Here is a 144179-nt window from a genome sequence, read left to right as displayed (position 1 = left end):
ACACCTATCTTATAAATAAGAATGAAATGGTTTAACGGCGCAGTTAGAAACAAATTATCAGTCGGAATAGCGCGAAAGTGTTACACTGGATGTGTTACACTTTTGAAGTGTTACACTGAAGTGCAACACTGAAAGAGTTACGCTTGCATCAACCCACGCGATTTGAGTTGCAGCGGCTCATTATACCCTGCAGCATGCCTGTTGCAGTCCGCACTTGTTTTGTTTACATACCACGTATAATGTCGCGCCGACACCTGCTTCTGCGAACACCATTTTAATGGTAATGTTGTGCTGCTCAAAGAAGTATTGGTGATGGGGAGTTGCAGGTGACATTGGTCTCAAATCGCGACCATATTATGGAGATTATACTCGGCGGCAAAATGCCAAGAATCACAGATGAGCAGTCCTTGCGAAGATGAATAACCGTATGTATGCTGCAGGAAACGTTGCAGAGTGCTTTCAACGTCATTACACAGCATTTTCCACTTTTGATTCACAAACACAATAAGCCCGCCGAGGTCCCTGCTAACTACGAATCAGTCGGGACGGAAGCGTGCGTCAAGTTACAATAGGTGCCTTCCGCAATGCATTGCTAGTAACGCCTCAAGTACTTGCGTTATCAGAAGGGAGCAACGCACACAAATGCAGATTGTCAAGAAATTGCTACCTCTTCGTCATTACTTTATAAAATCACAGGTTACTTTCCCCGTGCGGTGGACCTCATTTACGCAGTCGTTGTCGTAGGGACTCCGCAAAGGAGAAAAATAACATAGCTACTCTCACTGATTTAAAAAAAAAGCAATTGATAATATGTCGCCAAAAAACTAGTGAAAAACACGATACTGCCACTGATTTGTGATATAAAATACTGGTGATAAGAAGCCGCTAAAAAACAAAATAATGAACATTTAGGTTTTATGAATGCTACAAATATCCCAGTTAATATTTAGCCCATAAACCAACGTTTTCTTCTGGCACGGCCGTATAACCATCTCCTTTCCTAAAATAACGCACAATTGCGAACAAGAACATAACGCGCGAAGCCTAAAGCGCTCGCCAGAATTCATCTTTGTACCGAAACACCCGTGTCCCGAAAGGTCCGTGCACCGAAACGCCCTGTACTGAATCATCTTGTACCAAAAAGGTCGGAGCCGTCAAAAAAGGTCACAAAAGCCTCACTTCACTGTTTAACGGCTTGCCTGAAAGATTGTCGGAACACTGTGTACCATCGTTCATTCGCCGATTCGGCCAGCTTACCTGTTCTGTTTTGAGCATTCTTATCGATCATGGTTTTGTCTTTGTACCTTTATTCGTTCTTTTCTAGCCCCTTAGGCTCCACTCCCAATCTTTTATATACTTCTTTCTGGTGAAATCCCCTCTTTCCCACTTCCCCGGTATCAAACACAACTCTTCTCTAGTTGACCTCTCTGCCTTTCGCGTAGCCTTATCCTTCTTTCCATAATTAATGGCTGAATCCAGGCATGACGACCACAATCATGTAGATTAGCGTGTGGCTCCGTTTCACGGCTACCCTTTTTCCCCAACAAAGATGGCCCACTGCTTGGGGGATTGATCACTTCTCCGTGAATGCCTAAAATTTCAGCACGGAACCGAGACCGTGTATGCGACTCATGATTTTGCGACAGTGATTGGGCTTTTGTGGTGATTACCAAGAAGTTAAACTTTCGATTGAAGACGAAATAAGGCAACATTAGAAAATAAGGCGTAGTCCACAAGGGTCTTTTAAACCTTCACTACGCCGTGCCGATCAGGCTTCAACTCGAATTCGGAGACCATAGAGGGAAGCATGAGACTCATCTAGAGATGTGAGCGGTTGAAAAAAAAAAACAATAAAAGAAGCATTAGGGAAACCGCGAGGGGGACTCGAGTAAATGCGTCGCGTAGGGGGTGGGTGTATTGCGTTAACGTTTAGTGTTTGGGGAGTTGGTGGTAGTGAATGCGTTGTATCAGCAGCTTCTTGACGTAGTTTGAATGAGTCAAGGATATAAGGCGCGTTCGTAGCCTCCCATTCTGTGTCGGCTTTGTGGCGCAGTGGGTAGAGCACCATGTACATTGCGTTCCGCCCGCAGGGTCGAGGGATCGAAACCAGGCGCCGGATAGTGTAGAGGGAGGAGTGCGGACAACGACGGTGCGGACTACGACGGACGTCAACGCGGGTGACATCGTGAGTTACTGAAATGCTCTGCATTTAAAAACAGGGTCATTTCGTGTTGTTCAACCAGGGTAACATTGAAAAAACAAGTACAGTAAAGCCCGCTTATATCGAACAGCGCGAGGATTGTAAAATAGTTCGATATAGCAAAAATTTTCTATAGAAAGTGAAGCAAAAAATAAACTTACATGAGAGCAATCTTGCCAGCGGAGTCACGAGATAACGCTGAGCTCTTACCACGCTGCAGTCCACTATTGATACGACACTGTCTCGGAAAGAAAACAATCATTCATTGGTGCAAAAAACTGCGTGAGTGTAGCCTGCTTCATGGAGCGCAACGCGTTGCTGGTGGCTGCTTGCTCTACGGTATCTAAACAGACGACAAGCACAAGACCGCTGCCCTCATTGGCACTGCAGTATCGCCGTAGCAGGGCCACGGCAGCGATGGCTTTGCTCGTGTTCGCAAGCGGCAAGAAGTCCTCGGCGTCTTCGACAGAGCGGAGACAAGAATGGATACAAGCGAAGACAGTTTTAGCAGTCCGTCCGTTCCGTCGTGTACGTAGCTAGCGTGTTTACTGGTACCCGTCTGGGCACTTGGGCATTCGTCACGGTAGGGGGATTAGTTCCGCGCGCCTGCCTTCGCCATGTCCGCGCCTCCTCGCCCTTCCGCGCGAGCAGGCGCAGACCGGCCCCGGTTAACCCGGTAACAACGTAACGAACGGAACGGACGGACTGCTAAAGCAAACCGAGCAAGTGCCGTGTGGCGCGGACTTGAAGTTTGGTGACACCGCAGCCCGCAGCGCCCAATGTGGTGCTTCTGGCTCCAACGGCATGCACGCGTGGAGCTGGTACCAAGGAGGTTTAAATAAATTTGCAATCTTTATATAACCTCCTTGGCTGGTACACTCTGCAACGGCCCGTTTGGGCGTGCCCGAGCTCGCGCGAAAGTCGCAAGCGACACCCGCGCCACCGCTGTGTGCCGATGCATTGCGGGAAAGCCTGCCGCATGCCTAAGGAGAGCGAAAATCCCGTGCGGGAGAGTTCGATATAACCATTCTGAGCAAAATCGCGTTCGATATAAAAAGTTTTAAATGCATGTAATTTTTACCAGAATTATACAAAGGTTCGATATAGGCAATAATTCGATATATTTGTGTTCGACATAAGCGGGCTTTACTGTAGAGCTTCTCCGGGCAAATTCGTTGTGATGCGACCAATCGGCCATGAGGAAAACACTTTCTGAAATCAATGATGTGATGCGAAATCGTCAGAAGATTTTGAGAGCGGAAGCTCTGGTGGGACTTTTGTGATGCAGCATGAAACACGATTAGGGGACGACGGTGCACCTGGCACACGGACAGAAACAAAGAAGACTATACTCGGTTACAACTTGAGAACGGCGACGGAAGTTGCCGCTGTGCCTCATCACCGCAGCCGGATGTTACTCCGCGCGGCGCAAGTAGGGCGTTACTGTGAGTATTTTGAACATGGCACGAGCCGTTTCCGTCATTTCTGGATTGATATGCTTATAAACTACTGCAGTGACGACAAATAAATTCCGCGAGAAAAGGTAGGCGATATAACGCATTCATAGCAATCTCCTTTCAAAACGCGCGCGCCCGTTGACATCCGGGTCCATCGCTTTGGCGGAGTGATACCATGCATGAGCTATTGCCGTGCTTAACTTGTTCCCGAGTATAGAGCAAACACGGCCAACACTCAAATGCGTGGCGGCGTGTCACCGCGGGGAGAATAATTTTTCGGCTGGGTCGTTCTCCGCCGGAAGAGCGCCTTCTCCTTACACCGAATCCTTTCAACTCTTCCAAGCTCATAGGAGGCGCGCTGTCGAGCTCATGCCTGTCCCTCCAGCTTCGGCTGGTGGAGCGGGCTGCAGCGGCTGGCAAGAGGGTCCGGGACTGAGGCATCTTCCTCCTGATAACTTTGCCAACAACAAAAATGTTTATTCCTCTCCTCCTGAGAGGAAAGCCGCGTACCGCTTCAACGCACCGAATAAGGATTACTCGTCATGGTGTGGCAGTGGAAGCGGGGAGTAGTCTGCAGTAATTGGCGGCGGAAAATGCGAGACGGCCATGAAGAAAAAGGAATCAATGACACTTGCCTGCCTAAGCAGGACCGCGCACAGCACAGCAGCTCAGAAAACTATGAAAACGAGTAACCTACGTATGGGAAAATGTGTGGTTTATGGGAAGGAGGGCCGCGCGCAGGGAGGGGGCCGTTGTGAGCAATGCGCACAGCAAGTGGTGCCGCTATGGTCACCCCTTCATATCCCCTCTCAAGTTACTGCCGAGGGTGAAGGGTGTCCTTTGAGAAAGGTCCCAATGTGCGTACACGGCGTGTTCCCTTCTGAAAGCGGTGCTGTAGATGAAGTCAATTTCGACGCCCCCCCCACCCCACCCACCCGATTGGACACATTTGTTTTTGCTGCATTCCTCCCTAACCTAGCAAACTCGACAGCGGGACGACAAAAAATCCGCTTGTGACTCGCAGGGTTGTTCCACAATTCCGAAGATCGCCATCCGGTCTTCACTACTGTCGCGACCTCCGTCCACCTGCTGCAGTGTTAGGGGCCGTTCTGCCTTCATATTTAGAATCATATTCGGCCTTTGTCACAACTGAATTTAAGCCCCTCCATTTCGTTCAAGGCCGCCGTACGTGCATTAAGTCCTTCCACGGGCGTGGATTTGCAGCACGCGCAATCCTGATTTTCGTCCAGTTCAGGACTTCACCTGACGATAAAAATACTATTATAATTAGTTATACTAAAAAATAATAAACGTACTAATCAAAAATCAGCACCAATATCATTACATACGCCTCAAACGCACTTGTACCAAGTGGGTGTATGCCAACTTAGAGCCCCCCCCCCCCCTCCCCCGAAAAAAATCCTGGCTACGCCCCTGCGCTACACCACCGCGCGACACAAGCGCAGACACCGAAAGAATTCGGCATGTGAGCTTAGTGATTCCCATTAATACCCATTTAAACTAGTTAGTTTAGTATGTTTGAGAATGGCGAGAAAGCTGAGGGAACCTTAGTAATCGATATTTATCAGAACCGGTTGCTACTTTCGCCTTTTGTGATATCTCTTAAAAACACAACCGAATCAGTATTCGATTTAGAAAACGGAGAAAACAATTTAGAAAACGGAGTCGCATTCATGGCAAGCACTGCGCAAAAGGTAACGTTTCTCTGTCTGTATGTTGTCTCTACATTTTGTTTTCCCGCCCTGCAAACCAGTCCTTAACGTATCTTTGCCGTACGACCACCTAATTCCATCGGGTCCGGGTTAACCAGGAAGTGCTATCGAACAAGTTAATCTAGCCGTGCAAAGGAAACGCGCAATGGACGCGAAGCTGTGACAGAACAGACCAAAATCAACCGGCGCTAAAGCAGACGACAAAGCCATCCTGCCGACGCACCCGCCGGTGTGAGCCGCGCGCGGAGAACGCTGGGTAACCATTCGCCGCGGCATGTATACACTCTGCTGCGTGAGTGAAAACCGCCCTCCCCCTCCGCAGCCACGTTGGGAGTTTCTTGTCCCCCACGCCACGAAGTAGCCGCTGGCTGGTAGAGGTAAAAAGCTCTGCTTTAAAATGAACGAAAAGCCTTTATAGAGAGAAAAGGCCCTCGAGACCATCAAGGGAAAAAGCGAGAGTAAAATATTTCATTGTGTGCAATCAAATCCAGGGTCGTACAAAGGGGCAGGCGCCGCTCCAAAGCTCAGACTACGCTTCCAAAACCACTGGCAATATCGATTACGGTATACTCGTCTAGATGATAAACCCACGGTCGCGTAGAAGTTTCCCGAAAAGTAGTTGTTGGGGGGAGGGGGGGGGGGGTTGAATGCACGACACACCCTACAAAAAAGTCCTGTACCATGCAGCCCTTCCGCTGCTTTTTCGTTACGGTTATAAAGGCTTACAACCGATTGGAATATCCGGATAGAGTATTACTACTTCCTGGTACGCGCATGCATGGCGTCACCACAACACCACCAAGGTCGACACTGGCGCGAACGAGCGGCCAAATTGGCCATACATAAGCCGAGCTCGCTTAGGAACCCATGTACGTGCTCACTCTAAGAAATTTTAACGCGATTAGTTAGTCATTCGCTCACTTATTTTAGACTCCCATGGCCTCACCGCGTACGTGCGGTGACAGGGTCGTCCTCTTTTCGCGCGATCTTTCGGCGTTATGTGGAAGCGTAAGAGTCCCGCCCAATTTCTTCCGTCTGCTTTTCCAGCCATGAGCGGAGTGCAGGATTCATAAGCAAAATGGTTTAAAAAACAGCGCAAAATGGAACGCAGAAAGTCAGACGGCGCCGTCCCAAAGTGATGCTGCGGCGCAGAACATCGCAGCAGCAGACGACGCCCGGAACCAGACGTTCTTGTGACGTCACCGAGAAGCGAGGCATCATGGGCCGTCACGGTCGTGCGGTACGAGGAGGTGGACGAAACGGGGGCGAAGCACGGCGCAGAAGAAAATGCCATGTCTTGATTTGCAATACTTCCAGTAATACTCATCGCTTTAACAAAATTATTGGACGAGGTGATTGCTAGAACGTTGAAATATTTGAAATGTGACCGCACATGGGTCGGCGAAACCTCGTTCAGGACCCCTTTAACTTTGGCCGGTTCACGCAGCAATCGGCAACCAAAGCAATGGAAGCGCATTTCTGCACGCCTCTAAGTTTTGAACATCGCCGGAAACGGATCTCGTGTGGAGACGCGACCCTGAGGACACGCGGTGGAAATATGATCTCAAATCACGCCGGGCAGCCAAGCAGACACACGACGACTGCGGTCCCAACAGCTCGTGCAGACCTAGAAGGGAACACAGCACACTGAAGTTCCTTACAGAAGACTCTGCGTACAAGGAATTCCATCGCTGAACGTCTACCAGACCGTACAACAACGAACTGAAGCGGCATCAGCGGCATAATCTACAGCGCCCTCTTCGCTCATTGCTCGCTCAGAAGGTGATAGCACAGATGGTTATAGTGAGCGAGCGAGCCGAGCCAGCAAACAGCCTTGCAGGGGCGGTATTCTCGAGTTTTGTCCCTTTTGCGTCCCTTTCAAAAGTGTCCCTTTTGGCGAGCCCTGATTGGCTAAAAGCAAACAACCGGAAGTGACGTAACGCAAGCGCGGCAAACCTTTTGTTAACGCTTATTGCTTAACCGGAAGTACGTCAAGAGGAAGGGGCGCAAAAGGGACGTTTTCAAAAGGGACAGTTACGAGAATACCGCCCCTGAAGTCGCCAGCAGGGACAAAACTGGAACTCAAAATTTCCCTTTCACACCCCGCAACGAAAAAAAAAAAAAAAAACATCGGTAACTTGTATGAAGTCGTGAGAAAGGGAGAATAAGACGTACTTATGAATTGTTTTTAATTTTAGCGTTGCGAATAGCTGATTAAGACGAAGTCGTTCGCTGGGACGCTTTTGTTTCTCCCTTTTTTTGCAAACTTACCCGCCCGCAAAAAGAAGAAAAAAGATAACGATAATAGCTTATACTACGTTCTATTGAGTGTAAAAGCCAGCGCGTTCCAAAATGTTGCAACCGACCAAGCAATGTGTATCACTAGCGAACGTCCCGCTACGAGGCGCTATGCGGACGTCTCTAGAATCTTTCAGATTCCTCATGAGCAGAGACTAGAGCGCAGCCACTGCAACGCAACTACGTCCGCGTGACAAAAACAATGTACTGTATTATTGACTAGCTATTCAGCTCTCAAGACCCATGACAGGCAACGCAAAGGTGCCAAGTCGTTTGTCATAACTTGCTTTGTAGCACCTGGATTATATCGCTTCCGTCGCAACGCGTTCAAGAGAGGCAACAGCATTTGAACTCTGCTGCGACATCACCTGCAACTTTTGAAGTTTGAGGTAAGCAACATAACATGCAACGTTTCACGTCTGCCGGCATTTGCTGCGCGCTACTAGCTCCATGTTTGCAGCCTTTGTTGCTAGTGTTCGTACGACAGTTGTGACCACTATCCGAATTTTCTGCGCTTTGCACGTCTGCATGCATGTTATAACTGTCGCGCGTGCTGGCACGACGCACGTGTTCGTGATGTGGTTCGGGATCGAGATTATTATTTTTGGTGAATATAAGTGACATTGGCCCCAGTGAAGTTTCACGTTCGCTTTGTGGGTGTTTCTAGTGGCCGACCTTGATTGAGTCACGACTGAATGACCGAAGTCCGAACTGAATGAACGAACTTGTTTGCCGTTGTTTCGCGCACTGGGTCAGTGACGCCGCTAGCTTTTTCCGGAGAGATGCTTCTACGATGCAACTGCGAGGGGGCGCTGTGCTTCGCAGGATGTTTTATTTTTGGACACTTCGATTTGCCTGTGCGGAGTAGTGTTCAGCAGCTCAGGACTGTTTTCGTACTTTGGCAGTTGTGGGAAAGGGGGAAAGGGGAGGGGAGAAGCATGTGGCTTCCTAGATGCGGGCAGTTCAGAGGCAAGCGCGTATCACCTTTCATTCGTAGTTGACGCCCTGGAAGCCGTCATTGATTGACAGTAGTTGCCTTTTATTCTTTGCTTTTGTCACTCACGCAATTGCAATAATTAAACGATCGTTACAATTAAATGGCTTATTCTAATTCTTCCTTTGTCTGAAAATTTTCGTTTCCCCCCTGGAGCATATTGTCACGTAGAAGAGAACACAAGGGTAAAGAAGGAATTTTTATTTTGGGGCGAACCTGTGCCCGAACAAGGCGAGAGAAACGAGAACGGCGCCCTGCGTCTCGCTCGACCTCCGAGAAAACGCTTCCCGCTTCCGTTCGTGGCGTGATCTTCTCCTCGCATAGAACGTGCGCTTGCGCCTCCATTGGCGAGCTCAGACAAGCTCAGCGAGAAACCGGCGCCGAGTTTGCTTTGCCGGTTGCAGCCGGTTCTTGCGCGTGCAACACAGCCTACTTCGCGAAAGTCCGAAAGCATGCGGCATTACTACCCTCCTCAAAGAGGCATCGTCTCGGTGCTTTTGAAAACACAGACCGACTTGCCGCGGTGGCTGAGTGGCTAAGGCGTTGCGCTGCTGAGCACGAGGACGCGGGTTCAGATCTCCGACCGCGGTGGCCGCTTTTCTGATGGAGGCGAGAAGGAAAAACGTCCGTGTGTACGAGATTTCGGCGCCCGTAAAAAATGCCCAGGTGGACAAAGTTAATCCGGAGCCCTACAATCAACCGAAAACAGACCGGGCGTGCTATATAGCATAAAGACCGGACATGAGGGAGAGCGTGAGAGCAGTCAAAGAAAGACGCTACGCTAACGAGAAGGGAAAAATAAAAATTCAATCTTGGAACTAACACGCAAATACCTTATCATAAGTGCAAGGTCAAGTCAGGATCACATTCAATTTTTGTACGTCCCCAATAAAAAAATAACAAAAATCAAGAATTGGGTAACACTGATGGCGGAGGCGTATTACCGCGCAAAGTACGGCATCATCCGTACCACATGAACTATATCAGCTCGTGGATGACGTCGGGTCTGCCCAGTCCCATCTCGGACGACTTCGTAGCTCACGTCGGTGAGTCGCCGTAGCACTGTGCACGGTACGACGTAGCGGTGGAGTAACTTCTCGGACGTACGCGTGCGGTGGATCGGAGTCCACACCCAAACATGATCTCCCAGGTTGTACTTCACCTCTCTTCGACGTGAGTTTGAACTTGCTGCATCGGTCGTCTACTGCCTCAAAATGTGAAATCGAGCTAGCTGACGGGCTTCTTCAGCGCGCTGGGTGAAATTCTCGGCTTCTTGAATTACTTCGTCGTCGATTTCACAATACAACACCGCGTCCAGCATCGTTCGAGCCTCACGGCCATAGACGAGACGGAAAGGGGTGAACCGGGTTGTCTCTTGCATAGCGGTATCATGGGCGAAAGTGATGTACTTTATAGTACTTCATCCCTTGCCTTGTGCTGGACATCTATGCACATGGAGATCATGTCGGCTAGTGTCTTGTTCAGTCTTTAAGTTAATCCGTTGGTCTGTGGGTGTTAAGCCGTTGTCTTGCGATGTGAGGTGCCGCTCTGACTGAGGGCGTCTTGCATTTATTGCGCCGTAAAGGCTGTTCCCCTGTCCGTGATGACCGCAGATGGGGCGCCGTGTCGTAGCACAATTTCACGTAGAAATAAACTCGATACCTCGGAGGCTGTGCCTCTAGGTAGTGTCTCCGCGTAACGTGTCAGGTAATCGGTTGCCACCACAATCAACCTATTACCTTATGACGGGAGAGGAAGAGGTCCTGGGAGGTCTAAGCCGACTTGCTCGAATGGTACCGTTTGTGGCGTCATCGGGTGCAGAAATCCCGCTGGCTTAAGTCGTGGCGTCTTGCGGCGCTGACACTCGTGACATGTTCTTACGTGTCGTTTTACGCTAGAAGCTAGTTTAGTCTAGTAATAGCTCTGGTGGACTCTAGCGAGGGTTCGTGCCAATCCCAAGTGTACGGACGTCATGGCGCGCAATAAGAATTTCGCCCCGAAGATGCAGCGGCACCACGAGAAGGTACAGCTTCCCCGTAGCCTTCGCGTTCTTCTTGTAGATGACACCGCTCCGAAGACAGTACGAAGGTAACCCTTGCGCAAGGCTACGTGGTACAACAGAACGTCATCCCTCCAAATGATCGATAATCACTTGAAGGTCTGGGTCAGCTCGTTGCCTTGTCGCCATATCTGATGAACTGATGGCACCGAGGAAGGCAGTGTCCTCTAAACCGTTTTCACTGGTTATTTCGACAGGGGCACGGGCTGTCAGCGTCATTGCGTTTCCGCCCTGACTTGTGAAAAATCCTTAAATCGAATTCCTGTAGCCGTAGACTCCAACGCGCAAGACGGCCCGATGGGTCCTTCAGGTTGGTTAACCAACAGAGGGAGTGATGATATGAGTGATCACTTTTAACTGCCTGTCATGCAGATAACGGCGAAATTCGGTAATGGCCCACACTACCGCTAGGCACTCCTTTTCGGTCGTTGAACAATTCGACTCGGCACGTGAAAGGGTGCGGCTTGAGTAGGTGGTCACACTTTCGGTACCTTCTTGCCGTTGGACAAGCATGGCCCCTAGTCCGGTGTTGCTGGCATCCGCATGAAGCTTTGTTTCCGCATCCTCGTCGAAATGCGCGATCACAGGGAGTCATGGGCGTCGGCAGGGGGGTGAAAAAGAGGCACTTGCCCCCCCCGCCCTCTCACTCTTTCCCCATTCGCCCTCAATACAATGGTAATCCTGCCGACGCCCATGCAGGGGGTGACTGCATGCGCTGGCGCAACTCGTCGAAGGCTTTCTGTTGATTTTCGTGCCAGACAAACTGCACGTCTTCCTTGATCAGCCATGTAAGGTGCTCAGTAATCCTGGAGAAGCCTTCAATGAATCGATGGCAGTATACGCGCATATCAAGGAAGCGCCTTAGACCTTTTTTTATCTCGAGGGGCGGAAAACAGGCAACGGCGGCCGTTTTTCCCGGGTCCGGTCGAACTTCCTCCGCACTGCCAACATGTCCCAGAAACTTGAGCTCTGTAAAACCAAAGTGACACTTCTCCGGTTTCAGCGGCAAACCAGTTGAGCGCACTGCCTCCAGTACTTGCCTGAGCCTGCTGAGGGGCTCTTGAAATGTCGAAAACGCAACAACGTCGTCTGTGTGCATACACAAGGCAAGTTTGCCACTCCAAGCCGCTCAGTACGGAGTCCATCATTCTTTGTAATGTGGCTGGAGAGGAACACAGGTCGAACGGAAGCACCTTAAATTTATAGAGACCATCCGGCGTGACGAATGCGGTTTTGTCGCGGTCTCTCTCGTCAACCTCTACCTGCCAGTAGCCGTTTCGCAAGTCGATGGACGAACAGTAATTAGCCCGCCGAAGCCTGTCCAGAGAGTCATCTATGCGTGGCAACGGGTAAACGTCCTTTTTGTCGCACTATTAATTCTATAATCAGCACAGAAGCGCAGTGTTCCATCTTGTTTCTTTACAAAGACAGCAGGTGAAGACCAAGTGCTGTTTGATGACTGGATGACGTCGTCGTTGAGCATGGTTTTCACTTGGGGTTGAATAACTTCTCGCTCCTTACTTGACACGCGGTACGGCTGTTGCCATATGGGTCGCGTGTTTTCATCGGTTATGATGCGGCGCATCGTAATTTTTTCCGTCGTACTTTACATGAGCAAGAAAAACATTTCTCAAATTCCTGCAGGAGTTCTCGAAGCAGTTGTGAATTGATGTCTACATTAACGGTCGAATCGGTTTTTCTGTCTTTCGCAACACTGACTTCTCCAAGCGTGAAGCATTCTACGAACCTCTTAATTTTCTCGACATAAGCTCTGACAGTACCCCGAAATAGATGACGGTGCTCACTGTTAAAGTTTATGACGAGCACTTGCGTTCGTCCATCGATCAACCGGGCAATGCCTCTTGCCGCGCACACTCCCAGTTTGAACAGGAGAGACAGGTTTGCGTCCGTCACTGCTTCACCATAGGGCATTCCCTCGCATGAAACTTCGACCAGCAAACTTGATCGCGAGACATGGTGACGTTGTCGCCCGTGATACCTATACCACTGGTATACGATTGCAATCACTTTCCTCGGTGGATAATTCTGTTGCGAAAGCAGTCCGGCGATTTCGAAAGTCGATGACGTCCCCTGTACTCACGAAGAAAGTCCATGGCAAAGATCACATCTCGAGAGCACTCACAGAGGGCAAGAAAGCTTGCGACGAAAGTTGACCCCTGAATTTTAATCCGAGCCGTGCAGGTACCGATCGGCGTGATAATGTGCCTTCCAGCTGTACGAATGTTTGCTCCTGTCCATGACGTCGTCACCTCGTTCAAACGCGTCGCCATTTTCCCGCTGAGAATGGAATAATTCGCTCCGGTGTCTGCTAAAGCGTCCATGATCCGGCCGTTGATATGAATGGGAATATCCAGCGACTTGTTTGTCACACCATCATTCGCCGCCATCGCTGCGTCATGTGCAGACGCTGTTAACGGTGGAAGCTCTCGATGATCGTTTTGGCACTCAGCGACCCCGCCTCCAAAGGCCGCTGCATCTATAGTTTTCCCGACCAGGGCTTGGTGAGCGTACGCTGTCACAGCCGGAGCGGTTCGAAGAAGATCGGCGCGGCGATGGTGACGTGGAAGAGGCCGGCGACGGCAACGGATTGATTGGACCGATGTACGCTGGCGTGCGGGGTACTCCTCGATGGCGCGGGGTCTTCGGCCAGGTCTGGGTCTGGGAGCATTGACTCCGAAGCCACGCAGCCCGAATTCCCTGTAGGGACCCTGACGGTGCATGTGTCCTGCCTCGCCGCAGCGGTAACAGAGGGGGAGTTGATCGGGAGCCCTCCACGCATCCGACTTGCGGGGTCGGTCGGCGAAGCCTGTCGTAGGCCCGGTCGGTACCAGTGTTACCCGGGCTGCTGCGTACATAGGGTACGGTCCGATTGCCTGGCACCCTATGTCGCTGCGTGCGTCGGTGACAGCACAGCGGGTGTGGCTGTCAGACTGCCTGGGCGTACGTTAGCTGCATCGGTTCAGGCGGTGCAGGTGACGCATCGTCATGGTCTGACGAAGCTCCGAAAGCTGGCTGCATCTCCTGTCGTACAATTCTCGCGATGTTTCCTGCTGTAGCCTGTGGTGCCGTTCCAACAATTTTAAGCAGCTCCTCACGGACCACGGGGAGTATCAGACGCGAAGACCACTCATGCTGTCACCAAAGGCAGCGTGAGGGCTATCCATTGGCGCTGCAGCAGCAACCTGACGCTCGTACACGTTCGAACGCTGCCGCAGAGTGGTTTCCATCACAGATGCCTCGGAGATGAACTCGGTGATGGTCTTGGGAGGGTTCCGAACGAGGCAGCCAAAATTGCTCTTTCACGCCACGGATGTGGTGTCATAGTTGCTTTTCTTCCGGAATATTGGGGTCCTCTCGCATAAAAAGGCGCGTCATGTCCTCTATGTACATGCTGACGCTTTCGTTCGGGGGTGGTGGTGATTTATTAAGGAAGCGGGGAAGAGAAAAGAACTAGGGATATTGTTGAACTCATCGGGGAGTTACCCTCATACAACCCAGTCCAGGGAAGGGAGGTGGGGGTTTCAAAGGATAGAAAGAGAGAAAGAGAGGGAAGAAGGAGAGAGAGAGAGAGTAAACGTTTATTAATACGACCCACGTCCGGGTCCGCGCTCTAGGAGGTTGAGATCAAACGACCTCTCCACTGATGGTGAGCAGGTGCTGAAGGAGAGTTGTCCACGAAGAGGTCGTCTTGCCGAGGTGGGCAACCCAGGCCTCCCAGGAGGAAATGTGATAGGGTAGTGAGAGACGTTGCAGTGTGTGGGCTCTCCGGCAGGTCCATTAAGTGTGTGTGAGTGTGGCTATGGAGCCGCACACTTGGCAATGCGGTCTGCTTGGATTGCTCTGTATTTGATGCAGTGTAATCATTTGGCAGGGAGTGTGTGCTTGCCTTAGGAGTGTCGTGTACTTCCTCGGAAGAGAATCAGGTAGTCTGGGGAGTTCTCTGCGGGCCATTGGGAGTGTCTTCATATGCGCTCTTCGTTCCTGATGGCGCTCTTTCCTGTCCTCTGCCAGGAAGTAGGTATCGGGCCAGGCCTGAGAAGTGTCAGAATACCAGGCCGTTGAGGCTTTATTGTGGACGCGAGCATTGCTTAAGGGGTTCATTCTAAAGTTATTCAGATAACAGGATGGCGCTGTCCATACAGCGCAGCTCGTACATTTGGAGGCAGTTCGTTGCGAAGGAAAGCCCGCAGGGCTGCTTGTGAGTCAGAGCGAATGACGATGCTCCCTGATTGGTGGTCATGTTGAGTAATGGCTTGCGTTATGGCCAGTATTTCCGCTGTCGCCACAGAAGGGACGTCGTGGTGATGATTAATGACTGCGTTGCCAGAAGAATCTATGCTTGCAGTGACTACTTTGCCAGCGGGCGTCCTCTTCGGGGTTCATATGATTAGGTATGTGATTTATCTTGATGAATGGGATGGCATCCCATGGTGGTGCGGTGAGTGGTATGACGGGTAGGTTGGCAGTGTTGTATTCCATAAGCTCCAGCAAGGCACGACCTTGTTTAGATGTTGTGAGACGATGAGACTGTGCTTCTTGGTGCATGATGAATCGGTCAGTTAATGTGTTGAATGCGTGCCTTCGAGAAAAGTACATGCAGCATAGCTGGGGACTCCGAGTGTGATGCGTGTTATGCGTCTCAAGATATTATTGATTTGGCGGAATTGATGTTCCGTGACACGCATGTATGGAAGCCCGTACATGATCGCGGTATATACAAGGGCTTCTGTAATGCGCCTGAGTTCTGCTTCCTTCACGTCATCGATCTTGTGAGAAATTTTTTTCAACATATTTGGGATATGATTTATTTGCTGTAGTGTCCGCTGCATGCATACGTCTGCTCTACCGTTCTGTTGCCAGTAGAATCCCAGAATGCGTAAGTGCGGTTTTCGCGGTATTGGTTGACCATTGACCGTGAGTTGGATGAGGCGTCGTGTTCCTTCTCCTGTTTTGATTTGGTCTTCCAAAACTACTATGCATTCACTATTCTCTGGGTGGTGGTGGTGGTAAAAACATTTATTCAACAGATTTGCGCTTGAAAGCGGGAGAAGCCCTCAGTCCAGGGCCCCTGCGGCGGCTGCGGTCCTGCGTGCCCGGTCCACCAACTGTCGCTGGTCCTCAGGGTCCGAACTGCACAGCGCGGCCTCCCACTGTTCGAGGGTGGGGGTGCGAATAATGGGGGCTGCTGGTGTGTTCTGGCAAGCCCACGTGGTGTGGTACAGTGTTGCATGTTCACTGCAGTGTGGGCATGTTGGTGTATATATTGTGGGGTGTATGATGTGCAGGAAGCTAAGGTGGGGGTATGTGTTGGTCTGTAGTTGCCGCCAGGCTACAGCCTCTTCTCGGGTAAGCTTCTGGTGCGGTGGTGGGTAGGCACATCTGGCAAGGCGGTGGTGTTGCAGAAGTGCACGGAACTGCTGCTGGACAGGCTCTGGGTCACGGAGCGACTGGGGAGCATCTCAGACCAAGAGAGTCAAGGTATGCTGTGACAACGTTGATACCTTGTTGGATGATTTCTTGCTGTTCGCCTGGGTTTCCTTGTGTGCTCCACAGCGTCACATAATCTGCGTAGATAACATGCTTGAGCTCGGGAATTTCGTCTAGTTGCGGTGGGAGATCCTTGAGTGCGACATTAAAAAGAGTGGGCGAGAGTATAGCCCCTTTTGGCGTGCCTCGCGTGAGCGGGTGAGTTGCAGGGGTAGTTGTGGGAGCACCTAGACGAATCTGTATTTGACGATCGGTAAGAAAGCTGCGTATGTAGTGTGAGAAGCGTTACCCTGGTTGGGTGCTGTATACTTTCTCCAGACGTTCTGGGTGATTGATGTTGTCAAACGGCTTGTGGACGTCCAATCCCACTATGGTGCGTGTTTGGGTTTTGCTTCCCCGCAAGAAGACATCCTGCTTGATCAACAGTGCTGCGTCTTGGATCGATACGTGGCGGCGAAATCCTAAAAGCGTCAGTGGCAGATGTGCTTGTTGTTCTAAGTGCCATTCGTATCTGTTTAAGGCCATTTTCTCCAAAACTTTTACGACGCATGATGTTAGCAAAATTGGCCTCAGATTCGAAATGGAATCAGGTCGTTTACCAGGTTTCGGGATGACGCAGATGGTGGCGCTTGTCAACTGTGTGTTGATAACTTCCCATTGCGCCATACGTCGTTAAAAAATTCCAAGAGTATAATTTGTTGGTCGTCTGAAAGATTTCGCAACACGCCGTAGGTGATCCCGTCCGCTCCAGGAGCAGTATTTTTGGACATGTATGACAGTGCTAAAGACAGTTCTGCTGCTGTAAAATCAGAGTCCATGCCAGAAATACTGTGAGCCGTGTAATGTGGTAGGTCGTGCACCATCGTTCGTGGGTAAAAGGTGTCGCATAACACTTTCCGTAACTCTTCATCCCCCAGCTGTAAGGTGAGCTGGATTTTCGTCAAGGTATGCTGTGGTCTTGAGTGCCCCAGAAGACCTCTATGTATATTCGAAATTCTGGCAAGGTGGAGACGTCCGTTGATGCTTTCGCACGTTTCGCGCCAGTTGCGTCGCGCCAGGGCATCATCATAGGTCTGAATACCTTGGTTGTGTGCGGCCAACTCATTCTGAATGTGGATGTTGTCCTTGTTGTTTCGGAGTCTTGCAACTATTTTCTTGCGGTCGTTCCACAAAGTGAGAAGATGTCTATCTATGAAAGGAAAGTTTTCTGTGCAGGAAAGCGGTTCGTAAACTCGCGCGTACAAGAGCGGAGGTTACTTATCCACTCGTCCATACTGTCCGGGGTTACGTATGTGTCCATCTTCATGCGAACTTTCTCCCAGTCAACGATTTGCGTCTCACGCCCTATCTTTTTTCGTGCGGCGTTTATTCTTCAGTTGAATGTGACGGAGCAGATGTAGTGGTCGCTTCCTCCATCCTGGCCTGTGTTATTCCAACTTGCGGGAATCTGTCCTTTATACCAGGCGAGGTCCGGGTTAGAGTTGTTCCCTACGGTTTCCCCGCCTGGTGTGTTCAAGAGTGTCGTGGAGTAGCGAAAATTGTTGCGTACGCATGAAACCGTCCAGCTTGCGGCTCAGAGCGGTTTGGCGATCATAACCCCAGCGAAAATGTGGTGCATTGAAGTCACCTACAAAAAAGGATGTTGGGATCGCCTGTGTTTACTCTGAGAAAATTTGCATAATCTGGTAAGACACTTGAGTTCTGCTTCAGAAGTCAGTAGATTGCTAATAAAAGGAGGGTGCTGCTGCAAAGACAGATGCAAACACAAACGTGTTCCTTTTCGGTGTCGTTGAGTTTGGTGGCGTCTATTTGCGTGGCTGCGATATTCCGATGGACGTAAACTACAACTTGCGTGCTGGGTGGTTGTGGGGATTGATGGGCGCGCTTTTTGGTGATGATACTGGGTTGCGTGTATGATTCATATCCTGGCCATTTGTATTCCCCATTGGTTTCCTGTAGTGCGATAACAGCGGGGGAGTGTTCGGCCACGTAGTTAAGTGCTATCTTCTTGCGTCGTAAGGTGCGGCAAACAGTGCCAGACGCTTATTTCGGTGTGTGCGCTATTACTGGCCAGTATGTGTGGGTGGGGAGGCGAGTGCGTTTTCTAGGTGTGTGAAACGTGCGTTGAGAGGTGCTAAAGCTTGTTGAAGCACCTGTTGGATGGCTTGTTGTAGAAGGGATGGGAGAATTTGTAGAAGGATTTCAAGTACTAACTGACGTACGTCTGTCGGCGTGTGTGCGCAGTATGAGTTGTGCGCGTTGTGTGTGTTCGGGAGGCCTAGGTTGCTCACCTGTGCAGATGGAGCCGGTCCGGAGCGCTGGTCTTGTCACTGACCCTCGTGGTTGAGAATGCGGGTGTTGCTTTCGTCTGAAGCATGGTTTCTTGAAATCTTGCTGAGACTGCCTTCTTTGTGTTGGCCGTCTTCTGGGTGTCAGTTGTTGTTCCCATCCTGTCAGTGTATGCTCCAGGTGCCCCTCCGATGTGTGAACTTCCGTTATTTGGTGGTGCCTTCTTCCTGTTTCTGCTTCTGCTCTTGCTTCTGTTTCTGCTGCGGCTTCGGCTGCGGCTTCTGTCGTTGTCAGGAGCGGTACTGGGCATTGCACTGGTGTCTTGCAAGGCTACGAAACGGTTGAATGTTTGCAGTGTCACAGGAGGAAGCTGCGGCCACTCACTCAAGTCCTGGCTGGGATGTTTGTAGTTCGATTTAGATGTCGAACTCCTTCCGCGTTGATCGCGTGACTCGTTCACAGCATTTTTTCGTGAGCACTTCGATGACGTGGGGGGGGGGGTCATGCCGGTCACACAAGAAACAGTACTGTTCACAGTCGTGGGTCTGATCAGGTGCGTCTTGTGCAAACGATATCTTTTTGCTGCAGTGAGGGCAGCGGGCAAAAATCGTGCGATTGGGGCACACATCCACTCTGTGTCCGAGTTCTTGGCAGCTGACGCATTGGGCGGTCTTGTGTCTCTATGGGTATATGTTACATATCCCTGGAGGTGAGTGGGGGACAGGCTATGTCGCGTTCGTCTCGTCCACGGCTCGACGGCTACAAGCGCTGCAGTAGTCCTGTCACAACCAGGAAGTTGAGGAGGTGATGGAAGAGCTCCCGTCGGAAGGCGTCCGATCCCGTGGGGAACAGGAAGTCTTCCAGCTCATGGCTTTGTACTTCAAGTCGCTGGCAGCTGCACGCGAGATCGCAGCATGTGCTCGGCCCTTTCCCGACGATCCGCACTGGCATGCGCTAGCATGAACTGGTGGCAGAAATCCTGCCACGTGCGCGGTGTACCTTCCCTGTTGTCGAACCATGTTCGAGCGCATTCCTCCATGCTAAAATAGACGTTTCTCAGCTTCGAGGTGTCGTCCCACTGGTTGAAGCTTGCCACGTGTTCGAAGTAGCGCAAACAGTCTTCGGCGTCTTCGAAGAGATCGCCTTGGAAGGCGTGCGGCGTTCGCGGCTGGTGGAGAACGAACTAGCCTTGCGCTCTGCTGACGCTGGTCATGCTGTCCGAGCTAAGCGTGTGTGCCGTTGCTCTCCTTGTTGTGATGGGTAAAAGCTCGAGCGCAGGTGAAGCCCCTTGAAGCTGGTGACTGCTCCGCTGAAGGACGGGCGTCAACTCGTTGGCAGCAGTCCGACGTCGAGTAGGACTGTCGTCTCCAGAGGCTTCACAGGAGTCTACCCCACACCTCCACTACAATTGTCACGTAGGATGATGATGATAAATTCTTTTATTAGGAAGGGGAGGACCGAAGGTCGCTGGAGGGGGAAGAGGGGGAATAGGGAGGGAGGTAGACACCCACTAAAGCACACTCGCCAGGCCACTGGCAACGCCAAACTCGGCTAAGGTCACCAGGTGTTGAGGATGTTCGAGAATGTCCCTATGTAATGCTTCCATATTTGAATTTTGAAAAACACTGTGGTTTAGTCTATGAAGATCAAAAGCGGAGCAGTGCAGAATAAGATGGTCCATGTTTGCTTCACACACAGTGTGGCAGAAGGTACATGTGCAGGGGGCAGCGGTGCCAATGCCCTTCTTCCAGTCAGCAAGGGTCTGCCACTTATGAATGATATGAGGTGTAGTGGCCGTGTTGGCAAGTACTTTGTTAATAAATATTTCTTGCGATCGGCTGAGGGGTAAATTCTTAAAGATTTGTGCAGGGGTAATGCTTTTTAATCTCTCGCGGTGAAGAAACCGGAGGTAGCGTCGTACTCGCGCCATTTCGATGTGGCCGCCTGGCAGCGAGTCCGCGTAGGGGTGATCGCGGAGGTCGGGAGATCCGAGCAGGAGAGGCTGGAGATGTACAGGTATAACTCCAGATTGTGAGGTGGCAAGACCATGTGCCACCTCGTTACCACCCCCGCGATCCCCGACGTGTCCCGGCGTCCAGCTGACCCTGACGTCAATGTCGTTCCTCTGCTTGTGCTGGAGTATCTGGCGGATGCGTTGAGCAGTGGCGTCGTCTGTTTTTGGGTCCTCAATACTACGTAGTGCCTCAAATGAGTCTGTATATATGACGGAAGGCCCGGTGTTGTCCCTCAGAGCTGTCCAGATAGCCAAAAGTTCTGCTTGTGCAGGTGTTGCGTGGTCCAGTGTGCAGACGTAACGTCTGGCTTCTCTTGTCGAGGGTTTGTACCAGGCCAAGGCCAGGCGAAATCCATCAAGAGCGGCGTCAGTAAATACTGCATTGACGCTGTGCTGATTGTGCCTATGGGAGAGGTTCTCTCTGGCTGAAGTGGCGTCATTTGCGGGGGGCGTGCAAGTCTTGGAGGGGTGCAGGGTAGGGAAACTCAAGGTGGTTGTTTCGCCTGGAGTAACCCGGGCTTCTGTACAGACTCGTCGGGTGTCCCAAAGCAAGGTGTCTTGGCCCTGTATTGTGAGGTGCAGCCGGTTGTCCAATGACGACTGAGCGCTTCTGAGGATGTCCTCGATTGGCGGTAGGGGTGCAAGGTCCCGAAGCTTTCGTAGATCGGTGAACTTGGGAAGCCCCGTGATAGTCCGAAGGATGTGTCGGTGGAGTACTTGCAATGTCTTTTCAGCTGTTTTCGACAGGGTTACGACTGTACCCCCGTAGGTGATCTTACCAATTGCAATAGATCTCAAAAGGATAGTGCAGGCTGTCTGTCGGGTTCCGCCGAACTTGTTGGAAACGCGTTTGATTGCGTGTAGGACCGCAGACCATTGCCTTTTGAGTTCCATGATCCAATGGTGGCCCGTGTTGCAGCTGTGTATACGAATGCCGAGAATTCTGACATGTCCATGCTTAGTCTTGATTTCATGTTGCCCCAGTGTTAACGTGATTGCCTCCCCTGCCAGGAGGGCACTCCGCCTTCCATTGACACAGAGGAGTTCCGTTTTCTCCGGCGCTAATGTAAGTCCTAGTTTTGGAAGTGTTTCCTCAAGTGCAATTAGCGCAGCCTGGAGCTCGGTGGCCATATCTTCAATATTCCCACTGTAGTCCCGTCCCTCTGTCCAAATGGTGATGTCGTTCGCATAAATGCTGTAGCGGGCACCAGTATTGGTTTCAAGCTCTTGGGCCACAGTAAGCATGGCTACATTGAACAGCAGGGGACCCAAAATCGAGCCCTGAGGGACACCACGATCGAGATAATATGTCACAGGCTGGACACTGCTGGTGTTCCGAAGTCGAATTGGTCGGGCCTTCAGGAATCTGGCAATCCAATCGAGAGCACGCTGACTGGGGTAAATCCCGGCCAGATTAGACAGAATGTGTTCCTGCTTGACATTGTCGAACGCTTTCTTTATGTCGACTGCCAGGATGTAGTCTGGTGGTCCCTTTCTTGCGTTTCGGTTCAGGACCCTCCGAAGCAGCCAGAGGTTGAAGATATCATGTAGACCAATACAAACCCCTCATTATTCTTCTACAGGAAACTAGAGGCAAAGTTTCGTTGCAAAATTATCACACATTCATGCACCCAACTATCACCCACGGCTCCAGAAGGCGCATAGACCCTGTTCCCTCACAGAGAGGCCAGGCAGCAGTATTAGTCCACAAGTCATGCACTGCAATTCTCATGCAGACTTCACAGGAAAGCAATCATAACAGAGAGATTGTGGCAGTCAAGCTTGGGCTCCCCGGCAAAAGCAGACAGCACTCGCTGGTGGTTGCCTCTGTATACTACCGACCGAAACGCGGCACCACAGTGCCGGACGAGTACAGCTGGATACCAAAATTAGTGCACGAAGCCAGTGGCACCCAGATCATCATAGGCGGAGACTTCAACGCCAAGCATCGAATCTGGGGATATGCCACCACTGATTCGAGAGGACGCTTCCTGGCTGATCAACTGGAGCTATTACCGCTTCATATCTGCAACACAAGTGGAGTACACACCCGAGCAGGGCTCCATGCGAAACAAGCCGACACTACGCCTGACTTGACCATTTCCTCCCTGAAAGCAGTCAAGCATTGGGAGACGCATTCTTCAACATGGGGCAGTGATCACTATCCCATTATTGTTACCGTCAATAAAAAAATTCGCAAACAGCGTACAACCATCCGAGCCGTAAACTGGTCTCACTTCCGAGATGGCATAGGAGCTCAATTCGACACCATTGAAGAGTTCGCTCAGCTTATGCGAAGCAATCTGAGCTCTGCCACCGAAGAAACAGTTGGCGAAGAAGACACGGGACTCGCCGATTCTCGGATGGTAGCACTGTGGAAGAAAGCTAATAAGCTCACACATCAGTACAAGACCAGCGGTAAAAGATATCAAACCCTCCGTCAGATCAGAGACACCTACAAGCTCATCAAGCAACACGGGGAAGAACTCAGTAGAGCCCAATGGGTCTCTACCTGTGAGCGGCTCGGCAAAGCTAAAGGAATGAAGCAGCTGTGGGCAATCGTCCGCAAAATGCTCAACAAAGGCAGTGGTCCTTCACCGCTAGAAACTCTTACTCTCCGCCAAGACAGCGACACGCTCGAAGAGGAAATCATTAAATCTTTTTTCCCTCACGCCAGCCTCACGCCACCTGCTCCCATCGAAACACCCAAGCTCGAGTCCACAAACGCAGAATTAGACGCCCCCTTTACGCTGGGAGAACTTCATGCCGCCCTTAAGCATGGCAGAAGTGACTCAGCACCGGGACATGACGGTATCACTTGGAAGATGTTGCGGAACTTAACCGAAGACACTGAGACAGCTCTGCTGAAAATCATAAACGAGCAGTGGACCATGGGAACAGTCCCGGAACACATGCGCCTTTCAATTATTAATCCGATACCTAAACCGGGAAAGGACCCGACAAAAGTCACCAATCTCCGCCCCATATCGCTGACACCAACCTTATGCAAACTCGTGGAAAGAATGATACACACCAGGATAACCCACTACATCGAATATTGCAAGCCAGGCTTACACCCGTCTCAGGCCGGGTTCAGACCCAACATGGGAACTCACGTAGGATAGAACACAATGGTAGAGAATAACTTTTATTTAGGGCCAAATTGTGCCCGAACAAGACGAGAGAAACGAGAAAGGTGCCGCCCTGCGTCTCGCTCGACCTCCGAGAACCCACTGCCCGCGTTCGTGGCGTGATCTCTTGCGTGACAGGTTCGCGCTCCTAGCACCGAGTTTGCGCTCCCGGTTGCAGCCGGTTCTGCGAATGCAAAGCGGCCCACATTACGAGAGATCCGAAAGCATGCTCCAATATTGAGAGCAGGTTACCCCCGCTTTTAACGAGGTCCTGCTTATAACGAAGTTTTCTGTCCTGGCCGGAGTCTTAGTATAACTAGGTTGACTGTATGTGTCTACAGCCCCTGTACCATCCCGCCCTAAATTCGCCCTTCGCCTTTTTTTCCCTCCCGCCTTGTTTATCTCCCTTTCTTACTCTAGCTCTTTCTCGTAAGATTACATGCTGCTTCCAAAAAAACTTCAAGCCTGTTCAAAGGGTAACCACGTGCAGCGTCAGCGACGCGAAAAATGTAACTCGATGGGTACAACTAACAGGTAGTGTGGCCGACAGCGACGAATGAAAAATTTATACGCAGGCTGCCGGGGGCGATTGCAGAGCAACAGCGACTAGCCTGCGCCGTCACTCGAATTTGGCCGGCCAGAAGTCGCCCACAAGCGGGCGGCAGTGACAACAATTGGACCACGCGTTAAAACAACAAATGTTGTATTGGCAACAAAGCAATCGATAATCATCCTAGTAGTGTCCATGTCAACTTATTTTTCACATGCTGATTAAAGCTAAGATGAAATAGCCTTCTGAGAAATCAATCTCAAATTTTTGTCGCGTATTGTTACAATTTCTGTTACACAATGTTGAAATTGTTACATATGCGCTCCTAGTTCACTAGAGCCGTACTATATGTATACTACTTGAGTCTTAATGTGGTGTGCATGTTTCTATGCATATTCTCGCAGGTGGCTCCAAGTTCCAGCCCAACTGTTTTATGTTCTTCCAGACGACAACGTGCTGATCCTTAGCAAAAAAGTAGCGCCTCAGGTACTCGAATTCAAGATGGCCGACAGTGACGCACCAGCGACTAACCAAGACGGCGACTTCAGCAACGTCCTTCAAGGCAAGCTGAGTACTGAGGATGGTGGATCCGAGATAACTGATGTTGCGAAAGTGAAAGGCGATGTTGCAGAAGCGACTGAGCTTGAATACAATGACAATTTCTCAGTCGACCAAGCTTATGCACTTCGCCAAAGCCTGACTGAAAGCCGGTTCCTCAGGAAGCTGAAGTTCAGCAGAACTCCGCTGAGGGTAATTAAGGTTGCCTTTGAGAACCTGCATGAAGATACATCGCTAGAGGAGCTGGAATTGTTCTGCATCGACTCTGGCGGCCAAGGCTTCAGTCTAAATCTTCCAGGAATTTTCAGGAAGCTGCGATCCCTGCGTGTACATAGCACCTACACGGGCGACTCATTTGCCAAAGAAGTCGCAGTCTTCTTGCGGGGAAATGATTCGCTGCAAGACCTCAGCCTGTGGCTCAACGACATAAGCGATGAAGGTGCCGTGGCAATCGCCGAAGCGCTCGCCGCGAACACTACACTGAAGACCCTAAACCTGCTCGACAACAACCTCACGTCGAAAACGGTGGTAGCGTTCGCCGACATGGTGACCGTGAACAGCACGTTAAAGCTCGCGGAGCTCTTCGAAGTTGACCTTGAGCTGAAAGATATCCATGCACTGTTCGAGCAGGACCGCTACGCTCACGTCTTCGAGAGGATCTACATCCTGTGGAAGCAAGAATTCCTCCCATACCTCACGAAACTGCTTCTCGAGGACAGGCACTGCTCCGACGTGGCCGTAGACGTCACAAGCTCGGTGCCCAAATACGTCCTGCGCAACTTCTTCAATGCCGTAGCGCAAAACAAGACCGTGAGAATGCTGCACTTCTATCCGAGCGGCGACACATTCGACGTCCTCATCGACGGCCTCGTGCACGTCGTGAAAGTGACAAAGACGCTGACGCACGTAGAAAACCTCATGACTGTGGATCGGAGCGAGTCGCTCGTTAGAGTCCTCAACGCCCTCAAGTCCAACCACTCGGTTACGACTTTTTCTATGTACGCGTACCTTCTCACGCCCGACATTGCACAGGCTTTGTCTGAGCTCTTGCTTGTCAACAGCATCCTGACGGACGTGGCTGTGTGCGAGTACAGGTGGATCACGAGCGAAGATTTAAGTGTTATCTTGAAAGGACTCAGAGAAAACTTCACGCTGACGGGGCTCATTGTGTCTGGGCATCTTGAAGACGACGTCGAAGGAGTGACCGAAATGGAACAGCTCCTCAAGAGAAACGCTCGAGTCTTGGAGAAGGCGGCCGAATTTGTGGTGCGTGATGGCCAGTTCTCGGACGATGACAAGGATGGATACCATGAGGGCGCAGAGTCCCTGAAGAAGGTGTTCTCCAGTGCGGGTCTTCTCGAGGTTCTGGAAAAGCGTACTGGGAAGAACAGGGAGACATTGCGCAGTGACGTGGAAAGAATGCATTCCTCAGTGTTGAAGTCATTTGTACAGGCATGACGTGTGCTTTAATTTGTTAGAGCCTTTCGCTTTTTTTTTTTTTGCTCAGATAAAGTTGGGAATAAGTTTTGCAAGTTGGGAATGCTCCCAACCACAAATTTTGTCTTCTGACAACGTTGTTTATGGTTGCTGTTATCGTTTAAAAATAAAACAATACTGGTTGTGCCTTGGCGTCATTTTTTATGCATTATTGTGTGTACTTCTTGGCATTGTATTTTTTCATGTTGTATTCTACTGTTATGTTCCAGTTTAGGCATGTACGATGGCAATAGTTTGAAGTGTGTATGATGTTTTTTTTTTCAGTTCGTATTAACAAAAAGTAGTGGCTACGCACACAGAAAAAGATGAATGGGAAGCAAATTGGGTGCTTCAATCTTTTTCGTGCTGTTGCCTGAAACCTGAGAAAATCGGGAACAGCGACCTACCACGCATGAAGTGGCTTGCGATGAGTTTGGCAATGTGGCTGTGTGAGGAGGACATCATGAACGGATGCATAAGATCCTTTGCTTTCAAGTAATATCAACTGGTATTTTCTCTCGAGCAACATTCATAAACTTGGAACCAAAGCCGACTGGATACAAAATGGGGCTGTCTTCTGGAGAGAAATCGCCCCTGCCGAAATGAACAGAATAGAGCTGAATATATAAAGGTGAACGGTAATTCCTACTGGGCGTCAAGAAATGTCACCGTTCCGACTACAGTTAAACTTGGATGTAACGAACCTCTATATAACACATTCCTGGATTTAACAAAGGTTTTCAATTCTCCATTGCCAGCCCCATTGAAGCCCATGTGTTCGCGACCTCTGTAACGCGACCTCTGTTCGCGAACTGTGTAACGAAACGTTGCGGCAGTTAACCTTGATATAACGAAGTCTGCGAGCTGATCAGTCAGTGTTTTTTGTACTTTTACTCAAAAATCAGCCGGAGAAATGAACTAGTTCAGCGAATACTAGCACTACGGCGTAAGGAGCCAGCAGTAATGATAACGCCTGGAATCGGCTTAACACGAAATTCGTCATTATGATGATGATGAACGGAGGGGCTAGCACCATCCCGTGGAAAACGTAGCAGTCACTTCTGGTTCTGCTTGTGTAGCGTGAAACCACACCAACTGGAAAAAGTAACTACCTTTCAAGTTTTTTTTTTTCGCCCGCACAGCAAAGTACCGTGCGTTTCCATGGTGCACGTGTGAGTGCAGTTTCGGCTCCAGCTTCAAGTTTCGAGACAGAATTTACACTTATCAGCCTCAAAACTTGAATGTGGCGCTGAAACTGCACTCACACGTGCACCATGGAAACGCACGGTAGTTTGCTGTGCGGGCGAAAAAAAAAATTCCCCCGCATTTCCCCGAGGGGGAGAATGTGAAAGTGCGAATGCACGGTTGTCGGCCCGCTTGCGGCGCTTGCGCTCGGCCCCCGCAGCCCACCGCCTCGCCGCCTTCTCTTCCATCTCTTCCATCGGGTTTGTAGTATCACGTGTACACCACGCAGTTATCAAGCCGCTATAACGCCGCTGAGTCGCCAACGCACGCCGCTGACGACGTAGTTTGAATGCGTTAAAGATATAAGGCGCGTCACTAACACTGATATCAGCGTCGCGTCCGTGGCTTGGTCGGTAGAGCGTCGCGCTGCGGCCGCAAAGTCCTCGGATCGAAACCTGGCGCCGGATGCTGTTTCTTTTTTAAATATAGAGGAGCACTGCGGCCGCCGCCGCCGCCGGTGGATGGTTTGGGGTCGCTTATAAAGTGCACTCGCACTTAAAAAAAAACTTGAAAGGTAGAACCAGGAACTCTGACAAACTTATTATTGGACTGCACAAAAAACTCGGACCTTGCACCCCTGAACCCGGCCGTCCCCTTCCCCTGAGCAGTGGGAGCTACTGCTGTCCAGCTGTCGACCTGAGGACCAGCTCTTGCTTGTGACCAGGGCTACGGCAGCCTGGACAGCACATGGGCTCCTGGACTGAGGAACCATTCTCGCATTATTGCGTAATAAAGCTCTCTCTCTCTCTCTCTCTCTCTCTCTGTCTCTGTCTCAAGTTTTGAGGTGTTAGGCCGCCCTGTCGCGCGTCTCAACTTCTATCTGTGGTATCGGTTCATCGGTGATCAGCGCTGCTGCTAGAAACAAAAACGTTGTGCCTTTTCAAGAAAAGCGCACAATTTTAAATGCCGTCTCCGCTGGCGAGAAAAAAGAATGTTGCCGCCTGGCATAGTGCCCCAGCTAGCACCCCCTGAACAATCTCGAGTGCGGCAAAGAGCATCAAGTTGGCAAAAAGGTACACTCTCAGCATAAGTCTCGTTCTTGTAACGTGTTAAGGCGCCGAAGACCGTCAAAATGCAAAAGTGATACTTAAGTTACGTTAAGTTAAGATACTTAAGTTAGGCTCCTTAAGTTTGTTAATACGCGGTTAAGTAAACTTGTAAACGTGTAGTGCCTTAGCTCCTGCGAAACCAGGAAGCGCAACTCACGCATTTTTTCTCTGTGAAATAAATCCATGAAGGGTGCGTTCACCTTCGCTGATTTCTCGAAATTCGGCTCTGTTTATACTCCATTCCCGCGAGCCTTAACTCGAAGCCTGCGTGCAACGAAAACCTGGATGTAACGGAAAATGTCGAACTTTTGTCAACTTCGTTACATGTTTAACTGTATATTAGCCTTTGAAAGTTCCTCCTGCTCCAATGGTAGATCACGATATCTTGTTCGAAAAGCGCTCTTTCGTCTGTGCAGGCATAATTCTCAGGACATGAGCACGCAACTCCGGGAGAAATTGCACGTTCTTGCCATAGCCGGCCGCGAATGCCTCGGTGACGTTATTCATTGGAAACTGAAGTCGCTATTAGTTGCAGCATAAAGGTTGTAAGAGCTCTTCTGAAGGAAATCAAGAAATTTCGGGGGCCTATTACTTATTTTCGTGACGTTAGCAGTTCACTCCACATTCTCCACATTAAGTGCTCCACATTAAAAATGCTCCACACTAACTGGAGAATTTTCATCTACCCAAAGCCTGGTACGAATGGCTTCATAACAACAAAAAAAGGAAGCAAACCCCGCCGCTCATACACGTAGGGGCAGTACGCAGTCCTTCCCATTTGCGCGGAGGCTGTGAAGCAATCGCTCAAAACTAGGGTCACGCTGACGTTGGTGCCTCTTTCGTGAGACAGTTGGTCTAGTTGGTCTAGTACTAGACAGTTGGTCTAGTACTAGCAACCATCCATGGAGAATGAAGACTACAACAAGACAGTATGCATGAATTAAATGTTTGCACAGTATATGCTTCGGAGGGGTAATTTAGAGTTGAACTTTTCTGGTTTAAATAAAACAAGACGATAAAAGACTGCCCAATTTATTTTGACGTAATGTCGGTTACTGCAACCGCCGGGTGCACAAAAGAAAATCCCTTTCCCAAGCTTTCTTGGTCTTCCTTGTAGTCTACGCATTCGACGATTGTTAAGGGGCAAAGGGGGGAGGGGCACGAAGAAAGTCACGTGCTTTTACTTTTTGAGATTTCGAGGTGTTCCGTCCTTACGACGAAACGGCGCAGAAGACCACGTTACCCTAATATGCGAGTGCTGCCAGACCACAACTCAATCGAGCTCAAGCAACGCTGCAGCACACGCCTTACAGAGCTCGCCAGCTTGTGACGTGAACGCCAAAGAACGCACAACCCGAACCTAGTAAGTGCCCCTATTATTTTATCCGCGTAGTTTTATTTACTTGAACGTATACAGCAACGAAAAAAAAGGCTCCAATCCACGCTGTAAAGGTCGTTAGAAAGCAAAGCTTTAAACGACACCCACAACAATTGCCCAAGCGACGTCACTTGAATTCACACACCTGGCTTTACAAAGAGTGAAACCAGAGATTCTGCCAGCCGTTACCTGGAATTCGCGGGGGCGGCGTCCCGAACGCAGCAGCAGTGTCGGCCACGGTCGGGCTAGAGCGGCGGACGTCGGCGCTGTAGCCCGGCCGTGCGTCGGCGAAAAGGAAACGAAGAGGAGCGTCTTTCGAGGGTGAGACAGCGGAACCTAGCCATCCTGATGTGCTGACTGGGGGCTACACCACCGCGCGACACAAGCGCAGACACCGAAACAATTCGGCATGTGAGCTAGGGATACCCATTTATAAACTTATACAAGCTTATGTTTCTACGACGGGTCGCTGCAGTTGATATGTAATTCACAACTTTTGAATAATGAGGGATTTCATTACAGTTTCTTTAATTTTATTTAGCGCCCCTATTTTCTCCTCTAGAAGTTACGTTCGATATATACGCTTGAAAATCGGCACAGTCAGCGTTTGAGCCCTCAATTCTCAAAGGCATTATCATCATCATCACCGTCGACGTCGTCATCGTCATCCCTATCATCATCATGCAGTCACAAACACTGGCGTTCCATCAGCGGCGTTCACCTGCTTCTTCTTACCGCAAGCTCGCTCGCCCAGGATGCCTTCAGAGGACAAGAGCGCGCCGCCCGGGCTGTACCTGGATTCGCAACTGCGGCCGCTACGTGTACCCGCGGGGCAGCCTCCGCCGCAGCACCATGGCGCCGGCTTCGTTGATGAGCTGTTCGCTACGGCGCGCACTTCGGGCGGCGCTGCCAAGAGCTCGCGTGGAGGGGAACGCAGCGTGGCAGATCTGCTGGCTCCAACCGACCAGCTCACTGATAACCTGGCCCCCGTCTCGTCCAATTGCGGAATGCGCTCCAGGCCTCTTGCTGCCCTTTGGAAGGAGCCCTGGAAGGAGCCCAGGTGGCGCGAAGGAGCGGCTGGAGGAAGAGGACCGCCAAGAAGAGTGCAAGAGCTTGGGCCCAACGCCAAGCGTGAGCTTGAGCTGGCCGAGTGGTACGAGCGGTACCACGACTCCCTGGCCAAGCACCGGACGGCCAACCGCTCGTCGGCCGACTGGCTCCCCGAGGGCGGCCGAGCTGACGCGGACGGTACGCCCGACTTGGACAACAAGGTCGCGCGGCTCGGCGGCTTCAACGCCAAGCCCTCGAGCAGTGGAAAAGATGTTTCGCGAATGCGGAGTATCGTACAGCTGCGGCCTTATTTCGTATTATTTCTTTCACACGTAATTAAAAGGCGTTTTTGGTTCGTATTTCCGTGTTTCGTATTTCCGTGTATTTCCGTGTATTTCCGTGTTTCCGGTTTCAGGGGTCTATATACCTGTTTTGAAAGCAGTGAAGAGGCGTCTAGGCGTGGGGAAAAATCGGATGAATGCACTTAAAGACAAGCAATGCAATGTCATCACAAATAGGGATAAAATAGAGTAGCCGAGGAGTACTATAGAGATCTGTACAGTAGCCGGGACATCCAGGATAATGCCGAAGGAAAAAGTGGTTCAGAGGAGGTAGACATCCCACCAGCAACGACAGAAGAAGTGCGCTTTGAAAGAAATGAAAGGGGGCAAAGCACCTGGTGAGGATCAGATAACAGCAAACCTCTTGAAGGATGGCGGGCAAATTGTACTAGTAAAACTGGCAAACCTGTACACGCAATGTCTAATGACCTCGAGTGTACCGGAATCTTGGAAGAACGCGAGCATCATCCTAATCCATAACAAAGGTGGCATGGACTTGAAAAATTACAGGCCGATCAGCTTACTGTTAGTCGTCTACAAGGTATTTACCAAGGTAATCGCTAACAGAATTTCTGCCACCTTAGATTTCAGAGAGAGAGAGAGAGAGAGAGAGAATAACTTTAATGAAAACCAGCGATGTTAGCCGAGCCGTCGGGCTGGCTTGCTACGCTAGATGAGAGAAGAAAAACAAAACGAAAAAAAAAAGAGAGAAAAAAAAATGTGAAAACGAAATGATGTCATTTGATGCGGCCAAAATTTTCAATCACAAAACTAGCCCCGGCTCTAAAGTTCTTTGCCTTGGAGCATATTAACAACCAACACAAAGGCCACACTCATGTGTACACTGATGGCTCAGTGACGGCTACATCGTCGGCGATAGGGATCTCGATGCCTTCGTCGCTCACTACCATCTGCGCCCTATTGAGCCATAAGTCCTCGACCTTAGATTTCAGTCAACCTAAAGAACAAGCAAGGTTCCCTAAAGGCTATTCAACAATCCACCATATCTACACGACCAATCAGGTGATAGAGAAGTGCTCGGAGTATACTGAACCCCTATATATAGCCTTCATAGATTATGAGAAAGCATTTGACACGGTCGAAACCTCAGCGGTCATTGAGGCTTTACGGAACCAGGGTGTAGACGAGCATTATGTAAAAATACTATAGGATATTTACAATGGGTCCGCAGCTTCCATCATCCTCCATAAGGAAAGCAGTAAAATACCTATAAGGAAGGGCGACAGCTAGACAAGGAGACACAATCTCTCCAATGTTATTCACAGCATGTTTACAATTGAAGTATTCAGAACATTGGATTGGGAACAGGTGGGAGTAAGGGTTAATGGAGAATACCTCAGCGACCTCAGATTTGCTGATGACGTTGCCTTGCTAAGTAACTTGGGGGACGAATTACAAAGCATGCTTACCGCACTGGACAAACGGAGTGGAACCGTGGGCCTAGAAATTAACATGCAGTAAACTAAAGTAATGATCAATAACCTCGGGACAGCACAGCGGTTTGAAATTGGTGGCGAAGCAGTGGAAGTGGTACGCGAATATATCTACTTAGGCCAAGTTGTGACCACGGATTCCAACCATGTGGCAGAGATATATAGAAGGATAAGAATGGGGTGGGGTGCATACGACAGACATTCTCAGATAATGAATGGCAGTCTACTATTGTCCCTGAAGAAGAATGTGTATGACAGCTGCATCTTACCGGTACTTATCTACGGGGCAGAAACTTCGAGGCTCACAAAGAGGGTTCAACTTAAATTGACTCAGCGAGCAATGGAACGGAAGATGATAGCTAGGTGTAACATTAAGGGACAAGAAGAGAGCGGAGTGGGTCAGGGAACAAATGGCAGCATCTCCACTCCGTGGATGATGGCGAGGGTGCGGAGTACGGGGACTCGAAATGACATCCAAGTTGCGCCCCGAGTGACATCCGGAGTGACAATGGGAGGTCCTAATGTACTCCGCACCGTTACAGGCGAGGGAGTAAGCCGTTTGGGTCTCGGGTACTAACTCACGGTCATAGCCCAGTGGGTAAGACGACTGACACTAACTCTGTTCGGTATACCAGACACAGACTCGAATCCTGCCGGTGCCTTTGTGATTTTTTGCGATTGTAAATGCTGTGTGCACAGACGCGGACGGACATTGTGAGGTCCTAGGTGCTCCACACCTAACACGTGTTAAGGACAGATTAGTAGAAATTTAGAAGAAGAAATGTACGTGGGCAGGGCATGTAATGCGAACGAAAGATAACCGTTGGTCATAAGTGGATCCCTAGAGAAGGCAAGCGTGGCAGGGGGCGGCAGAAAGTTAGATGGGCAGATAATATCAAGAAGTTTGCGGGGATAAATTGGTTGCAGTTAGCACGTCTGGGATAATTGGAGATCCATGGGAGAGGCCTTTGCCCTGCAGTGGGCGTACATAGGATGATGATGATGATGATGATGATACCTGTTTTCACGGCACCTTTCAATTGACAATTAAACGTCGCCCACCAGTGTGTCCTGTGTATTTACAATGAGTCACTGGATAGATAATTGGTTCAACAGCCTTCTGAAGGCATTTGAAACGGCCGTGTAGCACAGGTATTAGAGACTGGATGTAACCTTTTCAGCCGCCTTATTAGATGCAACGCATCTCATGCTCGCCCCTCTGTCCTTCCTGCGTCTGTCTGGCGTTGTCTGCACAGCTGCGCCTCTCCTCCTCTCGTCTCTCTGATAGCGAACACTCTCTCCCAAACAGCTGCGGGTTGGCGCAGCGCGCTCTCACTCCGTTGCTAGGCGCCGGTGGGCGGCGCTGCGCATGTGCAGTACTCTCTCTCTCTCTCCGCGCTCTCCTCTCCTTCGGGCGCTGTGAATATAAAGCGGCATGCCGCGCTCCGACGGTCTCAGTCGACGGTCATCCGCGTTACGCTTGCACTCTCTCGCAGTACTCGACGATTGCTTCATGCAATCGTCGAGCCCCTAACTGTGCACTTTACGGACCACAAGGCACTCATTCTCGTCTGCAATAAAGACCGTACCTGAGCATACGTGTACTGCATGTGCATTGCATGGTGAAAATGGAAAATTACGCCCACCTCCCCTTCGCGTGAGAATCCCTGCTATAAGCGTAATCAATACGATGGAAAACGCCAATGGAACCCCCCATGAGATGCGTTGCATCACACCAGGGTTCCCGCGAGGGGAGGTGGGCGTAATTTTTTATCATACTTGTGTAGCTATGGTGCATTTCGCAAAGCACCGGTTTGACCTCGCATATCGGTTACATCTTTCGCCTTTATTACACATGCAGACAAAATAAAAAGCAGTGACATCTCACTCAGGCAACGTTCTCACTCGTTGTTACTGACATTGTTTCCCGTACGCGAGGCAGAAATTCGGTAAACTGAAACAATGTTACGCGTAAAGTCTAAAATGCTAATCGCCGAATTCCGAAGCCAAAGTCCACTTCACCCACCCAAAGTCCAAAGCCAACGCCCGCGCTACGAACCCAAAAGAAATGCTGTACGCCCCGAATGTGATGCTCGCAATCGGACAGACGCCGGTTTCATAACGCAAAGGACCAAGGTTCGAGTCGTACTACCGGAAGCTTTTTCCCCCCAATAGACCCTATGCGAAATTGCTTGGTGATCTAGCAACACTGATGTAAACGAGACCGTCGGCCATATTGCCCTACTGAAACGTTCCGTATATATGGAATTATGGGAATACGGAGTTCATACGGAGTATGATGCCCCCAAGAGCCCCTAAAGTAAATATTAGTTTAATAAACATGGAATCATATTCGTTCACGCAATAAGAACGTTTGGCACAGTTTTCGTGTTTTTATCTGCAATAATAGGCAAAATCACGCTCCGTATGTTTTCCATATATTCCGTATATACGGAAGTCATACGGACAATTAATTAGCCGTTCTAGTAAACTTACACACATAAAATCAGTGTCAAATTTTTCGATAAGTATGCAGTATTTTATTTTCATGTGTTTCTAAAAAATATTCCTTGTTTTGTGGCAGCCTTGTGTCATTCTAGGAAAGTACTCCGTATTCCCATATTTCCGTATATACGGAACCTTTCAGGAGGGTGGTACGGGCGCCGATCGGGAAGTCTCGTATTGTTTACTGTGGAAGAGCAGGTGACGGTAACGCGGTATGGCTCAAACTGGACGGCGTTTTCCGGCTCCCGACCGCGGATTGTGGACGAAGGACTTGTCTGCGCTGCCGACTGTGTCCGAAGACTCATACCACTCGGGGTGCCGCGCCAAAGACCCATCCGAGCGGCACCGGAGCAGGGCATGCCGCCTAGCCACCGAGGCGCATTGCTCGCCTTCATCGGTGCGGACAAACACGTGCGACTCGCAGTAAGTAAATCCTTCTTTGTTTTTTACTTGACGCGCGTTAACCGGCATGAGCATTTGTATGGCACTTTGTTCACCGTTGTTTACCATGCAAATGCGCAGCGGCGACCCTGTTGCAGTAACTCTGAAAGAGGAAAGCGACAATCGCCAGACCATACCGCTAGTGGGTGGATTAGGTATTTTCAAATGCTGTACATCGAATTTACGGGATGATTTTTGGCGAAGATGTTTACGGAAAGGTTGCGGCCGTTTTCCGTGACGGTCGTCCGCCCGCGCGTTTGCCGCAAAGCAATCGTGCTTTGCGGCGAAGTCAACTACAAAAGCGCACATACGCCTTGAATTTTCTTTTTTTGTGTGTTTTCATTATTTATTGCGCATGTTCTGCGCAAAAATCTGTTTGTGTGTCTTTCTTTTCCTTTTTTGGTGGTGGGGTGGTTGTGTTTGTTTCTAAAGCGCATGTTTTTGGTGTGCACGAATAGATAATACAGTAAAACCTCGTTAGCTCGAACTTACTGAACAAGAAGATTCTTTTTAATTCGATGGGTCATCGGTATAACCCGAATGTTTACCTGTTTATCTCGAAAGGTTCTGGAAGTGAGTTCCAGATAATCATATTATAGCTTGCTTAAGTTATGACGAACACGATTATTAGGGTACTGGTATCATTACCCACGGTGAGGTTTTTAAATGTTAAACTTCCTTCTCTTGAAAATGCCTTAACAAAGCATGCATAGATACTTGCACGCTCACACTTGACAAAGAATTTTTACATCATTGCTGTTTGAGGTGTAGATTATTGCCCTTGCTCTTGAGGTGTAGGGTATTGCCCTTATTGCCCTTGCAAGACACAAAATCTGGTCATTTTGAGTCTGTTCTTCGCAGCCACTGCTTTCTGCTCTGTCCCTTTACCATAAACTGTAGCGGACTAGTCCTGTTCTTCCCTGAGTGCTATTTACTGATACTCTCTCTGTTCTTGCAGGTTGGGCCTCATCCATGTGCTCAGCAGCTGCTTTCGCTTCCAGAAGAGAAGTGGCCGGCCCTATGTTGTGTGCCTCCCCTTTGAGACGGACAGTGGGGCGATTGTGGAGGCAGCGTGCGATTGCCCGGCGTGTTGCAGTGGAGCATGGAGTCACATCCTGGCTGCTGTGCCCCTACTCATCCCTCTTGCAACCCGAAGGTTTTAAGAGGCGCCACCGGAGTTTGCGTGCACTGAGCTGCCACAACAGTAGGGACGTCCGAGACAGCAGGGCATCAAGCCAGCGAGTGTCCAAGTCATTGACTGGAGAAGCCCGCGAGAAAATGACCCCTCCCTTCCCTTGCCAATGTGTCTGTTCGATGCATGCCGAGTACAGGAGCAATGCGAGCAGCAACAAAGTGCCGTGCAGGCGCTTGGGAGAAAACTTGGTAGCCTTGGGAATGGGTTTTTTTGCCCCAGTTGCGCTGGCCTCACCCCCCACAGTGACAAAAACAAGGACTGGCATGGCACCCGAAGGGTCACCTATGAGCTACCAGCAAGCATTCATGCCACATTTCGCCGTGGTCATCTCGCGCGCACGCAGAGGCTCGGCAACGTCGTGTTTACTAGACCGCAACATGCAGTGGGGCGCGAATGCTTCCCTTTGTTCCATTTATAACCACAGTTTGCTATACTGCACGCGCTATAAATCAGCGAAGTAGTTTAATTTACTGGGATTTTCACTGTGGATACAAAAAATGCAAAAGCACTCAAGCTGATGCGCGGCGGCCTGATGCAACTCTGGCCGTTTTCTTTATTTTTTTTTTAATAAAACTTGAAAATTGTCTCAGCTACTTAAATCAATGGCCACTATGATTACGTCGGAGGCATGCATGCAGCATGTGACAAACTAGAGGAGTGAGCCCAAGCAGCAGAAATTGCCAGTACCAAGCATGGCAAATCATCAGTGGCCAATGTGTCCGAGCTTGGCAATACCTCAGCCGCCATCATTGGCTGGCGCTTGGGAAAGTTTACAAGCCAACAATTGGCCAAGCTCTGGAAGGCCAATATTGGACAACGCTTGGCAAAGTATGTTGCCATGATATTGCCTATAGGTGGACCCCAGGCTATTTTCGTGCACATTTTAAGTGCGATGCACTTCTTAAGCGACCCTGAACCTGCGTCCACCGGCGATGTCCGCATAGCATACCCACGTGGGGGATTGGCCATAGCATACCCACGTGGGGGATTGGCCAGGAATCTCCTCGTCTTCCTTGGCAACGGGGGGAGATGGGCGCGCGCTGCCTGGCCGCTGACATGGCACATACCCACGTGGGGGATTGGCCAGGAATCGGGCGTGAGAAGGGCAAATGCACCCGCTTAAAGGAGTACTGACATGAAATTTCGAAGCTGAGATCCGCTCTAGCAATCAAGTACAACGACAACACAAATAGGTGTCTGTGAATAAATGCATCTTTCTTTCTTTGTAGTTGTGTGTGTGTGTGTCTGATCTCTCTTTCGCGAACATTACCGAACCGCGCAGATTCAACTCGTGCATTCGCACTTTCACATTCTTCCCCTCGGGGAAATGCGGGGAATTTTTGGCTTTGTGGCCAGTCCTTATGACCAATGCCTATTTTATGAGTTGCCTCGCGGCCCGATTTCGCTTTATACATGCCATTGTACAGGAAATTATTTAACGAGTGCGCATTATTTATTTATAGCACACTCGTTAAATAATTTTTTGTACAATGACATGTATAAAACAGAAATGGGACCGCGAGACACAATAAACAAACTGCATCAACTTTGCGAAGCAATTACGTGACTTGTCAAAAACAATTGAGCGACACAACACGCCGAGACTCTCTCTGTAGCTTTTTTTTATTATGCATATCAAATTTACAAGAAACATGGCTTAACAGTGGTAAGAATACGAACACAAACACAAAAGCATGCACCCACATTAGTCGAGAAAAAATTTTAAAAAGCGCTGCTCATGAAGCGCGAACCGATTATGCTTCGTTTAACTGCTTGAGATGCCTACAAAACAGAAGCATTCAGGTAAATGAAAACAGGACCATTATCCCCGGTAATTCTCCGACCTGCCAAGATCACGATATGTTGTTCAACAGCACTATTGTAGAATAGGCCAGCTTGGAAAGCTTGTCTCGGCTGCATCCACCACTTGTCCACGGGAAACACCTTTACGTCGTAGCGCCTGTAATAAGCAAAAAAAAAATAGTTCACTACAATGCTAAATGCACGCTTCTTACTAAATACAGCACTTTGCACCAGCCTTACCACATGACCGTGTGAAAATATGTCCGTGCCTAAAGTTCTAGCTCGTTAACACTCGCTATGGAACATAAAACGTACTGCACTATTCATTTCTCAATACGTCGTTCTACGGTAGCAGTTACTTGGCTCGTTCTTGAGAAAACAGTCCGGAATTTCACCGAAAATGGGCTTCACTCTTGTTGCAGTCACGCAAGGTAATTAAAAAAGTCCAATACACAAAGCAACACGGCAGCGGTTCCGCCAAATTTTGTTGTGGCTACTGTACCCCATAAACATTTAATCGCGACTGAAATGTCGTGCCGTCAACGTTTTATTAGCGTAAGTTTTGTTCGCTTACAACGCGGGACCCAGAGACTACAAGGCAACGCACTACACACTGAGTTCGGATCGCACGAACGTTCAGGTTTTTTTTTTTTTTTTGCAAGGCATCTATGCCAACTTGGAGGTTGAATACAAACCTTGTGACCTTTGAATGCGTTATATTTTGAGGGGTAACAAAACAAACCACAAATAAAGTATTACTGGTTACGGTGTTGCTGTCGCCGTCGCTCACATGTCTGCCTCGTCAGACGCGCCAGATGCGAACGGAACCGACGGAGAAGCCCAGCGGCAGTGTAATTACTTTGTCGCTCGACAATATCTTTACTTTGCCGAAGAAAATAATGAAACGGAAGCTTCATTTATAGCTAGAGTTTAAGTTAGTCAGCTTAGAACATCCGCAACTCTTATACTGCACACGAGTCTTGCTTCAACGCATGCTGAACGTCTTGAACCTGCAGTGGGAGCACGGCCGCTTGTTCGGAAAACACAAAGCCGGAAAAAGGATAGCTAGAACTGCCGTCACACAAATGGAAGTACATGTATGTGACCGCTTTTTTCTTCGCAAGAACCAACAACGCTAAGCAGCACTCACGGGCGCCAGTTGTTATAAACGACAGCTGAAGTTTTAGCGGGAATGAGCGCGAGCTCTCCCGCACCGCGCAAGGAAAAATAATGAAATGGTGACTTACGTTTTCAGCGGCGGCCACAGCAGGCAAACGATGTTATTCCACCAGTCAGGTATACTTCACAGAGCCACCGACACCAAAACGCACCTCACAGACACGTACAGGAGTACTACCGCAGTTTCAATGCCACAAAAGAGACGGAGCCGTCGGTGCAACGCGTCCATCCACCGGGCCCGCCGCGGGTTCAAAGAACGCGCAAAGGCACAACGCTGAAGTAGTTCGACGGTCACCGTTGCGTTAGGACACACAAATGACCCATTCCTACTGAATGTGTAACACTATCTCACGCTTTTTTGAATACGCTGCACTTTAGTTTAAGTACGGTTTGTTTCATGGCCCGGTGCTGTGGCTGTTTAGGTAACTACTTTTTGCTGCGTTGTGGCCTGTTCACCCGCTCTAACCGTCGCCGTCACGGGCTCGGCAAGCTCAAGGCCAAAATGCGCTTTTATCCGTCAGCTGAAGCTCGGCTTCCGATGAGCCTTCCGTGTGACGTTACTTCCGGTCGCCGTTTGCTTGGCGCTCACTCAATCTTTCAGCCAAGTTGCCGATGAGTGGCCGACGGCTCGGAAGCCAATGGGGACCCATGGGGTTTCCAATCATTAGCAATCGGCCCCGGCTGCTTGGGAGTGTGTATTTTAGTCGCAAAATATTCGACAGTAAATAGATCGTGGCTGAAATGACAATGGGCACCAAGTTAACTTGACGTAACAAGTTAACAAACCTTCCAGCCCGGCAAATCGGGAACCAAGTGCAAAAGCTCGAATTTTCCACCGTTAGATCATCATAAAACAGTGTACGCCACTTCTGCAACGACACGCGGCTAAATGCAACGTAAAAAACCAACACACTCCCATACCGTGCGCGCTAGCCACAGAGGAAATTTTCAACCACGCCGTGATGGCGTAGTGCGGCAAGAAAAGTTTGTTTACAGCCCTACTTAAGATAAAAGCTCGTGTAGGGGCTAAGCGGTACCATTTAACAATGAAATGAAGCGGGCGCAGAGTCACAGGAACGAGTAAAGAAACAGCCTAATTTTGGCAACGTGTGGTACTGTTTTCCCGGTCCAGCGCCGCTGCCAGTCGCATGAATAGGTGGCGCACGCTCATGCTTCATTTAGAATACAAAGGCTGGACCACAGAACTCCAACGCAGCTGTATTTTTCATCCGGACAGCGACTATGGATTCCCGCGCTTAGCAAACCAACGACAAATATTCGCTCCCAGCGCACCGCGCCCACCGTGTCACAAAGGTCGCGCCGGCATAATTCGCGTCAGAAAGTTCGTTCAAAAGCGTGGAACTTCACGTACCTTTTCTCTATTTGGACCGGTATTTCCGCATTGCGTGCACTGCGGCACGCAGCAATGCTCTGGCTTTGTAGTCCATCACCAAGAGCGGTCAATGCCCGCCTTCTATGTTTTGCTAATTGGTTTCGGTTTCAAACGACCGTACCAAAATGGCGGACCTATAGTTACCGGAGTCGATGTGAGATGGCGGGGCTCATTTTGCATAAGGTCTATTAAGTGCACCTCTCCCCCCTTGCCGATCGATTCCTCCTCCCTCTCTGCTTCTTTCAAAGCAGCTGGAAACACTGGGAATAGCCATGTGACATCGCGACGCTCGACTTCCGTTTTCCGCTAGCTACATTCCTGCGCCTAGGCACGCGTCAGTCGCTGCAGAGCTGCCTTTACCTCGGGATCACGCAGGAAGGAGGAAGAGCAACCAAGGTTGGAGCAACCGGACGCCAATGGAAGTGACGTGGCCGGCGACCGACGGTCGGCCGAATCAGGGGGGCGCCTCGCCGTGGCGTCAGCCGCGATCGCTGTTGCGTCAGCCGCGGTCGGCGTTGCGTCAGCCGCCGTCGGCTCGCTGCGGCGGCGCGTTCTTCGGCTGAGAAAGGCGATCTTCAAAAAAATTTCCCCGCATTTCCCCGAGGGGAAGAATGTGAAAGTGCGAATGCAGGAGTTGAATTTGCGCGGTTCGGTAATGTTCGCGAAATAGAGATCACACACACACACACACAACTACAAAGAAAGAAAGATGCATTTATTCACAGACACCTATTTGTGTTGTCGTTGTACTTGATTGCTAGAGCGGATCTCAGCTTTGAAATTTCGTGTCAGTACTCCTTTAAGCGGGTGCATTAGCCCTTCTCACGCCCGATTCCTGGCCAATCCCCCACGTGGGTATGTGCCATGCACAGACACCTATTTGTGTTGTCGTTGTACTTGATTGCTAGAGCGGATCTCAGCTTTGAAATTTCGTGTCAGTACTCCTTTAAGCGAGTGCGTTAGCCCTTCTCACGCCCGATTCCTGGCCAATCCCCCACGTGGGTATGTGCCATGTCAGCGGCCAGGCAGCGCGCGCCCATCTCCCCCCGTTGCCAAGAAAGACGAGGAGATTCCTGGCCAATCTCCCACGTGGGTATGTGCCATCTCCCCCCGTTGCCAAGGAAGACGAGGAGCGCGCGGACCCACAGCTGTTGCTATGTGGACGGACGGCGGTCAACGGAATTCAGGGTCGCTTATAAAGTGCATTCGCACTTAAAATTGTTTACGAATTATCCGTACAACGTATGGGGCTCACACTTAGCTCAAAAATCCCCCGTTATGTGTTCTATCACCTGAATGCATTTGATTGCCACCTTCACAACGCTTTTCTGGGTCCCTTTAACACAGTGAACTTGCTTAACATGTTTCGTTCGCGGTTTTTAATTCTTATATACCTATCCTTCCCCAAAGAGATCATCGTTGGAGTGCTTGTAAAAGTGCTCGAAAAAAATTAAAAAATTAGGCTTAATATTAGAAATATGCAGATGGAACTTGCAACCGACAAGCCAGGGTGTTGATGTACAAAGCCTTTTTAATTGAAGAGCACAGTAGCTTTTTTTGTTTTTGCTTTTATATCCAATTTACGCCATATTTGATGCTTCATAGTAACTTTTTACGTCCTTTGGCGGATGTCATTCGGACTTGTACATCCGTTTCTGGATGTCCACTGTATGTCCGAAAATGTACGTCCAAACTGGGCCTTGGATCTTCGGCTGTATTTCGTACGTCCCGCAGACGTCTGTGGTTGCTTGGGCTTGTACTTCGAAATTTTTCGTATGCATTTTGACTTGGCCTACAAATTTTTGACAGACTGTTCGTTGCAAGACTATTCCTTTCCCAAACAAGCTAGATTCTGTCAGCTCAGGAAGCGAATAGACGAATCTCGCTATGAAGTTATTTCTTGTGCAGGGATATTGCTCTAACCATTGTACCTTGGATAATATCCCTGCCCGAGTCCGTCTCCTTTAATGCCATTTTTGGTATATTACTTTTGGTACCCTATAGGCACATTTCAATATTTACGGGAGGATAATAAAAATTTCTAAGAATGTGGGGGTGAAAGCCCGGGTGCACCTTTTGTTGGTCTGCTGTTGAACTTTCTGTTCAACATTACGGCCGCGGCCGTCACCACTTGACCGGCCCCCTGGGCAGCAGCCTCAGAAGCTTGTTCCACTCGCTGGCGATGTTCGCATCCATGAGTAGCTCCCCCTCTCAAGATGGCTCGTATTTCATGTACGGCAGCAGCCTTGTCGAGTTGGGCTATAGATGGTGCACTTGCATCTTGGGCAATAGCGCGAAATAACAGGGACACAACTTCTGTCTTTGTGTCCCTGTTATTTCGGGCTGTTCCCCATGATGATAGAAGCAGCCTACCCTATTCCGGCATTGCTGTTTCTTTTTATCCGGAAGGTGCCTCACGATTTTGTGCACCTCATAACATGGGGGCTTGAGCCATTGAGATCTAAGGCTTTCGTCTTAATAGGTGCGTCCAGCTTTGTGAAATTTGTAAGTTGGTTCTGCGAGATCTGGCGATCTGGCGCAAACTTTATTGCGCATTAATTGGTACATAACGATCTGCCCCCCGGCAACGCCACTCAAAAACAGCGGTTGTAAACTCATTTACAGTCCCAACAGCGGGCCTGTGGTATTTGTTACCTTGTATCTCAGCGTGCCACGGAACACGGTGTGCGCATTGCAGATTCAATAGGTGGTCTTTTAAAGGGACAGACAACCGATTTTTGTCGCGTATATGTTATCTAGCTCATATGAAAGCCAGCGTTTTATATAGCGCGGTAACAACAACCAATTTTTAAACAAACTGGTGGAAAGAATTTTAATTTGGCAGCAAACTTTCTGAAATCGGAAGGGTGGCGGTTCGTAGTGTCGAAACTTGACACTACAATATGTGTCACGGTCACGTGACCTGCAAACCTAGCAGCTACTATAACTGCTGAAACGTTTATTTACGTATTGAAAACCTTTTAACACAAGTATTTGTACAAGCTTAAATAGTATATGTATTTCTAAACATTCTTTGAAAATTCTAAAGACACGCCGCCCGCCGCCGCTGGGTTTCTCTCAGTGTGGCTAACTGAGCCACCATGCCCAGAATCAACCGCAGCGTTCAGTAAACAGACCCAGCGAAGGAGCTTTGACGATTCTGTCTGAGTCAGGGGCCTTTGTTCTGCCAAAATATTTCATTTCAGTCTCCAAATACGCCAACGGCAGCGTAAAAAAAAAAAAGTCGCGCCCGGGGAGAATCGAACTTCCCGCCTCCACAACGTGAAGCCAGATTCTACCTATCGTCTACCCCAACAGATTGCGCATTCTTGCAAAATAGACCCTTGCATTAAAAAAAAACACATAAAGGAACAGGAAAGCCTGCGATTCACACTTTTTTAGCTGGGAACAAGTTTTTAAATGCCGTTTTTTATTTCGCATACAGACAAAAGTATGTTGCGATGGTGATGGTGATGGTGATGGTGGCTGTGCCCTTTGAAACGGGCTGTCGCAGCTAAAACGCGCTGCCAAGCCAAAAAAGAAAAACACAAAGAAAAATATATCAAAAGGTCCCTCCTTGCGTCGCTCCAAAGAGCAGCGCCGAGCTACTCTACATCATGGTTGCCAGCATCAGTTTTGGGAGGGACACATACGGCTCGTAGATCAGAAAATTCGATTTAAAAAGTTCTAGAGCGTTATCAGCAAAACCGTTTCTCGTCAAGGTGCTTTAAAGGAGCCATGAAGAGAAAATGCAAGTTGGTTTTATTCGAAAGATCTCGTGTTTTATAGTGCCCCCAGCGCTTGTCCGGATACAAACGACGCTTTATTCACTGAGAAATTAAAAAAATTAGGTTAATATTTTGATTTCCCCGCTAAATCGTTTGTTTTCGGGATCTGCAATGACATCGCAGGAACCGACCGCTCTGCAGCCTAGAATATCTTCATTCACGCATCCGCCGTACAGGGTAGAAACACGTATATGCTGGCGCCGCCATTTTGTGTCGCTCGCTCGGCGCCGAAGCAAGTGATTGTGTCAAAACCGCGCTAAAATTATCGTCGCAACGCGGTTTACTGAAGAAGTTTGAATCATATAGTCTGTTTCGCGTTGCTAGGTCTCGTGGGAAACGAAAAGAACAACGCGTTGAGCACGTTGGCCCAATTGCGGCGGCACGGGACCGTTCAAATGTTGTCTCCACCCTGTACAACGGTGTTGGTTTGTCCCCGCGTTCTTTTACGTTACCCGAACCTAGATGGCGCCACCATACCATGGAAAGCGTTTGGTTTGTTTTTGCCCGTATTTAAACCTGGCTTGTTTTTGTTCTGGGAGAAAATATTCGTTCCCTGAAACAGTGCTCGCTCGACAAATGTGGTCACGTAAGACACCGTTGCTTGCTTCAATCGGCCAGTGTCGTCTGAGATAACCCCAAGCCCGGTAGTGCTGTGCAGCTAAACCAAGCATGCTGTGCTCAGTACGAACAGCAGTACGCATCAGTACTTCTATGTTTACACGTGCTTTCGTAACTTCCGCTGTTTGTCCCATGATTCTTATTGCTTTGTAAAGAATGTGCCCTAAATTTAAGCGCAAATCGCTCGTTCGGCTAGTTTGTAAGCTCTACCTAATTTGCGTCTGCTTGTGCCGGCCTCCGCCAATCGCAGAGCTGGCTCGAATGACATCATAGGTTCTGCTGCGGGAAATGATCTGGTGGGTCGCATGGCCATTCCATTTTTTCTTAATTGTGTAGCTTATTTGAGCGAAGTTTACGTTAAAAGTGGTGTCAGTATGATTCTAACGAGCCAATCTTTTGAATGAACCAAACTTGTCTTTTCTCTTCATGGCTCCTTTAAGTGATGCCCTTTCATTTGGGATAGAGAATATATATACTGACAAAAAGCGGTCGTCTGTCCCTTTAAGTGAAGGAGTCCTGGTTCGGATAGCACTCCAGGTTGAAGCCTGGCAGTAACGACACCTCGCGAGCATTGTCGAAGACTACCAGCTGGAATTGTTACTTCCTGTGTAGGCAGATTATGTTAGCCATAGTGCTTACCAGAGAATTGACGCAAACAAGATGGCAAAGAATAGAACAGGTTAGCTCATGCTTAGTTGTGAGCCGTATAGTGAGAATGATCGAAACGTTTCTTCAGTATGAGCAAAGCACAAGTTTTCCAAGACTCCGCAGGCTATGTTTAATGTAGCATTTTATAGAGGTCTGTTTATAGATCTTATCTTGTTTAAACATTGATAAGATCGAAATATGTCCTGGAATAAGCTACCTCACTAAGATCATCAAGGTGAATTTGCAAGTTAGTGTATCACAAGAACAGTCTGGTGATGGAACAATTGCTGCTTCTATGGAGAGGCCCAACGGTTTGTCAGGCTCTGCAGGAATGATGTGACAGCTGTATTACAAGCTGTGTCCAGAATCAAATTATAAAAAAAAAAAGATTGATGTGCTCTGTTCTATAATGCCATGATAAATGTGTTTTGGTTTTTCTTGACTAATTAACTGAATTGTCAAACCATGACAGAAATTAATCCCTAAGTGTTACCATTTTGACCGAAATGGACCAGGTATAATGACATTGCTATCAGGCCTTCATCCCTGCCTGGGGTAGGTTTTGGCAGTATTTGGAGGTATTTTAGTGCCGTCATTTAGCTCGTAATTGATTGTAGTATGGCGACACAAAGTAAATTTTCTCTCTATGCGATGTTTGCCTAGTGCTCTTGGAGCATGGGTCCTTTAGCAATTCGTATGTTTGCAACAGCTAATTAGTGCTTACCTTGTCATTTTGAAAATACGGAGCCGGCTCCATGCAGTTGACGAAGGCTGTTTCTGGGTTCCAGCTGCACAGTTAGGGAAGGTATACCGTGGTCACACCCCTCAAATGGAGCAACTGACAATGCAATGCTGACAGAAAGCCTTTAGTCGGTTCTAATGCAAGGTTGACGAAGAGCTTTGAATTATTTTTTGTCTTCTACTCTAGTCTTTGCCAGCTAGTTTTGCGACTTGCTCCTTTGTCTACCAGCGGTGCCAGCGTGGCCGTTGCTGAAAGATCGGAATAATGTGGCGTGTAGCAGAATGGCAACGTGAATATGAGGAAACTGTGGGCCTGACCAGTTCCCCTGTTAGGAAAGCCGGAAGGCAGACGGCAAACTATTCTCCGGGCAGCCGGTATGGTAGTAAATGAGAACGCGCATGTTCTTCTGTAAATACCAGTTTAAAAATGCATGGCTTGGCAACCAACCTTTTTGCACCAACAAACACATGCCTTGCGAGTTGCAAATAACTCGCAAGTCACTCAGATTTTAGGTTGTCTACAACAGCTGGCTCACCTAATACCTTCGTGTAGTGCTACTGAAAATGTGAGGCATATGCGGAGGGGTTCTCAATATTGCGCAGAGTGAAATATTCCCAGGCGCGCATTCTGCTTCGATCGTGTGTGAACACGTACATGCATGATTGACTGCATAGAAACATTGTCGATGTATCAGCTGGCCTCACAATTGAGTGCACCATGTCTGCTTTCACAATTCCAGCTTTATTTTAGCCAACATCCCACGACGTTCTCGACGCACAGACATTTATTCGTGCGGGCTGAGATTACTTCAGTCAGCGCTTTTTCTTCTAGGTGAAGTGTTGTGTTCCGTTCTCTGGCTCATTTGCCGAACAATTTCACACTGCAACAATGTCGTAATGCCGATATTGCAATACCAATTACCCCTCACCTATGCTTCCCTGATCTTGTAGCGAAGCGGGTTGTTAGCGTGTTCGGGCGCTGGCAGCCCTCCACAGTAGGACACGAACGAAAGGATCTGTATCAAAAAGAAGGACGGCCACCACGAAGACAAAACACACGTTTGATTACTTCAAAGACCACTCTGTTCCAGTTACAATGAAGACGCTTTTACCGCTAACTTGAAAGAGTAAGGCTAGTTAATAAGGAAAATGGATGTGGTAGTGGCGTTAACCAGGCCACGTTTCACCCAGCCCTGTCACGGAGTTTTTTGTGCGATTGAAGGCCACTGATCAAAGCCACTGCCAAGAAATTTGACTGTGCGACTTTAGGGCTGACTAAAGTCCCTCCATCGGCACCTAGCTGATGGACTTTAGGGCTGCCTTAAGGTGGCTTGAATGGGGAGGTGTGAGTACCGGCGGCGGAAACGTGACCCCAAAGCGCGCGGATGCCACTGGCGGCGCTGTTGACCAAGGCGCGGTAGGGCGCGGTAATGCGCGCAGTAGTAATGAGCGCACCGCCGGCATCGCGTCGGCTGCATTTCTACAATCACGGGGAAAACAAACCATTTGCGGGTAACGCGGGCATTCTGGAAAAGTAAAAGAACGAATATTTATCACGAAAAGTCCTATCACCCCATTTTATTACACCCGTGAAACGTAATCTTACAGGCCCAGTTCGCGTTGGTTTTAAACGCGTTTGCACATTTCTTGAAGCGACTAAGTGTTCCATGAAAAGAACTTGGGCTTTTACAATGTGCACCGACGACGCGCGGTACGCGGACGCCGTGCATTCTCCCTCGAAATTCGACCCCCTTTATCGAGATCTGCACAACCGTACAGCCTACTAACTATCATTACCTGAAGGCGTCTGGACTTACACACTACTTTCCGCTACCACTCACAAACCCGCAGCCCGCATGCAATTTTCCCGCTCACATTGCAGACATTGAATGCACACATCTGGTGTGGTGATGGCATTGTTTATTTGCAATTGGGGAAGAAGAATGTGAAGAAACAGAAGAAACAAAAAACTATTTACAGGTTAAGAAAGCACGTACAGGTCATTAAGACACAATAAAGTATTTACAGTTGCAGAGACAAGAAAGACTATTTGCTGGTGAAAAAGAAAAAAAAGTATTTGCAGGCGAAGAGGTAACAAAACATGGCAAAATTGAGCCTACATAACACAAGGATTCACTGCCTTCTGTTTCTTCTCCTTACGTTGCTGGTTGACACCTTTCAGTAGAAAGTGTATCCGCGCAAGGCAATAAAATCGAAACACTGTTGCTGTCAGGGCAGCGGAATGGTCTCGGCAGCCAATCTGCGGCACATCACCTATTGACTGGAGAATTTCTGCCGCCACTTTCGCATGCAAACGCGTTACACTGAACACTGAAGCGTTACACTTCAGTGTAACGCTAACTCGCGCGTTACACACTGAACGCGCGAGTTAGCTTGTTTTCAAGGGTCTTTACCAACTCGTACAGCTGTTCTGACGGATACAAAATGCCTCCAAGGTCCCACTCCTTGGAAGCCTCTGAAGGAAGTTCCCCAGGTACGTTGCCTTTCTCACAAAGACAAGCGACTCTGCACTCTTCACACTGACTGGGTAACATGCGCTTTCTCGCCACGTAGCCGGCAATGTAGTAGATCAGCCGGGCATCACTGCGGTGTTCAACAAGGGCCTGGTGGTCGACAGCCACTTGCACGGCATCAGTGGGCACAGCCTTGACGCTTTCTTCACTTTGGCTTTCCAGTTCGTCCAGCACCTCCTCGACAGATAACAAGGACTCCAGGACATCCGATGACACATTGCCACCCTTAGGACTCCTTGCTAGGCTGTAGAAGCTTAGACACCTGGAGGCGTGCAAGCAACAGGGGTTACATAAGCATGCGGAACTTCTGTGAAACAAGCACTAATGATAAAGGTTGCACGTGTTTGTTTCATTCTGTGAAAGGTTGCACCACCAGAATGAACTGAGCTGGGGTAGGGTGATCGTTAGCCCCACTTGCTTGTCTGACGACACCAAAGCATTGCTCCAGGGGGTCTTGGCACAGCTTTGAAGTCATTATGTACCTGAAGTTAGCTTCTTCTACCAGGTACTTTAGCAGATGTTTTGTTGAGTGTATGGTCACTCTTAGCCCTTCAGAGGTACTTTCACTCAGAAAGCCAATCCCTTTGCAGTGAGCCTCCCATGCATCAAGAAACTGAAGGGCCTCATCTAGGGTGGCCTCTTTCTTGCTTCCCTGTCTGAAATATCAAAGAAGACCAAATGATGCAGCATTTTTCAAGAAAAACTTTACACTAAAATTACCTCATGGCTTCTGCAGGGAACCTCGACGTCATGGCTTCGATGAGCCGGGCCATCAAATCAATGAAAGCTCTTGTTGGCTCCGCATTCTTGTAGTCCTTTTCGATCTCCACCTTGTAAAAGGAAATTGCATGTACAGCTTCCTTGCTGAAAACTTGAAATGCAAGGTCCACTCGCATTTTGTCAAACCCGTTGGGGAAAATGTGAGTATAGGTTAGCTTTGGTGCAACCTTGAGCGTCACATGGTCGTTGTCCAGCTTCCACATGGTGGAAATGTGGTCCCAGTGGGCCTGTAATATTTATAATCAAGTATGAAAAAGACATGGTGCACCTAGTACCAAAAACCAATCAAGCAAGGCAGTAACTTAGAAAGAACAGCATGTAGCCAGCTTACTCTGCCATGGTGCGTATTCAGCCCTCGCTTCATCAGTGTATTTCGCACACACTTCATCAGGTGTGGAAAATCTGAAATGAAGTGCAAAAACCTGCATTCATTGCAGGGGTGTTTTACTTTGCACTTCACGCTCTTCTTGTTGCCATACACACCAAACTTGTGCCACATGGAATAATTCCAAGATGTGCCGTCCGTGCAGACATAGTGAACTAGAAGACCAGCTTGTTCACATAACACCGTTGCTTCCAACACAATTTTTGCGAGCACCTTGTACTTTACATTCCCGCAGGAAGCAAATACACCTATAAAAAAATCATGCAAATGACAACTTGACTGTATGCCCACTGTTTAAAATAAACATTGTACGAAAGAATACTCACCAATTATTTGGGTCCAGCTGCCTACCAGAGGCTGAAACATGACAACAAGCCCATGATCGGCCTTTGTGTGTTTGTCGGCGCCGTCAGTGAACTGACCCAGGTCAACAAATCCTTCTATGTGAGTCGATGATTGCATGTCCAAGTGAGCCGAAAGTTTCATTTCATCGACAAGCAACCCCCCATGACGCTTCATGCCATCAAGTTGTTCTACTTGTTTTTTAACACAACCAAGAAGCTTGGTGCTGAACCCATAAGATGCCTTGAAGCTCTGAAATAGAAAGCACTGGTTACTTTTTGATTCACGTAAAATAAGGCATACCTACATACCTTCATGTATCTTTGCAGACAGGATCGTTCTGGTAGCACAAGGATTTTATGGGACCTCAGGTGCTCATAGAGTCGTGGGCTCTTCATTCTGAGCAGGATACATTCCAGCAGCTATTCTTTGTTGTAACGGTACCCGCGGTTGGACTTTCGTCTTGAAACTTCAAAACAAGCACGTACAGCAGATTGCTGTTTTCTTGGGAGCTCTTTAAGCTGTAAAACATGAGTAGAGTTACAAAAATCAATTCTTACAAAAAGCAAAAGAAGACAAATTATTTGGTCTAACCTTTTCCTCGAAAAAGGTTGTCTTGATTGCCATGTTTTTTTCTTGCAGCTTTTTGAGAGCAACTTGTAGTGAGCACAACTTGCTGCTCCTTCGCCGTTGGGTACGCATGGCATACCTCAACCGCTTTGCAGCTGTGTTAGCAAGCCGAGCTCGTGCCTTCGTTTTGTACCGTAGCAAACGAGTCTTCAGGGTGTTCCTGCCCTTTTTGCATTGCAAGCAGCGGGGAGCTTGCTGCACAGATGCATCTAAAAAAATGAACATGGAAAACACATCAATCCAGTCAATAATGCTATGCTTTTTATGTGTGTACCTTGCCATAAACTGTATACAGTTTTGTCAATTTCAAAACTTACGCTGTGATACTGCTCCATTGCATGCTGCCGAGAAGAGTTGGTGACCAGATAACCTTGTAATGTTGTTCACATGTAGCTCCTCGAACTCCTTGCTTGGGCCAATTCCACTGCACATGGTGAGGCTATCTGCATACGACAATGCTTCTTCGGCTTCTTTTCTGGTTTCTACATCGGTTGCCCTGTGAAGTCGCCCGCCCACGAAAATTCTGCAGCTGGGAAGTCCTTCTCCGACGAAAAACACTACCATTTTCGTTCTGTGCGAAGTCTGCAGTCTGGTAAGAAGCATTGTTGCTTTGCTTGAACTTCTGCAGCGACCACAGTTCCGAAGGTCGCTTAAGCTGGAAGATGAACGGTTCCTCAGCGACTGGCTCGGGCAGTCCATCCGGCTGTATATTTACAGCTTCTACGTCCGCCGAAGGACATTCCGCACTCGTGTCAACACAAGCGCGGCTTCTCTTGCAAGGTGCTGGAGCTTGTGACACATTTCTTCGCTTTCTTTCTTTCGGCAGTGTCCTGCTAATGTATTTCGGCAAGTTAGGAAATACGGTGGGTACTGCGCCTTCTGACAGAGAAGGGTAGGTGCGTGGAATCAACACTTCAGTTCCATTAATAATGTGCTTGAAGTCACGGGAGACAAACCTAGAGACAACAGCGGTGATTAGCTTGAAATCACCGATAATCCTAGAGAGGCACGCCGCAAGAATGTTGTACAGCGCGCTATGTGCCGATACATTGCGTTGCATGCCAAAAGTCTCAGCTAAAGGTTTTAGCTATGTACATACCGTGGGTCGAAGTGCCTTTCGCAGACTGCAGAGTTCTCTTGCAAATCCTTGTCCGCTCTTGGTATAGCTCGAGCCCATTTGGCAAACGCTTCTTTGGAGGCAGGGGCCCTGAAAGGGGCACTGACACAAAATTTTGAAGGCGAGATAACTTCGGAGATAGATTGGTGGGAACACATATACATAATCTGCAAAATATCAGCGGCGAATACAGCCTAGAACATATTTAAAATCAATTTTAAAGTGTGCGAAACGCAACCGAGCAGCCAGCAGAGGACTACGCGCAATCGACATCCCGAGGATATTGTGTAAATAAACAACATCCAACACGTCACGAGTTTGTGTTTGGCGCTTCCGCACTGCCGGCGTTTTTCGCCGGCTCGCCCGGCTCGCCGCTCCAAACGGAGGGCCGGAGGGCGGAGCTTCTGCTCTCGAGAACGAACGACCCGATCGTTGGCGGCGGAGGCGCCGTGATTTCGTCAGCTAATCGGGCAGCTGGCCGCGACCGAAGTTCTACAGCGATTCCAGGCACTCTGTTTCTATTACTGTTTATTACCATTGGATGCGAAAACGCGCCGGAGGCACGAAAAGCCCACTGAGCTAGCCGCACTGTCGCTGTGCAGGCGGCGGCCACGGCCGCGAAGTGGCCCAGGCCGGCGCAGGTAGCTCGAGTGATAGCTTGTTACCGCTGCACGTAATTGTCCCCAAGTCCCGACCATGGTGACTTATATGAGAAAGGAGTTAATGATGCGATGGCGGGTTGCATTAAAAATTGTCATCTGCACCGCTTACGAGAGCGGCACTCGAATATCCGCCGCAGTGCTAAGCCGAACACATCTTTAGGCGGACCTGTAGGCAGACCGGCCGGCTGCTCCCAGCGCGCGTCTTGCCTCCCACCGTCTCGAGCGTCGCGCGTCGTTCTTTAGCCGCGGTAGCATTTGCACTCGCAGCGCCTGCGTCACATCCACGGTCGCTTTTTAATTAAGCGCCTCACGAGATCAGTACGTGGGGGCATTCGCAGAAACTGCCGTCGATGCGGATTCGACAGTGCTACGGCGGCTCTGCTCTGTGATATCCCTCCGACGGTCACGTGGTCAGCTTTGTTCACACAAAATCCACAAAATCCATCGTTTCGCGGCACTCGCTGAAATCGAAACTGCGACTGACCGCATTGAAAATGCCTCTAATTACACAACCGTCACACGCTGAAGCAAATGAGGTTTCTACTGGTTATAAGTAGGCCACTAGCTACTTATCGCAACAAAAAAAAAAACAAGATGCAAAATTTTTGTGTCAGTGCCCCTTGAAGAGTGAGAATTTTTGTGCAGTTTTTCTGTAGCCAGTGTCGCATCCAGGCACAAAGCACCAACGCTCCGTCTTCTTTTTTGCTGTGGAATTACATTCCCTTCTTCACAAATTGTCTTTCCCAATGGCTGCGTGCAAGAAGGTGTATATTTGCAACGTGAGTTGTTTATTCACATCCAAATACAAAGAGCAGGTTTGTGCTGCGCCACCGTGATCGCGCCTCAGGCAACGTTGTCCAGAGTATTCGAAGGCGCCTTTTGTGCTCCGAATTTCTATCGTAACCATCGTTATCATAACGAACTGACTCTCAACCTGAGCAGTTTCGACATGATTACGGTGTTGAAGGCTTGATATAGTCGCTAACGAACGCAATAAATAGTATACGTGCATATATAACAAGAAACAAAACCTATGAATATTTCCAAGCCGCTCTTTATTGTTTTCCAATTTTTATTTCCAGGCGTAAAGAACAAAATTAATCTTACAGTCTTGCCCTGGCCTGAGGACCCGGCCCACTAATCATCTCGATTTTACGGTGAAATAAAGTTTTCTCCACCTTCTTCTCCTCCTCCTCCTCTTGAGTGCAGCTTTCCTGTAACACATACGGACATTGAGAAGATATGGTGGTGGGAAATGTAACGAAATATCCCTCGAGCTCTGAACAAACATAGTGTTCCTGTATTATTACCGTAGGCGTGGCTCGTTTTGCTCAATAAACCTCCATACTAGTTAGAAGCCTGTATAAAACCAGCACGCACCCATACACACAGTGGGTTATTTGGAACTCAGCCTACAAATTTTGTGGCCCATATAGTGCATGTCGGCATACTTTCATGCCACAACAACGGAAAGTGATGTGATACAACATTTTCGAGCGTTCGTCAAGGTTGCAAAAACTGATTTACCTTACATGCGATTACAAGGAATCGTAATGCCTCCTGCCAAAGCCGACAGCCGCGAAGGCCTGGAATTTGTTTTGGTCTTGTATTTTCGCGGTTGTCAGCTACTAGCAGCTGGCTGTTCCCTTTGTTCAAAATATTGCTTACAACAGAAGCCGACGCCTAGCTACGACTCTTCACGCTGTGTACAAGACCGGCTTCGCAAATGGGGCGACGCCAGCAATGTTTCTTCTGTAGCGGTATCGAAAACTATACGTTAAATCACGCCTTGAGCTAGTGTAGGCGATTTTAAATCTATTCTTATGATAAAAAGTTACGCACATGCAAAATGTGGTGCAGACAAGCACCAGACGTCAACCGAGCGCAAAGAAACAGCAGGGAGAGCGAGCCCGAGTGAAGCAGACGACAAATGCTGGAATCCCTAAGCCAACGCCACGGAGGCGCGCTTCACAGCGCCGCCCGTGGTCGCGCTCACCACCAATAGACCGGTTGGTCGACCGTATAGCTTTGATAGGATCTCTGGACACATGGAGCGTGCGTGAAACCGGGTGTCCATTGTGTCAAAACGGTTACCTTAAAGTCGCGAAAACAGAACGGTTCTTGATGAACCGATACAAGCATGGATCATGCAGAAGCAGTACAATAGTGTACCTTCATCTGATTAACCACGTATCGGTATACACTTTGAGCTTTCGTAGACGCGTTTACTTAGTGCACGATAGAACGTCGCATGGGTTCGACGACCGACTGGGCGCACTTTCAGCGGATGTTTTGACGCATGCATATGCAGTTTTGATGTCGGAAAGCTTTCGAGCTTTTCTCAACTTTCTTTAGAAAGGGATGGTAAAGTTTTTACCCTTTTCTCCATACACAGGCAAAGGAGTTGCCAGTTTGTAGTCAAACCGTAGCATCGTATTGCTTCACGTTTCTTTTAGCGATATTGGGTTGCTTAGTGTCAATTTGAGGGTATGCCACAGGGTAAGGTTTCCGATTGTCCGGAGTAGTTGCCGCATAAATATGCCGTTTCCTGGGGACGAAGGCATGCAGTGTGGAGCCATACGGTGGCCAGAGTACCGGGGATCATGCGTTTCGCCCGCACAGAATATGAAGGTTCGTGATCAGCATGCAGGCAAAAGTTTGTCGCGTTCAGCCACACCGCACCCAGTCTCCCAGTGCCATCTGACGAATCAAACTGTCTACACTTCGGTTTCAGCTTGCAAGCACCCGTCTCAGGAGCATGTGTATAAGGTACGCTTAGCGTGTTGACCTGGTTGCACAACACCTTCAGGTTTTCACGGCGGATCCCTAACACCGAAGTCTCGCCATTATGGCAACTGTACGACCAGAGCTTGAATTATTTCCATCGGCGGCACGCGGCGAAATAATAGCATCTCTGCATGTATGTATGGCTGCGGGAATCACCTAACTTTTTTTAAGTGCGAATGCACTTCTTAAGCGAGCCTGAATCGTCCGCCGCCGTCGTCCGCATAGCAACAGCTGCGGGTGCGCGCGCTCCTTGTCTTCCCTAGCAACGGGGGGAGATGGGCGCGCGCTACTCTCCTCCTCCTCTCTCCGCTCAGTGACTGCGGGTGTTGGGCGCCTCCTCTCCACTTCGGGCGGGAGAGCTCTCGCTCGCGTAGCGGGCGCTCCGCATTCCGACGCGTGAGGGCGCTCATGTAGCCCTCGCCGTAACGGCGGGCGCTACTCTCCTCCTCTCTCCGCTCAGTGACTGCGGGTGTTGGGCGCCTCCTCTCCACTTAGTCGAGCGCGCGCCGTCGTCGAGAGCGGTCGCTGGTCCTGCATCTCGATAACGATGATGGCGGACCGGGCAACGGTACCAGCAATAACGAGTGAAATATCTTTCTTTGTAGTTGTGTGCGTGTGTGTAATCTCTCGACTACTCATTAAGATCACGATATCCACCGTAATCGCGCAATCAACAACCGTGCATTCGCACTTACACACTCTCCCCCTCCGGGAAGTGCGAGGGAATTTTTTTGGTATATATTGTTTAAGCTTATTTCGTACATATGCCGGTACACGACATAACTGCCACCGTAGATGCTGCCAAACATCGTCAATAAAAACGTGCCTCATCAAATGCGCCGGCAATTACTCCAATGAGTAAGCAGCACCACAGTCCTAGGTAAGCTATTCTTGCCTGTTTTTTACCCGTTGTTTTCTTCTGTGTCCTGTGTTTACCGCTGGTTTTTATTCCATTCAAACGTGTACCAACTAGCCCTGTCCAACGCCTTGGTAGGTAAGCTCACGCACTTAGTTGTGAGGCGTATTGTGAGAATGATCGAAACGTTTCTTCGGTATAGGCCAAGGAGGTTAAAAAAATTGCTACCTCCTTGGTATAGGCAAAGCACAAGTTTTCCGAGACTCCGCAAGCTATATTTAAGGTAGCATTTTATAGAGGTCTGTTTATAGATCTTATCGTGTTTAAACATTGATAAGATTGAAATATGCCCTGGAATATGCTGCCTCACACAGATCATCCAGTTGAATGTGCCACTTAATGTGTCACAAGAATAGTCGGGTGATAGAACAATTGCTGCTTCCATAGAGAGGCCCAAAGGTTTGTCAGGCTCTGCAGGAATGATGTGACGGCTGTATTACAATCTGTGTCCAGAATCAAATGAAATTATAAAAAAATATAGATTGATGTGCTGTGTTCTACAATGCCATGATAAATGTGTTGGTTTCTCTTGACTAATTAATTGTCAAACCATGGCAGAAATGAATCCCTAAGTGTTACATTTTGGCCGAGATGGACCAGGTAATGGCATTGCTATCAGGCCTTCATCCCTGCCTGGGGAAGGTATGGCAGTACTTGGAGGTGTGTTAGTGCCGTCATTTAGCTCGTTATTGATTGTACTATGGTGACACAAAGTAAATTTTCTCTCCATGCGATGATTGCCTATAGTATGCTTGGAGCAGACAATGCAATGATGACAGATAGCCTTTAGATAGCCTTTAATTGGGCCTAATGCAAGGCTGACGAACAGCCTTGAATTTTTTGTCTTGTACATCTACTTTTTGCGAGCTAGTTTCACAACTTGTTTCTTTGTCTACCAGAGCTGCCAAATTGCGGCTACACCCCAAGAGAATCGTACCAGCGTGGCCGATGCTGAAAGATTGGAATAATGTGGCGTGTAGCTTGGAGCTACGAGAAAGGCAACGTAAATATGAGGAGACTGAGCCTAAGAAGTTCTGGTGTTAGGAAAGCCGGAAGGCAGATGGCAATCTATCCTCCTGGCAGCCGGTATGGTAGTAAATGAAAAAGCGCATGTTCTGCTGTAAATACCAGTTTAAAAAAATGCTTGGCTTGGCAACCAAATGTTTTGCACCAACAAACACATGGCTTGCGAGTTGCAACTTGCTCGAAAGTCACTGTCAGATTTTAAGGTTGCCCACAATAGTTGCCCACAACTCTCTCTGTCACAAACTTCGAGTAGTGCTACTGAAAATGTCAGGCATGCAGAGGGCTTGTCAAAATTTCGCAGAACGAAATATTCCCAGGCGCGTCTTCTGCTTCGATCTTGTGTGAACAGATACTGAAGGCATAACTGACTGCGTAGAAACATCGATGTATCAGCGGGCCTCACCAATGAGTGCCACCATGTCTGCTTCCACAAAAATTCCAGCTTGAGTTTAGCCAACACCCCAAGAAGTTCTTGATGCAGAGAGTCATTTATTTGTGCGAACTGAGATTACTTCAGTCAGTGAATTGACAAAAGGCCAAACGTTTTCTTCTAGGTGAAGTGTAGTATTTCGTTTTCTCTGGCACATTTGCCAAACAATTTCACACTGCAACAATGTTTTAACGCAGATACATACAATACAAATTACCCCTCAGCTATACTTACCTGACCTTGTAGCGAAGCTGTTAGCGTGTGCGGGCGCTGGTAGCCCGCCACAGTAGGACACGAACAAAAGGACCTATAGTAAAAAGGACGGCCACCTACAATACTGTATCAGTCATATTTGGGAAGCTTGGAAGTGTTTAAATGGACCACGAAGACCAAATACCAGTTGAATTCCCTCACAATACCGCTTTGTCCTAGTTAGAGTGAAGAAAAGTTTATTATCGCAAACTTGGAAGAATAAGATAAGGAAAACAGATGCAGTAGTGGCGATTCACCAGCCTCGTTTCACCCAGCCCTGTCACAGGGAGTTTTGTGTGCGATTGAAGGCCACTGACCAAAGCCACTGCCAAGAAATTTGACTGCGATTTCAGTGCTGGCTCCAGTTCCATTTTATTATATGACTGAAAAGTTAACATGTAATTCACTCACTGAGAACTTTTCTTCGGTCGTGATGTTGGGCAACATGAATTTTGGAAATATACATATATCAATGTTTTTATCTTTCTTTTTCTGAAAATGTTTTTCGTACTTGCAATGGAGCTTTATTTTGTTTACAGTGTTACCATCAAGTGCTGCGAGGGGGCTGGGCATATATTACTCGCCTTTCCATCCTTCTGATGCACTTCGTCGAAGCATTCCTTTGAAAGAAGGCGGGCGATGCCAGGATCAAGCCCGACTTCGTTCATCACTGTCACGTTTGCGTCGACATGCCCTGTATACGTCATTGGGTAATACTGCATCTGTCAGATTAGAGAAATACCATTTCTTTCCACCTAGTCAGAAAAAAACTTTTAGATTTTGATCACAGCTGTGGCAGCGTCCATCTTCGTCAAGTGTGCAGTTTTAGCGTTTCTTGGTGAATGCTGGATATATCTGCTTCCGCATTCACATAATTGCTATACAGCGCGCACGTTTCGGATGGTGTTGGGTCTCGCATCTGCTGTAGCTCAGTAACGGCAAAGAGGCGGCACGCCGTATTGACCGTTCTGATTTATGGTACAACTTTTTATGGTATAGATCACTAAGCATGCCCTTCAAACATACTTCATTGCCTGTGTTATGGAGTGGGCATCAATGGATGTGCTGCCATTGTGATTTACACTCTTAATATATTGCGCGTGTTGAGTTGCGAACAGTGCTGCGGCAAGCAGCAGCTTACTTTTTGCCTTGGTATTCACGATGTTGAGCACTTCTGGAGCAGTCAGCTTCTCGCGCCAGCAGCCACTTGTGACGCAACAGTGAGAATGAGTGAAATGCTGACGTGTTCTCCACCCTGAATGCTCTATTTCGAATTTGGAGCACATGCATGCAGATGACCATTGCAGCAGCAGCTTCTTACTTAAGTGACATAAACGCAAGGTGAGCAGTGCCTAAATAACTTCAATAATGCACATTTCTCATGCAAGAATTTGATTTGGTGAACAATATGCATGCACCCGTGTAGAAAAGGCTGAAAGGTGGTTTATTTGATTTCAGTGCTGCGTTTAATTCTTCACATGCATTGTTGCAGCTGGTCATACCGGTGAAATCTAGCTAATGCAATATCACTATCGCGAACTACAGCTCATTCACGAAGCATAAGCGGGACAATAAAATTGAACTTACAGTGGTGATACTCATGTAGAATCTTTAGTATCATAGACAATGGAAGCTCAAAGCAGAGCCCTATTCGTATTTAATTCCCAAAGGTTTTTTCCTAAACGACATTTTAAAACACTCCAACAAAAAAAGGCTGTAAAAACATACTAGTTGCAACTAACAAATTTGCAACTAACTTACTGAGAAAGAATAAAACGTGTTATTAGTATTAATTTCTTCTTAAATTCACTAACAGATACGTAAACTTAGTGGACGCTTCTAAGGTTGGTAACGGGCTACATTGACATGAGCGCCTTTTGTGGCGCTCTGCGCCTGTCTCAGCGCTATCCCAGTAGGAATAAAACTATTATTTTAGTAGTCATTTTTACCACTTTAAATCTTCACTGGTTTCTGACTACGGTTTCCACACGAGCCTTAACGGTGGGATACCTCGATACGTATGCTTTGAAGAGAGAAAGGCACTTAGGTACAAGTTCGATTACCGTGTGGCCATGGAAACGCCGCGGCAGTTTACACTTTCTGTAACCGTGAGCTTTGTGCCTTCGGTTTTCTTCAGTGACAGCATGGGAGCGTGAGAGCTGAAGCGGAACTCCCTCGTTTGTAGTGGTCATTCTATCAAGAGCCAAAGTTATTCAACCACCCAACAGCCCAAGCTAAAAAGCACCTCCCCTCCCCCTTCACATTTTACCACCTGCGTGGGATAAAATCTGGCACCAATAGTTAAAGGATGTGGCAGTGTTAACTTCAGCCTGTGTTTTTTATTGCTGAAGTATTCCTGCCTGTGTTTTTTATTGCTTAAGTATTTTTTACCGAGTACCTAAAAAAACGTGTAAAGCCTTGTGAAGAAACCAGAAACGCACGACTATATAGTTGCCTCAAATAGGGGTGCAACAGCTTGAGTCCTCTATCACAAATGCATTTCCAACCGCTGGAAGCAGTTAGCATTTGTAGAGGGGAGCATAGAAGTACAAAATTAAACAGCAAAATCATCCAACCCTCCGTTTAACAACGACGATGGTTGAACACGAGACTTTCTTCATGCGAAATAAAATAGGAACTGGCCAAAGTCAAACACGCTGCAATCAAAAGACCAAACTGGGGGCTGGTCAAATTGAAAGCTCAACTAATCAAATCCAGTCAAAAATTAAAGCCAGAAGGAAACCAAGGAAACCCACACGAGAAAGCTTTGCGATAAACCATAATCGTTGTTAGACGAAGGAGTGCATGATTTTTCAAGCGTATGTGGCAGGTTGTAAAACTCGGCCGCAGCATTCAGTTGTGAAACTGAAGGCAGGTTTTTGGCGCGCTCCTGTCTCTTGTCCTTCAGCCACGCAGGTATTGTTTTTTGAAAAACCATTAACCAACTAGCCAGCAACCATTGCAATTCTTAAAGAGGAATGCTTTTCCCCGACAAGCAATAACGTTCTATTATAATGCGGTATTTATTCTGTAAACGATTACCGATGGCTGTAGTAAACGTATTTCTGTGAAATTAAACACTTTTCTACCGTAGTTAATGAAGTCACGGAGTGTCGTCTATCACAATTTCTGTTTTGGGATAAATGTTACTAGGCACCCCCCCAATTTGTCTTGCTTGTGCACGACACCGTTTCGTGATCAACTGCCAAAGGCCAGCGCCGCAGCATTCCTGAATCGGCTGCACACACCGGTTTGTAGGAGCATTTAGCTTCAATATATTCCTCGATACACCAAACTGCATGCAGGCATGAAAAGTTTGCACGAACGAACGGACTTGCACTTCCAGCTTGATTTCCAGTTTGGCGCATTGAGCGTCGTCTGCTATTTGTAATTACTGAGTATGGGCGTAAATCACGCACATGGCATGCACCGTAAAGGTCGCCTCTACTTTCAAGATTTACCAATCTTAAAAAAAGTCCTTGTGGTTATTTAAGCTTTGCAAACCGCACCGCAGCAGAATGACAGAAAGCCATGCACAACTACGCTGCACTGACCACCACCAGCATTCCACTGACGAGCGGTTCGCCATGGGCGGCGCTGTTGGCTGAAGGGACGGTGGTGCCATACAACGGCCACCCGGTCCCTATATAGCTTCAATACTGCACATCTCCCATGCAAGAATTTGATTTGGTGAACAATATGCATGCGCACGTGTAGAAAAATCTGAAAGGTGGTTTATTTGATTTCAGCGCTGCGTTTGATGTCTTCACATGCATTGTTGCAGCTGGTCATACCGGTGAAATCTAGCTAATGCAATGTCACTATCGTGAAGCATAGCTCATTCACGAAGCATAAGCGGGGCAATGAAATTGAACTTACATTGGTAATACTCATGTGGAATCATTATTATCGTAGACAATGCAAACTCAAAGCAGATCCCTATTCGTATTTTATTCACAAAGGTTTTTGTCCGAAACAACATTTTAATGCACTCCAACAAAAAACAGGCGACGCAAACATATTAGTTGCAATTAACACATCTAACAATGGAATCTCAGCGTAACCGAGAAACAAAAAAGAAAAGGTGGCATATACATCACATCACGCAGCTAAGCTACAGCCCGTACGCATTCACGGTCAAAATGTGCGAAAATTCAGCTTCTTGTATTTGGCGACTTGATCACCATTTGGGCGAATACGCTTGCGCCCAGCACGGGCTTGGGACACACAGCTCGACATATATGCTTTAACAACATGCAGCGCGTAACGTCGTGCTGCTTGTGTTTCGCCCCGTGCATCTCTCCATGGCGTTAACGTAGTGTGCTATGCACAACAGTAATATTTACAACTGACTGGCGTAATCTATGAGAAATAAAGAAGAAGTTATCGCCCCCTGTCGCAGACACTCGTGCGATAACGTGGGTAGCAGACATAGGAGGGACGAAACAATAGAACGAGAAGCTTTCATGCTGAAGACCAAACGCCCGCACATGATGACGACCGCTTTGTGTCACGCAGCGTAGAGTGTTCTTCTAGAGTGTTCAACCACGCACTTCGAGGTTGGTTGGTACCAAAAATAAATGGCACGTACCCACTCTCGGGGATTGGCCAAGTCAGATTGGGTAAACTGGTTAAGAATTCAAACTAAGGGTAAAATAGAGCTGTGGAGAATGTGAGGGAAGTGATGTTAACAATTTTGAGAACCTAAGAAAAAACTATAACATACTGAAGTAAAAACCGATTACATGTACCAGAAAAAGAAAGTACGAGATGCGTTTTAACAGGGTAGGCGACATTGGCACGCGCTTTGTCTTAATTCACTTCTTTGCGCCGATTGCCATCCCCGTGCCAAGGGCCTCCTCACAGCGCCTGGCCTAGATGATGGTGCTTTCAGGGTTATTGAACAAGTACTGTAAATTTGGTAGGCTATGGTTTGGTAGAAGAAGCACAGAGCAAGATAATTTTCATAACTTCTGTAGCTTTATTGTGTTTTTGGGCAAGTGCAACAAAGTGTTGGAGTAAAAACTGCACTAACAATCTTAGCACACGGCACTTTTGTGCACAATGACTTTGCATGCCAACATAAAACAGCTTATACTATCTGATTTCCTTCCTTGCTTTCTTTGCAAACACTAGTACTGCAACACTGAATAAAGCATTTCTTCAGTTACAAGAACCATCAAAACCACTGGAGGATTATGATGTCAGTTTCCGGTCAAAGTAATATAGGGAAGCTCCGTCTGACACCAACCCACAGAGAACTTCACGTACACGAATAAGGACCTGATCAAGAGTTACCCGAGCAAGCAGATACGTGGGATACTGCTGAGGGCCTATTTCCCTCGGGGGCAATTGCTCTGCCGCTTTCCAATTTTAAAAAGAACTGTTATGTTGCGCGGATGGATCCAGAGCATTAATAAAAACCCACAATAAGCCAAACTTTTTACTGAAGCATGTCTGCATAGGGCAATTGAGGCACTTGCTCTAGATGTCAACCAGCATTATTTACAGTTATTGATTGCACCAAGTGCTTGCGCGCAACCCAGCAGGAACATATTTGAACTTCCGAACGCTAAATTGAATCTCGGGAAACTTAAAAAAATGTAGACAGAAAGTCTGAAATCTTGTTAGTGTAAGCTCAACTGCACCATCAGTCAGTGACAAAAATAATGCTAATATGTGAGTGAAATTAAAAGCATAAAAAACACGGCAAGATAGGTGATTACACAAACAATCAAGTAAAACAAGGAACTGAAATTCACACAAGCACACTACGCGAGTTTCCATGAATGACCCACACAAATGTAATGCTTCCGACCTGTTGACAACAGGCGTGACAGACCTAATCAATGTCACAACCACTTAAAACAAGTACTGGCTTCCGAGCAAGAACTAAATAATACTACAAAACATTTTAGCATTGCTCCTCACACAATTACTGATTCATCTATTACAAAGAAAGATAACAAGAAGCTGCGGCTCTCTGCAGCAGATCATGAGTAATAAGCAGATCATGAGTAATAAGCCTTAAAAGTTTACTGCACAGTACTGTAAGACGGCACAACACATGTACAATTCACGACAGGTCGATCTTTGGTTTTTAAGTTGGGATGTGAGTCTGCAGACGTCTGGGAGCGAGTACTGCATTCTACCATTTCATTTGTGGGTAGAAGTGTGGTATGCAAAGCTGCTCCTATTTGTAAACTTGCGTGAACAGATGGTGCACACATAAGGCGTTTCCCCTGTATGCTGGCGTCTGTGGGCCACCAATTCACTCTTCCGAACGAATGAGAGTGAGCAGTACTCGCACTTGAATGGTTTTTCTCCTGTGTGAATACGCGTGTGCGTGTCTAATTGAGACTTGAAAAAAAATGCAAGGGAGCAACTTTTGCACCTGAAAAACTTTTTCCGCGTGTGCGAGAACATGTGTTGAATCAACTTGGCCTTGGAAATGAACCCCTGAGCAGGACACTTTTCGCAGTTATAACGTTTTTCTTTGGCGTGTGTAGCACTGTGTCTAGTTAAATGTTCTCTCCGAGAAAATGAACGTGAGCAAAGGTCGCATCTAAATGGCTTCTTTTTTGTGTGGGTACGGATATGCCTTGTTACAGCGGACTTATAACTAGAAGTGTATGGACAGAAATGGCACGAGAAATGGTGCTTGCCGGTCATTCTGGGTTGTGCAGCACCCAAATCAGCATCACTGTTCCTGTCACTGTCGGGGCTTGTTTCCACAATTTCCAAGTCTTGAGTGCTCAAACGTTTGCTCCAGGTAAGGTCTGCATCCAGCCTTTCTTGTTCGTCCCCACTTCCAACTTCAGGGTGTGCAACTGAAATGGCAAGCGAGCAGAGTAAAAGAAAATCCAGGGGGAAAGCAGGCACCTATCGCAGCAGTTTGTTTTTACCACAATTTGGAACTCCCTACATGCACTGCCACAACCAGCCTGTACGTATCACCTCCAGCATTTGGAAGATTCCTAAATCTTGTACAATGAGAAACATGTCTACAAAGTTGGCTGATGATACTGCCTAATATGAAATTTGAGCACAGGGTGAACTGCAGTTTTCCCAGCAATGGAGCATAGCTGCTGCTAAGGCGGTGCGCACCTCTGGATACTGGTGATTGCGGCACTGAGAGTACGCTCGGGCAGCACTTCCTTCATCCTGGGAAGTGATCGCATCACCAGTGAACGCACCACGGCGCACGCTACTCTGGCGTTATCTTGTAGCAGGACGATGCCGTGGAGCACATCTCACAAGGCACCCTCAGCACATGTGCACCGCCCCCTCTCATACTTCTGCCATACCTTCCTCCACTTTTGATTTCAATTCAATTTGATTTCAGTTCACAACCTTTATAACTTCAACCTAGCAAAAGCATACAAATCTCACTTACATCATGACACTTTCATAACATCAATTATGAACCTAACAGCAAAAAAACACAACCCTTATAACTTCAACTTAGCAAAAACATACAAATCTCACATGATCATGACACTTTCATAAGATCAATTGTGAACCTAACAGCAAAAGCATACAAATACCCAACGCGTTCACAAGAGATATGGACTGTACCATTTTCGCGTACTACCTTTGGAAATCTAATGATTCGACAACTTCGCCTTCCTTGTTAAACCACCTTGTCGCGAATGAGATTACTACTGAGCATGTAAACAGCGTTGTATTAAAAAATTTCTTGTTTTTTTTCTGTGGAGAGGTGTATTTTGTGATGCCCGTTGATGTCTGTAACCGGGGCTCGGACTTCGTCAAGTAAATTAATTTCACTTTTTTCCGAGCCCCCCGTTTGTCGGAAATAAAGTTTTATCTTCTATTATTTATCTTTCCTGCTTGCCCTATCTTCAGTCTCGTCTTTGAACTGGTTAAAAGGCCTACGGCAAGGGATGGCGTGAAACCACAGGAACGGGTGCTTAAAAGCTGTGCTCTAAAAAGGCTCTGGTGCTCCGTATGCTTAAAAATTTTACACAAAGTCAAATTTGGCTTTCAGACATTTCATTCAAATGTTAACTAGGCTTTACTCAAATCACTACTTCTTTTATAATTTCTGTCTTTTGATGTACTGTTGGAAGTTCAGTGAAATGTTAGAGCATATAACACAATTTCGCATTCTTGGGAGGCACCACAAATGAGAACAATTGCTAGTTGCCAAATACTTTGCATTAGAACCATTGCTAGTTGCCAAATACTTTGCATTTTATGGTGAGAAATATACGAGGACAATTAATGCCAACATGCCTGTCACATCAATGCTCACCGAGATGTAAGAGCTTACAGTAAAGTTCCGAAAAAACGCCTACCCAAACCATAATGACATCAAGTAAAAAAATTGGGGATGCGCACACTTTTTGGTCAGGTGTAAAAAACTACAAAAAGGTGGCTGCATCTAGCTCGAATGAAAACTGCAGAAATATAAAGTAAAAAATATGATATGGGTGAACTTTCGGGTCGAGTGCGGAAAGAACAAATAGGTGAATCCATCGAACTCATAAATAGATGATTCACGTGTATTTTGTTGACTCATCGTTGCCAAAGACATCGAATGCTGCTTCACTGTCAGAGTCGAATATGAGCTTCGAACAAGCTTCTGGTACGCTTGCCAGTTGCGTGTTCGCAGAGGCCAGGCGCTGATTTGACATCCCGTCTTCAGAACCGCCAAAGCTTGTCGAGATGCTGCAGTGCTTAAACAATGCCAAGGCAGTATCTTCGGACAGACTCCCATGACTCTGACAGAGGTTTCAAGGGTAATTTACTAAGTCTCTCTTCCTCTCTGGTACCTGGATGTCAACTGCGCACTTATCTCTACGCTCCTCTATTCTTCCCGTTTACTATCCCTTCCTCCTCCTGCCAGTCAAGTTGGTATTTTTGTTCAAATTCGCGGCATCGGCGGTGTTCGCGGCCGTCGGACATTTTTGCGGAGGGAGCTCCCTGGGCTTTCGAAGGCGTCGAAGCTGGCGCGATTTAAGGGAGTGGGTGATCTTTACGGTCTTTTATATTTACCTCTAAAGGAGGGTGGGGGATGTGTCAGGGGAGGGCATTCTTTCTGAGCTTTACGGTACTACGAGTCTTTTCGGAACAGCCACAATATTGGCTTGTATATACGGTAGAAAAGTACAATCATGTTTTCACTGCAGTATACACTTGAAGCATCGCAGATCATTTTAAAAAACTTGCAGTATACTGCAAGAACAAAGTTTTAATGGCTGCATTGCCTGTCCAGAAAAAAACCAAAACTGCAAGGACAAAGTTTTAATGGCTGCTTTGCTTGTCCTGCAAGAACCAAAATTTGACATCAGAAATTTCTTCAGAATGCATGCAGAGCAGCTGAGTTATCTTGCTCAACACGTATCAACAAGCCTTAGAGCATCAGTTATCCGTACTGAAAAGGGCCATTGGTAACTCAGTGACCAGAAACAGTAACGTGGCCACTAAATTACAACACGAACTTGATAGAAAGACGGATGATGCCACGATTATGATCATCAAGAAGGTCCACTAAGCTCTACTACGTGGTTGTGAAGGAATAGGAAAATAATTTTGCTGAATATTGGCAAGCAGGAAATCAAACTCAAATCTTCTCAATACTTTTTCCATTCTAGGATGGTGCCGACTGCTTTTTTTCTAGCAGTATAGGCAGCTCTACAGCTGGTAATTTTTTATGTTAAGCTCAGACAGAGTAACCTGTTGCATTACCCAAAGACGCGAGTCCTATGCCAGCCGTGGTGGCGGCTTTTCTGATGGAGGGAGAAAGCTAAAACGCCCATGTGCTCACGATCTTGGCACACATTAGAGATCTCCAGGTGGTCAATATTAATCCAGAGCCCTCCACTACGGTGTGCCTCATAGCTCAGGTGTTGCTTCAAGCCCTGAAGTTGCAAAACTTTCAGCACAACAAACTATACAGAAAGCTTCAGCCCCAATATGCACCAGAATCCAGATATGAAAGGGCACTAAGCTTACACAAGAAAACAGCTTTCCTGCAATTATAATGACGGCTGAAGTGAAGAGAGCCACAGGAAAATTACAAGTGAATAACTTTGATAAAACATCACTATCAACCTTGGTCATGCTATGCTGGGCCCACATGACAATTTCCACTTTATTCCCCATGGGTAGCAAATTTGGGAGGTATTCCCCATGGCCACATATAAGCATTGTTAAGCGCTTGAACAAAGAAAGAATCTGCATGTCATAAAATCGAATCTTAAAAATGAAAAAAAAAACATCTCAGAGTCACTGTAATGCTTCACACTTGCTAGAGGCCGTTGTGCTTGCAGGGAAGGCTTATCAGAAAAAGAGGAGGAAATGGCAGTTGATGAGAAAACCATCATAGCAAAGTGCACACAATAACTTAGCTCCTTTAGACGGCAATCATTAAGAGGGTAAAAACAAAAGGAGGCCAGTTGCAACAGTAACTGAGAAATATTTCTGTCAAAACATCTTTTCCAGTAGATGAATGATCATTGCAGGTCTGGGCTAAGCGTTTTTAACACGAAAGTGTTTTATTCCCAGGTACACGAAGATTTAGCTGACATCATATCCATCAAAAAAGTGACGCCAGTGCAACGAAGCAAGCGGCCTGTAAAGGGTGCACCCCTTCACACAGGGTATTTTTGCGGGGAAGCAACCTTTAGTAGTAAAGAGTACGTTATACTGGGGTTGTTCGTTTTCTGGTTTTATATTTTAACACGAAAGTGTGTTTTATGTCGGTATACACCAAGGTTTCACTGACATCATATCCGTCACACAAATGACACCAGCACACCTTTGTTGAGGCTAGTCTCCAGCAGGATGCCGCTCGCCAAGCACACCCACAAGACAGCCACCGACCAGCAAATCATGTTCAGCTGCACATTTCGCTCCACATTTCACTTCGTGTTTGACTGAATCCTCTGATAGATATATCAACCATAGCTTTTTCTGTAGATGATAGGATAGTGCAAGTGCCCACAGAGTATCTAATAGCTCATGCACCTCTACGGCTTAACGACGACGATGGTTGAATGCAAAGCTTTCTTGTGAGGGATTCCCTGGATCAGGGTTTGGACTCTGACTAGCGCACAGTATAGAATTTGACTCAGTGAGCTTTGACTTTGACTGGCATACAGTTTTGACGCTTGTTCACAATAGTTTTGACTTTGACCCTTCACCATTTGCTTTCGCACAAAGAAAGCTTCGTGTTCAACCATCATCGTGATTAGATGGAGGGGTGCATGATTTTTAAAATGTTGCACGTCCATGCACCCTTCTCCAAATCCAAACTGCGTCAGCTGTGTCGCTATGGGGCAACCGGATAGACATGGCCTTCACAACACGAGGGTCTCAGGTTTAATTTCGGCCGCGGGAAGTGTTGCTTCTTTCATTCTACCTACAATCATCGCAAAAGAAAGTTGGCTTTCATGCAGTGCGTTCGTCAGAGAATGTGCCCGATCTTGTCGCCGCGGGGTGGGTCACTGTAGGCAATATTACTATGGCACAGGCCTTCAGGGGCTACGGCATAAGGAACACACTGGACGGCTCGGAGAACAGCGACCCGCATGGCAAAATGGCAGCTTCTCAAGCTGTGGCACCAAGAGGCCGGGGCAGACTTCAAGCGGAATGCTGCAAACTTTTCTTTGGGACTGCTTTCGAGGCGTTTTTTAAGTGCGAATGCACTTTATAAGCGACCCCAAACCTTCCACCGCCCGGCGGCGGCGTCGGCGGCGTCGGCGGCGTCGGCGTTTGCAGTCCTCCTCACTATATAAAAAAAAAACAGCATCCGGCGCCAGGTTTCGATCCGAGGACTTTGCGGCCGCAGCGCGACGCTCTACCGACTAAGCCACGGACGCGACGCTGATATCAGTGTTAGTAACGCGCCTTATATCTTTAACGCATTCAAACTACGTCGTCAGCGGCGTGCGTTGGCGACTCAGCGGCGTTATAGCGGCTTGATAACTGCGTGGTGTACACGTGATACTACAAACCCGATGGAAGAGATGGAAGAGAAGGCGGCGAGGCGGTGGGCTGCGGGGGCCGAGCGCAAGCGCCGCAAGCGGGCCGACAACCGTGCATTCGCACTTTCACATTCTCCCCCTCGGGGAAATGCGGGGGAATTTTTTTTAGAGTGATGACTAACATACCCAGGGAAAATGTTAAGGCCATCTGCATTCCATTCTTTTTTTCCTGGTGGGAGATCTTTGTCCCTGCCATCTTGAATTTCGGTGCTGTTCCGAGATGGCGCCTCCTCCCCCCATTCCCAGTGATCTCGACTTGCCAACAAAGGGGTGCTTGCTCAGAATTTTCGGTACAGACACGTGACTAGAATGGCTAATAGGCCCACAATATAGTAACACCATCAGGAACTGCATGTTAGACAACACAATGCACCTTGTAGGGAATACAATTTACACAAATGGAATGGTCTACCAACCTGTTGACAACAGGGCTGACATAATGGCACAACCATCTAAAACAATGTGTTGCTGTCCGCCAGAAATTAAACAAAGACAATTTGTTAGTATTGCTTCAAAAAAATTTAATTAATTGACTATTATGAACAGGGATCATATGAAGCTGCATCCTTCTTTGATTTAACTTATACTGTAAAAGTTGACTGGACAGTACTATCAAAGATCACAAAACCTGCAAAATGCTTCACGGGTTGATGTTTGGTTTTTAAGTCACAACATGATTCGGTACTGCGCTTCAGCACTGCACTTGCTTACACATGTCTATGATTGCTTCTAGTAGCATGACTGGCCCAACTCGAAGGATAGGTAGATACGGACACTTACTAAGTCTAATATAAACGCCGAGCTATGTACTCTGAGCAAGGATGCAGCAGTGTGTGTCTTAAAGGAACACAATTATGACTAAACGGTGCATGTGGAGGCTTGAGATGTTACTACTCAGCTACTGCTCCTGCTTTCGTTCTAAAGATCAAGATCCAAATGATGGATCCCCTTTCAAACAACCTACAATTACAACTAATTATGAATACATTCAAACGCCGCTACAACGAACGATTCTACTACGAATTGGCCTGTACAACGAAGCATGCCATATGGCCTGGTAAGATTCCGGTGTTTCCTATGTAATGTGAACGCCACTACAGCGAATACCACTGCAGCGAATTTGCCTGTTTAACGAAGAAAATCGTGCGTTCCCAATCGCTGAATTGTTGTTTGATAACGAACACGGCTAGCCGCACACGTGGTAACGCGCAGACGCGAACCGAATCCGAGCAACCGGGCTGCTCGGTATACTCTCGGGGCTGCGTCGCCGCGGCCCACTGCTGCCGCCGATGGCACTCGCTAATGCAAACGGCCAGACCAAGGTCACCCCGGGCTATCTTTTAAAGAACTACAAAAATAAAAAAGGGCGATAATGCCGCTGCACTGCTCCTCAGGGATGTAGCCAGCGGGAGGAGCGAGTTCAACCCCTCCCCCCTTCCCCATCCTTCCGAGATATTTTCCAGGCAGCGCGCATAAGCGAGTGCTAGTGTTTCCTTCCACAAAACTCCTCCCCGGGAAGCCCACATGTTCCCTTTTACGCACCCAGAGAGAGGACGGTTCGCTTAATTCCGCCTTTGGCCCTCGGGGCGAAGAACACAATCACTGCGGGGGCGCAGACGCCTGCACAGAATGGCGGCGTGGCCCGACTGCGGTTACTTGCTCTTTTTAAGGCATTGGCCTGGAGCTGAACCAGCTGTACCTTCAGCCTTTCGTGTCGACAGACGCCGAATAGACAAAATAGGAGCGCGGAAGACATCGACAAACAATTTCCAAGTCGCCTCCTAATTTCCAGGTTGGGTGGCCTTCCTTTTCTTCCGCTCCCTTCACTGTTTTCCTGCCGGCGGAAAAGCAGTCTGGACCGAGTTTCGTCGTCGCAGCAGGGTATACAGTGTAATAAATAGAATGAGAAACGGCACAAAACAGGCACGGTACGTCGGCATGGTCCCAAGTCCTGACTGGCTGTTCTGCTGTTCCGGGAGCACTTGCACTTTTTAGCGAGAAGAAAGAAGGAAAAGGGCGATCGGTGTGCAAATTTGGGATGAAACGTGTATTTGAGATTTTTTTTTAATGACAGGGCGGTTGCGAGAAGGAAGGGACAAAGGGCAATAATGATTTGGAGGAGAGTTTTCGGGCTTGTCTTGGGGAGGCGGCAGCAGAAAAACGGCGTAAGAGGACTCAGCTAAGTGTGCGCATGCGCGCACTGCCTGACTGCGGAGTGAAGCGAGTCTGTTCCTGATCTGGTCTGTAGCGTGGTTGTTCGATTGCGCCGTGTTCGTGTTGCAACGTCTTGGAATCGCGATGAGTGCAGGTGAAGGTGCAGGGACTAAAAAGCGACGACAATTCAGCCTCGATGAGAAGATGAAGATCATCAGTGCCGTGCAGAGCGGCCGGAAAAAAAAGGACGTAGCCGAGGAGTACGGTATCAGCGCATCGACCTTGCCGACATTCCTTAAGGACAAAGAAAAGATACAGGAGCAAGTGGCACAACATAAAAAGGACCCGTCAAGGAAGCGGATCCGTGCAGCCACATTTCAGGATGTTGACGCCGCCGTCTACACGTGGTTTGCCGATGTATGTCCAAGGAAGATTCCTGTCAGCGGGCCGTTGCTGTGTCAGAAGGCCAAACAGTTTGCCTTCGCCCCCGGCGTGGATGAAGCGGACTTCAAAGCAATGAGCGGCTGGCTGAGAAGCTTTAAACGACGACATGGCATTGTTTTCAAGACTGTGGCTGGCGAAGAGGCCGATGCACCGCACGATCTCGCCGACAATCGGCGTGAGTCCGAACTGTTGAGAGTGCTGTACGAGTACAGGCCGGAAGACACATTAAATGCCGACGAAACTGCTCTTTTTTATGAGTTGCTGCCTCAGAAGACCCTGTGCGAGAAAACAGATCGCTGCAAAGGGGGAAAAAAGTCCAAGCAACGTCTGACTGTGCTGCTCTGCTGCAATGCAGCAGAGACTGAAAAGCTGAAGCCGCTAGTGATTAGGAAGTCGGCAAAGCCACGATGCTTTAAGGGCATGCGTAGCCTTCCACCAGATTATGTTGCGAACAAAAAGGCCTGGATGACGGCGGACTTTTTCCAAACCTGCCATTTTGCAACTGGAGAAAACAATGCGCCTTCAGAATCGCAAGTTTGCTCTTCTCATCGACAACTGCGCCGCACACAACAAGATCCCGGTGCTAAATCACGTGGAAGTGATTTTTCTGCCGCCGAATTGCATGTCAGTGCTGCAGCCATTGGACCAAGGGATCATACGGTCAGTTAAAGCCCGCTACCGCTTGTTGATGCTGCAGCGAATTCTGCTCAACCTCCAACACAACATTAAAGGGCCAACTAGGATCAACGTCCGCCAGGCCATTGAAATGGTTACCGGCGCATGGTGGAAGGTGCCCGCCGACGTTGTGCGCAATTGCTGGCGCAGTGCTGGCTTCACTGAAGCTGACAACACAGCCGATAGATGTGCCGATGATCGTGAGTCACCCATTTCGGCCACTGAGCTGCAGGAGTCGATAAACACGTACAGTGCTTGTTGCGACGCCGCATTCGTTGTGACGGCCGACGATTACGTCTCGGTGAACGACCAGGTCCTAATTTCCTCTGACATTACAACTGACGACATTGTGGAGGCCATCATAGAGAAAAGGGACGCCACAAATGACCAGGCGAGTAGCGATGAAGAGCTTGCAGAGGAGCCAAGCGTTATGACTACCCGCGAAGCGATAGTGGCATTTGACGCGCTACAGATATATATCTCGTCACTCCTTGACCTCGCGCCGCAGCATGCCGTGAACCTCGATAGCATCAGGTCGGTGGTGGTTGCGCATTCAGTACGCCATACTACTGTGCAGAAGACAATTGTTGACTTTTTTTCGCTTATTGGAGTTTAAATCTGTTGTAAATAAACATCGCTGCTAATTCTAATTATTTGCTTACTTTATTCCACTAACTACGGTAAAATGCATTCGTATTTTTCAGTTATTGCAAACTACAACAGCCTGCCCGATGAAATTGAAGCTCTATCATCTTTATCATCATTTAAAAGGCTGCTTAAAAAGTTTCTTCTAGAGTGCTGAATGGTAAATAACAGTCATAGCGAAATTTTTGTGTATTTTTGAGTATTTTTTGTTGCACTTTTGCGTATTGTTTTTCTTGCTGAATGTATGTTTGTAGTGATTGTCACGCGTCTCACGCGGCCGAGAAATGAGGCTCAAGTTGATTCATTCAATGGCAACACAATATATTTACAGCACAAAACCACTGAAATGAACGAAATCATAAACTCACAAGCATATCACACTATACCCAAAACAAACAAGCACAACCTCACACTATCAACACTCTACTCCTAAAGTTACTATAATACATTAACTGTCTCTGTCAGATTCAAGCAAATCCTACCGCCGGTACCACGGTACGATGCCGATGACGTGGCCCAGTGGGTCGGTTGGGTTACGCGTCACCCAACGTCGCCGAACGTCGCGATGGCCCGTGCTGGTGCGTCGTGGTCCGGAGCTGCCCGCTGTGCGATGACTCGGCCTCGCTGAGCAGCGCGGCTCAGCAGGAGGCCAGCAGAGCGAAGCTGCTGGTAATCGGTGGTCTTGAGCTGCCCGCTGCCAGACGGTGCGATGCCGCTGGTGCGTCGTGGGGCACGGCTCGACGGGTCGCCGGCGGTGCGATGCCGCCGGTCAGCAGGAGGCCAGCAGAGCGCAGCTGCTGGTAATCGGTGGTTCCGGGCAGCCCGCTGCCAAACGGTGCGATGCCGCTGGTGCGTTGTGCAGGCACGGCCCGAACTTCCCACCGTTCCTCCAAAGAACCCGTTCCACTCTCTCTGTGCTCCAACTTCGTTCTCCCCGTCTTCACCTCGCATTATATCGTGTGAGGCTCCAATTTGCTGTCGTAGATAACCTTCTCCTCTTCGGTCACCCTGTGTATCTTCTTTATTGGTTCCTTCTGAATCCTCCTTGCCATCCCGTGCGCTGCTGCTTCTTTCTCTTCATCTTGTCTGACAACATCTTCTGGGGCAAATCTCCCTTCGGGTATGGGTTCTTTTGACCACATGACAGTGATGCACTGGGTTTTTATTAATTTATGTTACATTTCACTTTAATTCCTTCTTTTCCTTTTTGCTTCATCGTGTTTTCTCATACTGAGTGAATGTAATTATGCCTGATTTTGTTTCTTGTGGCATAGGGTGTTTAGAAATTTCACCTAGATGCACGGTTTAGTGTTTTCTATCTCGTAAAAATTCCTTAGTGTTTTTTTGAACATTACTATAGTTTTACATGTATAATATTGCCTTTCCTCTTTTTTTTCTCCCCTTCGAGTCAGCCCTAAATATAATAATATTGTATTGCTTTATTGTCAATATTTTTTTATAATTTATATTACTACTCTGCAATGCATATAGCTCTATAATATGCCACTGTATCATATGATTTTAGCGGCTTTCACAGTGTTTTATTCTTCTATGTAATATTTACCGAGGGTCCTGGTGCAGTCTCGATTATGGGATTCTCGTCTGTAAAGTTTTGTTTTGTAACCGTCATCTTCTTGTAAGATTGAATAAACTTTTGCTTTTTATATATGCTTATCTGCTTTATAGGGTGTCAATTTAGTGCGCGACGCATATGGCGAAGTGACGTGTATAACGAACAATTACCACGGTCCCGCACGCTTCGTTATACAAGCGTTTGACTGTACACCAACATTGGTTTAAATCCTAGTGATTCCATGGATCTACACCAACACCTGCGAAAAGCAGGCAAGTCAGGAAATGCACTGCTGTGCATGCTGATCAACCATGGTAACTTTCCTATCAACAGCTTTTTCTGTAAAAGAAAAGGAGTTTACGTACGCATGCCCAAGCAGAACCAAGAACTGTGTGAATACAGCTGTGATCAACATGGACATTTAAAATTTGATTTATAAATTCACTAGCAGGTCTGTTTCAAGGAACTTTTACATTTCACCACATCAAGGTTATTCAACATTCAAGAACCGGTCTATGCATTAAAAGGTGTCACTTGGCTATTACTGGCCTCGCACAAGCCAATGTGATCGATCTGAATACAGGCGATGTCTAGAGATGAACAGGAGCAAGTGCTATGCTCTGCTATCTCCTCACTTGTGGGTGGAAATGTGGCACAGTAAGCTCTGCTTACTAGAGAACTTGCGTGAACAAAAGTTGCATATGAAGGGCATTTCCCCCGTATGCACGCGCCTGTGGGCCTCCAAGTTCCACTTTTGACCAAATGAGAGTGAGCAGTACTCACACTTGAACGGTTTTTCGCCTGTGTGAATACGCGTATGCCTAGTTAAATTGGCCCTTTGAGAAAATGAACGTGGTCAAGCACCGCATCTATATGGCTTCTCTTTTGCGTGCGCTCGGATGTGCCTTGTTAAGAAACACTTAAATCTGGCAGTGAAGGGGCACAAATGGCATGAGAAGTGGGGCTTGCCTCTTGTGCTGGGGGTTGTCTCAACATTCTTGGTGCACTGTGCAGCAGCCAGATCAGCAGCAATGTCCTTGCCACTGTCAGGGCTTGTTCCCACGTCTCGAGTGCTTGAGCTTTCGCTCCAGGTGAGGTCAGCATCTGGCCATTCTTTCACGTGCCCACTTGAAACTTCCGGATGGTAAACTGCAAGTGCAAGCGAGTGCAGTAAGAATGAAATAATGAAAAAACCGGAGAAATGTTACATAAGCAGACTCATGAAAACAAGCTCACATTTATTAGAACACATCCTGTGCCACGAACAGATCATATGTATCAGTATTAGCTCTTGGTAGAATTCAGAAATCGTCTACATAAAACAGCACAAAAAATGTGTGCTTTTTGTGCATCACACGTTCTATAAACTTGACATGAATTAAAACAGATTTCACCTTATGTTCAATTAGGATGTTAAACAGGTTTCTACTTGACTCACTCCTTTTAACGAGGAATATTCTTTCAGTTGTATCTTTCATCTGCGAAAAACATGGTTTTTGCAAGACCAACACACAAGTTAAGCCTCCGTGAGATTTCTGGCACAACAAGTTGGAAGGAAGTGAATTATCACTGCATGGTTAGAATATTGTGATAAATCTATTTGGCCCACTAATTGCAACATTTTAGCTGCACCACGGCCGGCCTTGATGTAAAAAGCTCCCTTTTTGTGTCTCTTGGTACGGTACAACCTATGGTACAAGCTCAGCTACTTATTAAAACTGCATTTACATTTTTTTTCAAGCAGTGGATGCTTAGAAGCTTCACAGCTGATGCAAAAATAAGCTTGCACCAGACTGCAAAGGCATAAACACAATATGTTTGCATGGTTGGAATCACCTCTTCCATCCACAGGCTTGCAGAGCAAGAGCAGTCTTGCCAAATGCGCACCTACTAGACCCTTTGAGCACCAGTTAACGCATAATGAAGGGCCATCTGTGATGCACTGACAGAAAGCAGCTGGTTTACAACAATCAACCACAACAGATTGAGCTTTTACTAGATAGCAACTCTATGGTGTTGAGAAGCAATCAAGTGCAACAAATGGGAGAATGAATTAACCCAATGCTTACAAATAAGTCAAACCTGGCTGTTTTGAAATACATACTTTTTTTCCAGTGGTAGAAACAGCCATACAGCCCGAGCCATTTCCTTCTTATAACTGACACGCTAAAACTTTCAGCTGCAATATACCCTATTAAGTCATAAATAACTTTATACACAAACTCTGACGGAAGTTTCGGCCCAGATACATAGAAACTTATCACAAAACAATCTTATACAGAAAAAGCTACATTAATTGCCAAATATGTGTGAATTAGAGGACATTCACAGCAAAATAGTACCGTAAAATTCCAAGCAAGCGCCCCCCCCTCAGCAAGTCGGAATTACCGGCAAAGTGGAGGGGGGGCGCTATCCCGGAACGGCACCGAAATTCAAGATGGCGGCGACAATGGTTTTTACGAAGAAAAAAAAAACGCAGTGCGCGTGGTTTTAAACTTTCATTAGGAAGATGAACTTTATTACGCAAAAGATGTTACTGTTAGTTACTTTGCCAACCATTGCAAAACTTAGCAGCAAAAAAAAAAAAAAAAAAGTTCACAGCACTCTGCTGCCCCAGTCTTCGGGTGCCACGGCTTGATCTTACTGCTGTTCATCACTTTCGAAACCATCGAAAGACTCCTCAGAGTCTGTAGCAAAAAAAAGTTCGCCACACTCGTCTTCCAGTCCGCCCCGGTCTTCTGGCACCACGGCTCCGACATCTGCCAGCCCGCCGTGCAGGTCGCCGTCCTCGGAGCCATCGAGTGCGTTTGCAATGCCACACCCCTTAAAGCTGCGCGCCACTGTTTCCTCCGGTACAGCAGCCCACGCCTCGGCAGCAAAATCAAGGACCTGCTGCCGCGACGGCTTCTTGAAGTTGCCTTTTGGCGTCGTTCCGCCATCGCAGGGAGTTCGCGGAAGTCCGGAAGGTGCTTACTGCTTCCGCAGATTCCTTGGGCATCCTCTGGCTCTCGTTCATGGCGCGGCGCATTGCAACGCCGAACCGCTGCTTCCACCTGCTTATGTAGTGTCTGGAAGCTACAAAGTTACCCAACTGCATGCTGTTTGCTATTTTCACAGCCTCTTCAGACAGCAGCCGGTTGCTAACGGCGCGTACCGCGCTTCTTTCGCGCTCTAAGAACTCGAACAGCGCATCGTTCACGTACTCGCTGAACACTGGGACGCCGTTGCTTAGCTTCGTCGAAGTTTTGCTTTTCCGAAGTTTTGCTGCAGGAGATTGTCGAAATTCTTCACCCATTCCCGTATGCGCTTTTGGTCGAGCTTGAACTGTCGAGAGGACTGGTGCACGTTTTTCCCGTGCTCTCAGTGCCATCGGATCACCTCGATTTTCTTTGCAACTGTGTAGGAATGCATGACCTACCACCGCCAAAACAAAGTAAGAAAAGGCGCGTAGCATTCGGTTAAAGCAGGATTGGACTGGATTGGATTCTTGCTCCGGCGAGCCAGTGTTGCCTGCACGCGGTGCGTGATAACTGCGCGGAAGGAGGGGGGGGGGCGCTTTCCCGGAACGGCGCGGAAATTTGAAATTAGCACTGAAGTGGTGGGGCGGCGCTTGCACGGGTGGGGGTGCTTGCTCGGAATTTTACGGTAAGTATAAAACTGTGGCAAATGCAGGGCTACCAACCAAGGATGGTGCTATGCCATGTCGATGCTGGTTACATTGTTGCCACCGGTAGATAATTTGGAAGGTGTTGCTTGTGGCAAATTTTCAGCATTATTAAATGCTGCAACAAGCCACTGCAGTTTCATGCACAAAGCATACCCCCACGAAGTGAGGTGCATTGGGGCAAAGGGTACAAGTCAACGTACAGCACTTTTAAGTTCGGTAAGTTCAGACACAGAAACACCTTTTTAAAATTTTGGTTATGGAGCTGACTTTTACAAAAATTCATCACTACACTGAGAACACAAGGCATATTGGAGGTGGCAGACTGCCAACACTGAAATAATTATTTAGAGGCCTTATCATGGGGCATAGTTGCAAAAACTCCATTGAGTAAAAGCTACGCACCCTGGTATGCAGTGAAGCCATTGAAGTAGGCCTACAAGTTGTTCTGTGAATGTTTAGTTTTCAAGACATGCTGCCTTTTTTCAGGAATGTCCAAATGATGATCCATCAGCTGATATGCCAAAGACTTACCACAGAGTCGTTACTAAAAAGCCAGCATAACTGGAAAATTCAAAAAATAGAAACTGGACTTCAGGTAAATAAACCAGGATGCTAAAGTAGCACCACGGCAAAATAACACCCATAAAACGTCTGCTTTTGGGATGCTACATGTAACGAAAGGAAAAGTTGCCCAAACTCATACCCCAAATCAGAGTTGAGTGGAGGGCATTTAAACAAGCTACTACATATTCCTACAAATCAGTTTTGCACACTTAACAAAATGCCTGGGATATGACCCACGCTCAACATGCTACAGATAAATGGACACTATGTTGAGATCTGAAATGTACACGAAATGTTCCTGAACACTGACTTATTTGCATTTCACTTCCATTAAAAAACATCCACTGTGGCTGGACATTGAAGACAGCAACATGTACTCAGCCACAAGGTGGCTAAGCTACTGAGGCACCATATATGCTGGCTTGAGATGCAACTTCACCTATGGGGCTGACCTTAGCAGGGAAAGGAGTAAGGGACTATTATAGAATCTACATAACCAGAAATATTCAAACTGAGACTTAAAAAAGGTAATGTCAGTGTACTTGCAATTACTCTCACTCATTGGGGCCGTCTGCATGTACGGCAGCCTAATCAGACATAGGAAAACAGAAAAATGCACTTTTGAGAAAACCAGGCTCATCTACTGTAGGTGAATTGCTTGCCCTGCTCACTTATTCAGATTCGTTTAGCACTGCACACATAATAACCTGCTTTAAAGGAGCCATGAAGAGAAAACAAAAGTTTGTTTTATTCGAAAGATTAGGTGTTTCATAGTACCCCACGCGCTTTCCCGGAAGCAAATGATCCTTTATTCACTGAGCAATAAGGCGATTTAAGCCAAAATTTTAAATCTCCCGCTAAAATTGCACATTTGGTGACGTGAGCAATGGCGTCACACGGGCCGGTCCATGAAACAGATACTTAGTATGTCGACTCCATATAGCACCCACACGCGGGAGTCGACCGAGACGGCGGCCATTTTAAAAATACTAGTAAAACCTAGTGCACCCGCAGCCCTAGTCATGGAATCGCCTGATCCGGAGAACAAAACTCTCGCCGAGGAGCTCGGGCTTGCATTTAACAACCTCACACCACTTGAACGCTCAATGCTTCTAAGTGCACGAGCGGCAAGAGTTGTGGGATACGCGGTGGACGGGAAAGCGACCATTCCGCGATAGCCACAACAGACGAACGCCCTGCCGTCGGCACCGCTGCCTCGTCAGCCCCGTCGCGACGGACGAATACAGACTGGTACGTATGTGCCGTATTTTTATTACAGTTAATAATAGTTCAACTTCAGTAGCAGTATCGCTTATGCCAGTTGGCCGGTGTCGTGTATGGAAAGCCGTTCGCGCGAGCTCTCTGCTTCGACCAGAAAGATACGAGCGTCAATGCGCGGTGTTTACGGCATTTTCCCCCCAAGGTCAGAGCGCCTCGAACCCGAAAATTCGTCTGCGCGACGGCGAGATGTCGAGCTCGGCCAGGCGGTAGTTTCGTACGCATTGGCGCACACGCTTGCGTGTTCGTTCGGACCTTCAACCGTTTACTCCACCGTTCTTTGTCATAAAAAGAATGTGCAGTATGTTTCACGGGCATTTAGCTCGCTATGCAAACTGTAAGCCCTGCCTAACATGCGTTTGCTTTTGCCGGCCTCCGCCAATCGCAGAGCATTCCCAAGTGACATCACAGGTTCTGTTGCAGAAAATGAGCAGGTGGGTCGCATGGTCATTTCCTTTTTTCCTAATTATGTAGCTTATTTGAGCGAAGTTTGCGTTATAAGTGGTGTCGTTATGGTTCTAACGAGGCAATCTTTCGAATGAACCAAACTTGTGTTTTCTCTTCATGGCTCCTTTAAACCTAGGCTCAATGGAGCGTAAAGGACCCACTCAAATACGCAATCATTACGAGGCAAAAGAAAAAATGAGGCTGGTAACACTAAGAAATATTTGTGACTAAATTTCTTCTCCAGAAATAAATAAGAAGTCTGCAGATTTTTGCTAAGCTCCTTTCTGAGCATAATAAGTCAGTGAAACTAGTCACAAAGTATCCAGTGTAAACAACTCTTGGGCCCTTTGCCGGGCAGAATGGCAGTGTTTCCCTTGAAAAGGCTGGTGTCAGTCTCCTGCAACAGAAGTGGCATATTTAGTTCAGTGTGAAAGCTATTTACACATAGTACGTTCTTTAATTTTAACCCATTGGCATTAGGCATGAATATCAAAGTCCAGAACTGCATGCAAATATTAATACAGACAAAGACAAATAGAGAGGCAAATAACGAAAAAGAGCAAAGTATTTCAAGTAGTTAGCATACAACAAGAAAGCTTGAACAGGCTGGGGTCAAGCTCCTAACAGATGCTGCATATTCAGATTTACACACATGCAATTTCAATTTAACCCGTTAGCACTGCGCACGACAATAAATGACGATTTCAATTTTGAGCACCATGGTCCATTTTGTGTGCCATCGGCGTGCCAGGAACGATAAATTTTCAAACCTGCCAAGTCGAACGCATTCACCTTAACACTCGCTTTTGTGCACGTAAAAGCTGGTGCAGTGATGACCACATTTTGGCCTCCACATTTTTACATCACTGAAACAAAGTAAAAAGGTGTGTTTAAATTCCTTGAGCAGACAACTAAGGAAGCCGTTGCTGTCAGGTACAAGTTGAATCTAACAATCATCTTTTCATTGCAGGAGCAAGGACCTGATGGGTGAAAAAAAAATGGACCACACTGTACTTGCACAAGTCCAGATGCATTCGCTGCACTAAGCAAGCCACACGTAATGCCTGTCAGGAAGAGATAAAAGGCAGTACACCGACATGCAAGCCGTTAAGCGAATAATTAAAAAAGAAAGAACTGTGCATACTAAAGGATAAAGTTACTGTTTTTGTAAAGTTTCTATTCATTTTCCATTTGTCACAATACCTTCAAATTTGTGTGAAGGAATCATTAAGTGAAGCATGGTCATCATTGGTGTTAATTACGTTGTATATAATGCAGCTTTTTTGTATATAACGAGGCGGGTTTTTGCGGATACATAATTTGGCAGATCCTTAATATACAATAACAACAAAAGTGGTCCCAGGAATAAACCCCGGGGAACATCGGATGACACATTCAATACAAACGCGTTGGAGGAATGAAATGGGTCACGTAAAACGCTAGCAATCAAATAAACTAAGGCCGAGTTATTAAAAAGGCAGTAAAGGGTGAATAAAATTTTGTTTTAACTGAAAGATCATATGCTTCATAGTACTCTCAGTGTTTGTTTGACAAGCAACGATTCGCTCTTTCCTGAGAAATCCGCAAAGCAAGCTGGCATTTCTCTCTCCTGCTTCCCTTTCATTTTTTCGTGACGTAGACATCGCATCACAAAAAACGAGCGAGGCAGCGATGCGGTCTGGCAACTGTAGCTTTTTCGTCACAAAGCCATGGCTGACCACCAAGAACGTATCTTCGGCCGAGGAGGCTGGCTTTCACTTTTAATATTTGTCACCGACCGATTGAGAAATGCTTTTCACCACTCTGGCGGCCATTGTGTACACCTACCCCGCCCGCACCAGTTTGGCGTGAAATACACACTCGCTTCCCGCAGCTGTCTCAAGTAGTTTATGGGGCCGAATGGCTGAACTTCAGAGCGGTTCCGCCCAGCCAAAACATAACAAGGGTAGAGCTATGCGCACACAATGTACGAATTATTTATAAATGGTGGCTCGCGGTGAGCGGCAGTACAGAAGTTCAGATTCATTGAATAACCCCCTGCAGCAATTACCCTAACCTTTCACGGGCTACAAGGTTTGAACAGTATGTGGGCACGCTTTACCGATGGCAACATTCGCATGCGGAGGATGGATTAGAATCTCAGGCTTGTCGGGCTGCTCAAACACCTGCGGTGCACCACCTTGTCTATTTGCCGCTTCCTGCCGGAGATATTGCTTGCAGAAGCACGGGCATTCGCCATGGTAGGTTATTGACTTGGCTAAATGAGCACCAATGCTATTTTAAAACGAAACTGAAAGCGTGATGGCTGAATGAATAGTGAGAAAAGCAGCTTGCCTCGCAATGTATATAATCTGTTGTCTATATTTACGTCAGCTCACAGAAAGCTTTGCTTCACATTTACTTCGTGTGCTCAACCACTTCGGAATTGTTTATTTTAGGAAAACAATTTATATATGCTTTTCCAATGGGCTCTCGCCATGCACAAATACGTATTGTGACGTCACAAACCATAGTACCCAAAAGCTTGCCCATTGCTGGTATTTTCTGCTTTATAAAACAACTGCGAGTTGCGAGAATGGTGAATTTGGATTCCTGGCACATTAATCTATTGATACAGGCCAACTTGTTTCCACCCTTTAGTGTCCCTTTAGTATAAACGCGAACTTTATGAAGAAGTTTTGTGTGAGTAACGGGGTCGAATGCTTTGGATAGGTCTATGAAAATTGCATCTATTTGGTTTCTCTTGCCAAAGAGTGTAGGCAATGTCATGCGAAAATTCGACAAGCTCAGTGATTACGTGAAATCTGCGACAGAAGCTGGATTCAACGTTACTTTAAAAAAACTCCGTAATATAATTAAATATTAAATGTTCAAGAAGTTTCCATGATTGAGATGTTAACGAAATCAAACGAAAGTTTAATGGTGCCTGCTTGTTGCTGTATTTCAACATGGGAAAAATTGTTGCCAATTTCCAAACTAACGGCACTGTCGAGGTAAAATCATGGTCAAGTACTGGCCTGTTGAAACACTATTAGAACAGAACAGCATTGTTAATTCCATCAGGACCACAGCACTTCTTACTGTCCAAGTGCAAAATTAGATCAAAAACCCCCTCATCAGGTACAGTAATATCGCCAATTGAGAATTATGACTCGTGTGGAAAATCAGGCATGTTGAAGTTGTTCGTTATACTGACTGAAAGTACTCATTTAATCCAGTGGTGATAGCTAATGAGTCGCTTGAAGGGACATTCTGTATAAGAACAGTGTTAGTAGAGGCCGAAGAGGGCAAAAATTGACTTTAAAAGTTTTTATGGTTACTTCTCAGTAGACCTTGTAATGTAACCCTAAAAGAGAAGCCTTTAGATGAATTCATTTAGATGAATTCCTTGGCATTGTTAAATACGGCGATTTTAAATGGACCACGGTTTTGCACGCTTTAACCTCACAACACGACGTAACAGGTGAAGTATGTCACGCAAGATTTAAGGGAGGCAGAGATGTTTCTTTTGTGTCTTAAGTGGGATGAAGCACTCGAGAAAGGTTGCAACAATACTTCCAAAAGAAGCCATAAAGGAATTCACGTCATTAGATTAACTGAGCTGTTTAAAATCGTCAAAAAGAATAGCTTAAATAATCGATAATGGAAGAGTTGTTGGCACGCGAAAAATCAGGAATTCCTGATTTTTCCCGCGTCTCAGGAAGCCTGCCTGATACGGATTCGGTATCAGGCGGGCTGGGGTGAACTGAAAATTGAAGGTCAGACTGCAAAAATAACGCAACGCCTTCTCCTTTTCCACGTTGCCAATCAGTTCTGTTGCCAATCAGTTCTAAAAACAGTGAAACTTGTTGGTGTTATTTCGCTGTCATGAATGTTATCGTGTAACCACAACTCAGTTGCGCCAACGATATGCGGTGAATGGGTAGAAACGAGGCAAAGGAAATTAGGATAAGCGAATGAGTGAGCCATTATCAGGGAAGGGCTTAGCTGCTTTCGAAATTCTTTTCAATGTATCTGTATCTTTATCAAAACGTCTTCTGAAATGCTTAAGTCAAAATCTTTAAATTTGAGGCCATTTTATGGATGTTGGTTTTTTCCGTGAAAGTCAATAACTTTCATCATAACCGGGCAAGAAGCATGTCTTTGGCCAATTCTGTGGCACTTTTATAACCGGGCATTCGATTTCAAGCGCACATTATCCCTGAATTACATGAAAATGTAGGACAGCAGAAGGTCATGGGTTTTATCAGGTGCCTCATTTTTTCCCGTAATTTACTTTTCATGTTGGTTCAGCGTTTCCATTAACGATTTTATTTTCAATTGTGTTTTTATCTCCGGACTCTGCTGGCAGCGTCCTCTTGTTTTTCTTGTCCTTTTCTTTTTAACGTTTCATGTTTGTCTTCTTCCTGCTGTAACCCTAATGTCTGATATCAGCGTAGTCTGATATCTGATATCAGCGTCTGGATGTCTGATATCTGATATCAGCGTAGTCTCCCCGCATCTGGTGTAGCAAGCCCTGTCCCTAGCAGGGCTGACCTCACCAGTTCACATTAAAGAGCATTCTCTCTCTCTCTCAGGACAGCCATGCTGCAGCAAGTTATTACGACAGGAACAACTTTCTAACTCATTGTTGCTCAAGAAAGTCGGTTTAATCTGGTTTTTAGCTGCTGAAGCTCACTTTCTCCTTTGCCACTGAGCGCGCAGCAGGGGGAAGGGTGGTGGGAACTAATCCCAATACAGATAATACTGCCTCCAAATGCCCATCTCAAGTCCCACACACAGGGAAACCTCAAATGCGGCATATTTAAGCAGTCTGGACTTGTCTCAAAGTGGAGCAGGCTTGACAGCTGTTTTTATTTTTGCCACACCAAGCACGTCCATAATGTTTTATACAATAAACTGCAGATAGCGAGGTTTGTTTCAATTTAAGTTGCCTTAAAAACAACTACTGTCTTCCTGTAGGAGTAAATCGCATGCTGAAATGTTGGAAACTTCCAAAAAAGTTCTAACAGATGTCTCCTAAAGGAAAGAGTTTAGTGGAAAAAGGCCACCGAAATTCAGACTTCCAAAAACAGTTGGGACCTTACTAATTTTGTGTTGAAAGACTAACATATTCATAGTTTGAGTGGTGTTTGTTTATAATTGGTTAGTATAGGGGCCAATTTCTCTATCTTTTCACATAGAGGTGCATTGTAAAAAAATGAACATTAAGGTCAATCGCTCTCAAAATGTCTTTTTTTTGGCTGCCTTGCAAGCAAGCCTTTTGGCTCAAGGATGATTAGAACTTTTTGAACCTCTTTACAAGTAAATAGAAATCTAAATACAGACAAGAGAAAAATAAACCACTGCTTTGTTTGAAAGTGTGGCCGGTTGGGCCAACTGGTCCCTAGGGTCGAATGCATATGCAGATCAAGACTAAGCAATTCATGCATGGGACAGGACAAACGGTGTGTGCAAATTATCAGCAGCAACACTGCATCCTTTGGGAAATGTGTACAAAACCATAACAGCCTGCCCACGTGTGTTTAAGAGGGCACTAGAGGCAGGCTTAGTAAATATATCTTCTTAAAAGGTGCGCTTGCTGTCCGTTTATTCTGTCATGTCTTTAAATGGCTAGACGAGCAAGCAAAGTCATGAAAGGACATCTTTCAGGCAACATAGTTAAGTGCAACCAATCAAAACAGAGCCATTGGTTGCACAACGGGAACAGAGATTCGTTCGAAGTAATCTTGAGGGGGCACACTGGTCTTAGAAACTTTTTTTTTGTTTTCCAACCAATTCTGACGAAACTTCATGGGCTTGTTAAGTTTTTTTAGCTGATTTCAAATATCTAAATAGTTTTGATGTGAGATAACTAGTTTCCGAGTTAATTAACCAATCACCATGATTGTTCTTGAGAACAATACGAAAAAAAAATATTCAACAAAAGATTACTAAAGTTGCGTAGAAGAAAATACGGGAAGCAGTTTTTTTGCAATCACATACACGTTTACATCAATTTTAACTTCTAAGTTTGAACTACTCCTGCTAATGAATTAATAATAATACTAATTAAACAACTACTGAAGCACAAAATGCAGAATCTGCTTGCCATTGCGCATAGTTTAAACATTCAGCTTCCCAGTGCAAATGAAGTGATCTTCCTAGCCGCACTACTTGCTGGGGTGTACCTCTCGAGAATTTTGTATCACTGCCATACAACTCGTGGCGAAAAAGTGGGGAGTTATGGGAAAATGATTTCTTTGTCGAAATCCGGCCTCTATGGCTTTTATAAGTATCTCGTACTGTTCTACATACGGAATCTCTAGAGGAAAAACTGCAAATCAAGAGAAAACTGCTACCTAAAAAATGCTTTTTTGGGCAATTTTTTGTACCAGAGACCTAGGTGCCCCCTTAATGCAACCGCCACTGCAATAGAATGGTCAGAGAGGAGCTGGAAGTAACAAGAAGGCACATAGAAATGAAAATACAACGGAATTAAGGCTACCGCCCAACCATGATCTGTGCTTTACCAAACAGACCATTCGAGCTGCGGAGAAAAAACATCGGTGTACTGCCTCCCGGTGCAGCACATGCGGCCGAGATAACTACGTGCACATACACGTTTTTTGCTGGTCAACGCATGATAATGTTTTTGGTTGGAGCCACCCCGCCCAGAAGCTGTGGAACGTGGCACCTAGTGGTGCCGTTCGCAGAGTGAGCAGCTGTCAGCGAGCAATGGGGAAACCCTGCACTCTTGTGCAGAATTTGCAATGTCTTTTGACGAGTTGTTCCCACAATTCCCACAACATGATTGAAAATGAAGACCCCTTAATGCTCCTGCTGCACTCATTTTGCTACCCTTAACATGAGCCAACACATGGTGTCACTGCATGCTGCAGCTGCTCTCACCATCAAGCTGCTCACTCTAAGAAGAGTTCCATATTCCTGAGCATCCAGGTGAGCTCAACAAACAAAGATGTCGGAGGGAATCGAAGAGCAAGCATGCATGTGCACCCAGCTATCTCGACAGCAGGCTCTATATTAGTAGGTGGGATGGCGGTTTTTTACCAGAGGAGCTGTTTAACCTTGAAGTTGGTTCGGTGGCATCAGCGCAAAAAATATCCCCCCCAAAAAACTCCTCCAGCACGAGGGCCCTGCTTGACCTTTGCGCAGCTGTGTAGGCGGAGCCAAGCGACGCCTAGCTATGATGTCACTGCACCATTGCACATCACCTAGTCACTCTACAATATGCACATCGCTTAGACTCCCACAAAACATGGCTTGGCTGAAGAAGTGTGCCACTCCCGAGGAAGAAAAAGCACAGCGCAAATGCCGGCGAGTCACTCCTCGAGAACATGAGACAGCTACGATCCAACCCCGAGTAGCGCGCCAAAGCCACCTCACCTAAATGGCAGCAAAGAGCGGAAGATCCTAAGTACCCCGTTTGTGATGTGAAGCACAAATGCAATCGCCAACAAAAATACCCCGGACATTGAGTAATGCAGAACTTCCAACGTCAAACCAGCAAATCCATGGTTGGCCCAAACAGCCAGTTCCAGTGCGAATTCCTGAGCAACGAGTAAACTTTGCCGAGTTTTTTAGGTTTAGCAATTTTCTTGCTAGGCTAAGTGCAAAGGTCGACTTAATAAGGTTGGCCTTCACAACTCATTCTGACATGCTTTACAGTGATGCTTTTATGCGTTAACAAAACTTGTTGAGCTAGTTGGTTCATGCTTCATTTGAAAGAATAAACGGGACGCTAAACAGATGAAGATGAAGTAGACACACAGGACATAAACAGACGCTTGTATATGTCCTTTGTGTCTACTTCGTCTACTTAGCGCTCCTTTTATTCTTTGTGAGTGTTTAAGGATAAGGCAGAACAGTCAACACAGCTCACCCCTGCCATGAACTCAATGCTCCTGGATAATATGTTGTCTTGTGAGGAAGCTCAAGCAAATTTCTGTGACTTCTCCGAGTCAGCTAAAAAACAACACTCACTTATGCATTAGTACATTCGTTCCAGCTGACCCAGCTGTGCTTCTCATCATGACCCAGAATGAATAAATGCAATGCCCGCTTCATGCACAATATCACTCGCGCACAATATCCCTGAATTCTGTCAACGGGTTCAATAACTGAGCACACAAGCATGTTTTGGTCTACCCAAATCATCCACACAGAATTTTTAGGTGGCTCACTAAAGCAAGTTCTGGAAGACAAAGTGGCTTCTCTGCAATGGGCACAAGAAAGAAGCATATGGTCATATTGCCTTTACAATACAGAATGCCATTGACCTCCTAATGTAAAACAAAGCCTGGTACCTTCTTCATCAGTCTCCCGAAAAGTTTTAGGCACAAATTCAGTTAGTGTATACCTTGCCGTCCAACAACAGTTGTGAATAGTGATTTCTATTTCTGGAAATTATCAAGTTTTCTGCAAGGATACTTCAGAAAGGATACATGTCCTGGGCTTGGTGAGGATGCCAGGATGACAACAGGCAAACATGGAGGTGAGCAGTCGAACACTTCCGTTGCTGCCAAGAAGGAGCGGCGTAGAGACCTGTTCATTTTCAGAGATGAAGACGGCATTTTTTATTCCCCAATTACTTTAAGTGGACACAAAACTAAGCAAACATTATTAAAGGAGTAGTGACACAGAATTTGAAAGCTGAGGTAACTTATGTAAAATGCTTCCTTTTTATCAGGAGATATCTCCTGGCAAGTTTCAACAGTAACCGTTCAGTATAGCATATTTTAAATCCCGTTTAATCTTTGCCCACACGAGAAAGCCCAGAGTGGGCCAGCATGACATCATTTGCTCATTGCTACATACTGCCGACGTCAAGGCTCCTGTGACGTAGCTGACATGCTGGCTGTAGTTGGCGCGAGCTGCTACGCCGTGTATCACATCATGGTTTTGGGACTGACATCATGCTGCCCGGACGCGTGGGAATAGTGAAGACCTCGGCCGGTATGGGCGTGTGCTCGCTAGAGAGGTATAGGCCAATGCAGGGACATAGCCAGAGGAGGTTTGGGGGGTTCGAACCTGATCCGAAATTTCTTCCAGGCAGCACGGGAGCCAGACTTAGTGCTTATTTTGGCAAATCTTCTTCCTTGTACCCCCCCCCCCCCAATTCCAATTAAAAAAATTAGGGCTACATTTTTGGGTGAGTGTGCTCGAGTTTTTTACGGAAGATGTTGGGTTAATATACTAGGTCTTTTCGATCTGGCCTGCAGTGCTTCTGCAGGCCAACCTTTCTGCAGTGCTTCGTCCCGCTGAAGACAAAAATTACGCCCATCTTCCCGCGAGGGAACCCTGATATGATGCGACGCATCATGAGGGAAGGTTTGGACTGATGCTGGTATTGGATTGCGTCAGTCCACTCGCTGAAGGGACTGTCGCTTCCATCACGTCTTCATCAGAACAATCAAGTCAAGCACGCAGTCAAGCAAAGTGACGCGAAGTCGAACGAGAGCGAGCGCTGACTGAACCACCGCAGCGCGCTACCCGCTTTATATTCACAGCTCCTGAAGGAGAGGATACACTTGCGCGACGGGAGCGGAGCGAAGGGAGCGAAGTGCACGCACGCAGCTGTTTGTGATAATGAGACGGAGTGAGAGTGTTGCGCACAGCTGTCGGAGAGAAGAGCGGAGGAGAGTCGCGCATGCGCAGGTGGCGTGCGGTCGCCGACGACGCAGGAGGGACAAGCCTCAGAGCAAGAGATGCATCGCATCTAAAAAGAAACATCTCTGCCTACCTTAGATCTCACGTGACATACTTCACCTGTCACGTTGTGCTGCGAGGTTAAGGCATGCAAAAAGGAACTGTGGTCCACTTAAAATCGCCGAATTTAACAATTCCACAAAATTCATCTAAATGAATTCATCTAAAGGCTTCTACTTTAGGGTTATGTTACAAAGTTTGCTGAGAAGTGACCCTAGAAACTTTTGGAGTTGAATTTTTGCCCTCTTCGGTTTCTACTAACACTGATTCTGATTGTGGGGTTTTAACGCGCCGACGCAACGCAGGCGATGAGGCGCGCCGTAGTGGAGGGCTCCGGATTAATTTTGACCACCTGGGGATCTTTATCGTGCGCCGAAATCTCGTACACACGGGCGTTTTTGCTTTTCGCCTCCATCAGAAAAGCGGCCGCCGCGGCCGGGAATCGAACCCGCGACCTCGTGCTCAGCAGCGCAACGCCTTAGCCACTGAGCCACCGCGGCGGGTCTTCTACTAACACTGTTCTTACAAACAATGTCTCTTCAAGTGACTCGTTAGCTATCACCACTGGCTTAAGTGAGTACCTCCAGTCAGTATTTTTAACGAACAACTTCAACATACCTGATTTGGCGCATGAGTCACAATTCTCAATTGGCGATATTACGGTACCTCATAAGGGGACTTAGTATCTAATTTTGCACTTGGACAATAAGAAATACTGTGGTCCTGATGGAATTAACAAAGCTGTTCTGATCAGATATTGTGTTTCAACAGGCCAGCACTTAACCATGACTCCGAGAAAAATTCTTATCTACCTCGACAGTCCCGTTAGTCTGGAAATTGGCGACAATTTTTTCCCATGTTGAAATCCAGCAACAAGCAGTCACCATTATACTTTCGTTCAATTCCATTAACATATCAATCATGAAAACTTCTTGAACATTTATTATTTAGTCGTATTATGGAGTTTTTTGAAAGTAACGTTTAGTGTGATTCTGCATGGCTTGTCACAGGTTCCGCGTAATCACTGAGCTTGTCGAATTTTCTCATGACATTGCCTCACTCTTTGACAAGAGAGACCAAATAGATGCAATTTTCATAGACCTATCCAATGCATTCGACACCGTTACCCACTCAAAACTTCTTCATAAAGTTCGCGTTATACTAAAGGGACACTGAAGGGTGGAAACGAGTTGAACTGCATCAATAGATTAAGGTCCGAGGAATCCAAATTCACCATTCTCACAACTCTCAGTTGTTTAATAAAGCAGAAAATGCCAGAAACATGCAAGCTTTTGGGTACTACGGTTTGTGACGTCACACAATATTTGTGCACGGTGAGAGCTCATTGGAAAGCATTCAATTTTGTTTTAAAAAAGCATTAATGCGCATTTAGCCAAGTCAATAACCTACCATGGTGAACGCTCGAGCTTCTGCAAGCAATATCTCCGACAGAAAGCGGCAAAGAGACAAGATTTACCGCAGGTGTTTGAGCGGCCCGACAAGCCTGAGACTCTAATCCGTTCTCCGCGCGCGAATGTTGCCATCCGTAAAGCGTGCCCCCATCCAGCTCAAACCTTGTCGCCCGTGAAAGGTTAGGATACTTACTGCAGGGGGTTATTCAACGAATCTGAACTGGTGTACTGCCGCTCACTGCGAGCCGCTGTTGATAAATAATCTGTACATCGTGTGCGCATCTGTTAGGTTTGGCCGGGCGGAACCACTTCGAAGTTCAACCATTCAGCCCCAAAGACTACTTGAGACAGCTGCGAGAAGTGAGTGTGTATTTCATGCCAAACTGGCGCATCGCTTAAGAGAAGAGTATATAAGATAAAGGATGCTTCTTGACTTGGTGCCTAGCAGGGCTTCAAATTTTGCACGATATTTGAAACGGCGCTTGTCGCTGCTTCGTTCACGGCCAGTGTGAAGTCTACATGGCCTGAGTAGGTGCACACAATGGCTGCCAGAGTGGTGAAAAGAATTTCTCGTTCGGTCGGTGACAAGTAATAAAAGTGAAAGCCAGCCTCCTTAGTCAAAGATATGTTCTCGGTGGTCGGCCATGGCTTGGTGACGTAAAACCTACTGTTGCCACACCGCATTGCTCCCTAGCTCATTTTTTGTGATGCGATGTCTACATCACCAAAAAATGAAAGGGAAGTGGGAGAGCGATGTGCCAGCTTTCTTTGCGGATTTCTCAGGAAATAGCGAATCATTGCTCGTTGTACAAACGCTGAGAGTGCTACGAAGCGTATGATATTTCAGTTAAAACAAAATTTAATTCGACCTTTAGTGCCCCTTTAATTACACGGCCTTAGTTGATTGGATTGCTAGCTTTTTTGCGTGACCGCTCCCAGTATGTTTCATTTCATTCCTTTGACGCGTTTGTAGTGAATGTGTCATCCGATGTTCCCCAGGGTTTATTCCTGGGGCCACTTTTGTTATTGTATGGTAAGGATCTGCCAAATTATGTATCCACAAAAATCTGCCTCGTTATATACAAAAAAGGCTGCATTATATACAACTTAATTAACACCAATGATGACCATACTTCACTTAATGATTCCTTGACACAATTTTGAAGGTGTGTGACAAATGGAAAATGAATAGAAAATTTACAAAAACAGTAACTTTATCCTTCAGTATGCACAGTTCTGTTTCTTTTAATTATTTGTTCAACGGCTCTTCCCTTCATCGCGTGTCTGAATATAAGTATTGTCATGGTCTGAGCACATTGAATATACATGCAAAAGAGCACTAAAAAAAATTAGGCTGCCTAATTGTACATTGTGCTAAGCTCTCCGTGGAAAAACATTGCTAACATATAAATCGCTCATCCAGCCCATCCTAGAATATGCCCGCACCGTCTGGAACACTTATGAATTATCTGAAATTAACATGAATCAGTTCAAAACAAATCAATCCTTTTTATTTGCCGCCGTTTCGATTGGAGCTTTTCACCGTCATCCTACCTTGCTACACTAGGATTACAACCCCTGCCCAAACGCCGTAATTGCGAATGGCATAAACTTTTGCACATTCATACGAATGCTTCATGTTATTTTTTACAGAACAATTTGTCCCCTGATAAACTGAAATGTACTAGAAATAGTCGCAAACTTAACCTAGCACCTTTTTAACCACATACTAATCTTTTTAAGTACAGCTTCTTCCCCCTAACAATTAAAAAGTGGAATTTACCAACAGGTGAACTAACAGGTCATTGCCCCCTCCCCGCACGGGGCACCTTGAGGAATCTTGGTGACGGTGAGTGGCGACACCCCGTACCCCGAGCCCCCCATACTTAAGCTGTTACCTACCATGGCGAGAAGTTGAAAGGTGAAGGGTTAGAAGCCGTGAACGGTGGCCGTCGGAGCCCTGATCAAGCTCCGGCCGATGGGCTCCCTGTCTGTCTATCAGCTGGGAGCTCCGGGACCTCTTTGACCATCAGGGTAACGTCAAAGAAGAAAGTACCCCAGTTCCCTGCTTTATACTATGTCGCATGGTATTTTCGAAACCCTCTCTTCGAAATGATCGGGCCCCAAAAAGGGCCCGCACCGATGTAATTTTCAAACCTCTGCCCAACATAAAATTTAACACCCCGGACAACTTTCCTCGCTTCTTAGTGATACAATCTAAGAACAAGGAATCTCCAGTTACCTGCAAGTCAGTCTTCTTAATTGCCAAGTTCATTGAGAGTGTAGTTTGTGCGAACTACAAGGCAAAGAAGCTGACATCGGGGGACGTGCTTGTAGAACTATCTACTAAAAAACAATCTGATAGTCTCTTGAACCAGACCGACCTACTTGGCCTTGAAGTAGCTGTAACGCCACACCGGAGCCTTAACAGCTCGCAGGGCGTCATATCTGAGATGGACCTGCTCAATGAAAGTGAGTCTGACCTCCTCGAGGGCATGCGTGACCAGGGCGTTACTGCGGTAAGAAGAATAATGATCAGACGCGATGGCAAAGAAGTAAAAACGAAACATGTGATCCTAACTTTTGACCGAAGTGTCCTACCAGAGTCTGCCACTGCAGGCTTCCTTCATTGCAACGTACGACCTTACATACCCAACCCACGCCGCTGCTTCAAGTGCCAGCGGTATGGGCACAGTACTACCACCTGCCGCGGAAAACTGACATGTGCCAAGTGCGCAGGACATCATGACCCTTCAGAGAACTGTGCTTCTAACGTATTGAAATGTGCCAACTGTGAACAACCCCACGCTGCATACTCTCGGTCATGTGCTAAATTCAAAGCCGAGAAAGAAATCATAAACATGAAGGTCACCCAGAACATTACCTATCAAGAAGTACGACAGAAACACCCAATGTTTTCGCAAAGGTATGCCGATGCAGCTCGCCGGGGGGCGGAGCGGCGTCTAGTCACGGCGGCCACCCAGTACTGCGAAGCAGACTTGGTGCCGTCCCAGCCCCCCCAGGTGCTGCCCAAGGCAGCCCAACCATCCGACACGACACATGTGGCGCCCGCAAGTGTTGTGTTAGCTGCGAGTGTGAGGAGTGACGGCTCTGCCGTCAATCCTCCTCTTCCAGCTGCCAGACTGCAGGCGGCCATGGACGTAGATGTGGTCGGTCCCACGACCACTTCTGTGTCCAACAAACAGTCGGGGACGGCAGGGGCTCCTGCCTCCACTTCGAACATATCCCGACGTGGAGCCCGCAAGGACTCCATCTCGTCACTGTCACACCACTCAGATGATGACATGGAGGTAACACCGTCTCTGCCAGTGCCAAAGGCGGAAAGAGAACAGCACACCATGGTGGGCCGAGGCAAAAAGCCACCAGCCACCCGTGTCACAAGCCCAAGTCAGAACTGATAGATAGTATACATCCAGCACGAGTCCTCATCTACACCAGGTAAAATCTCCTCCCTAAACATTTATGGTAGCACAAATAATTACACAGTGGAACTGCCGGGGCCTTATTAAAAACCTAGATGATATATATGAAATCCTACACAAAACGCAATCAGCCATCCTATGTTTACAGGAGACACACTTGAAACCTAAGCACACCAATTCCCTGAACCAATACTCAGTATTTAGGAGAGACAGAGATAGCTGCACGCACTGCTCTGGTGGCGTAGCTATAGTTACGCAAAAATCTATCCCTTGCCAATCTCTTCAATTGCGTACCGCCCTAGAAGTGGTTGCAATCCGGGCAATTATCGCTCCGAGTCTGTTTCGATTCCCGCTAGGGGGCCGTGGTTTGCAGTCGCACCCCACATCGGCTCCGCTTTTTGACCCCTGTCCTGCAGGCTACACGCCTGCCCTGACGACGAACTGTGTGCTACGGCGCTCGATACATCACGGCGACCCCCTGGACACCATTTTTGTGGTACGTGGTGTATTTTGAGCGAACCAACGAGCTCCTGAATTCTGCGCCCAGCCGACGGCTCTGCTAGGCCTCATCAGGCCTAGCACCCTCGACTCGGCGCCGCTGCTGCACGTGCGCTCCTCGCCGCCAACTGCAGCGCGCCACGGGCAAATCTCGCTTCGCTCATGGAGAGCATCGTGGAAGGAGAGGAAATGGACCCCGCGGAATTCGAAAGGCCTGGCTGGGCAGAAGTTCGCCGCCGTCAGCGGGCCCTGCATGCGGATTCTAGCATTCCCGATCAGCAAGTAAGCACCCCCGGAAACCGCTCAAGTCAGCGGCCTCAGCGAAAGCGCCCAGCACAACGGACACCGCCGGCCACACCGCTTCCCCCTGAGGATATTAAGATCGTCCTCCGCCCGCGTGGCGGATTGGCCCTAACTTCCGTCGCTCAAGCCACCCTCGCGGATGCTATCCAAGCCCAGGCAGGAATTGCACCAAACAGGGAAGACCAAATACGACCCCAGTACGTTGCTAACTATGTCATTGTTAGCACGCCCTCGGAGGAACGCCCCCATAGGTACGCAAGCATTGCCGCCCTCACGCTTAGAGGGAACCTGTATGAAATCTCCACACACGTGGCCGCCCCATCCAACACGGTCACAGGAGTCATCTTTAATATTCCTGAGGATGATAGCCCCCAACAAGTGCACGACAGCATATGCACTTACAACCCGGAGCTCCCCATTCTGGACGCCAAGCGCATGAACTCATCCAACATGGCCCAGATATTATTCGACAGCCAAAAAGTCCCCTTCTGGATCCGATACCACTCAACGTTATACCGCTGCAAGCCTTTTCGTCGAAAGACTGAAGCGTGTCTTGCTTGCTGGTCCCCCGGTCATCGACAGGACGTGTGCCCCAAAGCCCGTGATGCCCCTCGCTGCCCTCGCTGTGGGGCCCCCAATCCCGCTGATTCTCATCCGTGCACCCCGAAGTGCATTGTCTGCGAAGGGACCCATATCACTGGCTCCGCCGACTGCCCACGCCGATACCAACCGCGGCGACGTGCACCCACCTACGCTCAGATTGCCTCGGCGGGACAGTCCTTGAATGACACTCAAGACCAGAAAAAGCAACAAACTCGTCCGCCCGTGCCTCCGGATGGACTGTTCCGACGGCTCGATAAATCGGCAGGACCCGAGACCCATGCACACACGGGAGTACCACTGAAACCCCCTCCGAGACAAGGACAAGTGCCGGCTGCTCCGGACTCACAGGTGAGCTGCCCCGTCGCTCCCGCCCACTGCTCATCTAACTCTCCACCTCTTTCCCTTGTCTCGCCCGCAGACATACTTAAAGAGCTTAACGCGATACGGGCTGAAATCTCCCTCCTTAGAGAAGAAAATGCGGCTCTCCGCAAGGAGAACGAAGCCCTGAAAGCGCCTGATTCCGCCCTGCAGGACACTCCCTCCTTTCCCACTCCTCCCCCTCCCAAACGTAAGGCGGTGTCGGACGACTCCATTCCTGACGCAGTCCTTCCATCCCCTGAGGAATCAGTTAGACAGCAAATCTCTCAGGTTGAGGCTTCCTGCAAGCAGGCGTTAGCAGAACAGAAAGCAGAATACTTGAGCATTCATGAGACAATTCAAGCCAGCATGACAAACTTGCATGCCAACATCGAAGCCCTGCGCTGCGAACTCCACTCCAGCATACGTGATCTAGTGAACAACATCAACTCTCTCACTGGCCCTAACCAGATTCCAATTCCCAACTATGGCCCAACCGCTCAGTAACAACATAGGGTCCACTCGGGTCTGGCAGAGGAATTGCAGGGGGTTCCGTCCTAAACGACATGCCTTGCAACTCCTCATACAGGCAGCCGAATCTCGCCCTATGGTTATAGCCTTACAAGAAGTAGGTACCATGGCTAAGCTCCCTGGTTACAGGGCTTTTCAGGGCACGGATAACACTGCAACAGCAGTCCTAGTCCACCGCAATATCCCCGCTGAACGGATGCAATTTGATAGTATCCCCATTCCCCACGATTTAGTGGTTCTCTACCCACGTAAACGGGAGGCTGAGCGGCTATATATTCTGAACTTATACAGCAGCCCTCGTTCAACAGCGCATACTTTTAACCACTTGTTTCTTCTCACCAAGCAAACAGTAGGCTCACACGCTCTTCTTATTGTGGGCGACTTTAATGCGCCTCACACGGCCTGGGGATACCCTCACTGCACGCGCAAGGGTAGGCTCCTCTGGGATCACATCCAAGCACATCGGCTTGCTATAGTATCGGATCCGACGATTCCAACACGAATTGGCAACAGTGTACAAAGAGACTCATCTCCAGATCTCATCTTCATTTATCATGTCACGGACGCATGCTGGTCCAACACCAATGACACATTAGGTAGTGACCACTTCATTCTTCAAACTGATGTCATTTTAAAACGCCCCCTGCGCTCCCATCCGCGTCAGACGCATCTGGCAGATTGAAACGAATTCCGAGAGGTGCAGCAAGCCCACGCCCCTCCAGAGATCACCCCTTCGGGTCTCGAACAGTGGGTGAACCAACTTCTTACTGATGCCCGAAGCACGCGCACTCCAGTGGATCCCGATATCCCATCCGACACGGTAGATACCCATCTGCAACACCTACAGAATGCCTTCCGTAGCATCCAGCGCACGTGGAGGAAAAATAAACGCAACAGAAAATTAAGACTGAAAATGGCTAAGCTAAATACTGAAATAGAAAACTATTCTGTCCAACTTGCTGAGAGTCAATGGCACGAAATTTGCAATAACATGAAAGGAAACCTTGGCATGAGGAGAACGTGGTCCCTCTTAAGACACCTCTTAGACCCCGCTCGCGCAAAAACAGAACAGGGTCATCGGCTCACAGCCATCGTACAAAAGTTCCCGGGTACTAATCAGCAACTAATCAATAGAGTTTGCTCCTTATATCTTCCTTCAGGAGACGCTCAGCAGCTTCCATCATATCAAGGAGCACCAAATAATGATCTAGATGCCGCCATCACGGAGGCAGAAGTGCGCAGTGCTCTTCTGGCTATCCGCCCAGGATCCGCACCGGGTCCGGATGGAGTGACCAATAAAATGCTCCGAAACCTTGATGATCCTTCAATCTCGGCTCTTACGGAATACTTCAATTATTTTTGGGAACGCGGTACACTCCCTTCCGAATGGAAACACGCTAAGGTCACGCTCATCCCGAAACCTGGAAAGCCCCTTACCATTGATCATCTCCGACCCATTTCTCTCACATCATGCATTGGTAAGGTCCTGGAGCACATTATTCTCGCCCGCCTAACGCTCCATCTCAATTCCACTAACGTTCTTCCACACTCGATGATTGGTTTCCGCCCCGGACTCTGCACTCAGGACGTCCTTCTGCAACTTTCCCGTGAGATTATCACCCCTCCATCCCGACTCGACACTGCTGCTATTCTGGCGCTGGATCTCACCAAGGCATTCGACCGGGTTACCCACGCCGCCATCCTGCGTGGCGTAGAATTAATATCGCCTGGAGAGCGTATGTACCCGTGTTTGCCGCTGCGCCGGGCATCCGCGCCTTGCGCCGGGTCGCCTGGTCGTGCGTAGCTTCCTAACATCTCGTACAGCGTTCATTCAAATAGGGGACCTTCAATCTGATACACTAACTCTTCCTTCCATAGGGACTCCACAAGGGGCCGTTTTATCGCCTCTATTATTCAATTTGGCTCTCCTCAATATCCCAAAGAAACTTGAGACAATCCCGCACCTTCACTATAGCCTATACGCGGACGATATTACGCTGTGGGTCACTGGTGGTAGCGATGCACTCATTGAAGAAACATTACAGCAAGGTGCACGCCTCGTGAATGAGGAAGCACATTTGGTGGGCCTGGAGTGCTCTCCCGCAAAATCGGAGCTTCTCCTCTTACCAGCCAAATCGACCTCTCCAAATTCTCCTGACATCAAAATTTACCTGAATGAACATTTGATCCCAGAGGTGCGCACCCTCAAGGTCCTCGGTCTCGTCATTCAGCATAATCGTAGTAACACTAAATATATCTCGCAGTTAAGCTCCCATGTTAATCAAACAATTGGGCTCATCCGACGAATTACCGGACGCCACCATGGTCTTAAGGAGATGGAGAGAATCAGGCTTATCCAGGCCTTCATCATCAGTCGTGTAACATATTCTCTCCCATACCTGCGTGTATCGAATGCAGAAATGACCAAAATTAACTGTCTTATCAGAAAGGCCTACAAAGCTGCGCTACAAATTCCTCTGAGTACATCCACTGCCAGATTTGAGCGTCTCGGGGTTCATAATACCGCCCAAGAATTGGTCGAGGCGCATCATATCAATCAGCTCCGTCGTCTCTCAACTACTCCCACTGGCCAACATATACTGATGCGTCTTGGTATCGGGGCCCCAGGAAAGAGCCCCATGTCGACACCCCTACCAAGAGAGGCCCCACATGTTTCATCTGTGGCAAAACAGGACATTGTGCTCCTGACTGCAGGATAGCAGCACGGGCTGCCCGCTGTGAAAACTGCGGAAAACGGGGGCACAAGACGGACAGCTGCCGGTCCAAACCGCCAAATAACAAACAGGTCTCCGCTTGCACTTTTGCAAAACGCCCTTGCGGAGGAGTGAATACGGACACTGGCGGCAAAGGCAAACGCAAACTGGTCCCCACACATTCAGGGGGTGAAGAATGCGAGCTCCAAAAAGGAAGCCTGGCAAGCAGCATGCCTGTGGCCACCGGCCAGGTCTACGGGCGGTTGGTGTCCGTTCTACGAGACACCGGCTGCAACACCGTCATCGTGCGTCGGGAACTTATTCCAGACAGTTGCCTCACAGGCCAGGCGTCGACAGTCCTGTTCGTAGACAACACCACGCGGCGCCTTGAGGAGGCATACATTTACGTGGACACGCCGTATTTCACAGGACACGTTCTGGCGAAATGCATGGCCGACCCCCTGTATGATCTGATACCGGGGAACATACCTGGTGTTAGGGATCCCAACAGTCCTAACCCTGCATGGAAGCCACAGCAACCAAGGCATCCAGCAACTCCAGCGGTGCTCGGTGGAGAAGCACAAACTTCTTCGGCCGACGAGAACACCTGCCGTGTCCATCAGAAGGTACAGCGTAACCGGCCGGCAAGTCCCATCATGTTCGCCGGGGTTACCAGAAAAGAGATGCGGCAACAGCAGCAGCTGGACAAGACTCTGGCCAACTGCATGAAGATGGCAGCGACAGAGTCGTCTTCCGATAAGGAGAACCCCTGCAAGTTTGTTTGTGAAAAGGGGCTGCTGTACCGTCGGTACGCGTTACCATCTGGCCGCTTCAACCAGCAACTTGTTGTTCCACATCCTTTCAGAGAAGCGGTCATGAGGAAGGGCCATGAAGGAGTCCCAGATCATCACCGATTTTTAAAAACAACTAAAAGAATCCTCCGGGAGTTCTATTGGCCAACCATTTACGCCGACCTCCGAAGATTTTTGAGGACTTGTCAGCCATGCAAGACGGCAAATCCGAAAATCGAGGTGAGCATTGCTCTTTCGAGGAAGATGCCTACTGTTGGCCTGTGCGTAACGGAAAGTCTGCTGTCAAGCAAAACGACAAGCCCGTAGCGCACTGACAGGCCACGCCGAATAGAAGCATCTGTGCTGTGAGGTCAACCTGTTGAACCTTGTTTTGGCGTCTCGGCAGTGTTGTGTTGTCCAGACGATGCTTACTGCCGGTTCACGAAATCTGTTGACTGTGCGAACAGTGTTTCTGTTTTGTTTTCCTGCACCACCTTTTGCCCACTGGCGTCATTTGAAAGTGTGTGCGGCTCCGCCCCAGCAACTTTCTGAAGCCGGGGGTAGTGTGACGAGATGCCAAGTCAATCCCCCGTGCGCGGGTATGTGCCACGATGTCATGCGCGCTGATGATGAGAAGGCAGGGAGAGTGCGAGAAGGGGGACGAAACGGCGAGATCGGCTCGAGCTCGGGGTCGCGCTTGGAATCGCGAAGAAACCCATTAACGGCGCCCGTGCTACCGCGCCGGGACGTCGACAGCTCTTGCCGGGGCTACGGGGCCATCGCCACAGCGCCGGATACCCGTGTCTGCCGCTGCGCCGGGCATCCGCGCCTTGCGCCGGGTCACCTGGTCGTCGGGCCAACCAGGAAGGGGCCGCAACCTCTTCGGGCAGACCACCCGTTGGATCCACCCCTATTACCTGTGCCTGCTGCCGCTTCTACCCTGCCTGGCGCCACTGGACCTCATTGGACGCTGCGCTGCAACGTGAGCACGTTCGGTTGGCATTAGGCGCTGACGCCGCACCCGACTAAGGTTACTGGACTAGCGCGACTAGGACTGACAAGGACTTCTGTCCTCTTTCCTTTCTCCTAGTCTTATTATTTGGTTTCTTTTTTTTCTTTTCGTTCCGCGCACCGCGTGTCTCACGTTCCGACAATACAACCACTGCATTCTTCGTCCATGCCATGTCTCCGACCCTTATGACTTCTGGCACGTGTCTCGGCTAACCCGAACTTCATCACAGGCAGAATACCGCCACCTCGACGCATTTGCCCTCGCAGTAGTTAACAGCCCGAATGACCCCCCTGCTAACTCCCCAACTGTCCGCACCACTATCCCGGCAGCGGCAGAGGAGGCGGCAATAGCGCTCGCACTAACGACTCGGCCGTCACCCACAATTATAATCACGGATTCGAAAGCGGCCATTCAAAACTTCGCCCGTGGGTACATATCGCCCGTGGCGGCCAAAATTCTCCTTCAAAATCCCCCAACCTCCCTGGTAGACATCGTCTGGACCCCGGCGCACACCGGCTTGGGTGGAAATGAGGCAGCACACAACACAGCACGAGGACTTACTATCCGTGCCGGTGCCAGCCTCGTTCCCTACCACGGCGCCAGGTCAGCCAGGGATCACCTAATCACGTACCATGATATCACTGCGCATTACCGCCTCGCTCGCCGTCAATACCCTCCTGCCCACCCTGAGCTGACCAACGATCAGGAGCGCTTCTGGCGACTCCTGCAGACGCACTCTTTGGCCTGCCGAGCACTTCTGCACCGAATTCACCCCTCGCAATTCCCATCGCCAAATTGTCCACTCTGCGGGGACCTAGCCACGTTGGTTCATTCCATGTGGGCCTGTCCTCAAGACCCCTTTCCACCCGTAGTTAATGAAGAGCAGTGGGAGGGAGCGCTGGGCAGCTCGGACCCAGAGGTCCAGATACTTCTGGTCACCCGTGCTGCCAACGTCGCTGCCGGCCTCAAACCGGCGGCCACACCGCTTCGGTAAACCAGCCTAAGGCTCAATAAAGTGATTCCTGCTCCTCCTCCTCCTCCTCGAGGCTGTTTGCCACGCGTTCCTGTGTTCCCTTTCATATTGCTCATAATAGTACCATTTCCATTCAATACATTCCCCTTAAAGGTTGGTTGTGAGCTGTCTTAGGTAGAGCTACAGGCCGATAATTTTAGAAAAAGGCACCCTTTCAGAATACGTTTGGTCCCCAAAATGGATAAAAATCCGCAGAAGTGTTGGAAGGCAAGACTACAAAGGATTGTCAATGCAGGGCTAAGACCTGTTTTTTGATTGATAGATTGATTGTGGGGTTTAACGCGCCGACGCAACGCAAGCGATGAGGCGCGCCATAGTGGAGGGCTCCGGATTAATTTTGACCACCTGGGGATCTTTATCGTGCGCCGAAATCTCGTAGACACGGGCGTTTTTTGCTTTTCGCCTCCATCAGAAAAGACCTGTTTTATAATGCAAGAGCACTAAATGGCACATTGAGATGGAAAGCCGGCATCTGTAGCCACAAAACAGCATCTAAAATAACAAACACCCCCACCGAGCCAAATCAATCAGATTAGGTCGGAAAAAAAATTATTCTCTCAACGGTAATAGAACCTAAGCCTCCAGAGGGCGAGTCAAGCATGCGTACGACAGAAATTCAAATCCATGACTGTAGACTATTAAAAGGAAAAGTCTAGCACTTCCTATACGCACAACCTCCTTCCACTGGTTTGTTCACTACACACCTTCTATCGAGCCAGTGCGAAAGGACTTTGCTATTGACACTTACACTATGACATAGGGTTAGATCGGTGGGTTTTTAAAAACAAACGGCATTGATTCGAGCACCAGCAATGCCAACACTCTTTGGCCGGATGCAAAAATTTTGCAGTACAAGATATACTTTTACCTGAATTCTGAATTGAATGAATGAAAAGTCTTTATATTAGGATGGCTCTTTGGCCTGATAGGGGAAAAGTGGTGCAGAAGGGGAAAAAAATGTGCACACACACTGGCACGTATACGCTGCACATTCGCAATCACATGCAGTGATTAATGCTGATGTCGTGACTGAACATCCAGAGGGAGAGCAGTGTGTCGCGGTTTTGTTGTTGGGGGAGCTCCATTGGTGCAGGGTGGTGATATGTGGCGACAAGTACTGGGCACGGAGGTCCTGGTAGCCAGGGCACTCCCACAGCATGTGCTTCACTGTTGGGTGCGCTTCCATGGTGCACGTAGAACAGCTCACTACGGTGTCCTGTTCTCGGTCGTTGTCATCACTCTCGTCATCGGTAGCCCAGGTCTGCAGTGCTGAGGGGCCTGCCATTTTGTACGCACATATCTCAGTGCGGTCCCCCCACGTGGCTGAGGATTTGAGCCCCCCGCAGCTGTCCTTGTGGCAGTTGGTGGTCATTAGTAGGGATGTGCCACAAACGAGTGCTCTTCACTCCTACTCAGCTGCTAAAATTTCGGCTGTTGGGTCGGCGTTGTCTGGTGCAGGCATAGTCTGGGTCGTCAAGATGGACTGGTCGCCCATGTGCTTGCTTCCCAACTCCTGTGCAGCTCCATTGCCAATTCCACCAGCCTGATTTGGTACTCAGTCCATCCTCACCTACACTCCATAGTGCCTGTGCACCTGTTTGCCATTTTGATCCCATGAGCAAGCGTCCTAGCTCTGGGTGCGCAGCCAAGGACCTTTACAGCCTTTCTACTGTCCGCGTAAATGACCACCCTCTCCCCTGTGAGGCAGAGTTCAATTTGGCCTGGGCTGGACTTGTGCTCATACCCATTTATCTGTCTACAGGTGCTGAACGGGGATATAATAGCCAGCCCGGCTGTGTGTGTGATGGGGTTCCAGGTAGCGGACATGAACGCAGAGTTCCAGGTTCTGTCAGCACGGGCAGCTGCTGCTCAATGCTCGGTTTTATGATCCTGCTGATGGAAACGGGTTTTGGATATTTAGGGAGACATCGAGCCAAGGCTCTAATAGGTGTGGTAACTTGGGTGAATCTGGGGGTAGGTCTTTCGTGAGGGTGAGGGGTCTTCCACCCGCTGTTGTGTTTTGCCGTCATAGTTAGTGGACCTCATTGTGTGCTTTGATTAAGTCTAAGGGGTGGCCGCCAAGCTAACTGTAGAGCTCTGAAGTCCTGGTGTGCTGCGATAAGCCAGTTACTGCGTGGACATATTTGAGATAGAGATCTTCGAGTAGTGTGCACTGTGTTTGCTTCAACACGACGCAAGCTGCTCAGTAGCATGCCTTGGCAGTCAGGGTTGCAAGCTCTGCCGGTGCATGCGACAGCTCCATCAAAGGGGTTGCTTACAAGGCGGATGGCGCCACAGACGGATGCATTCCTTTGTTTTACCAGCCTCATGAGGGGAACCCCAAGGATCCTCACCCACCGCTCCGCTGGTCACATGATGTGTCTTGCCAGCCTGGGTTAGGCTTACTTTTGCTTGCTTCGAGTCGTAGCCACCCATCAGGAGAAGGTTAGTAATTTCTGGTGATTGCTGCATGCCAGTGGAAGGTAGGTAGTGGTCGATGGTGTCCAAGTCTTGCTGCATGATTCCCTGTATGTCTGTTGTGGTATCCACCGACAGTGTGATGTCACCCATGAAGAATGTCAAACCAAGGTGTGGGATTTTCTGCGGTTCTACTGCCAGTCCCCTTATCATGATGTAACAGAGGACCGGTGACAATATGGCACCCTGCGGCACTCCCCGGGCATCTGAGACTGTCCTTAGTGGGTCTGAGACAGATTTGATCTCAAACGTTCGGCCTACCAGGAAGGATCGCACGAAGTTCATGATTCATGTGCCAACTCCGGCCCCCGTAGAGAGCTGTCAGTATGGACGAGTGTGCCACCGCGTCAAATCCCTTCAGCAGGTCTACTGCCAGGAGGATGCCCGGGTCTTCAAGGCAACCCTGACAGCTGGTGTAGTAGCTGTCACCAGCTGGCATTGTAGTAGAAAGCAGATTTGAGTGCACCGCACTGGCCGGAAGCTAGTCTGGGCTAGATCGAAAAAACCTGGGCTTTACTTTTCGAAGTGATATGCGAGGCGAGTCAGCACCATGCGCTCGAGGAACTTGCATAGCATTGATGTTAGTGCTATAGGTCTTAATGATGTTTGATTCTATAGGTTTAATGCTGCGAGATTCTAAATGCTGTTGGGTTTTTTCCTTCGCTTATAGGTAGGGTAATCGAATGATTCCATTCTGCTGCGATGCTCCCAGCTCACCAAATATCATTAAACTCGTCCAGCAGTATGAGCTTCCCCGGCTCATTACGGTCGAGGAGCGTTTGACAAGTGATACCATCCCTGCCTGAAGCATTGTGCACGTTGGCAGTTTCTAGGGCCGGAATCAGCTCTTAGAGAGTGAATGGTGCCTCAGCTCCCACGTCACGTGGCTGGTTTCTTTGGTCCATAGGCGTGTGGGTCTGTTGGGATGGCTGGTTGTGGGACGAATGCCTTAGCAGTGGCCTCCTCGAACTCCTTTGGCATCAGGTCTGAGGCCATTTGCATGTTCAGTGCAGTTTTTCGTGTCCTGCACTTGCCTGACAAGGCTTGGCGGGTTTGCTATAATTCGCAAGTGCTGGTTTGCTTGTTGAAGGTTTTGCAGTATTCAAACCACCTCGAGCGGGCAAGCTGCTTGGCGTATCAGCGAGCTTGAGCAGTTCTGTTGCGCACTTGGAGGGGATCCCTATATTGCAAGCTATTAGCCAGGTAGGCCTCGTGAAGGCTCTCCTGAGTAATTAAAAGGTTCATTGAATGCTTATCCAAAGTAGAAGCTGACTTGTGTGCCATCAGATGCCGTATAGCTTCTGTGCTGATCTATGCTGAAACCACACACAAGGCTGAGAAGTAGGGCCTTCCTACTTATTAGAGTAAATATACGGTGCCTATCAAGGATGTATTCTCTGCAATGCGTACGTTTAGGGGTGAAGCCAACTTGAGAGGAGCTCGCCAAGCCCCTTTCAAGTCTGTTTTAACCATGGCAGTGCCGCAATTCCCATGTGTGGCACATGCACGGCGATTCCCGTGCGCCTGCATAGCATACACCCCACCATTTATCCATCAGCATGCCCAAACTGCAACGAACATCAGTGTACCAGACTACACGGGCTTGCCAGAGCACACCGGCAGCCCCATTACTCCACCCCAACCCTCGAGCATCAGGAGGCCGCGCTATGCAGCTCAGACCTGGAGGACCGGACACGCAGGACAGCAGACACTCCAGCAGTCTTAAACTGAAGCCTTCTTCTAGTTTTGAGTGCAAACCCCCTTTCACCTCAAATAAATCAAGTTTGCAGGCACTCTGTCAGCTAGGCCCACAATACTTGCTCTCTTGCTTGTAGCACGTGAAGGATATAAGTGAATCACTGTGGAATGGCTGATCAACTCCCCCCCATTAGCAGTCTAAGGAACAACATAGCATGACTCACCCTGCATTGCTAGAGTGTGAGTGACAGGGGTGATCCTTTGCTTTTCTCCTAAAGCCTTGGCTGTGTTGTCCACACGTACTAGAAAAAGATATGAACTTATAATGTCCTGTAGCTATTATGGTTTTTGTTAGCACCTAATGGTGCCTTGTTATCGGAGAATGAAATAATTTGAACAATGCTTTGTTTTCTGAGAAACAAAGAAATAAAGCTGCTATTTCTGTCCTGTTTCCCCCTTTATTTTTTCATGCCACTAAAGAACACAACACAAAGTGCCCACTACAAGCCAGGCCACTATTTTCAACTTTACTCAACCGTCGCCGAGTTCTCGGGAGCATGTTCTCATTGGATTTAACTTTGGTCGGAAAAATTCAAAGCCATTTAGAAAAAGAATATGTTTTGATACCATTTTAGTATGGCAGCGCCCATGCACGGTTGGAGAGCAGGGTTGAATAACTGCTGCGCCACTTTCTAAGGACATCCTTTCATTTGGTAGCAGCTGTTGATAATTTAGGCATAATTTCTCCAGCAGCTGTCGGCTGTCTTGTTTCAAGCCAACTGCACTAAAAATGTCTGCTGTTCCCACTGGAAGTTGCATAAATATCTGCTAGTGGTAGGTAAGTATGGTAGGCTCATGCGTCCACCAGCGTGCATGCTTTTTTGGTATAGCACTTGTACGCAAGGCAATACGTCGCGACAAAATGGAAACTACGACAAAGCCTACCACCTGGGCTGGGCAGCCTATCTCAATGTTTCCTAGCCGAGATCTATGTCATTCAAAAGAGCATGACCAGCAAAAGTTCCCACATACATTTCTTTCACACTGAAATGTCCCTGCTTTTTCGGTGTTTGCTTCTGAAAAACACTTAGGCGGCGAGGTCCATTTATTGCTTACTTCACCCTTCGAAATTCCCGACGTCACACAATGTAGTGTGGGAAAGTGGATCGGATGGCCATAGCCGTTATCACGGTTTGGGCCCATTTTGCATTAATAAGCAACTCCTGCTGCTGCGAGTGGAATATTTGTATTCACAACACTATATTCTTTCGATATTGACCGGCTTGCTTTTGAACTTTAGTGCCTCTTTAAGTACACTGCATTAGAGGCCATAACGTTTAAAACAATCTCAGCATTGGCTCAGCCACCAGAATTTCCATTTCCCCTCACAGGTTAGGCCTCACGTCACAAAGGATAAGGGTGGGTTTAACACCCCATTCTTGGTTGTCTTGGTATTGCCTACAGCCAAAGAAGTGTAAGTGCCCTTGCTGAGCGCAACACTACGGTGGCGCTGCTTACCAGTGTTTGATTGCTCGACGTGCTTCCTGTGGAGACAGTGTACGATTAAAGGCATGCGCTTGAATACCTGTGGCTGACTGGCGACGTAGGAGGCCTACGAGTGTTCCGAAAAAGGTGCATATGTCAAAAAAGGGGACCAGAGAAAGATTTTGGGGTCATCCCAGGTAAAATGCTGAGGCCCCTGACGACCCAATCACTAATCTTAGACTTTCAATGCCTACGCTGCCTCCCTAAACAAAGCCATAGATAACGGAGTCGACCTAATGCTCGATTGAGTGAAAAACGAAGGAGCAGATATTGCTAACATGATCACATGGACCACTTGGGACATATCTCTGCAGGCTGCTGCCCACTTTCCCTAGAAGTGTACAACCTGGAAAGCATGTAAGGTGACGAAAACTGGGGACACGTTAGGTAGAAACCACGATAGTTCCAAAGTAGTGTCAGGACACCACCAACAAAATATTATAATGTGAAAAGGTGTGACGGGCAACCCGTTCGCTGCTAAGCAGCCCGAACTGCCTATGACACATGGCAAAGCTGTTCAGCCATCGGCCATATGCTGCCATGCGGGTGATAAGGAAACATCACATACCGGCAGCTGCCGACATTTACGAAAAGAAATGGACCCTAGAAGGACACAGACTACTCACTAGTAATGATGCAGAAGCTTGTGTAATGTAACCTATTACAGCGCAAAGGTAGACGAAAACTAGGGGAGACCACTGCGTCCCATTTTCTGTGTCATGCATAATGACTGTGTTCAAAAAGAATAAAATTGTAGATCCTAACCTGTAAATTCCTTTTTGGTCTGGGATCCTTCACTGACGGAGAAGCTAAGGGTGCACTGAATGCCTGAAAAAAAAAGTGCAGTCAGTAGAGTAACACAGAGAGACGCTGAGGAGGAGCGCGTAAGTGTTACCTATTGCAGCCCTGGGAACGGTGGCTTGGATCTCTTGGATGGAGTACTCTGCACGGTCGAAGCGCACATGTGCAGGGACAGCTCCTGAGCAAGCCTCGGCCATTGACCATGTTGGCACACGTGGAATGCTTGCCATCATTCTTGTGCAAGGTGCACACAGCAAAAGCGTTCTCTGAAGGTAAGAGACAATTGCCTGAAAAGGGGTGCGTCCCAGCAGAGGTTACACGAAAAACAAAGTTCGCCCTCACTTCAGAATGAACGGTTCAAAAAAATTTGTTACCCACTGCTCATGAACAGCCCACTCCACTCATGCATTACTGGGTAATCCACGTGAGGAAGAAACAGTTGGCACCGCCATCACGCATCACTGTTACACCGTACAGGAAGGCGACAATGGAAGATGCTCAGTACGAGGGACACGACGACTCTACAGTGATAATTCTGCGACGGACACAGCGGTGGTCTCGAGCCACTTGCCAACAGGGCTGCCGCGGGAGATGGCACAGCAAAATGCCTCTTCGGACGAAGCCTACAACAATTTTCAACAGTCTAATTGGTCTTTTGACTGTTGCTTCGGCGTACGCGCCGGAACTACACCTAGGATATGGGGAGCGGCGTAGTGGAGGGCTTCGGGCTGATTTAGACAACCTGGCAGTCACAACAGTAAATGCGGTCCAGCTCACATTTACTGTTTGGCGACGTGCGGCGAAATCTTGACGCGCGCGTTCAGCGGGAGACACATGTTCGTCCGAGCAATCCGGTTTCCGACGCGGTTTAGGTTGGATGCGCGTGAAAGAGGGCAGCGCGGCGGGTCATCCGGCAGCCAAACCGGTCATCGGCGCGAAGACGCGTGCGGGAACGCGTGCTTTTCCGCCCATGTGTTCGACACTAATCCCGGCCGCTGCGTCAGGGATATAAGCCGCGTTATTGGGATCAGCAGCCACAGCGGCGGGCGCTTTACAAGAGTAATCTCCCACGGCAAGTTGAATGATGATCGGCTCAACAGCAGCCGTGTGTTACTGCCGCTATCTCACACTGGATCGACCGTGAACACACTGCCAACAGTGCTCAGTTCACTGGCACTGTTGTCACTGGGAGCGGAGATTTACGAGGGCGACTTTTCTGACCGAAGGATAATCTCTATGGAGACGCACATCGCGTCATATTGTCCGGGTCAACCAACTTATGGCGCGAAACGCATCAGCGAAAACGCAGCTACGCGCGGCATAGCAGCTAGAGCGACCAAGAAGGCCCAATGCACGGATACCGCCTCTCACAGGCTGTGATGCGGGGACACACCTTCGAATGCAGGCGAACCTTTTCGGGATGCTAGCGGGAGGCCGGCTTCATACAGGATGTTTACAGCGGTGTGTGACAGCTCACGCACACGCTTTGTAGTAGTACACCGAAGTAGGCCGCAGTGGCGAGAAACACTTGGTCTTTTCCTTGAACGGCACCATGATAGCTTTTTTGTACTCTTCCCCGCACACTCCTCCGATAACAAACACACCTAGAACGCGCTGAATTCACACAGCGAACGAAAACTTCGGTAGCAATATCTGAACCATGAAAAAGGCAAAACAAAGCTATACAAGCTCCGTCGGATTGGATCGGATAGGATCGACGGCTAGACGCGTTCACAATCTCCCCACTAGCCTATGGCCGAAAGTTTTTGTTTTTATTGTTCAAGTACGTCCTTCGGCATAAACTAAATGAAGCCAAGCAGTCCAGACTCGACAATGTTGTTTTCGATGCATTGCTTATTCCGGGATTTACTGCTGAAGAACAAGAGTAAGCGCGCGACGAAGTGCGTCGAGGCGGCGCTGGCGGCGCATTCCCCACCGCTTTTTTGCTTGTTTTGTTGTGAATATTCTTGCAAGTTCAAGAAAACACGTATTTTTATGCCAATACACCGTCACGACGATGCTTTACAGAATGCGGTTGTGTGCAAATGTCATACAAACGAGGTGAGTGCGTGTAACAACAGCAGATAACGCAGGTGGTATGGAGAAAGGCGCGACTGCAGCGCTACTAGTTCCGGCCACATCCGCTACCGCCACGGTGATTAAACCACTGCAACCGTTTTGTGTGTGGAGCCGCCGCGGGATTTCGTCAAGAGCTCTTTTCTCCAGCGAAATACGTTGGTGTTTGTGTGTGATTTGTGCTGTGTCTGCTGTCAGCAATGCCTCGTCAGGGTATTTCGTCAAGATGAGTTCTTTCCTTCAGTGAAGTTTTCGAACGTTCGAGCTTGTGCCTGTGTTTTGTGCTTTGTCTGCTGTGAGCAGTGTGTCATCTGCGCGGCTGTCAGCGCTTCAGCATGTTTTCGTCTTCTTGACAGACCGTTTGGTGGCTTGTGCCAGTTTTACTTGTACGCCTCTGTTTTTCCTGAAGAACAAGCGTTCGGCCAGGGTGGGTGAAGTCTCGCAGTCGATTGTCAGTCGTGTGCATTCCGAGACACCGCGGGTCAGTGAATTCCCTCCGAGGGAGCGCGCAGTGGACCCGCAGTCCGTGGTGGTGGCGGTGTTGGGTCAGCAAACGTCCCGTACGGGGCCGGAACTAGAGAGCGCTGTCTCTGTCCCCTTTGTCATATGCATGACATTCGGTCATATGCATGAAGCCAGAAACAAAAGCGGGCTTGGAGGTAAATCTGAGGGCGGTAGGCAGGCTGGCCCTAGGGGCGCACAGCAAAACTCCGAATGAAGCGGTACAGAGGAATATGGGCTGGTCCTCCTTTGAGGCAAGGGAGGCGCAAGGTGTGATCAAATTTGAGGAGAGAATTCGTGACGTGGAGGAGGAAAAATGGGCCGCGAGAGTGTTTAGCTACCTGTATATGAGAAGCATGGACACGCGGTGGAGACCGAGGACCAGACAGCTGACCAAGCGGTACGGAAATTCGGTAGGGATATGTGGGGTATACACAACAGTTAAAAAGCAGGTAAAAGCAGCACAGACGACGAATTGCGTACAGAGAATAGAAGGGAAAAAAAACCTGGAGACTTATTGAACTAGAAATCAGGAAGGAAGGTTTCTATGGCAATACGCGAGGCAGTACATTGCTCTTTGAAGCTCGGGCAGGGTGTCTGAGAAGGGAACGAGACTCGTCACAAGCCCACTCGTCACCGGAGAAGTCGTCACACCGGCCTTTTGGTAAAATGCCATCTCGAGATAGGAAATCACGGGCAAGTTGCCTCTTCGTCGCGTGGGTTTCGTCGCTGAGCGGAAACTGGCGTTGAAAGCTGTTCTCAGGCTGGTTTAAGCAATGTTAAATGTGAGGAGGTCTGCGCGACCTGAACGCGTGTATAACACCCTGAAGCATTGTTCTTTTTTTTTCTTAGGGGAAGGCGGGCTGGTATAGACAATGGTACTGCAGTTGTAGTTACAGCTACAGGGTGGTGGAGAGGTCTGTGTGACCACGTCATGGTGTGATCTGCACATATGTTTGAACCCTTCAAACGCAGCTGAAGCGCTGTTGAAAGGGGGGGAGGGGGAGGGAAGACGGCGAGAAGCAGTGTGCCCCGCACTTGTGTTTTGAAAGCAGGCCTGATACGAGAGCCATTTTGCCATGTAAATTTGGGCACAGACAATATGTTTATGTTGGTTTTTGTCGCTGTTCCATAACATTGTAAACAAAGCACTGGCTTTAAAGGGCCAGGAAGAATGGTCTACGGTCAAATCACATGGCCCCTAAAAAAGAAACATCGGTATAAAAGTGCATCATGTGATGTAAGTTTGAATCCAATTATAATTTTAACGTAATGAGATAATGCCTGCAATGCATGAGGTAATGCACTGTTCGATTTTTGAGTGCGGCGCGCAGCACCGGCACTTTTCTCCTCAATTTTCTGACGGTGCAGAGAGTGCAGGATAAGTTCACAGCCTTCCCTGCACTTCCCAGGGAAGAGGTGCAGAAGCAGACGCCAAAAGTGCAGGACCGGTTCTGCAGCGGCGACGCCTGTGCTGGACTGGCTAAACTAATTCTGAACTCATGCAGAAAGTGCAGGCCAGATCGAAAAGACCTAGCATATTAACCTAACATCTTCCGCAAAAAACTCGAGCACACTCACCCAAAAATGTAGCCCTAATTTTTTTTATCGGAATTGAGAGGGGGGGGGGGGGGGGTAGAAGGAAGAAGATTTGCCAAAATAAGCACTACGTCTGGCTCCCGTGCTGCCTGGAAGAAATTTGGAATCAGGTTCGAACCCCCAAACCTCCTCTGGCTACGTCCCTGCATTGGCCTATACCTCTCTAGCGAGCACACGCCCAGACTGGCCGAGGTATTCACTATTCCCACGCGTCCGGGCAGCATGATGTCGGTCCCAAAACCATAATGTGATACACGGCGTAGCAGCGCGCGCCAACTACAGCCAGCATGTCAGCTACGTCACGGGAGCCTTGACGTCGGCAGTATGGAACAATGAGCAAATAATGTCATGCTGGCCCGCTCTGAGCTTTCTCGTGCGGGCAAAGATTAAACGGGATTTAAAATATGCTATACTGAGCGGTTACTGTTGAAACTTGCCAGGAGATATCTCCTGATAAAAAGGAAGCATTTTACATAAGTTACATCACCTTTTAAATTCTGTGTCACTACTCCTTTGGTAATGTTTGCTTAGTTTTGTGTCCACTTAAAGTAATTGGGGAATAAAAAATGCCGTCTTCATCTCTGAAAATGAACAGGTCTCTACGCCGCTCCTTCTTGGCAGCAACGGAAGTGTTCGACTGCTCACCTCCATGTTTGCCTGTTGTCATCCTGGCATCCTCACCAAGCCCAGGACATGTATCCTTTCTGAAGTATCCTTGCAGAAAGCTTGATAATTTCCAGAAATAGAAATCACTATTCACAACTGTTGTTGGACGGCAAGGTATACACTAACTGAATTTGTGCCTAAAATTTTTCAGGAGACTGATGAAGAAGGTACCAGGCTTTGTTTTACATTAGGAGGTCAATGGCATTCTGTATTGTAAAGGCAATATGACCATATGCTTCTTTCTTGTGCCCATTGCAGAGAAGCCACTTTGTCTTCCAGAACTTGCTTTAGTGAGCCACCTAAAAATTCTGTGTGGATGCTTTGGGTAGACCAAAACATGCTTGTGTGCTCAGATATTGAACCCGTTGACAGAATTCAGGGATATTGTGCGCGAGTGATATTGTGCATGAAGCGGGCATTGCATTTATTCATTCTGGGTCATGATGACAAGCACAGCTTGGTCAGCTGGAACGAATATACTAATGCATATGTGAGTTGTTTTTTTATCTGACTCGGAGAAGTCACAGAAATTTGCCTGAGCTTCCTCACAAGACAACATATTATCCAGGAGCATTGAGTTCTTGGCAGGGGTGAGCTGTGTTGACTGTTCTGCCTTATCCTTAAACACTCACAAAAGAATAAAAGGAGCGCTAAGTAGACGAAGACGAAGTAGACACAAAGGACATATACAAGCGCCTGTTTATGTCCTGTGTGTCTACTTCGTCTTCACCTGTTTAGCGCGTCGTTAATTCTTTCACATGAAGCATGAACCAACTAGCTCAACAAGTTTTGTTAACGCATAAAAGCATCACTGTAAAGCATGGCAGAACGAGTTGTGATGGCCAGCCTTATTAAGTCGACCTTTGCACTTAGCCTAGCAAGAACATTTCAAAACCTAACAAAACTCGGCAAAGCCTCCTCGGTGCTCAGGAATTTGCAGTGGAACCGGCTGTTTGTGCCACCCATGGATTTGCTGGCTTGACGTTGGAAGTTCTGCATTACTCAATGTCCGGGGTCTTTTTGTTGGCTATTCCATTTGTACTTCGTGTCACAAGCAGGGTACTTAGGACCTTCCGCTCCTTGCTGCCGTTTAGGTGAGGCGGCTTCGGCGCGACACTCGGGGTTCGATCGTAGCTACCTCATATGTTCTCGAGGAGTGACTCGCCGGCATTTGCGCTGTGCTTTTTCTTCCTCGGGAGTGGCACACTTCTTCAGCCAAGCCATGTTTTGTGGGAGTCTAAGCGATGTGCATATTGTAGAGTCACTAGGTGATGTGCAATGGTGCAGTGACATCATAGCTAGGCGTCGCTTGGCTCCGCCTACACAGCTGCGCAAAGGTCAAGCAGGGCCCTCGTGCTGGAGGAGTTTTTTGGGGGGGATATTTTTTGCGCTGATGCCACCGAACCAACTTCAAGGTTAAACAGCTCCTCTGGTAAAAAACCGCCATCCCACCTACCAATATAGAGCCTGCTGTCGAGATAGCTGGGTGCACATGCATGCTTGCTCTTCAATGCACTCCGATGTCTTTATTTGTGGAGCTCATCACCTGGATGCTCGGGAATGGGGATCTCTTCTTAGAGTGAGCAGCATGACGGTGAGAGCAGCTGCAGCATGCAGTGATACCATGTGTTGGCTCGTGTTAAGCTTAGGAAAATGAGTGCTTCAGGACATTTCTGCATTAAGTTGTCGTCATCTTCAATCATGTTGTGGGAATTGTGGGACGAACTCGTCAAAAGATGTTGCAAGTTCTGCACAAGAGTGCAGAGTTTCCCCATTGCTCGCTGACAGCTGCTCACTCTGCGAATGGCACCACTAGGTGCCACGTTCGAGAGCATCTGGGCGGGGTGGCTACAACCAAAAACATTTCCATGCGTTGACCAGCAAAAAACGTGTATGCGCACGTAGTTATCTCAGCCGCACCTGCTGTGCCGGGAGGAAGCACACCGATGTTTTTTCTCTGCAGCTTGAATGGTCTGTTTGGTAAAGCACAGGTCATGTTGGGTGGCAGCCTGAATTCTGTAGTATTTTAATTTCTATGTGCCTTCTTGTTATTTTCGGCTCCTCTCTGACCATTCTATTGCAGTGGCGGTTGCATTAAGGCGGCACCTGGGTCTTTGGGACAAAAAATTGCACAAGAAAGCATTTTTTTAGGTAGCACTTTTCTCTTTATTTGCAGTTTTTTCTCCAGAAATTCCGTATGTGGAACAGTACCAGGTACTTATATAAGCCATAGAGGCTCGATTTCAAGAAAAAAATAATTTTCCCATTATTCCGCACTTTTTCGCCACGAGTGGTATGGCAGTGACACAAAATTCTCGAGAGGTACATCCCAGCATGTAGTGCAGCTAGGAAGATCACTTCATTTGCACTATGAAGCTGAATATTCAAACTTTGTGAAATGGGAAGCAGATTCTACATTTTGTGTTTCAGTAGGTGTTTAATTTGTATTATTTTTAATTCTTTAGAAGGAGTAGTTAAAATTTAGAAGTTAAAATTGATTTAACGTGTATGTGATTGCAAAACAAAAAAACTGCTTCCCATATTTCCTTCTACACAAGTTCTGGTATCTATTCAAGTCTTGCTGGTAATGTTTTGTTGAATAGTTTTTTTTCCTATTGTTCTCAAGAACAATCAATGAGATCTTTTAGTTAACTCTGGAACTAGTTATCTCACATCAAAACTAATTAGATATTTGAAATCAGTTAAGAAAACTGAACACGCCCATGAAGTTTCGTCAGAATTGGTTGGAAAACGAAAAATAGTTTCTAATACCAGTGTACCCCCTCAAGATTACTTCGAACAAATCTCTGTTCCCGTTGTGCAACCAATGGCTCTGTTCTGATTGGTTGCACTTAACTATGTGGCCTAAAAGATGCCATTTCATGACTTTATTAGCTCGTCTAGCCATGCAAAGATATGACGGAATGAAGACAGCAAGAGCACCTCTTAAAATATATTGACTAAGTCTGCCTCTAGTGCCCTCTTGAACACACATGTGTGCAGGCTGTTATGGTTTTTTTCAGATTTCCCGAAGGATGCAGTGTTGCTGCTGATCATTTTCACACACCATTTGTCCTGTCCCATGCATGAATTGCTTAGTCTTGTTCTGCATTGTGCATTCGACCCTAGGGGCCAGTTGGCACAACCGGTCACACTTTCAAACAAAGCAGTGGTTTATTTTTCTCTTGTCTGTATTTAGACTTCTACTTACTTGTAAAGAGGTTCAAAAGGTTCTAATCATCCTTGAGCCAAAAGGCTTGCAAGGCAGCCAAAAAGACATTTTGAGAGCAATTGACCTTAATGCTCATTTTTTGCAATGCACCTCCATGTGAATATTAGAGAAATTGGCCCCTATACTAACCATTTATAAACGACACCACTGAAACTATGAATATTTTAGTCTTTTAACACAAAGTTAGCAAGGTCCCGACTGTTTTTGGCAGTCTGACTTTCAGTGGCCTTTATCCATAAACTCTTGCCTTTAGGAGACATTATCTGTTAGAACTTTTTGGGAAATTTCCAACATTTCAGCATGCAATTTGCTCCTACAGGAAGACAGTTGTAGTTTTTAAAGCAACTTAAAATGAAACAAACCTCGCTACTGCAGTTTATTGTATAAAACATTATGGACGTGCTTGGTGGGGCAAAAATAAAAGCAGTTGTCAAGCCTGCTACACTTTGAGACAAATCCAGAGGGCTTAAATATGATGCATTTGAGGCTTCCCTGTGTGAGGGACTTGAGATGTGCAGCTGGAAGCAGCATTATCTGTACTGGGATTAGTTCCCACCACCCTTCCCTCTGCTGCACTCAGTGACAAAGGAGAAAGCAAGCTTCAGCAGCTAAAAACCAAATTAAACTGACTTTCATTGAACAAGAATTAGTTAAAAATTGTTCCTGTCGTAATAACTTGCTGCAGCATGGCTGTCCTGAGAAAGAGAGATTATGCTCTTTAATGTGAACTGGTTAGGTCCGCCCTGCTAGAGTCAAGGCTTGCTACACCAGATGGGGGGTGACTACGTTGATGAGTGGTGAATATCAGACATTAGGGTTACAGCAGGAAGAAGACAAACACGAAACATTAAAAAAAAAAAGAACGCTGCCAGCGGAGTCCGGACATAAAAATACAATTGAAAAGAAAATCGTTAATGGAAACGCTGAAACAAAATGTAAAGTAAACGACGGGAAAAAATAAGGCGCCTGATAAAACCCATGAACTTCTGCTGTGCAATATTTCCATGTAACTCAGGGATAATGTGTGCTTGAAATCGAATGCCCAGGTATTGAAAGGTGCCACAGAATTGTCCAGAAACATGCTCCTCGCCCGGTTATGATAAAAGTTATTGACTTTCACGGAAAAAACCAACGTCCATAAAAATGGCCACAAATTTAAAGATTCTGACTTAAGCATTTCAGAAGACTTTTTGATAAAGATAAAGATACATTAAAAAAATTTCGAAAGCAGCTAAGACCTTCCCTGATAATGGCTCACTTGTTTGCTAATCCTAATTTCCTTTCCGTTGTTTCCACCCATTCACCACATATCGTTGGCGAAACTGAGTTATGGTTACACAATAGCATTCACGACAGCGAAGTAACACCACCAGGCTTCACCGTTTTTAGAACTCATTGGCAACATGGAAGAGGAGAAGGCATTGCGTTATTTTTGCAGTCTGACCTTCAATTTTCAGTTCTCCCTAGCCCGCCTGATATTAAATCTGTTTGGTATCAGGCAGGCTTCCTGAGACGTGGGAAAAATCGGGAATTCCTGATTTTTTATGCGTCAACAACTGTTCCATTATCGATTATATAAGCTATTCTTTTTGACAATTTCGAACAGCTCAGTGTATCTAATGATGTGAATTCCTTGGTGGCTTCTTTCGAAAGTATTGTTGCAACCTTTTTCCAGTGCTTCGTCCCACTTAAGAGACAAAAGAAATATCTCTGCCTTTCTTTGATCTCGTGTGGCATACTTCACCTGTCATGTCGTGTTGTGAGGTTAAGGCGTGCAAAAAGAAACCGTGGTCCACTTAAAATCGCCGAATTTAACAATGCCAAAGAGTTCATCTAAATGAATTCATTTTAAAGACTTCTACTTTGGGATTACGTTACAAGGTTTACTGAGAAGTAACCCTAGAAACTTTTGGAGTTCAATTTTTGCCCTCTTCCACTTCTACTAACGCTGTTCTAATAAACAATGTCCCTTCTAGTGACTCATTAGCTATCACCACTGGCTTGAATGAGTACCTTCAGTCAGTATTTATAACGAAGAACTTAAAGATACCTGATTTTCCACTTCAGTCACAATTCTCAATTGGCGATATTACCATACCTCATGAGAGGGTTTTGTATCTAATTTTGCACTTGGACAATAAGAAATGCTGTAGACCTGATGAAATTAACAATGCTGTTCTGATAAGATATTGTGTTTCAACAGATCAGTACTTGACCATGATTTTTGAAAAATTCTTATCTACCTCGACAGTCCCGTTAGTCTGGAAATTGGCAACAATTTTTTCAATGTTGAAATACAGCAACAAGCAGTCACCATTAAACTTTCGTTTGATTTCATTAACATCTCAATCATGAAAACTTCTTGAACATTTAATATTTAGTAATATTACGGAGTTTTTTTAAAGTAGCATTTAGTGTGATTCTGTCATTCTGCATGGCTTCTGTCGCAGATTTCGCGTAATCACGGAGATTGTCGAATTTTCGCATGACATTGCCTACACTCTTTGACAAGAGGACCAAATAGATGCAATTTTTATAGACCTATCCAATGCATTCGACACCGTTACCCACTCAAAACTTCTTTATAAAGTTCACGTTATACTAAAGGGACACTAAAGGGTCCAACAAGTTGGGCTGTATCAACAGATTAAGGTGCCAGGAATCCAAATTTACCATTCTCGCAACTCGCAGTTCTTTAATAAAGCAGAAAATGCCAGAAATGTGCAAGCTTTCGGGTACTACGGCTTGTGACGTCACAATATTTGTGCATGGCGAGAGCCCATTCGAAAAGCGTATATAAATGGTTTTCGTAAAAGAAACAATTCCGAATTGGTTGAGCACACGAAGTAAATGTGAAGCAAAGCTTTCTGTGAGCTGACGTAAATATAGACAACAGATTATATACATTGCGAGGCAAGCTGCTTTTCTCACTATTCATTCAGCCATCACACTTTCAGTTTCGTTTTAAAAAAGCATTGGTGCTCATTTAGCCGAGTCAATTACCTACCGTGGGGAATGCCTGTGCTTCTGCAAACAATATTTCCGGCAGGAAGCGGCAAAGAGACAAGGTGCACCGCAGGTGTTTGAGCAGCCCGACAAGCCTGAGATTCTAATCCATTCTCCGGATGCGAATGTTGCCATCGGTAAAGCGTGCCCACATACGGTTCAAACCTTGTAGCCCGTGAAAGGTTAGGGTACTTACTGCAGGGGGTTATTCAATGAATCTGAACTTGTGTACTGCCGCTCACCGCGAGCCGCCATTGATAAATAATCCGTACATTGTGTGCGCATAGCTCTACCCTTGTTATGTTTGGGCTGGGTGGAATCGCTCTGAAGTTCAGCCATTCAGCCCCAAAAACTACTCGAGACAGCTGCGGGCAGCGAGTGTGTATTTCACGCCAAACTGGCGCGGGCGGGTAAAATGTGCACACTGGCCGCCAGAGTGGTGAAAAGCATTTCTCGTTTGGTCGGTGACAAAAGTGAAAGCCAGCCTCCTCGGCCGAAGATACGTTCTTGGTGGTCGGCCATGGCTTGGTGACGTAAAAGCTACTGTTGCCAGACCGCATCGCTGCCTCGCTCGTTTTTTGTGATGCGAAGTCTACGTCACGAAAAAATGAAAGGGAAGTGGGGGAGAAATGCCAGCTTTCTTTGTGGATTTCTCAGGAAAGAGTGAATCGTTGCTCATCGAACAAACACTGACAGTGCTATGAAGCGTATGATCTTTCAGTTTAAACAAAATTTAATTCTGCCTTTAGTGCCTGTTTAATAACTCGGCCTTAGTTGATTTGATTCCTAGCGTTTTACGTGACCCATTTCATTCCTCTAACGCGTTTGTAGTGAATGTGTCATCCGATGTTCCCCAGGGTTTATTCCTGGGGCCACTTTTGTTGTTATTGTATATTAAGGATCTGCCAAATTATGTATCCGCAAAAATCCTCTTCGTTATATACAAAAAAGGCTGCATTATATACAACGTAATTAACACCAATGATGAACATACTTCACTTAATGATTCCTTGACACAAATTTGAAGGTATTGTGACAAATGGAAAATGAATAGAAACTACAAAAACAGTAACTTTATCCTTCAGTATGCACAGTTCTGTTTCTTTTTTAATTATTCGTTCAACGGCTCTTCCCTTCATCGCGTGTCTGAATATAAGTATTGTCGTGGTCTGAGCACGTTGAATGTACATGCAATAGAGCACTAAAAAAATTAGGCTGCCTAAATTGTACATTGTACTAAGCTCTCCCTGGAACAGAATTGCTAACATATAAATCGCTCATCCAACCCATCCTAGAATATACCTGCACCAATTGGAACACATGAATTATCTGAAATTAACATGCTTTAATCAGTTCAAAAGAAATCAATCCTTTTTATTTCCCGCCGTTTCGATTGGAGCTTTTCGCCGTCATGCTACCTTGCTACACTAGAATTACAACCCCTGTCCAAACACCGTAATCGCGAATGTCTTAAACTTTTGCACATTCTTACGAATGCTCCATGCTATTTATTACAGCACAATTTGTCCCCTGATAAACTGAAATGTACTAGAAATAGTCACGAACTTAAGCTTGCACCTTTTTACCTGCATACTAATCTAAGTACAGCTTCTTCCCCTAACAATTGAACAGTGGAATTTACCAACAGGTGAACTAACAGGCCATTGCCCCCCAAATTTTTTTAGTAATTTAAATTGTGTTGCATGAATTTTTGTATAATTTCATTCAATCTTTCTTGTATTTGTTTTTACCTGCTGTGTCTGAACTTCTTGAAACATATACGAGTTTTAATGATCTGTGAATTATGTCTGTATTGATCTGGGCAAAAATGTGGTTAGTGCGCTATGTACATACCCACCCCTGTGATAGCCCAATTGGGCTGCAATATGTAAAAATAAATTAATAAATTATCAAAGTGCTTGTCAAGTCATTGCACTGTGTAAACACCACCACTGGATATGCAGAAGTATTAATGGCAAAATGAGTGTTTTTCCCCGAAAATGTGCAGTCTCTGCAACAGCTGACAATTTAGAAACAGAATGCTCATGTAATCGTACTTTCTTCTTCAAGAGCTGCATTTCTTATGATTTTTTTTTTGCCAGAGGTGTCCATAGCTCCCTGAAATCCCACTTGGTTGTAGAAGTGGTTGTGAGGCTGCGACCTTGCTTGTATGTCGGTGTACTGCCTTTTATCTCTTCCTGACAGGCATTATGTGTGGCTTGCTTAGTGCAGCGAATGCATCTGGACTTTTGCAAGTACAGTGTGGCCAATTTTTTTTTACCCATTAGGTCCTTGTTCCTGAAATGAAAAGATGATTGTTAGATTGAACTCGTACCTGACAGCAATGGCTTCTTTAGCTGTCTGCTCGAGGAATTTAAACACACCTTTTTACTTTGTTTCTGTGATGTAAAAATGTGGAGGCCAAAATGCGGTTGTCATAACTGCAGCAGCTTTTATATGCACAAGAAAAGCGAGTGTTAAGGTGAATACATTCAACTTGGAAGGTTTGAAAATTCACCATTACTGGCACACCGATGGCACAGAAAATGGCTCACGGTGCCCAAAACAAAAATCTTCATTTATTCTCGTGCGCAGTGCCAACGGGTTAAATTGAAAGTGCATGTATGTATGTGAATATGCAGAGTCTGTTAGGAGCTTGACGTCAGCCTGTTCGAGCTTTCTTGTTGTGTGCTAAGGACTTGAAATACTTTGCACTTTGTCTTTATTTGTTTGCCTTTCTTTATATGCCTTTGTCTTTATAAATATTTGCATGCAGTTCTGGACTTTGATATTCATGCCTAATGACAATGGGTTAAAAAAAGAACCTATGTGTAAATGGTTTTCACACTGAACTAAATATGCCACTTCTGTTGCAGGAGATTGACACCAGCCTTTTCAAGGGAAATACTGCCATTCTATCCGGCAAAGGGCCGAAGAGTTGTTTACACTGGATACTTTGTGACTACTTTCACTAACTTATAACGCACAGAAAGTAGTTTAGCCAAAATCTGCAGATTTATTATTTATTTCTAGAGCAGGAATTTAGGCACAAATATTTCTTAGTGTTACTAGCCTCATTTTTTTCCTTTTGCCTCGTGATGATTGTGTCTTTGAGTGGGTCCTTTAAGCTCCAGTGAGCGCAGGTTTAAAGCAGGTTATGTGTGCAGTGCCAAAAGATACTGAATAAGTGAGCACGGGAAGTAATTCACTTACAATAGGTGAGCCTGGTTTTCTCAAAAGTGCATTTTTCTGTTTTCCTATATCTGATTAGGCTGCCGTACATGCAGACGGCCTCGAACGAGTGAGGGTAGTTGTAGTGACACTGACGTCACCTTTTTTAAGTAGCAGTTTGAATATTTCTGGTTATGTAGATTCTCTAATAGCTCCTTAGTCCTTTCCCTGCCAAGGTCAGCCCCATAAGTGTAGTTGCATCTCAAGCCAGCATATATGGTGCCTCAGTAGTTTAGCCGCTTTGTGGCTGAGTACATGTTCATGTGTTCAACATCCAGCCAGTGTGGGTGTTTTTTTAATAGAAGTGAAATGCAAATAAGTCAGTGTTCAGGAACATTTTGTGTACGTTGCAGATCTCAACATAGTGTCCATTTATCTGTAGCATGCTGAGCGTGGGTCATAACCCAGGCATTTTGTTAAGTGTGCAAAACTGATTTGTAGGAGTATGTAGGAGCTTGTTTGAATGCCCACCACTCAACTCTGGTTTGGGGTATGAGTTTGGGCAACTTTTCCTTTCGTTACATGTAGCATCCCAAAAGCAGACGTTTCATGGGTGTTATTTTGCCGTGGTGCTATTTTAGCATCCTGGTTTATTAACCTGAACTCCAGTTTCTATTTTTTGAATTTGCCAGTTATGCTGGCTTTTTAGTAATGACTCTCTGGTGAGTCTTTGGCACATCAGCTTATGGAGCATCATTTGGACATTCCTGAAAAAAGGCAGCATGTCTTGAAAACTAAACATTCACAGAACAACTTGTGGGCCTACTTCAATGGCTTCACTGCATACCAGTGTGAATAGCATTTACGCAATGGAGTTCTTGCAACTATGCCCCATGATAAAGCCCCTGAATAATTATTTCAGAGTTGACAGCCTGCCACCTTCAAGATGCCTTGTGTTTTCAGTGTGGTGATAAATTTTTGCAAAAGTCAGCTCCATAACCAAAATTTTAAAAAGGTGTTTCTGTGCCTGAACTTACCGAACTTCAAAGTGCATTACGTTGACTTGTTCCCTTTGCCCCAATGCACCTCACATTGTGGGGGTGTGCTTTGTGCATGAAACTGCAGTTGCTTGTTGCAGCATTTAATAATGCTGACAATTTGTCACGAGCAATACCTTCCAAATTAGCTGCCAGTGGCAACAATGTAACCAGCATCGACATGGCATAGCACCATCCTTGGTTGATAGCCCTGCATTTGTCACAGTTTTATACTTACTCTTTTGCTGTGGATGTCCTCTAATTCACACATATTTGGCTATTAATATAGCTTTTTTGTATAAGATTGTTTTGTGATAACTGGTTTCTATGTATCTGGGCCGAAACTTCCGTCAGAGTTTCTGTGCAAAGTTATTTATGACTTAATAGGGTATAAAGCAGCTGAAAGTTATAGCGTGTCAGTATTAAGCAGGAAATGACTGGGGCTGTATGGCTGTTTCTACCACTGAAAAAGAAGTATGTATTTCAAAACAGCCATGTTTGACTTCTTGTTTGTAAGCATTGGGTTAATTCATTCTCCCATTTGTTGCACTTGATTGCTTCTCAACACCTCCATAGAGTTGCAATCGAGTGAAAGCTCAATCTTTTGTGGTTGATTGTTGTAAACTTGCTGTTTTCTGTCAGTGCATCACAGATGGCCCTTCATTATGTGTTAACTGGTGCTCAAAGGCTCTAGTAGGAGCACATTTGGCAAGACTGCTCTTGCTCTGCATGCCTGGGGATGAAGAGGTGATTCCAACCATGCAAACATATTGTTTATGCCTTTGCAGTATGCTGCAAGTTTGTTTTTTGCATCAGCTGTTAAGCTTCTAAGCCTTCACCGCTTGAAAAAAAATGTAAATGCAGTTTTAATAAGTAGCTGAGCTTGTACCATAGGTTGTACCGTACCAAGAGACACAAAAAAAGGAGCTTTTTACATCTGGGCCAGCCGTGGTGCGACTAAAATGTTGCAATTAGCAGGCCCAATAGATTTATCACAATATGCTAACCATGCAGTGATAATTCACTTCCTTCCAATTTCTTGTGCCAGAAATTTGACGGAGGCTTAACTTTTGTGTTGGTCTTGCAAAAACCATGTTTTTCGCAGGTGAAAGATACAACTGAAAGAATATTCCTTGTTATAGGAGTGAGTCGGGTAGAACCTGTTGGATATTGTAATTGAATATGAGGTGAAATCTGTTTTAATTCATTTCAAGTTTATAGAACGTGTGATGCACAAGAAGCAAACATTTTTTGTGCTGTTTTATGTAGATGATTTCTGAATTCTACCAAGAGCCAATACTGATACATATGATCTGTTCATGGCACAGGATGTGTACTTATAAATGTGAGCTTGTTTTCATGAGTCTGCTTATGTAACATTTCTCCGTGTTTTTTCATTATTTCATCCTTACTGCACTCGCTTGCAATTGCAGTTTACCATCCTGAAGTTTCAAGTGGGCACGTGCAAGAATGGCCAGATGCTGACCTCACCTGGAGCGAAAGCTCAAGCACTCGAGACGTGGGAATTGTGGGAACAAGCCCTGACAGTGACAAGGACATTGCTGCTGATCTGGCTGCTGCACAGTGCACCAAGAACGTTGAGACAACCCCCAGCACAAGTGGCAAGCCCCACTTCTCGTGCCATTTGTGCCCCTTCACTGCCAGATTTAAGTGTTTCCTAACAAGGCACATCCGAGCACACACAAAAGAGAAGCCATATAGATGCGATGTTTGCCCACGGTCATTTTCTCAAAGGGCTCATTTAACTAGGCATACACGTATTCACACAGGCGAAAAACCGTACAAGTGTGAGTACTGCTCACGCTCATTTGGTCGAAAGTGGAACTTGGTGGCCCACAGGTGCGTGCATACGGGGGAAAAGCCCTTCATATGCAACTTTTGTTCACGCAAGTTCTCTAGTAAGCAGAGCTTACTGTGCCACATTTCCACCCACAAGTGAGGACATAGCAGAGCATAGGACTTGCTCCTGTTCATCTCTAGACATCGCCTGCATTCAGATGGATCACATTGGCTTGTGTGAGGCCATTAATAGCCAAGTGCCACCTTTTAATGCATAGACCGGTTCTTGAATGTTGAATAACTTATGATGTGGTGAAATGTAGAAGTTCCTTGAAACAGACCTGCTAGTGAATTAATAAATCAAATTTTAAATGTCCATGTTGATCACAGCTGTATTCACACAGTTCTTGGTTCTGCTTGGGCATGCGTACGTAAACTGCTTTTCTTTTACAGGAAAAGCTGTTCATAGGAAAGTTACCATGGTTTATCAGCATGCACAGCAGTGCATTCCCTGACATGCCTGCTTTTCGCAGGTGTTGGTGTAGATCCATGGAATCATTAGGATTTAAACCAATGTTGGTGTAATCATAATTATTTTAAGTTGTAGGTTATTTAGAAGCGGATCCACCATTTGTATCTTGATCTTGAGAACGAAAGCGCAGTACCGATACATGTTGCGACTTAAAAACCAAACATCAACCTGTTAAGCATTTTTCAGGTTTTGTGATCTTTGATAGTACTGTCCAGTCAACTTTTACAGTATAAGTTAAATCAAAGAAGGATGCAGCTTCATATGATCCCTGTTCATAATAGTCAATTAATTAATTTTTTTGAAGCAATACTAACAAATTCTCTTTGTTTTATTTCTGGCGGACAGCAACACATTGTTTTAGATGGTTGTGCCATTATGTCATTCCTGTTGTCAACAGGTTGGTAGAGCATTCCATTTGTGTGAATGGTATTCCCTAAAAGGTGCATTGTGTTGTCTAAAATGCAGTTCCTTATGGTTTTACTATATTGTGGACCTATTAGCCGATCTAGTCACGTGTCTGTACCGAACATTCCGAGCAAGCACCCCTTTGTTGGCAAGTCGAGATCACTGGGAATGGGGGGAAGAGGCGCTATCTCGGAACAGCACCAAAATTCAAGATGGCAGGGACAAAGATCTCCCACCAGGAAAAAAAGACTGGAATGCAGATGGGCTTAACATTTTCACTAGGTATGTTAGTCATCACTCTAAAAAAAAACGCTGCGAAAGCAGTCCCAAAGAAAAGTTCGCAGCATTCTACTTGAAGTCTGCCCCAGCCTCTAGGTGCCACAGCTTGAGCATCTGCCAGTTTGCCATGCAGGTCGCTGTTCTCCGAGCCGTCCAGTGTGTTCCTTATGCCGTAGCCCCTGAAGGCCTGTGCCATAGTAATATTGCCTACAGTGACCCACCCCGCAGCGACAAGATCGGGCACATTCTCTGACGAACGCACTGCATGAAAGCCAACTTTCTTTTGCAATGATTGTGGGTGAAATGAAAGAAGCAACACTTCCCATGGCCGAAATTGAACCTGAGACCCTCGTGTTGTGAAGGCCACGTCTATCCGGTTGCCCCATAGCGACACAGCTGAAGCAGTTTGGATTTGGAGAAGGGTGCATGAATGTGCGACATTTTAAAAATCATGCACCCCTCCATCTAATGACGATGATGGTTGAACACGAAGCTTTCTTTGTGCGAAACCAAATGGTGAAGAGTCAAAGTCAAAACTATTGTGAACAAGCGTCAAAACTGTATGCCAGCCAAAGTCAAAGCTCGCTGAGTCAAATTCTGTTCCGTGCGCTAGTCAAAGTCCAAACCCTGATCCAAGGAATCCCTCACGAGAAAGCTTTGCATTCAACCATCGTCGTCAAGACGTAGAGGTGCCTGAGCTATTAGATACTCTGTCGGCACTTGCACTTATCCTATCATCCACAGAAAAAGCTATGGTTGATATATCTATCATAGGAATCAGTCAAACATCAAGTGAAATGCGGAGGGAAATGTGCAGCTGAACATGATTTGCGGGTCGGTGGCTGTCTTGTGGGTGTGCTTGGCGAGCGGCATCCCGCTGGCGACTAGCTTCAACAAAGGTGTACTGGCGTCATTTGTGTGACGGATATGATGTCAGTGAAACCTTGGTGTATAACGGCATAAAACACTTTCGTGTTAAAATATAAAACCCGAAAACGAACAACCCCAAGTATAACGTACTCTTTACTACTAAAGGTTGCTTCCCCGCAAAAAGACCCTGTGTGAAGGGGTGCACCCTTTACAGGCCGTCTGCTTCGTTGTACTGGCGTCACTTTTTTGATGGATATGACGTCAGCTAAATCTTCGTGTACCTGGGAATAAAACACTTTCGTGTTAAAAACGCTTAGCCCAGACCTGCAATGATCATTCGTCTACTGGAAAAGATGTTTTGACAGAAATATTTCTCAGTTACTATTTCAACTGGCCTCCTTTTGTTTTTGTCCTCTTAATGATTGCCTTCTAAAGTGAGCCAAGTTATTGTGTGCACTTTGCTATGATGGTTTTCTCATCAACTGCCATTTCCTCCCCTTTTTCTGGTTAGCCTTCCCTGCAAGCACAACGGCCCCTAGCAAGTCTGAAGAATTACAGCGACTCTGACATGTTGTTTTTTTTCATTTTTAAGATTTGATTTTATGACATGCAGATTCTTTCTTTGTTCAAGCACTTAACAGTGCTTTTATGTGGCCATGGGGAATACCTCCCAAATTTGCTACCCATGGGGAATAAAGTGGCAATTGTCATGTGGGCCCAACATAGCATGATCAAGGTTGATAGTGATGTTTTATCACAGTTATTCACTTGTAATTTTCCTGTGGCTCTCTTCATTTCAGCCGCCATTAGAATTTCAGGAAAGCTGTTTTCTTGTGTAAGCTTAATGCCCTTTCATATCTGGATTCTGGTGCATATTGGGGCTGGAGCTTTCTGTAAAGTTTGTTTTGCTGAAAGTTTTGCAACTTCAGGGCTTGAAGCAACACCTGAGCTATGAAGCACACCGTAGTGGAGGGTTATGGATTAATATTGACCACCTGGGGATCTCTAATGTGTGCAAAGATCGTGAGCACATGGGCTTTTTAGCTTTTTTCCCTCTATCAGAAAAGCCGCCACCGCGGCTGGGATAGAACCCGTGTCTTCGGGTAATGCAACAGGTTACTCTGTCTGAGCTTAACATAAAACATTACCAGCTGTAGAGCTGCATATACTGCTAGAAAAAAAGCAGTCGGCACCATCATAGAATGGAAAAAGTATTGAGAAGATTTAAGTTTGATTTCCTCCTTGCCAATATTCAGCAAAATTATTTTATTATTCCTTCACAACCACATGGTAGAGTTTAGTGGACCTTCTTGATGGTCATAATTGTGGCATCATCAATCTTTCTATCAAGTTCGTGTTGTAATTTAGTGGCCACATTACTGTTTCTGGTCACTGAGTTACCGATGGCCCTTTTCTGTTCCGAGAACTGATGCTCTAAGGCTTTGGTTGATACCTGTTGAGCAAGAGAACTCAGCTGCTCTGCATACATCCACAAAAAATTTCTGATGTCAGGTTTCGGTTGTTGCAGGACAGGCAAAGCAGCCATTAAAACTTTGTCGTTGCAGTTTTGGTTTTTTCCTGAACAGGCAATGCAGCCATGAAAACTTTGTCCTACCCGAGCATATTCTCGACGCCATAATCACCAGAATCCAGAGGTGCGCACTGCCTTAGCAGCAGTTCTGCTCCATTGTTGGGAAAACTCTGTAGTTCACCCTGTGCTCAAATTTCAAATTAGACAGTGTCATCAGCCAACTTTGTTGACATGTTTCTCATTGTAGAAGATTTGGGAACCTTCCAAATGCTGGAGGTGATACATGCAGGCTGGTTGTGGCACTGCATGTAGGGAATTCCAAATTGTGGTAAAAATATTAAACTGCTGCGATAGGTCCCTGCTTTCCCCCAAGTTTTTCATTTTACTCTGCTCGCTTGTCATTTCAGTTGCACGTCCTGGAGTTGGAAGTGGGGACCAACAACAAAGGCTGGATGCAGACCTTCCCTGGAGCAAACGTTTGAGCACTCAAGACTTGGAAATTGTGGAAACAAGCCTCAACAGTGACAGGAACAGTGGCGCCGATGTGGGTGCTGCACAACCCAGAATGAGTGGCAAGCACCGTTTCTCGTGTCATTTATGTCCGTACACTTCTAGTTCTAAGGTCGATGTAATAAGGCATATCCGTACACACACGAAAGAGAAGCCATTTAGATGCGACCTTTGCTCACGTTCATTTTCTTTGAAAGCCAATTTAACAAGACACAGTGCCATACACGAAAATGAAAAACGTTATAACTGCGAAAAGTGTCCTGCTCAGGGGTTCATTTCCAAGAGCAGTTTGATTCAGCACATGTTCTCGCACACACAGAAAAAGTTTTTTAAGTGCAAAACTTGCTCCCAGGCATTTTTTATCAAGTCTAAATTAGACAGGCACACGCGTATTCACACAGGAGAAAGACCATTCAAGTGCGAGTACTGCTCACTCTCATTCATTCAGAAGATTGACTTGGTGGACCACAGACGCCTGCATACAGGGGAAATGCCCTATGTGTGCACCATCTGTTCACGCAAGTTTACACGTAGGAGGAGCCTCGCATACCACACTTCTACCCACAAGTGAAACAGTAGAATGCACTACTCGCTCCCAGACACCTGCAGACTCACATCCCAACCTAAAAACCAAAGATTGACCTGTCGTGCATTGTACAGGTGTTGTGCTGTCTTACAGTACCGTGCAGTAAACTTTTAAGGCTTATTACACATGATCTGCTGCCGAGAGCCACAGCTTCTTGTGTTCTCTCTTTATAATAGATGAATCAGTAATTCTCTGGGGAGAAGTGCTAAAATGTTTTGTATTATTTAGTTCTTGCTCGGAAGCCAGAACATGTTTTAAGTGGCTGGGCCATTGATTAGGTCTGTCACATCTGTTGTCAACTGGTCGGAAGCATTACATTTGTGTGAGTCATATTCATGACAAGTTGCGTGGTGTGCTTGTGTTAAGTTCAGTTCCTTGTTTTACTTGATTGTTTGTGTAATCACCGATCTTGCCGTGTCTACGATGCTTTTAATTTCACTCACATTTTAGCATTATTTTTGTCACTGATTGATGGTGCAGTTGAGCTTACAGTAACAAGATTTCGGACTTTCTGTCCTCATTTTTTTAAAGTCCCCCCGAGATTTAATTTAGCGTCCGGAAGTTCATATATGTTCCTGCTGGGTTGCGCGCAAGCACTTTGTGCAATCAATAACTGTAAATATTACTGGTTGACATCGAAAGCAAGTGCTACAATTTCCCTATGCAGACATGCTTCAATAAAAAGTTTGGCTTATTGTGGGTCTTTAATAATGCTCTGGGTCCATCCGCGCAACATAACAGTTCTTGTTAACATTGGGAAGTTGCAGAGAAATTGCCCCCAAGGGAAATAGGCCCTCAGCGGTACCCACATATCTGCTTGCTCGGGTAACTCTTGATCAGGTCCTGATTCGTGTACGTGATGCTCTCCTCAAGTAGCACAGAACATTCGAATAACGTTATCTGGAAGTTGCGAAAGTTTTATTAATGGTAGATGTTACGTTGCAATGTTTATGCTTTAAAAAATTCAATGTTTATTTCATGTTAGAAACGTTTGCACGTTAAAAAGAAACATGTATGTTAACGTTTTATTCCCAAAATTTATGTAACGTTCAGGAAACAACTTAAAACCAATGTTAATAATACCAATGTTATTACAATGCTCAGGACTCAGCATTAAAGTAATCTAAATATCCAAACATTATAATAACGTTCAGGGCATGTTGAGGACAGAACATTCGTGGGACGTAAAAAATGTAAACATTGCTATAATGTTAAGATGTAACCGCAAAGCAACGTCATAGGTAACATCGTTACTGCAACATTATTACAATGTTCGAGGCATAACACTGAAGTAAAGCAAAATTTAACGTTATTAAAATGCTCGAAGTAATACTGTTGGTTAACGTAACAAATCTGAACATGGTTACAAAGGCAGAGAAATGTTATCCTTCAAACATTAAAATAATGTTCAAACTAAGTCCACAATATGACAACTGGCTTTTACTCTGGTTTTACAAAGTGACACGGCCAGTGGGGGGGTTGAGGGGGTCAAACGTCCTCCCCCCGAAATTTCCCGGGAGTTGGGGAGAGGGGGTCGGGAGAGGGAGAGGGGGACGGGAATATTCGCGCGAACATGAATCTGCGCGTACATGCATCTCATGCGTACGTGAATCGCCGCGCCAGATAATGCTTTCAGGCTCCAGCGTGTACTCGTCGGTTCTTCTGGCTCCCTCTTTACCATTTTGACATACTAAAAGGGGGGAGGATATTTCAGGTCATTTCCTTAGTTCACATAGATAGAACTTTGCATCTTATGCCGTCGGTGTGTCACCACTGATTTATTCTATCTCTGGTGTGTCTTCCACGGCCAACTTCCAGCTCGTTTGAGCAGCTGTAGCGGCTCGGGCCAACAGTTTCTAATAGTATAATAGCTAGCTGACAGTCCGGTGGAAGCCACATGCTCGTTCAACCAGTCACGTATATCATTTTTTATACCAAGGATACACATGACACAGCTAAAGAGAGAAGGAGAGGCCACCTTTTTATCTTCCTTTCTGCGATCGACGCGTGCCTGTCAGCTTTCCGTTTTCATCTTTTCCGCAGCCCTCATGCAACCTCCTCTGCCTCCCATCACAGCTCCTAAAGAAATGTGTTTCACCATGAAAACTAGGTTCCATAAATTAACACAAGCCTTGGTCGATGACCGGAGAGACAATAAGGTGATGTTTGGGCCTTTGACATTAGAAAGATCAGAGCTCTAGTCGATGTGCAGGGAGAGGCAGCTGATTGAAAATGTGCAGGGAGAGGCAGCTGATTGAAATTGTTCTCAATGCATAAATGTGCCGCGCTTCTTGTGGTCGAACCCATTCCGCCTCTTCAATTCGCGAGCCCTGGCGTAACTTACTTAGGACCTGAAGAACTATCTCAAATTATGCGTGAAATGGAAAAAAAAGGACACCATAGGCGAATGAAATCAACTGTGTGTTCTTGCAGGCGTCTTGACAAAGAGACAGAAAAGCAGTTTATGGGGTCATTAAAGGGACACTGAAGTGATTTGTAAACAATGCGGGATTACGAGCGCAAACTGTAGTCCGGTGTCCCTGGGCCCTGTTTCGACCACTCTGTGCGCTTTTACGCGAATTTATTTAGTAGAAAAATCAATTCGAAAATCCTCTCTTTACGCTCGCCCATTTTCTGTGGCGTTTTCATGTGACGTCAGCAGGAGAGGAGCTGACAATAGACCTCTCCCGGGGTACGTCACGCGGCGGCCGTGACGTCACGGAAATCGCACGTGCTGGGTGTGGCCGGGAGTGTGGTTGGCAAAACATTCGGACCGGCGCGCGGCGCGTATGCAGTGAGGCTGCATTAGACGCGCTCAAAAGTGGAATTTTTGTTAACGTGTTGGCTTTTCTGATGCCGGTGGGCTGCTGTGCTCTCGGCTACCCATATTTTGCGAGCAAAATCAGCGGCATCAGACTTTTCGGAGTCCCCACAGAGGTAAATTCGGCGTGTATTGTGGATGCGCGCAATGTGCCGAAGAGGCTGGCAGCCAAAGCAGCGACATAGTCTGCTCTTATTCGTAGCAACATTTCGCATTCTCGAACTTCAGCTGTTCTCCAAAGCGCAGTCATACCGTCTACATTGGCAGTCCGCACTGATTCGTGCAATGAAATCATACTGTTTATCAACCATCTGCTATCATGCAGCACCAGCAGAAATTTGGTCAAGTGAAATAGGGGGGGGTAGGGGGAGGAGGGGGCAGACGGAAATTTTCTTGCTGCGAAATATTGTCATGTTTTGAGGAGGTAGAGCACTGTATTAAAAACACAATGAATGCGTAACCTGCTTTAGGCGACGCGAAATAAATGTTTCGACGAGGGATCCGCGATAGCCGCCTGCCGCCTGATCGACAACGACGTCGACAAGTTTGGTCTTTTGTTATGGGGGATCTGTTCAAGACGAACGAAATTCATTGCTTGTAAGTACAATAAATTTTTACCTTGATCTATTATATTCGGCCTTGAGAATGCCGGAAAACTGAGATGCTTGCCGTGCTCACATGCAGCATCGTGCACACTTCGGGGCGAGATGAGCCGCTCACGAGACTCGAAAAATGTGTTTGCCATTAGCGAACAGACTCAGTGAATGTATTCATTTGTTGCGGCCTCCCGACGCTGGCGTATGCAGCGGGCGTACAAGGACACTATTATAACCAGGGTGTCGAACCGGAACCGAACCGAACCGAAAACCGGAACCGAACCGGTATTTTTCCGGAACTGAACCCGAACCCGAACCGTTATATTGTTATCGCGATGAACCCGAACCGGAACTGAACCGGAAAAAAAATAACGGTTACCGGCTCATGTCAAAACGGTTCGGCCACGCGCTGTTGACAATGAATGTGCTATCAATGCTATTTGTTTTTAAGTGCCTTCAACTGACACACACCTCGCTTACATATTTTTCTTCTCCACTCAGTCTTAGGAATATAAACGCTGCATCCATGAATCTTGACATAGGAACCAGTATTGCGCTGGTCGCGGATTGCACGGAAGAAAGAGAATTGGAAGGCTGTGCAAAAAAAAAAAAATATCGCGTCACGGGATTTCATTTTCCTACAATCTCGTAAATCCTAAATGCTGCGGTGTGCTCATTTCATAACACGTTTCTAGAACGCGCGAGTTCTTGAAGCTTGCTTCCATCGGAATGAGAAAAGAAAAGGCTGTGGAGTTTGATAATGTTTGAGGGACAGAAAGAAATTTTATTTACAGTTGAAATGAGCGTTCATGAATTATATCTGCTCTTCGCTGCCCCAGCCACCGGTCAGAGTATATCGAGCTATGAAGTGTCAAGATTTACATGCCGTATGTTTTCGTACCGGAAACTCGATAAATGCGGGGAAAAAAATCGGGATACAAACCCTAGTCGCTCGCGGAGAAGCGAAGCTGCGCGTACTTTCGAATTTGACAAAGGATCTGCCGAGCTTCTGTTGCTTCCGTCGCCTGCCCAGCGTAGCCATGGGACTCAAGCGGGCGCGTGCGCTCAAACCAAAGCTCAGCCGACGCTGGAGTTAGCTCCCGTGACAGACAGCCCTGTCATCAGGCAGTCGTTGTTTGCCGCTTGCATTCGCTACAGGCTTTTATAAACGTTATGCACTACTAGTTTCGACTACTTTTCATTTGTTTTCATCGGTGTCCGTATTATACATGAATAAATGCGCCAGAGCGAATCGAATTCTATGTACGCTTGCCGTGACCCGTACACCTTTGGGGTGTGCACCCTCCTCTTTTTTTTTCTCTCTCACAAACACACCGTCTGTCTACTTATTTCGCGCTGGCTTTCCGACTCCCCGTTCCCGACACCGCTCGTCCCCGGGAATACGGCGCCTTGCAGTCCCGCCGCACTGGAGCCGAGGCAGAGAGAGGGTTGCCTACGGGCAGAAGCACAGGCGCTTGTAGCACTTGTAGCGCTGTGTGGATCTGCTTCCGTGCGCCGGCTCCGGTAGAGTCAGGCTGTCAACGAGTGTGTTGCCCCAACCCGAGGTAAGTCAAGGTGTTCCATTTTGGTTTTTTGAACGACGTTTTCTTCTTGAACTCCGCATTCACGCGTGCAAATGCTAAAATATGGTAGTTACTGCCTTTGTGAAATCGTTTAAAGTTATGCAACGGCTTTGTTTCGTAGTCTAGAGAAAGGCGGCAAATTGAATGCCTTCGTTTTTTGAAGGATTCTGTGTTCATTTCCATTTATAGGGAAGATTCATTTCGATATTTGAAGGTATGTGGCCATTGAGGAAGCAGCGTATAGTGGATGCCAGCCCTGTTTCGTTGTCTTTAATTGTGACATAATGGACCGCGATGTAAGTCCAAGTTGTTCAAGGGAACCGAAACTTCGATGAGCCTTCGATGGCTTACAACAGCTACCAATGAACTACTAGCGATTCAAGAGGCATAAAGGTTTATCATGATAATTTGGCTTCAGAGTGGTTGCTGTCATGCAGAATAGTCAGTTTAATTTTCCTTAGTCTTTCACGCCGTTGCAAAGGGAAGAAAGACCGCGGCCGTTCACTACATTTCTCGTCCAGTATAATTTTCGCGATTTCAAAGAAAAATGTAAATTCTCCTGTGTTAACGTTTTGAGGCCTATGAAAATTTGGGGCGTTTTGGTACCGCGGCACAGCTCCATGAGGTCGGTTATTACCCCATATAGGAGTTTATCCAGAATAGTTTTCGGAAAGCATTTGTAGCTATTGAGAGCCAGTACATGTTTCAAGTACAGAGCTTGCAAATAGGATCATAAATTTACCAGAATAATTTTCATATTACAGCACACAGCGGCATGGGCAGAAGAAGAAAAAACACAGCGAGGAAGTACTTCTCGTATGATGATGTAACCGAGATGTCAAAATGCGGTGTTGGAAGTTGTTCTGCGCAAATTAAGGGCAACCATGCTGCTAATCTCCAACGACACCTGCAGAGGTACCATTACGAGATCTACAGGAAGGTCGTTGCGGACTCCTCCATGGCCCCTACAGGTGCAGAAGCAAGCTCGGCAAAACGATCACGTTCATCTGGGCAACAGAAGCTCACTGCTATGCTACCAACTGGCACGGCTAGAGTGTCTATAAGTGATCAAATAATTGTTAGCGCTTGTGTAGAGCTGTGCACTGTGAATGGCAGACCGTTTGCGCTGATGGAAGACTCCGGTTTCCGAAAAATTCTTGATCCCCTGCTCGATGGTCTTAGCACAAAGACTGTCATAAACGCCGAAAACATTCGGACAAGAGTATCTCTTTTGGCCGATGAAATGCGCGAAGAAATCCGGCAGCAAGTGAAGGGAAGACTGATATCGCTTAAAGTTGATTGTGTCACCCGTATGGACAGATCAATGCTTGGTGTCAACCTGCAGTTCGTTTCCGATGGAAAAATTGTCCTCCGGACGCTCGCGATCAAAGAATTGAAGGAGGGGCACACAGCTGGCTATTTGCAGAGTATCCTGCTTGAGGTACTGGCGGCGTAAAATGTCGAGCTATGCCAAGTGTACAGCATCACTACAGACAACGGCACCAACCTAGTGAAGTCAGTCAAGTCGCTCATGGAAGATCAGCAGCAGCAGTCGGGAAGTGATGACGAAGGGGAGGTCACTGGGGATCAGAATGCCGAGCTGCTGTTGACAAGTGATGACTCGTTCGACGACACGGGACCGTGGCCTGGTGTACTGAGGGGAGTGCGATGCGCAGCGCATACTTTGCAGCTAGCAGTTGACGACGCGATGAAGAAGGCCTCCGTCAAGGCCACTGTTGCGAAAGCAAGAGAAGTTTGCAAGAAACTTCGGTGCCCAAATGTAATGATGATGATAAAAAAACTAAACTTAAGGAAGCCCATCCTGAACTGCCCAACTCGCTGGCACTCCACCCATGATATGTTGGAACGTTTGCTCGAACTTCGGGGGTTTTGTGTGGAGATGTCTGCCACAAATCGTGACTTGTTCCTTTCCGGTGACGAATGGAGTAGAATAGAGGGCATTGTACGAGCTCTCCACCCGGCAAAGAAGACAACGCTCACCCTGCAGTCACAACAGTTGACAGTCGGTGATTTCTACGGCGCTTGGATGAAATGCGTTATAGACACAGGGAAAGTGGATTCCACATTTGCACGCTCTGTTGTTGATGCACTCAAGGCAAGGGAGACTTTGCTTCTTCAGAATGACGCGTTCAGGGCGGCGGTCTTTCTTGATCCGAGGTACAACATTCTGCTGTCTGAAGACGACAAGCAACAAGCTCGCGTTCACTTGAGCAACACGTGGGCTAGCATTGTACGCCTCAGCCGTGACGCCAACGACTGCCGAGAAAGTCCGACATCCTCTCTAGGCAGTGATGATGAACTAGACGCTCTTCTGAAGGAAAAGGAAAAGTCACAAGTGGCTGAAAATTACGAAAAAAGAAGAGCACTGAAGTCGATAGCGGCAGCATTGAGCGACTTCGAAAGAGAAAAGAGACTGAAGAAGGATGAAAACGTCCTTGCCTATTGAGAGACGCAACGACTGGAACGCCCCGAGCTTCATGAATTGGCTAAAGTTGTGCTGGCGTGCCCGGCAACTCAAGTGAGCGTAGAGAGGACTTTTTCTAGCTTAAAGTTCATACTTTCGCCTCAACGCGTTCACTTGTCAGAGAATACTCTTGACAATATTTTGCTGATCCGTGCTAACTGGGGAGAAAAAAAAGTAAAATAGCAACAGTTCTGCTTCTGCATTTTTGTTGATTGATGTAACAACAAAAAAATTGTTTGTCGTCGTTTTTTTTTTTGTCTGTGTTAGTGGGAGTGGTGCTATGCCTTAAATGTGCATTCAGGATGTTTTCTCCTATTTTTTTAAATGGCAGCTGAGTATAATGCTTCCAGATGCTTATTCGGCCGTGTTCTGTCCGCCGAGTCGTGCAGTGCAGCCTATTTGTGCCGTAGAGTGACGGGTTCGAGGTTTGTAGTCATCGTCACACAATTTCCTTGCTGTGTGAGTACTTTTTTCGAAAGTGCCAATTTTATATGGCTGCACAATAACAATGTTAAAATTTCCTATTGTTTGACGGTAAAGGTTTCTTAACACCAGTAGCGCCGTCACCACGGGATCTGTAGCAGCCCTCTTAAGCTACATCGTAACAATTGTGATGATCCACGACTGATGATGTTACACCTGACCCTGCGGGCCGTTTTGGTAACCAAGTTGAAACTGTATAATTATATGTAATTGTGGATATCTTTAAAGCTCGGTAGCACTGTAACGAACTTAATACCAAGTTTGGTTTTTACCAATATTGCGTTATTGTATAACTAATGTTTTGCCAGTCAGATGTACGTTGGCTATAACGGATTGAAAGGGATATTTCATTGCGATATGATCCTTTCGTGGTTAACGATTTGAGTGAATAAATACACAACTTCGTTTCGAACTTCCGTTTCTGTCGTAATCTTTCCAGGAGGCCGTTTGTTTTGTACCGTTTTCAGAGTGCCCTCCGGAATTTGGGATTTATTCTCCTGCGCATTCCGTGCGTTTCTAATTTTACGACTTTGCCTAAACTGCAAATTTGTTGCGCAGTAGAGAACAAAAGCGGGAAATGGAAAATTTCCCGGGTCGTCCTACGCTTTGTGGTATCCTTAACCTTTTTGTAGTTGCAGACTAGTGCTTAGTTTGATTGCTGCAGAAGCTGTTGAAGGGGCCATGAAAACAAAAACTAGCTGGAATTTAAAAGAAAACTGCTTTATACCAATAACAATGATACCAATGTTAACGCCACTTAAATACAATTATGTATTTATTTTTGAAAAAGATCAACCAGTGGCAATTAATTTTTTTTGTGAGAAAATAACCTGCGTCATAAAGCAGCACCTCATAGTAACCACACGGTCACTGGAACAGAAGTGATTACCTTCTCCCGCATCCCTTTAGACGTCCAGGTAATATAGTGTGCGGTGTAGTTAGCTTTGTGCGAGTGGCGGCCGCTGACGAAAGCCAGCACCACGATGCATCCGGTTTCGTATAGGCACTTGGAAGCTAACATATTTGTGAGACAGCGAACTCTTCTTTTTTAACATTTATCCTATTACGTCCTTCTGGCGTTGCGTTCGGTGAAGTGTTTTTCATATTCCGTATCTTGTTTAATGAAAAGTTCTTTAAGGGTCTAATTTGAGTTACCGAAGGCTAGTTCAAATAAAGAAAGCTGTATTTTCTCCCCACGGTTCCTTCAATTGCTTACACGCCAAGGTGGCGGGATAGTTAGCGAGTTCTACTTGTAAGTGGGTTTTTAAGGAGGTCGCGGATTTTACAGCCACTGCGTTGGACCCAATTAGATGAAGTCCGAATGCGAAAACGTCGGTGAGGTAACCTTTGAGTGCACATAAAAAGACCATTCCTGGTAGAAATCTCTGAGCCTTCCACTACGATGTATCCCGTTTCGTATGTGCTGATTTCAGATGTTTTATTTGTAATTTATTTTGATGTTGCAATTTGTCATTTATAATTTCCGAACCGGTTCGCGAACCGGTTCAGCCCCCCGAACCGGTTCGCGAACCGGTTCGCGGATCAAATTAATCGAACCGGAACTGAACCGGAACAAAATAAATTTACCTGAACCTGAACCGTAACCGAACCCGTATTTTTTTCGGTTCGACACACTGATTATAACTTTAACTATCATGAAGTAATGACTACCGAAAATATTTCAGTGCACTGTCGCAAGATATACGCACTAACCATATGTGGCTGCTATGTTACTCTCGCAATGACGATGAACCATTTCGAGATTTCACTGGGATAAAGGTAAGAAAACAATCGGTCAATCTCGTAGAGAACGACGTATTTTTATTGGAATAATTTTTGCCTTTTGCTCTTCATATTTTTGTTTCGTTGCTGCTTATTTTACTATTTAATCCTTTCATACTTTACTTTTCCTTTTTCCACTCGACATGAAATCGTGTGTACGCCACTGTCTCCGGGCGACGCAAAGAGACCAAGAACAGGGAGCGTTTAGCTGCCTGAGGCACCGCGCTTAGCTTAAGCGGACCTCGAAAGCAACGATAAATTAGCTTTCCTTGGTATGTGTCTGAACACAAAGAATCTTAAAAAAAACATTTTTTGATGCGTCGCAACAGCACCAACCTTCAGAATGACTCGCTTAGGCTGTTCTGCCGCGCACTGATTATCTGAAAGCGTCGCCGTTCAGTTGACCGTACGGTAAACGAAAGTGTTGCGGAGGTTGTAGATGCGGAAAGCTACATGGAGGTGCGACGGCCACAGCTAGGATAGCTAGACCCCCACCTGCAATGTGGGAAGCCAGTGACGGCCCGAACCAACGGCACATCGTTCCTTTCGGGCGCCGCGCGGCCAGGCCGTGCCGTCGGCGCTTGCTGCCAACCGCCACCTCACTTCGCGGCCGCCAGCAGGCGCCACCCGTCGCGCACGTGCGCTTAGTGACGTCACGTTGTTTACATACAGGGAGAGGTCTATTGGCTGCGCTACTGCACGGCTCGCCGACCTTCCGCGACCGAGTCAGTCGGCCCACCGTTTAGTCCGCCGGCCGCCAACGGGTCGTCGTAATTCGCTCGATCAGTTGAAACTAAGCCACAACACGTTTGGGAATGCAAGAATGCGCCTTCATTTACTTCGTTAGTTTGTACACTGTATCTAGCTCCAAGTCAAGGTCGCTTCACACAAGCGCTGCACAAGCGCACATGCGACGCTTCGCTGACTGGTACGCCAGTAGGAAAATATAAGGCATCTTGAAGGGGGAGAAGAGTGAGCGAAGTCAATATAGGTACTAAGGAAATAAAATCAACTGATATTTTTACCGTACAGCGTAAAACTAGGGTGCGGGAAGCACTTTTTTGCGCTGGACGAACAAGCAGAGCGGTCAGCAGCACGACTACGCATCTGCGAACGCTTTCCCGTCTACGAAATGCAATTGCTAGACGTGAGCTATTGTGGAAACTCGGGGGACGCTTACTGCATGAGCGCAATACAACAAATAGTCACCTAAGCTGCTTGAAATACTACGACTAAATAAAAGTGTAAACTGGTTATACATTATAAACCTTATCTTTTCCATCGCCA

General features: G+C 47.2%; 3 protein-coding genes, 1 long non-coding RNA gene and 1 pseudogene across 6 annotated transcripts; 3 read left to right on the top strand and 2 right to left on the bottom strand.

Moving 5' to 3' along the window:
* Positions 1 to 7820: 7820 nt before the first annotated feature.
* On the top strand, positions 7821 to 26440 carry LOC144159084 (uncharacterized). Of its 2 annotated transcripts, XM_077690354.1 has the most exons (3): positions 7821 to 8077; positions 16081 to 16240; positions 24638 to 26440. In XM_077690354.1, the coding sequence occupies exon 3, from the start codon at positions 24735 to 24737 to the stop codon at positions 26247 to 26249; it is 1515 nt and encodes a 504-aa protein (XP_077546480.1). In that variant the 5' UTR covers positions 7821 to 8077; positions 16081 to 16240; positions 24638 to 24734; the 3' UTR covers positions 26250 to 26440. The 2 variants fall into 2 exon arrangements, with proteins under 2 accessions (XP_077546480.1, XP_077546479.1); XM_077690353.1 differs by lacking the exon at positions 16081 to 16240.
* Positions 26441 to 30694: 4254 nt separating this feature from the next.
* LOC144160011 (uncharacterized) lies at positions 30695 to 31425 on the top strand. The gene is made up of 2 exons (XM_077691637.1): positions 30695 to 31282; positions 31405 to 31425. The coding sequence occupies exons 1-2, from the start codon at positions 30695 to 30697 to the stop codon at positions 31423 to 31425; spliced, it is 609 nt and encodes a 202-aa protein (XP_077547763.1).
* Positions 31426 to 43424: 11999 nt separating this feature from the next.
* On the bottom strand, positions 43425 to 52198 carry LOC144160010 (uncharacterized; annotated as a pseudogene).
* A 10695-nt stretch (positions 52199 to 62893) lies between these two features.
* LOC144159086 (uncharacterized) lies at positions 62894 to 113032 on the bottom strand. 2 transcript variants are annotated; one of them, XM_077690357.1, is made up of 6 exons: positions 112735 to 113032; positions 111436 to 111628; positions 111306 to 111368; positions 109220 to 109297; positions 77428 to 77607; positions 62894 to 65786 (listed from the first exon to the last, which is right to left on the bottom strand). In XM_077690357.1, exons 2-6 carry the CDS (start codon positions 111572 to 111574, stop codon positions 65113 to 65115), a joined length of 1134 nt encoding a protein of 377 aa, XP_077546483.1. In that variant the 5' UTR covers positions 111575 to 111628; positions 112735 to 113032; the 3' UTR covers positions 62894 to 65112. The 2 variants fall into 2 exon arrangements, with proteins under 2 accessions (XP_077546483.1, XP_077546484.1); XM_077690358.1 differs by lacking the exon at positions 109220 to 109297 and having other exon boundaries at positions 112735 to 113031.
* A 520-nt stretch (positions 113033 to 113552) lies between these two features.
* On the top strand, positions 113553 to 132606 carry LOC144159091 (uncharacterized). The gene is made up of 4 exons (XR_013320239.1): positions 113553 to 113844; positions 116113 to 127376; positions 128063 to 128251; positions 132454 to 132606. It is a non-coding gene; the product is annotated as an uncharacterized LOC144159091 (long non-coding RNA).
* The last annotated feature ends 11573 nt before the right edge of the window (positions 132607 to 144179 follow it).

Source organism: Haemaphysalis longicornis, unplaced genomic scaffold (assembly GCF_048455015.1).
Source record: "Haemaphysalis longicornis isolate Haplotype H1 unplaced genomic scaffold, Haemaphysalis longicornis Haplotype H1 scaffold_10, whole genome shotgun sequence".
Classification (NCBI taxonomy): Eukaryota; Metazoa; Arthropoda; class Arachnida; order Ixodida; family Ixodidae; genus Haemaphysalis; species Haemaphysalis longicornis.
Note: the sequence above shows the minus strand (reverse complement) of the source record. Positions and strands in the feature narration are given on the sequence as shown.

Bases quoted from the DNA above. Each gene is read 5' to 3' on its own strand.
- LOC144159084 (XM_077690353.1), top strand. From the start codon at position 24,735: ATGGCCGACAGTGACGCACCAGCGACTAACCAAGACGGCGACTTCAGC.
- LOC144160011 (XM_077691637.1), top strand. From the start codon at position 30,695: ATGCCTTCAGAGGACAAGAGCGCGCCGCCCGGGCTGTACCTGGATTCG. The intron at 31,283-31,404 runs GTACAGCTGCGG...TTCCGGTTTCAG, and splicing joins TTTCGCGAATGCGGAGTATC to GGGTCTATATACCTGTTTTG.
- LOC144159086 (XM_077690357.1), bottom strand. From the start codon at position 111,574: ATGATGGCAAGCATTCCACGTGTGCCAACATGGTCAATGGCCGAGGCT. The intron at 109,298-111,305 runs GTTAGGATCTAC...ATCTTTTTCTAG, and splicing joins GACCAAAAAGGAATTTACAG to TACGTGTGGACAACACAGCC. The intron at 65,787-77,427 runs GCAAGCCCCACT...TTGCCATTTCAG, and splicing joins GACAACCCCCAGCACAAGAG to TTGCACACCCTGAAGTTGGA.